Source organism: Erpetoichthys calabaricus, chromosome 17 (genome assembly GCF_900747795.2).
Source record: "Erpetoichthys calabaricus chromosome 17, fErpCal1.3, whole genome shotgun sequence".
Classification (NCBI taxonomy): Eukaryota; Metazoa; Chordata; class Cladistia; order Polypteriformes; family Polypteridae; genus Erpetoichthys; species Erpetoichthys calabaricus.
The window spans coordinates 79,626,735-79,735,939 of NC_041410.2; the positions used below are offsets into that span (position 1 = coordinate 79,626,735).

General features: G+C 40.4%; 1 protein-coding gene across 1 annotated transcript; it reads left to right on the forward strand.

The window, feature by feature from the left end:
* The first annotated feature begins 2,276 nt into the window (after positions 1 to 2,276).
* Positions 2,277 to 83,283, forward strand: cicb (capicua transcriptional repressor b). The gene is made up of 22 exons (XM_051920943.1): positions 2,277 to 2,447; positions 3,182 to 3,290; positions 18,112 to 22,080; positions 64,923 to 65,072; positions 65,241 to 65,448; positions 65,629 to 65,758; positions 65,858 to 66,040; positions 69,900 to 70,056; positions 70,174 to 70,340; positions 70,438 to 70,600; positions 70,686 to 70,783; positions 70,901 to 72,455; positions 72,594 to 72,808; positions 72,921 to 73,081; positions 77,321 to 77,505; positions 77,839 to 78,150; positions 78,246 to 78,814; positions 79,120 to 79,400; positions 80,266 to 80,417; positions 80,701 to 80,835; positions 80,959 to 81,090; positions 81,554 to 83,283. Exons 3-22 carry the CDS (start codon positions 18,198 to 18,200, stop codon positions 81,901 to 81,903), a joined length of 9,186 nt encoding a protein of 3,061 aa, XP_051776903.1. The 5' UTR covers positions 2,277 to 2,447; positions 3,182 to 3,290; positions 18,112 to 18,197; the 3' UTR covers positions 81,904 to 83,283.
* The last annotated feature ends 25,922 nt before the right edge of the window (positions 83,284 to 109,205 follow it).

Consider the following 109,205-nt stretch of genomic DNA (forward strand, 5'->3'; position numbering starts at 1 on the left):
TTTTTTTGTTTTCTGATTTCAATGTCATTTAAACTATTTTGATGAATACAACATGAATTTGTAATGGGTTGCATGGCTTTTTCAGTCAGCCTACACTGAATCACTTGACTCATAACTCAGATATAAATACACATCTTCATGGCTTCCACCACCCAGCTACAGAAACTGAGATTCACCTGAAGATGGTAAACTTGTCAGTCAGCTCATTGTTCCAACCATACAATTGTAGATACAATTATTTACAGTACTTCCATTTTTCAATTATGTTCACTAAGACATGTGGTTTACTAAGCAAGATAAGTTCTTTAATAGTAATCTAAATATATTAAGCGTTTTGGACTTTGTCACTCAGCTACAGATAAAGAAGAGCATGGCTTACTGTACTGAAATATTGACCCTCAGATATTAAATACATTGAACTAATCGATTCAATCCACTTCATACAATGGACCTTTTGGTCTCCGTCATTCAGTGTCATATGTAGAGCGTCTATCTCAATCACTTGTTTCTCCAAATTAGGCCTTCTGATCTCCACCGCTTAGCTCAGACAGCGAAACCCATGGTCTCTGTCATCCAGCTTAACACTGAGACTTATGATGTCTACCTCTCAGCTTTGGATACACCGTTTCATGGCCTTTCTCACAGATACTACAGAGCATCAATAACAAATACATATATTTAATTTCAGATACTAAGTCTTTATACCTCACTCAGTTTGCTACAGATACATAAAGATAAAAACCAGGGCCTTGACCAATCAGCTACATTACTGAGCAACATGCCTTCATTCCCTCAGCTAGAGAAGGTGAACTCATTGCATCCAAATGCTGTTAAATCTTAATAAAGTCATGCAAGGCTCATAGTCTCCTTTAATCAGGTACAGTAAAATAAGATACTAAACCTTGTGATTTTCCTCAATTAGACACAGAATTACTGTCAGCCTCACTGTCCTCAACCACTAAGTATTGTTAGCTTAATGTTAGTAACATCAATTAAGCCTCATGGACTCCATCCCTGAGCTAAAGGTAATAAGACTAACTGCCTACCTCCATCACTCAGTTGAAGACACTAAGCCTCTTGAACTCCATCAGTCAGCCACAAATACTGTGCCTAACAGTCTCTATCACTCAGCTGCAAAAACTGTTTCAGCAAGAAGATCAGAGTAATGGCCTCTATTACTCAGCTCCACATATTGAGCCTTATGGTCTTCATCACTCAGCTGCAGAAACTGCAATTCACTGTCTTTATTACTTTTTCCACGAGTGAATCTTAATTACTTCAGGTATGTCTCCTAGCTTCAAGAAAATGAGTGCTGTGGCCTTCATCCTTCACTTAGAAAAAAACATAAATTTAGATGTAGATATTAAGCCACATATTCTGCACCACTCAGCTGCAGTAACTATGACTCACTGCCTCCATCACATTGTGTCAGCCGCTGAATGTTAGCTGGACCAGGTAAGCTGCATTGCCCTCTGTATCCAAGGCACAGATACTAATACTCATTGCTTTCCTCTGTCACTCAACCTTAGGGTCCAAGCTTTATTACCTCCATTATATTACTCCTTTATTGCCTAACTGAACACAATGCTCATGTACACTTCATGAGTGAGTGTTTCCCTGTCTAAGGCTAGCTACTTATTTGCAGCCAGTGCTGTCTGGATAGAGTCCACCAAACAGAATTGGATACAAAAGTTACAATTTCATGGAAGGATGGTGGTGCAAGTTTGCATCCCATTCTCTGTATTACGTATCTGCAGTCACTACCTCCTTCCTTTCATGTGAAAGCTATAGTATTGCTGCTCTCTTTTAGCGCAGCCTTAAATTCATGTCGCTCACTGCTTTCTTAGCGCAGATTTAAGCCCCGTGTCTTGTTTTGATTGCTAAACTTATTTAAAGCGTAAAGAATTTAGACTCACTCGTCCTTTCCTCTATTGGTACCCTGATTTGACTCTCCCTTTTTTTCTGGTGTGGCTCAGTCGGTCCATTGCTTTATTCACACCCTTTTTTCTGTCTTATTGAATTCGGCAGACATCCCCCCCCATGTTTAACTTGTGGTAGCAGCGTTATATAAGCGCGCCAACAGCTGTACAGGGTATGTCGGTAGAATGAAGACCCCGCCCACGGTGCACAGCTGGTGGCAACACGCGCACTGACATCATCGGTTCGCCCTGTCATTGGTCCCAACTTGGACCAATCCGCAGTCAGAGTAATGACGTCAGTTTCAAAGGTTTTGTCCCGGCTGGCTCAGGAGTAGAGGGGCGTAGTTTAACGTGTTGATGTCATGGAGAGGGAAAGGGAGGGTGTTGTCTGATTGGTCGAGCGGAGTCAGGAAAACGAGTTCTGTTGCCGAGAGAGAAACAGCGCAAGAGAAAAAACAAGACTGGAGTTAAAAAAAAAATCTTACTTTAAAAAAAAAAAAAAAAAATCGGCAGCTCAACGAACGACTGGTAAGTTTTGAAGTTTGAACACAATGTCCTTTCAGTTAACATGTACTTAAATTCCGATTAATTCTGATATAGAGATGTATCTAGGTAAACCTTGTGCAATAAACTCGGATCGTTATTTAATCATATAGAAAGTGTAAAGAGTTTTCAAACTCCCCCACCCCCTCCCCTTAACTGTCTTCCTCTACGTTAGATTGTGGACTTCTCGTGCATCAGATGCTTGGAAGCAAGGGAGAGGGAGGGCTGTAGTTTTTATAGCCTGCCTCAAGAAATAAGTTCTGCGCGACAAAAACAGTTAACAAACTACAACTACCACAATTTCCTACCCGGTATTTTTGTTGCGCGTGCGCTTTTCGTACTGGTAAACAAGCGCCGTATAATCAAGTTCTGTAGCACTGATTGGTCCTTTTTTGAGCTATCTCTGGTGAAAACTTTCTGACAGGTTACTGTACCTGCCAATCTTGATGAGACTAGAAGAGAGACACGCTCCGCCTATCCTCTATTCCTTTGATTGGTTCTTATGCTCTGCCTGGGTGCCTGACTTTGACAGCTAGCTCCTCCCTTCCTTCTTCCACACGCCACCTATTGGCTACTGTACCTGTCAGTGACTGCTGATTGGCTGTTCTGCCCAGCTGTTAGAGTTTCATTCACCATTTTGTGTCTGTAGAGTAAAACAGACAGGGAGAGTTTTGGTCTGTTGTTGTTGTTATTCTTCCGTATAATTTTATTTATTTTAGTCTTTTCCATGAAGAAAAACAGAAGAACACGTCACAACAAAGAAGGAATGGGTCAAAACGGTGTTCTGACAGTGTATCGATGATCGGAAGGCGCTGATTTCGGCTCAGAGTGAGTAGTTTGCACCGCTGCCCGGGGAAAGGCTGGCTGTAGTACTGGAGTACAAGAGGGAGGGAGGAGGGAGCTGTAGCAATGAAGTGGGGATTTCTGGAGTAAACGAAGGCGGAAGGGGAGGCTAGAACAACTAGGGTGAGTCTTTGGTTGTACGAGGAGAAGGCAATAGTAAGACAGAGTGTGAAAGTGAGGATTCTAGTGTGCAAGAGGCAAGTCTGAGTGGGCTGCTCAATCTGAGTGGGGGGTTTCTGCAGTACTTAAGTGTGACAGGGAGGTTCTTGGGGTGCAATGAGGGCTGCTAGAATAAGAGGCATAAAGCATGGGACAGGAGCAGTCTGGCTGAATGCAAATAGGAGGAGGTCTTGAGTGAAAAGGCTGCAAGGAAGCTTTGTACGATAATTGGCCAGGAGAAGTGGTCTTGTGCTTTGAAGCAAGTGTTTCTAGAATAAGAAGAAGCCACACAGAGGCTGAAGTAGCGAAATGTTATTGTAAGACAATGGAATGAAGGAATGAAGTAAGGGCTTCTAAAGGAAAAGTAAGAAGGAGTAGTGTAGCTCTAGATAGAAGAAAGAGGGCAAAAATAAGTGAACAGTCTAGCTGACAATGAAAGATAAGATAGTCTTGAGTTAAAGAAAAGCTTGAAGACAGTGTAGTAGTAGTAGTAGTAGTTGTAACATGAACTTAGACAAGAAGGTGTACATAGTATTAAAGTGAAAGCTTTTAGATCACTAAGCATCTACACAGCAGCTGAAGCAGAAGTCTAAAGTATTAAAGGTCAGTTAAAGTGAGCTGCACAAAATGGATGAGGGATTTGAATATATGACCTTATGGTACAAGGCAGTGAAGTGAAGAATTGTGAGCTTGTAGAGTAAATAGCAGAAAGCACAAGTATATGGAAACCTTTCTAGGGGTAAGTAGATACCATACGGAGTGAAAAGCCGCAAAGAAGTTCCAGTTATATAAAAGTGAGATCTCGTAGAATATAAACCACTTGAAAAGATGGTCTAGAGCAGTATTGGGACGGCCATCGTAAATAGTGAAGATGGACTTTTTCAATTGGATGGGACTGTGTGGTATTGTTGAGTATTATGATTAGGTGGGAATGAACTTGAGACTTTGACAAGTTTCTACAGTTATGGAGTATGACAGGATGCTGAAAAAGGTAAAGCATTGAAATAAGGATGAAATCTGGATTCTGGTGAAGATGACAGAAGTGTAGGCAGTGCAATCTGAAAAGACTGCAAGCAAGAGTTAGTATAGTCACATGTGGGCTTCTAGAATAAGATACCTGTAAAGAAGCTTCAGGAATAATGATGTGGGGACTTTAAACATAAACCAGGAGCTGCAATGAGTTGTAGAGAAGCTAGAATAGGCTGCAGATTTCAGTTTAGGGCTTCAGCAGGACTGATATGTTTATGAGACACAGGAGTGGTGCAGTGGAGAGAGCGCTTATAGAGTTAAAGAAGGAAATGAAGGTCACATAGTATGAAAGACTGTAGTAAAGAAATTGAGTTCTGATAGAAAGTGGTAGCCAGAGATTTACTATGGAACAACTAGAGCTCCAGAATGGACAGAAACTAGTAAAATGCAGCAAGAATGATTATAGACAGGAACTTTTAAAGCATTACAACTAAATGGTTAGCCTTCCAGCCAGAAGTCGTTGGCATATCTGGATGTATCATGCCTCTGTGGCTTAGTTTGGCATCTTAAATTTAATGATGGAGACCCTGGTGTACTGGAATGATTGCTTTTAATAATGTAGCTGCAGATGAAACATACTAGGAAAAACGTAATAGGAAGGCCGTAGTGTAGGAGAAATCGTATTAGCAGGAATGACTCAAGAGGGCATGCAGTCTGTTTGCAGTCTGCTCACAAAGTAAATAAGCCAGCTGTAAGTGTGCCGGGTTAGAACGTTAGCTCTGGTATAGGAATATGGAATAGAACAGGTCTGGTGGTTAAAGGAGTGTCTGTCTGTCTGATGTGTCTGGACATGTAAAGGCTCTGTTCAGATGTGCTTGGCCATGACCGAGGACACCAACAGCAATACAAAGCTTGCACACGATCAGTCGGCTGTGGTGTGCTTATGGTGATGTGCAGGGCTATGGCCCAAATATTCTCCTTTCCCAAACTGAAATTGCATTTTAGCTTGCCATTGCTGGCCGGTTCTGTAGGCTATTTGAATCGTGTGGTATTTCCACACAGCTGAATTTCTTTTCTTTTTCTTTTTAAACTAGGGTTTAAAAATAGGTGTAACAGGAAGGGTATTTGCCTGGTACACACTGAAAAATTAGCACAGTGTGTGTGAAACTACTTGCATATGTGAGCATTATTATTTAGAGGCAGGAGAAGGTGAAGATATAATGTTCCCACTCTCGCCGGAACAGCTCCCTGCATTTTGTGGCTGTATTTAAACTCTGTCATTCTATGGCATTCGAGATAATTCTACAGAAGACTATAAAATAGGAGCCTAGAAAATTCTAGGCCATTTATGAAGGCGTTAAGACTTACTGCCAATACCCTTTAAGTAACGTAGGGATTGAGTCTTTTGCTTGCTTTATTTAAACATTCTAAAAACAGTGTTACGGTGATGATATCACGGCATCATTTAGTCTTAATGAAATAAACAGTAATTGTGCAGCATACAGCTCTGAACTGCACAACCTCTAGAGTGAAAGGCAGCAGTCAAACTGTCTTAGAGGACTTATAGAGAACCATACCAAGCAATAATCTGACACCATGCAGTGCCTTTGTGTGGGGAAAGACATGTTTAATTAATGTCTCACAAAATCCGTACAGAGACTAAATCACAAGCTTGTGCCAGCAACACCTTTTCCTTGGCTTTGGATTATGAGATCTAATTTGATGATAATAATAATAATTTGTGATGGACTGATACCCCCTACAATGTGGGAGCCTGCCTTGCACCCATTGCTGGTAGAATGGGCTGCAGAGGAGGGTATGCTGAAACGGGGAAAAAGCCGACACAAGAATTAGAAGGATAATAAATAATAATAATACCCATGATCCTGAATTGGGTTAAGTAGAGGGAGTAGGGTGAACTAGGCGGAGTGGTGGCTCTGAGGCTAGGGATCTGCACTGGCAGTCGGAAGGTTGCTGGTTCAAATCCCGTAAATGCCAAAAGGGACTCTGCTCTGTTAGGCCCTTAACCTGCAATTGCTGAGCACTTTGAGTAGTGAGAAAGGTGCTATATAAATGCAAAGAATTATTAAGTAGGTTAGTGAATACTGATGGTGATAATAATAGTTATTCATTTTTAATTCCATATTCTGATTAAGGATATTAGGGTTTAACAAAACAGTGGGGGAATTCACTATGGTTTCATATGTCTGTATTAGATTATTTGGAAAATAATACATCTCATGATGCAGTTTTGCTGTCAAGAGAGCAGAATCTGTATACACACAATGGACATACAGGGTGAGCCAAAATGAAGTACCACATTTCTCAAGGTCATTGCGTGAGGTAGAGGCAGCCGAGTGGGTTGGTGTGGGGGTCCTTTGATAGGCGATCCCTTATAGTTTTCAGACTTTCGCTGTCGAAGTGTTATTCAAAAACAATGAATCCATCATCACTACGCAACTCGCCTTCCGAACGCACTTCAGCATTCTTCCTAACGGTGACGTCCCAAATCGGAAAACAATTCTTGAGTGGGTGGCTAAATTTTAGACAGACGGGTACAACATTAAACAGAAAATCTGCAGGCCGTCCTCGGACTGTACGAATGCCTGAAAACATCCAAGCTGTAAGGTTTTGAATTTTGCAGTCTCCTAGACCAGGGGTGGGCAGATTCAGTCCTGGAGGGCCGCAGTGGCTGCAGGTTTTTGTTCCAACCCAGTTGCTTAATTAAAAAACAATCCTTGTCAATCATTTAATTTCATGGCTTGCTAGTGCTTTAACTCTGCCATGTCAAGTCATTGTCATATCCTAGATTTTGTTTCCTTTCTAAGGATATCATCCAAATGATTTGAAGTCTAAAACAGATGAGTAATTCTCAGTTCTTCACTTTTTTCTCTTCACTTTCCTTCCAAGTATTTAATTAAACCCAATAGTGCATGATAAATACACACAGGTGTCAATGGAAACAAGCTAAATGGAGAAATGTTGGTTCCTTTTGTCACTTGCATCTTATTGCTAATAAGGAGCAATTAAAAAACAAGACTACAGTTGTTTAAGACTAAAATAAGCAATAAGGGTTCAACATCTTAACGAGCGAGACCACTAAAGTGAAGCAGAAGTGTTACTTGAGCAATAAGTGCTTCTTATTAAGCAATTGGGTTGGAACAAAAACCTGTAGCCACTGCGGCCCTCCAGGACTGAATCTGCCCACCCCTGTCCTAGACGTTCAGCGCACAAACATGATTCTGCTTTAGGCATTTCCAACACATCTTTGAGGAGGATTTTGCATGAGGGCCTTAATTTCCATCCATCCATCCATTTTCCAACCCGCTGAACCCAAACACAGGGTCATGGGGGTCTGCTGGAGCCAATCCCAGCCAACACAGGGCGCAAGGCAGGGAACCAATCACGGGCAGGGCGCCAACCCACCGCAGGACACACACAAACACACCCACACACCAAGCACACACACTAGGGCCTTAATTTCCATCCATACAAAATGGTGGTAGTGCAGGAACTCACTGAGAGAGACTGGGAGAGGCGTAGAAAGTTTTGCACAAACATTCTGCAAACTGTTCATTGAGATGCCATCATCAAGTGCAGTGACGAGGCACATTTTCATTTGAATGGTTGTATAAATAAGCAAAGCTTTCACTATTGGGCTGAAACCAACCCTCATCAGAGACCCCTGCACAGTGAGCGTGTTACAGTTTGCTGTGCCGTTGCAGAATTTGACATTGTAGGCCCTTACGTTTTGGAGGAGGGGGGAGCAAAAAAGAAAACAAATCTATTTTGTATACCCTTTCTTGTGTCGTAATGAAATTTACTTTTATCTTGTAGTGTTTTTGCAGAATAAACTTTTGAAATGTGGTACTTCTTTTTGGCTCACCCTGTATGCATCTGACACAGATGACATTTGCAGTCCTAAATTCAATTCTGATTTGCAGGGGGCCAGGGCCTGTTTGAGCAGCACCTGGCACAAGGCAGGAAACAATCCTGGGTGGTGTGCCAATTTCAAATTGCCAGTTCATCGAGGGTGCGCATCTTTGGGATGAGGGTGAAAAGCCAGAGCATCTGGGGAGAAAAATCACAAAGACAATGTAGGAATCTCCTGACTTACTTTAAATGAACCATGATGGTGATATGTTGGTGGAGATGAATAAATTCATGAGAGGTTAAAATTATTAAACGTTTAGGCAGAATTAAGCTTCGTCCATTTTTCAAAAAATACTTTGTTTTGGATTGTGGTGTTTTTATTGCTAACAGTATGCCATGATATAACTGTACTGTGATATCTGGGCTATCCTGATATTTGAAAGATTCAAGTAGGTTGTTAGATGAACAATAAAGAGAGTTTACTTTTGTTTTTTCATGAATTCCTTGCTGCTGTGTTCCCCAAGCAGTTGGGACAGGCTCTGCTTCACTGTGACTCTAAAATGTTTCAATAATTACTAGCTCAACAATATGCAGAAACTTCTTCAAGCAGCTCTTTTGATTATGTGTTTTATTTATTATTTGTGGTTAAATATGTACATAGACAACATGCAGAGTTTATGCAGACACTGGTTGTAATTTAATTTCCCAACAGGCATATTATGTAACTCCAGACAGCATACATCTGAATCTGCCTTGCATGTCATCGTCCGCATTGACCAGCATTATGTGTTCTCCTGAAAAATAGAACTGATTATCGGTTTTATTACTGGCACCTATTTTATCAGAAAAATGGTTGAGCCTTGATAAATAGTAATTAGGGAAGCCAATGAAGAAAGAAAGGCTTCCTTTCCCAGTGCTTAGGTGACGCTTTCTGTCTGTTCTGCATTATGATCATAAAGGCCTTGACTGTTGAGCTACATTAGAGACATTTTGAAAGATTACATATCATTTGAAATCATAAAAAAAAAATGTAGATTTTCTAAATTTTGCAGGACAGTAATGAGTTTTGGCTAGTATGGTTGAGCCGATCAGACAGGAAAAGAAGATTTTTGCTCTGGCCGTTGTCATTTCACCTCAGGAATTCCATTTATAGTGGTATGCAGTACTATGAAGCGCTAAAATGTAGGAGGTTTTGTCTTGCTGTTCTGTGTTAGGCTGTCTGCTGATATAAACAAGTGCCGAAATTCCCTTGTTTAGTTAGCAGGCCAGTGTACTTTCCAATCTAATGTGTGTAAAAATGAAAGAGGGCCACTTTAAACACCATCCATCCATCTATCCATCCATCCTCTTCCGCTTATCCGAGATCGGGTCGCGGGGGCAGCAGCTTGAGCAGAGATGCCCAGACTTCCCTCTTCCCGGCCACATCTTTTAGCTCTTCCGGGAGAATCCCAAGGTGTTCCTAGGCCAGCCGAGAGACATAGTCCCTCCAGCGTGTCCTGGGTTTTCCCCGGGGCCTCCTCCCGGTTGGACGTGCCCAGAACACCTCACCAGGGAGGCGTCAAGGAGGCATCCTGATCAGATGTCCAAGCCACCTCATCTGACTCCTCTCGATGTGGAGAAGCAGCGGCTCTACTCTGAGCCCCTCCCGGATGGCTGAGCTTCTCACTCTATCTTTAAGGGAGAGCCCAGACACCCTGCGGAGGAAACTCATTTCAGCCGCTTGTATTCGCAATCTCGTTCTTTCGGTCACTACCCATAGCTCATGACCATAGGTGAGGGTAGGAACATAGATCGACTGGTAAATTGAGAGCTTTGCTTTGCGGCTCAGCTCCTTTTTCACCACGACAGACCGATGCAGAGCACGCATCACTGTGGATGCCACACCGATCCACCTGTCGATCTCATGCTCCATTCTTCCCTCACTTGTGAACAAGATCCCGAGATACTTGAACTCCTCCACTTGAGGCAGGATCTCGCTCCCAACCCTGAGAGGGCACTCCACCCTTTTCTGGCTAAGGACCATGGTCTCGGATTTGGAGGTGCTGATTCCCATCCCAGCCGCTTCACACTCAGCTGCAAACTGATCTAGAGAGAGCTGAAGATCACGGCCTGATGAAGCAAACAGGACAACAACATCCGCTCCCAACCCTGAGAGGGCACTCCACCCTTTTCTGGCTAAGGACCATAGTCTCGGATTTGGAGGTGCTGATTCCCATCCCAGCCGCTTCACACTCAGTTGCGAACCGATCCAGAGAGAGCTGAAGATCACGGCCTGATGAAGCAAACAGGACAACAACATCTGCAAAAAGCAGAGACCCAATCCTGAGTCCACCAAACCGGACCCCATCAACGCCGTGGCTGTGCCTAGAAATTCTGTCCATAAAAGTTATGAACAGAATCAGATATGAGGGCGATCTGGCTGCGACATCTGTCACCCCATTGATCGCTAGGGTTGATTCGGCTGATCTGGCTGACTAGGCGGGTGTCCCCTTCCTCACTTTAAACACTATCAAGAAAAATCCTAGTGTGTTTCAGCAAAGAAGATTTTTAGTTTGAAAAGGCCTCAAATATAATAAAGCTCCCAGTAATGGAGGCAATGCAGTAGCACACAGTGCTCCTTGATCTGTTTACCTAGTATAATGTCTTGCCTTTAGTTTCATTGGGCTCCGTTGCACCGAATTTGTCTCTGAACCTCATTCCATGACACACTTTCTTGTTATTTACCACTCGCATTCTTTTTCGCTGTTTACATCTAAGGCTCTATTGCAGCGTAGAAGAGTGCAGGACATTGCTCTTTGCTGACTAGACGGAGACAATTCCAGTTTAGCATGCCTGGTCACTCTGAAGACGTGCTCTGGCATGCTGCAGATCCACATTCTGGTAGAAGGTGGACAGATGAGCTATTACTTGCATCTTAAAGTTCAAATTTAAACAGAATGTGTGTTAACAATGAAACATTTGTGTTATTATTTTATAATGGCACTCATTCTGAGACATTTTTATTAATTAATTAATAAAATTATAAATTAATTTGTTAATTAATCCACTTTTAATGGAGCCCTTGCTATGATCACTTTACATGATGTCTGTGAGGGAGACACGTTTGTTGATGTCTGGAGGTATAATATGTGTCTATCAGTAGTCCTTCAGGAGCTCTCGTAAAGCATGGCAAAGGCAGCCCTGGTAATGTTCCCTGAGCCCGGAAGGTAGTGATATCACACATATTTCAGTTACTCCTTTGAATCATTCAGGAAAGGAGCTTCTGTGTTTTGTTACAATGGAAAGTTTCAGCGGACCAGTACAAATTACACAGAAGGAGAGGGAAAGGATCTAGAAATGAACACTAGTGATGAGAGTCTTACAGCAGAATATCTGATTCTAGGGGCAGCATCCTTGGTTCAAATTGCACATCTGGATCTTGTATGTGTGGATCTTACTTGTTCTCCCTGAGTATGCACGGCTTGTCTTCTCTGTACTGCAGTTGTCCTCCCATTTCCCCAGAGATGTGTAAGTTGGGTCCATTTCACATTTGTGCTCCTGTAGGGGAGTGAGTGTGTGTGGGTGAGTTTGCCTGGCCCTCTGTCTGTGGCCATTTCCTGCCTTTTGTCCAGTGATGCCAGGCCCTGAATTGTATTAATCGGGCTTCAGAATGTAATGAGATTGCAGTATGACCGGTTCCTCCATTACTGTGAAGTACTGCACATTTGCTGTTATCCAACTACAACACTATATTTTGGACAGGCTATCGTAGTAACACAGAAATCTCATATTATAGCAATCATGTTGGGAAGGCACATATACCAACCCACTGTACCTTATCTTTCACACTGTGTGTCCAGATCTCTATATTGTATGAATATGATTAAAAAATATATATTGTAGACTCTGGCGTTCATGAGCCAGCAGCTCAATGTACACACAGTTTCTGGCATCTTGGAGGAACAAACATATGCTAATCTACAAGACTCCAGTATCCGTGAGGTAAAAGGTTCCTCTTGTAGCACGTAGAGAGTCTACTCTGCAGTGTTCTTGTGAGGTGGATGCATTCCTAAGCTAATGTACTGTCACCCAAACATCTGGAATGTAAATACATGGACACTAATTTAATTCAGTGCGTGTTCACCATATTGCTCTCATTGCACATCTCCGCTCTAATAACACTTTGAGGGACATGCTGTTATTGTTCGTTAGTAAATGGCACTGCTACTGCATTCAATTCAATACTAACCCATGTTAGTTCCTAGTTGGTGGCCTGTTGTACAGGTAGGACTCTTAAACCCCTTACCTCTGCGGCTAACGAACATTAAACCGTGAATCACGTGTTCACTCCATAGGGAGTTAAAAGTATGACACCAATTATGTAACATTACAGCGCATAAAACCAAAACAAAGACAGAATCCGGAGTGATTACAGTGGTGTGAAAAACTATTTGCCCCCTTCCTGATTTCTTATTCTTTTGCATGTTTGTCACACAAAATGTTTCTGATCATCAAACACATTTAACCATTAGTCAAATATAACACAAGTAAACACAAAATGCAGTTTTTAAATGATGGTTTTTATTATTTAGGGAGAAAAAAAATCCAAACCTAGATGGCCCTGTGTGAAAAAGTAATTGCCCCCTTGTTAAAAAATAACCTAACTGTGGTGTATCACACCTGAGTTCAATTTCCGTAGCCACCCCCAGGCCTGATTACTGCCACACCTGTTTCAATCAAGAAATCACTTAAATAGGAGCTGCCTGACACAGAGAAGTAGACCAAAAGCACCTCAAAAGCTAGACATCATGCCAAGATCCAAAGAAATTCAGGAACAAATGAGAACAGAAGTAATTGAGATCTATCAGTCTGGTAAAGGTTATAAAGCCATTTCTAAAGCTTTGGGACTCCAGCGAACCACAGTGAGAGCCATTATCCACAAATGGCAAAAACATGGAACAGTGGTGAACCTTCCCAGGAGTGGCTGGCCGACCAAAATTACCCCAAGAGCGCAGAGACGACTCATCCGAGAGGTCACAAAAGACCCCAGGACAACATCTAAAGAACTGCAGGTCTCACTTGCCTCAATTAAGGTCAGTGTTCACGACTCCACCATAAGAAAGAGACTGGGCAAAAACGGCCTGCATGGCAGATTTCCAAGACGCAAACCACTGTTAAGCAAAAAGAACATTAGGGCTTGTCTCAATTTTGCTAAGAAACATCTCAATGATTGCCAAGACTTTTGGGAAAATACCTTGTGGACTGATGAGTCAAAAGTTGAACTTTTTGGAAGGCAAATGTCCCGTTACATCTGGCGTAAAAGGAACACAGCATTTCAGAAAAAGAACATCATACCAACAGTAAAATATGGTGGTGGTAGTGTGATGGTCTGGGGTTGTTTTGCTGCTTCAGGACCTGGAAGGCTTGCTGTGATAGATGGAACCATGAATTCTACTGTCTACCAAAAAATCCTGAAGGAGAATGTCCGGCCATCTGTTCGTCAACTCAAGCTGAAGCGATCTTGGGTGCTGCAACAGGACAATGACCCAAAACACACCAGCAAATCCACCTCTGAATGGCTGAAGAAAAACAAAATGAAGACTTTGGAGTGGCCTAGTCAAAGTCCTGACCTGAATCCAATTGAGATGCTATGGCATGACCTTAAAAAGGCGGTTCATGCTAGAAAACCCTCAAATAAAGCTGAATTACAACAATTTTGCAAAGATGAGTGGGCCAAAATTCCTCCAGAGCACTGTAAAAGACTCAGTGCAAGTTATCGCAAATGCTTGATTGCAGTTATTGCTGCTAAGGGTGGCCCAACCAGTTATTAGGTTCAGGGGGCAATTACTTTTTCACACAGGGCCATGTAGGTTTGGATTTTTTTTCTCCCTAAATAATAAAAACCACCATTTACAAACTGCATTTTGTGTTTACTTGTGTTATATTTGACTAATGGTTAAATGTATTTGATGATCAGAAACATTTTGTGTGACAAACATGCAAAAGAATAAGAAATCAGGAAGGGGGCAAATAGTTTTTCACACCACTGTATATCTTGGAAAAAGAGTACTTTAGGACTAAATGACCCTTGAGCTCCATTAAGAGAGGCCAGTTTGTCTTTGCTTTGCTAAGCCCTTAGGTGCTGAGTGCAGAGTGAGCTCCTTTTAAGATGGTGGCTTAGGTATTTAAAATACTATTGCTTGTGCTTACATAAGACGTTCGGCCGTGACGTGCCTTTGTCCAGTCATTGTGGTTATATGCATACTAACATGGCTTCTCATGGTAAGGTGCTGTCTATTCTGAACATGTGCAATCGTGTCCGGTACTTAGCAGCAGCTGAGTGCAGAGTGGAACAACTCATTTACCTGCCACTCTACTTGTACTTAGGATTAGAGGCAAGGTTCAGCTAGTGTGTCTTCCAGCTTGGCAGAAAACTGCTGAATGGAGTCAGTTCTCATCTCCGATTCACAGTCTCGCATGGCTTTGAGGGACTGAACTGTAGGCTTGATGCGATACCCCGTCACATTAGCTATCTGGCGCACAGAATTCAAAACAAATCCCCTCATTTTACCTTTCAGCCTCCTGGCTTACAAGAAACTATGCAGTTTTATAATTAGACGTCAGAGTGAGTTAGAATCCTGAACCAGTCGCTATATCTTATTGGTGTATGTGTGTCCGCCCAATTACTCTGGTTTTCCTCCCACACCTCAAGACTGGCATATTAGGTTGACTGACAACGATAATCTGTCCTGTTGTACGCGAGTGAATGTGCTCTGCAGTGTAGTGGCTTCCTTTGCAGGACTGGATACTTTGAGGTGGGCTCTGACTCACTGGGGGCCCTATAACAAAAAAATCAGTGACAGAGCAGTGAAAACATGGAAACTGAGTCGGATGGCCAGAGTGACGTTGGGAGTTATGGGTTGAAGGAACAACTAAACGGTGCAGTGTTTCCCTTGTTCTTATTCTGTAAGTATCAAGTCACTTACCCGTTAAACCCCAGTCAGTTGTAATACTGACACTGCACAACACTGCCAGTTAGACCACGCACATGGTTTGCATTCTATAGTTTTAATCAAAAAATCAGGTCAAAATTATTTATTATTATTGTCCGTATTTATTTGGCAGAAGCCTTTAGCCAAGGCAACTTACTAATACAAATCTGTTTATTTGGGGGACAGTGTACAGTACCAGGTTACGAGGAAATACAGAACACATTTTAAGGTAGAACACACAACACTGAGCACTACAGTTAGTACAAAAACTAGCAGCCTACCAAAACCAGTTTGCTCTCTGCTGATTGGCCCGAGACAACTGAAGATTTCCAGCAGGAGAGTGGAAGGGTAGAAAGCTTGAGCAGTCCCAAAATGATTTTTAGAGAGGGGTATCAACTGTGCAACTGGATTGCCATCTTATATATAAACGTCTACATGTGGAAGTGTGTGTTTGTCATGGCCTGGAAGTCGGGGTAAAGGCTCCGCCTCCGTGAAAACTGAAAACTCGCTTAGCCGCTAATAACACAAGAGGGGCAAGCAAGTCAGCAAAACGAAACCTCCGAAGAAAGACAAAGCCACTTAGCCGTTAACATCGGCAAAACGGTATCCCTTTTACTTTCCCTCCCGCCGCTAATGCACAAGCGAGGCGGGCACGTCGGTAAAACAAATCCTTCTAGGAGAGAGATGCCCAGAGTAGTTCCTTTCAGTTACCTGACATCTCTACATTTCAGTGTTTTTTCTGATGATTTCAATAGTTTCTAGGACCCCAGGCTTTTTACAGCACGGGGTTACACAGCTAGTAGTTAAATATGTTTCATGCTGAAGGCTGTACTCTTGGGCTCTATTAGTGTGGGGTGCCTACAGTTGCACACACACACACACACATCTTACTATCCAGTCCCACTGATATGGCAACTGTCATTCTGAAGCCTGGTAATGTTGTGCACTTAGGTAGGAAGATAAATTGCTGACAAACCCTAGGACCGGATCCTGTAGATGGTAGGCTGTTGACTTTTTACTGCTGATAGGAGCAGACTGCTTCTGCCTGCTCAGGGTCAGCCTGTAAGTCAGGAAGGCTGCAGGCTCATGAAATATGAGAGGGTCGGGTTTACAAGTGCCATGATTGCAATCTGCTACAGTCCGAATGGGTCTGTGCCTGCAGTGACAGTAACAAGGTGAACTTACCTTTATTGGACTGAGCTCATCCACACACAAAGCTGTGCTGTCTTGAGGCTTGACCAGGTGAAGGGTCAGACATAAACCCAAAACGACTTGGACTTTGTGCTAGTAAGGCTGTAATCTCTTGTCTTCACAAAGAGGTTTAAGTATGGCAAAGCCTGCTACTTTTAAGAGCCAACTAGAGAAGTTTTTGAGGTAGTAATACTGCAGGATTAATATCACTCCATTTTCTAACCAGGTTCGTGGGAATCCGTTGGGCATGAAACCTTTGTCTGGTACAGGGATGAGATCTGTTCTGATTATCTATGTTGGAAACTCTGAATTTTCTCGGAGCAGATGAGGGGGAGTGAGAAAGAGAACTGTGGAGGTGATAAGGTCACAAGATCAACATACTCAATTCTCCGAAGCACTAGCTCACACCTAGGTCTCCTGCTGTTTCTTCAGGAGTGTTTAAGCAGTAGGAAAATGAAGTGTTTTTAGTAAAACTAGAAAAAAAGATCAGAGCGGTCCCATCAAGAGTCCTTTTACTGGCTGGGCTGAATTGCTGTTGCTTGAATATGGTTGCTGTGGTATTTGAGTGAGTGCTCTTCTTTATCTCTGTGTCTTTACAAATCCGGTGCAGCATTTCCATTCTTGACCAAATCCTTCCCCTGGACTTGTCCTCATGTAGTTTGCACATTATTTCTTTGTCTGCTTGGGTTATCCTCCATTGTTTCTCCCACATCCTCAAAGGCATGCAAGTGAGGTTAATTGTCAATTGTGTGCGTGGTTGTGTGTGTAAGTGGGCTCTGCAATGGGCTGGCACTCTATCCAGGGTTGTTTCCTGACGTATGCCCTGTGGTGCTGGGATAGACACTAGCCTCCATGGCCCTGAAGTGGATTTACTGGCTTAAGAATCGAATGTAATGATTTCTGTCCTTTTTTTTCTAATGAAGCAATGTGCCTGCTGCTTTTTGTTTCAACACCGTTCTTAACCAATGAACGCATTTATTGACTGAAATCAGAAATGGCTTGACTCAGACTTTCTAATTGTCTTTAATAACGTTGATTTACATCTGAGATTACGGCTTTGAGTTTCTGTCTGACATGGCTCATTTGATAACGGAACGATAGGTGCCGTGCCATTCGATTTGCAGAAAGTTGGTCCAAGAGCACAGAGATGAATTTGTATCATTGACACATATGGCAAGACTGCGTAGGTAATGTTCAAGTGATGATTGGGTGACATACCAATCAATGGGTGCCAGTTTGTCTGCTCCTCACTTTCTTCCTCAGATGTGAATGCGCAAAGGAAATTAAACACAATTAAAGTATCTGAATCATGCCAATTCTAATTTTAATAAAGGAAATAGTTCCGAAATGAAAAAACGGTGTTGAAATAAACAGCAAGCGTGATGCCTTGTTGGGATTAGGACTGTAAAAGCTGCCGTGAATTCTGTGGTGAACGTGCCATTTGGAGCCTGTGTCTTCATGGTGACTCACAGCCTGTGTTCTGTTACTGGCACTCACCAGATCGGTGCTTTTTAAAGTTAGTTTCCTGTAATGTAGCACGGCTAGAATGCTTAACAGTATATTGTGTGCTAAAGTTTTGCCTACGTTATACTTTGGTATTTGATACACTAGAACTGATTATGAAATTTTCTGCTTTTTTTCAGATTGCCAAGATTATCAAGGAGGAGGTCATCCAGGCCACATTTAAGATCCAATAGAGGTAAGCCAGTGCTGGAGGAAGACACGCAGGATGAAGCCAGTGAGACGGCAGGGAGGGCGCTCGCCACTCTCATTGAGGGCCAAAAGTAACAAGAGAAAGCCAACGGCAAGCCAGGGACCTTCAAATACATCCCCACTGTCCTTGGATGGCCAATCAGAGATGGGGGAGATGGAGACACAAGAACAGAAACATCCGGTACAGGAAGATTCTCGTAGTTCACCCACAGACATCGACCCAATAGACACTCAGGAGTTAGAGAGCATCAGTCAAGCCACTGGGGTCCCCCTTAATAAGGGACAAAGCTCAAGGATCAGGGAAGTGCGCAACTGGAGATTAAGAGATCACTCTTTGCTTTTGGACAGTAAAGAAGGTGTAGTTGAGAGCAGTCCCTCCAGAGACCATCACAAAGGCCAGGAGTCATTATCTTCAAGACCAGTCGGTGAAGATGACAGTGGGAAAGAGGAGTCCTTGTCTGGAAGCAGCAACCATCCTCCATCTAGTCGCAAAACTGCCACATTCAAGTCGAGGGCACCCAAAAAGAAATATATGTTTGACCACCACAGCAGCAGCATATCCAGTGGTCACCTTCAAAGCACAGAAAACTTTGAGAGTGTTGGCTCCTCGTCTGGAGAGGTGGTATCTGGTGGTAGCGTAGTCTCTTCTGAAACTAGCAACAGCAGTCGAGAGGACTGTGATGGCACTTCTCACAGCAACAACAGCCTCACTTACAGCAAAGAGGACAAGCAAACTGCTGAGTCAAATTTGGAGGAAGCCCCCAATATTTCAGGTGGGACACCAGTGGCATCAGCCAGCACTTCTGAATTGCACGACGGTAATAATGAACAAGAAGGTATCTGCAGCTTGCTTTCAGTGCGCTCCTCAAGTACGGACACTGCCAGTGAACACTCCGCTGACTCTGACCTTGATGCCGGCCCTGCCACCAGCACTTTAACCTCATGTGGTATCGATGCAGAAGGCAGATGTCTGGATAAAGAAATAAAGCACGATTTAGACTGCTCCAGAGACAAAGAGAAGCAGCAGCCTTTCTGGTATGACTTGCGACACCTCAAATCCAAGCGAGTTTTGGCTCGACGCAGTCATGACTCACCTGGGGATGGCCCATCCTTTTTCCAATCTGGTGTAGTGAAGCAAATTCGTCGGAGTAGTGATTTAGGAATTCAGTTTTCTGGGGAGCGCTCTTTAATATACTATGAAGGAGGAATGTCTTTTGGAGGAGCATGTGGCCCTTCGAGTTCAGCAGTGGATGTGATCCTTGATGTCGTTCCTCCCCCTAGCGCAGTGGCGGTTGGAACTCGGGTTTGTGTTTGCATCAGACCAAATGAGACAATCTACAGAGAGGGAATGGTTCTTGAAATTAACCCCAAGCCAGTTTCATATCGGGTATTATTGGATGGAGCCTCCAAGTCTTCAGGGAACCATGAGGAGACTGGTGTGGGTGCAAAGAGTGGCACACTTGCAAAGAAGGACAATGAGTCCGTGTGGGTGTCACTGTCAAGTCTTCGGCTCCTCCATTCCCCATGGATTAAGGAAGACAGTTCTGATTCTGCTTTCACTGAAGAGGAAAATGGAGCACTTGGAGGAGGGTGCAATGCAGGCAAGGAAAAATGCAACAAGATAGTTAATGATACTCCTGTAGACCGGGACTCGGAGAAAGAAAAATGTGACAGTGGCACAGTGGTGCATAATATATCCCCATTCTTGTCCAAGTCCCGGCCGCTTATCACACCTCTAACTTCTAACCCTGCTCCGAGTGTCTTTCTTGTAAAGCCAGATTTGGGGACAGATGGGGACACCCCACGATCCCAATACCAACAGACTCCTCCAGAGGATGTGGAAGTTTCCAAAATCAGCTTTCCCATGGACTCTACCCCCAAGGCTGACAGTGTGGCACTGATGTTCCCCGGGGAAGAAAAGGGACAAAGCAGTGCACTGTCTGGACTCCCCATTCAGCGACAGATATTATCCCCTACAAAGTCTCCGGGATACACACAGCTGGTTGTGGGCCCAAGTACGGGGATGCTGCCCCTTGTCCTGACTGGAAGTGGTACTCTTGCTTCATCTAACCGTTGTTTAATAGAACCGCCCACTTCTCTTCTCTGCCAGGAAGTGACCTCCTCTGCCACAGGGAGTGGACGTAGCAGCACTAGCAGCCTGTCTTTAGAAAAGAGCAACAGCCAGGGAGGAAGTGGGTGCACGACTCCAGCTGCTGGCTCCACTTCTCGCTCACGTACTCCTCTGACTGCTGCCCAGCAAAAGTATAAGAAAGGAGATGTAGTGTGCACCCCAAACGGAATCCGGAAAAAGTTCAATGGCAAGCAATGGCGGCGGCTGTGCTCCCGTGATAGCTGCATGAAGGAATCCCAGAGGCGAGGATACTGTTCACGCCATCTCTCCATGCGCACTAAGGAGATGGAGAACAATGGGGCAAATCTACCATCGGATACATTCTCAGGTCTTGGCTCTGCGTCCCGCTCCAGCAGGCTGGACGGCCGGGCAAGCAGTGAATTTGACTGGGATGACACATCCAGGGATAGCAGTGAGGCAAGCAGTCGTACTGACTCTCGCCCTCGGCTTGCGCTTTCTTCTCAGGCCATCATAGCTGCTGCATGTGCCACACAGGACTTGTCTCGCTTTGACTTTGATGAATGTGAGGCTGCCAACATGTTAGTCTCCTTGGGAAGTTCACGCTCGGGAACACCTTCCTTTTCGCCCGTCTCCAACCAGTCACCTTTCTCGCCTGCACCCTCCCCTTCACCTTCTCCTCTCTTTGGGTTCCGACCAGCTAACTTCAGCCCTATAACAGCCTCTCCTGTTATTCAGAGAATAACGGGACAAAGCAGGCATGCAACGGCCAGCACCCCAAAAGTAGTTCCATTAGGAGCTCAGGCCCTGGAAGGAATTGGCGTATCACAGCACAGTGGGGGTACTCCACACCGAGAACGGCACATTTCGGGGATCCAGCCCACATTCCAAGCAAACCTGACTTTCACAGTACCGATGAGCCCCAACAAGCGTAAGTCGGACTCTCACTGCCCTGCCTCAACTGGGAACAGCATGTCTATTACAACCCCAATAGCTGGTGGCAGTGGCAGTACCAGTTCATCCTGCTCAACAGCTCCGGATTTTCAAAAGAGTGATAGCCTGGACTCTGGTGTTGACTCCATTTCTCATACTCCCACATTGCCATCCACCCCAGCAGGATTTAGAGCAATGTCCCCAGCCAGCCAGTTCCCAGGTTCCCAACAGGCTTCACCTCTTCCACTACTATCGCCCACACCTTCTGCCATGACCTCTGATCCCTGTACCACTGTACGACGGGTACCAGCACAGCAGCACCAGCAAAGAGACTCACCAGTTATTGTTAGAAATCCAGATGTCCCTTTACCAGCCAAATTCACAGAAAAACCCTTGGGAATTGGGAACATTGGGGTTGACCCTCACAATGGTGGCTCGGCTAGCCCAAGGGCACCAAGATTTACTGGTACTAAAGAAGGTGGAGTAGTAGGAAATGTGGCAGGAAGTAATGCCAGGGCAAAAGTGACCGGTCTGCAAATACCTGTACCAATCAATGCCAACCAGCTTGGCGTGGGTGCAAATGCTGCCAACGGCATAAGTCGCAGTTTACAGATGGGTGTGTCTTCTGCAAGCAGCAGCACTCAATCAGAACAGTCTGCCGTCAGCAGTGCTACCCAGACCCATGCTACTGAGTCTGTGGCACGTGGCACTGTGGGAAACCCAGCTGTGGGAGGTGTGGGTGCAGTGGGCTTTGGAGGAGTCGTCACACCATTACCTTACCATCCTGCTCCCACCGCCCTACTGCCAGTCATCGTTCCTTCAGAGTTCTCACACCCAGTACCACGCAAAGACATCATCATGGGCAGGCCAGGCACAGGTAAGGCATTTGTGGGAGTTTTGAATTTGGGTTTGGGAAGATCAGAAGGTTGGTTTTGGTGAAAGATGGTCTCATCCTGACAGGTTAGCTGAATCGGGAATTCTAGATTAAATATTTCAGTATACAGTTTGAGGGTCTTTATGGAAAACAAAGAACATTTTAAATCGGCATTTTGCCAAATTAGGCTTTCTTATAAAAATATGCTCTTGATTTCGTAAATGTTTCCTTCCATTTGCCTTTTTCCATTTACTTTCGAAATATGTATTGTCTCGAGCAGAACGATAAATAGTGGATGCTCCACCTGTTAAAGTGGCAGAGAGGAGGTCAGATAAGTTGAGATAATGGTTTTATTCAAGCAAAAAAAGGGACAGAGTTTAAAAATAAATATAAATTTATTAAACATTGTTTTTAACAGTCATTAGCTGAACGAACCCAGGCATTGTTATCTTCCGCTTTCCATGGCCTTGGAATTCCCTAGGACACAGATGCATTCTTCTCGCACTTTTGTTGCCACTTCTCTCCTATTTTTCTTTTTCCTTCCTCTTGGTCCTAATCCCTTACCTTTGTGAGTACAAAATAAACACAAAACTAAACCACACCCTGCTGCCCCGGCGGACCTTCCTCTAAATGATTTCATAAGTCTGCCCAATTGGTCAGCTCACCTACTTGAAAATACCCCAAAACCAACACAGCTTTTGTCTTTTTCTGCTGGCCTGCCAGTTGAGTCTTTGGTTTAATTTATAAGTAATGTCAGAGACTGCTTCAGGTAAAACCGAGTAGATGAGCCTGTAGAAAGAACATTTAGAGAGGTAAACCATGGAAGGAAACTTCATTGTCTACATTTGTTTTAGATTTTACCTGTTTACCATACACAATACACCTGTTACATGACATGTGTCATATATGAGTAGGCTGACCAGGTCTTCGTTGTTCCAAAATGGGACACAACTCCTTATTCCAGCGAGTGTGATGGACGTACATCAACTCGAAAAACGGGGAGTTTGAGGAAATTGGCCCCCCCTTAGATTTGCAGAAATTTTGTTGCATTAAGGGACAGAAGGCATAAAGACTCGGTCCATAAAATTGGACTGTACTGGAAGAAAATGTGGCTTATTGTGAGCTGCGAAAAGACAAGGAGTTGATTTTGTCAGACAGGGACATAATCAGGGATATCAAAGGATCAAAACTTGAGAAATCAAAATAATCAGGTAACCAAAAATCAAAGTTCCAAATGTGTAAGGCAAAACAAAAGTAAGAAATGAATCCACCCACTAGGTCCTACTTGGTAAATATGCTAAAGAGAAGTGAAGCGTAGAATATTAACTGAGGGATAACACGTGGTTAAAGCCATTGCTGTTATGAGCGTACTCACTATTACTTTTTGGTAGAACTTTTAGTCCTGTTTTTTACAAATGTTTTTTAGCTTTAAGTACAATTAATCCATATTAAAAGTCAGTTTTGAGATTCCTTGTTTATTTAAAGTAATGGAAATTACTTTTCAGTATTTTTGAGGCCTTTTTGTTTTGACATTGGACACAGCCATTTTTTTTGAGTGCCACTGTTAGGATGCTGCTCCTGGTTGCCAGGGACATGGTGTCTGAGTCGCGACTTCGGACGTCATTGTCATGATGAGTGAAAAGGTCAGTGCTGACGACCTTCCTCCATCTGAGATTGTTGGCAGAATGACTCTTGGCTACCAAATTCATTCTGAAACTCCTTTTTGGTTTTTGATCTTGTCGCTCTGAAATTTTTACCTCATTTTATTTATTTTTTTTTTCATGTTTTGGCCTTGTCAGTTATTTTTGAGTACCCTGTTTTTGTCTCTGGCTTTGCTCTCATAGGTGTCCTCTTTTGATCCTTCTCCTTTTAATTTTGCTAGCGTGACTTGTCTGCAGCATAAGAGTTGTTTAATTATAATGTCGATGTTGAAAGTACAGTAACTGAGGTTACATGACATATCATGACACCGAACAACCAAAGAAAATCAAGAGAGTAACAAAGTTAAACTTTTTCCAAAATAACTCAGAATCAAACCTTAAAAAAAGGAATCTACAGGTCAAAAAATTAATATATTTAAAAACACACATTGAAAAAGTGTTTAAAACTACAACACCAAGGTTGAGTGGCCTATGATGGGTATAAGTAAATAAGTTTATAGGGTCACTGTTGTCATGTGTACAGAGTGACCCTTTTTTACTTGCGTGTGCTAATCAACACTGAACATGTCGCCACCCTCCGAGGCCTTACTTAGCACTACATTACCTCGAATCTTCTGGATTCCTCACATGAAAACTCTCATTCCACACTCAGGATCTCCACTGGCTTAATCCATACGGGTGTAACAGTACGTAGAGTATGCGCCGTTCATACCTCTGCTTGAATCATGATATTAAATTCATTCCGTATTGCCATAATATAAAAAAAAAATTAAAACTAAAACAAAAGTAAGGCTACACAATATAACTTATTTAATCCGGAACGTAAAATATTGTAAAAAATGTAAAGAAGAAGATGATCTGAAAATACACCTAAACAGCGAGCTAATAACTAAATTTGCAGGTATAGAACACAAATAGGAAGTAGTTGCAAAAGACAAATGCAGTAGTGTTGTTTGTTTATTATTTTTTTTAATTCAGCTATCCCATAACAGTTAGTGTGTATATGCTATTTTTGAGGAGCACTGAAATATGGACATGTGCATTTATACTCAAATAAATTTAAATTGTGTGTCTTTTTACAGGCATAAAAGTAATGGATGAGGTTGGAAGTTGCTCATATTTTGATACTTCCCTTCAAATTTATTGAGTTTTATATATAGTACAGGACAGTAGATAGCAAACTTTTGTCTTTTGCTAATATAAAGGCCAAAATCAAGACAAAAAGCAAACAGATTTTTTTGGAAAAATAATGAAACATAAAGAAAAAAGTAATTGCCTTGGCTGGATAATTGTACTTATTGTGGATGCACATCTATACTTTACATTTGTTCAGTTGAGCACTCGCTGACTTTGTAATTTTATCGCACTCTGCCTTGAAATAAAATGCAACTCCCCAGTCAGATTGTGAGGGGTCTTGGGTGCACAATTCTCTTTAGGTGAGACTACAAAATTTCTACAGGATTGCAGTCTGGGCCATTCTCGGACATTGACTGTATTTATTTATTTTGCACCATATTTTGCATTACGTTGCTGTATTCTGTGGATATTAATGGAAGGAATTATTAAGGATAAGATTGAGCAACACCTGGCAAGGACAGGAGTTATTCTGAGAGGGAGGTCGTGTTTTACTAACTTGCTGGAATTCTATGAGGAGGCAACAGAAGGATACGATCAAAGTGGAGCAGATGATATTATTTATCTGGACTTTCAGAAAGCATTTGATGAGGTGCCACATGAGAGGTCGGGCATCAAATTAAAAGAAGTGGGAGTTCAGGGTGATGTTTTTAGATGGGTGCAGAATTGGCTCAGACACAGGAAGCAGAGGGTGATGGTGCGAGGAACCTCATCAAAATTGACTGATGTTAAGAGTGGTGTTCCACAGGGGTCAGTGCTAGGGCTGCTGCTGTTTTTAATATATATAAATTATTTAGATAGGAATATAAGTAACAAGCTGGTTAAGTTTGCAGATGATACCAAGATAGGTGGATTAGCAGATAATTTGGAATCCGTTATATAATCACAGAAGGACTTGGATAGCATACAGGCTTGGGCAGATGAAATTTAATGTCAGTAAATGTAAAGTATTACACATAGGAAGTAAAAATGTTAGGTTTGAATACACAATGGGTGGTCGGAAAATCGAGAGTCCACCTTATGAGAAGGATTTAGGAGTCACAGTGGATGCTAAGCTATCAACTTCCAGACAGTGTTCAGAAGCCATGAAGAAGGCTAACAGAGTGACCGGTTATATAGCACCTTGATGTGTGGAGTACAAGTCCAAGGAGGTTCTGCTCAACCTTTATAATGCACTGGTGAGGCCTCATCTGGAGTACTGTGTGCAGTTTTGGTCTCCAGGCTACAAAAAGGACATAGCAGCACTAGAAAAGGTCCAGAGAAGAGCGACTAGGCTGAGTCCAGGGCTACAGGGGTTGAATTATGAGGAAAGATTAAAAGAGATGAGCCTTTACAGTTTAAGCAAAAGAAGATTAAGAGGTGACATGATTGAAGTGTTTAAAATTATGAAAGGAATTAGTACAGTGGATCAGGACTGTTATTTTAAAATGAGTACATCAAGAACACAGGGAGACAGTTGGAAACTTGTAAAGGGTAAAATTCGCACAAACATTATGAAGTTTTTCTTTACACAAAGAACGATAGACACTTGGAATAAGCTACCAAGTAGTGTGGTAGACAGTAAGACGTTGGGGACTTTCAAAACTCGACTTGATGTTTTTTTGGAAGAAATAAGTGGATAGGACTGGCGAGCTTTGTTGGGCTGAATGGCCTGTTCTCGTCTAGAGTGTTCTAATATTGTCATGCTGAAAGGTTAAATCATTTTTAACCTGATGGAGACCACCAAGTTATGGAGCTATTAATTTTCTGCTCTATCCATACCAGTTGTGAGGGGCATGAAATGTGCTGCCTTTGCGTGAAACAAATCTTTGGCAATTAAAGCAAAAAGATTCCACCTTGGTCTTATCAGACCATAAGACATTTTCCTACATTATTTTGTTCGATTGAGTTAAGAAATGTATGTGAGCTCGGGTGTTATTTTTGTGATAAACAGCTTCCATTTTCTTGTCCCACAGCTCAGACTTATGGAGAATGCATGAAGTGGTTAGAATATGCAGGAAATGGCAGGTTACTGCTGTAAATTCTTGTAGTTGCTTGAAGATTACCGTTGTCCTCTTGGTAGCCCATGATGAACGTTTTGTTTAGTCAGGCCATCAGTTTTGAAGGGCTGTAATAGTGAAGTCATGTTTCTGCTACTTCTTAGAGATAGACTTCACAGTATATATAATGCCTTCAGAATTTCTTTATGTTCTTCTTCCAATCTGTTGCAGTAATTAATGAGATCTCCTGATTTTTAGCTGTTTGTGGACAGTCCCTCCACTGTGCAAACAAGAAGTTCAGTGAATCCACAGGTGCAGAGGATTTTATTTCAGGCTGATCAGCATTATATCACCTGATGTTGGAAGAAAGCAAGTACCTTTGTACAAGATTTGGAATATGATTGGTTGAATCTGAGGTTGGAACACAGTTACAACCTCCAGCAGAAAGTGTACAAACTTAGGAGAGCGTTGCACTACACAACTTTGAGTGGCAGGACGTGTCAAACTTATTGGCTGTAGTGTCTGGATCTAATGCAGGGAGCAAACTCGGGAGGTAAAAGATTGCACAATTCCCTCATGACTTCACAGCACAGTTACACAGTGCAAGAGAACATTTTCATGGGATCAAACACTTTGTCAGCCAATGACCATGGAACACAAAAGAATAAAAATTGTTGCATTATGCTAAAATAAACAAAATGGAGGATAACCAGGTAGAAGTTGCTGCTGCTGTTCCTGTTTGTGCTTTCCTTTGTAATGAGAACAAAAGAAGAGGATAAATTGTAAAACCTAGAGAAGGCCACATTTGTTTGGTTGTGGAAAATAGAGTTGTACGTGTTGTACTTCTCGCTGGTGTCGTCGAGCGAGGGAACACACCAAGTCCAAAATAAATGTTGGGGTGCCAACCAGGTTGCCCTTTTTAATAACGATACCAGTAAGGCAAATCAAACAAGTGCACAGCACTACTAACAAGAATAGTTATTAGGCTGTGGGGTGCACCAAAAAAAACTCTGAAGAGTGGTCAACACCTAGGTAGAAACTCCACCCGGTGTTCTGCTCTTTCTCAAATAAGACGCCATCCTCCAGGAGCATCTCGGTCTTACAGGCCTCACACTGGAAGGGGCGGAGTCAGTTGCCCTCATTGGGCATCTTCTTGGAGCTGTGGGTTGTGTGGCCATCAGAGGGCAATCCAGCCACCCAAACCCTGGCACAGATGGACGCCAACACAAGTTTGCCACACAACACATGTTTAGCGCGTTTTAGCTTGTCCCCCACAACACAGCACAGTTTCCAAGCATCAAAGTACAATAGAACATCGCAGTACAAGTACATTCAAAACCAAAGCTTTCTTTCTTTCTTTCTTTCTTTCTTTCTTTCTTTCTTTCTTTCTTTCTTTCTTTCTTTCTTTCTTTCTTTCTTTCTTTCTTTCTTTCTCCCTCCACACCCCCTCTGGCAAGCTTCATCCTCTTCCTCCCGACTCTGGCTCTCAGAATGGAGTGAGGCGGATCCTTTTATGCAGCTCCTGGGAGTGTTTCAGGTATCTCGTCAGCGTTCCCTGGAATCTCTCCCAGGTGTGGTGGAAGTCCAAAGTAGGACTCTGCAGCTCCCCCTGGTGACCCCCACCGAACCCAACAGGGCTGTCCCAAACTTCAACTTTCCTGAAGCCCTGCAGGAATTCGTGGAGCCACAGCAACCAAACTTTAGACTTTACCAAACCAAGAGTTTTGTTTTTTTGTTTTTTTTTTTATTATTATTTCAGCGTTAACATTAAGAATATAAAAGATTACATTTCTATAGAAGTGTGCACTGTAGACTGTAGAAATGAAATACAAATTTTAGTGAAAGATGCCCTGCAGTAGCAGGAAGGTAGCAAACATACAGTAGGTACCAAAAGAACTTGGAACAAGAATGTCGCCTGGCAAAACACAGAGCTTCAGGGTTTAGTTGTGTTTATAAATTTTGATGGAAAGTGCTGGTATGGATGGAGACACAGCCTTACATCATGTAAAGCTCACATCCAGACTGAGCAAGTGGAATAGACAGCAGATGATGTGAAGCTAAAGCAGCAGCAACTCTGTTAGTATTGCATATTACAGGCTGTGCGGATTTTTCTTTGGGTGCTGTGCTTTTCCTGCTACTTCCCAGAAATGTGCAGATTAGTTTTAATTGGAGATGCTTCGTTTGGCGGTCGTGAGCAAGTGTAGCCATGTCTGAAGGAGTGGTACTTTAGTTCCTGCCTGGGATAGGATCTGACTGCTCATGACTCTCAAGCTGGACAAAATGGTTGCAGAAAATGCCAGGACAGAAGGCTAACTTTAGATCCCTGCTACATGGAAAGGGTGTGTAGTAAGTGCATTTCTTAAACTCCTTCTAAAGTTTTTAGTTTGATATCAAAATCAGTAAACTGTTGGAAATATTCATTAAATTGAGAATGAGAAGGCTTAGTTCCTGCTCTGCATCTGAGGTTGCTGAGATGGGCTTCAGCTCTTCACAAATGTTTACTGGAAAGAAGAGTTTTTAGAAAATAGATGTTTCTAAAGAAAAGAGGACCTAATAGGTGAATGGACAATATTAAACACAAAGCCAGCACTGGATATTATACAGTAAATGCAGGAACACTTTTTGCTGTCATAAAAGCAAATATTTACCAATTAGGTCTCCCACCCTTCTTTGTTTCACTGCCACTGGTAAATCATATCTTCTTTAGATGCAGAAAAATCACCTAAATGAGTGTAAATAGAAATATCAAACATCAAAGTAGTTGCAGAACAGAGGTAGCTCAAAGAGTACTGACAAGAACAACAAAGACCGAGTGAGGAGTGTTTAAAAGTGAGGAGCACAGCCTACGTGAAAGCAAAAAACTGAAAAAAGAAATACCCACTGCTTCATTTTCATAGGTCACAGAATCATTTGACTCAAGTTGGAGAAGAAAACGCCAGCCAGCAATTACACAGAACAATATGTGAGTGGGAGTGCAGAATGAGAGTTTAATGCACACCATTGCAGTGGGCAGCTTTTTGTAAAGCATCCCACAACCCAGACGTGAATTGAATTCTCGTTCCACAGGCCCAGTCACGCATTGTTCTGTAAGATGTACCTGGGTGTTACCGCCTGTAGTCCTCTTCACGCAGAGTGGGGTTGCAGTGGGTGCTGTGCATATTACATTTTAGTGGATCTGTAATTGTGTGTTGTACAAGTGGAGCAGCTGTGCTTTTGCTAATGGTCATAATGTGATGAGGCAAAATTGCAATTTTATCTTTGTCAGAACCACATAAAAAGGATAAAAAAAAACTGAACAAGTTAAAAAAAAAAATCGGTGCCTTTTGAGTTTAAAATATCAGATATTTTTAAATAAATCCCACAGACCTCCTTTTAATGCTGTTTACCAAAAACAAATCACCAATATATGTATTTGATCTCTATGCCAAAGAGCAGCAGTTCATTTTTCTTTTTAAATGATTTCTTCACTAATTAATTATTTTTCTTTGAAACATGTACAGTACTGAATAAAAACCGTTTCCCTCCCTAAAAACAATCGCAATAAAGTTTTGAGTACTTCAGGTAACATGGATTAATCCTCTGATAATAATTTCTCTTTGCTCCTCGGGCACCACCCCTTTGATTTTGTATGAAATTTTGTATATCTTTTGCAATAAAACAGACTTTTGGAGCTGCACAGCTTAATTGTAACAAAGCCAAAATCAGATTTTTTTGTTTAACACCTTCCTCCCTGCCCGATTTCATTTTCCTTGTTGATGAGGAAACACATATTTCCTGTAGTAAATTGAAGAAAGACTTAAGGCATCATCTAACTTTGGAAATGGTTACTTCCTTTTTCTCATCAGCTTGGATTTTGAATTATGTAATCGAATTACAATACAGGTCAAAGGTTTTAGAACAACTCGGTTTTTCTTCAGAATTAATCAGTTGAAATGTAATGGAATGAATGACCTAAATGATGAAAAGGTAAGCAGTAAACTTCCAGAGGTTTCAATGTAAAGTTTAGGTTAGCAAAAACTGAAAACAAAGGACATTTCAGACTATTACAAATGGGCCTTCTGTCTGAATGAAGGGATCAACTAATAGGTTACAACCTACCGATGTTCTGCAGCAATGAAAGTAAATTAAGCCTTGTAAGTTGAGGCAAACAGTTTGCACAGGTGTCCCCACTCCTGATGATTACTTAAAAACCCTCTGTGTGTCTTAAAGCAGAGTTGGAACAGACTGTGTTACTACACCCTCTGATGTACTACTTCAGAGAAAAACTAAAATGTTCTTAATCTTTTGACTGGTAGTGTACATCCATTAATTAAGAAAAAAAACGTCTTTTGTATTGCTTCAGTATTGCGTAATTAAGCTTATTAAATTAGGTGTAACTAGAAGCAACTTGCTAGTGCTTGTCACTCTTAGGGGCCCAATTGCATTTTGGTTCTATTTTACATACTGTGCTGAAAAATCCTCCAAATGAAAAGTTAAATATAATTTTCCCCAAGATGCTTATGCCAACATCATAGGACGCAAGGCATGAACCAACGCTGAACAGGAAACCAGGGCAAATTTAGTCACTTTACTCACATGAGACCACTTCTGAATCACCAAGTAATGTAATCTGCAAGCCTTTGTGATGTGGGAGGAAAACTGGACTGCCTGGAGAAAAGTGCCATGTACACATGGGGGTGAGTCTCAGCAGAGACAGTGACCAGATATGGAGTACAAACCTAGGACATTGGATACTTGAGTATGAAACAGCCAGTGAAAATGATATCTAGAGGAAATAAGCTACAAGTGAAATGCAGGGAATTTCAACAGGGTCAGGTTATTTTTTTGTTGCTTTTATTTCTAAAAATATTGCTTTATTTGCAGACTGTATTAAGGTCTTGTCCAAGTGACCTATGTCTTCCTGCTTTTTTTTCTAGATGGTTTAGCTCTTCATTGAGCTCTACCAAGGTTATGTCCAAGTCAGCTAAGCCCAGCCTGAGGTTTCCTGGCCACGTCAGAAGTATTTTCTGTGCTTTGTGTTTGACTAAACTAGCTCTCCGATGTTGTTTCTGTCTTGTCTCTCTTGATATATACAGTTAGCTTTCTGACTGAACATGTAGTGAACACCATGACTTTACTCAGACATACAGTGGGTACGGAAAGTATTCAGACCCCCTTCAATTTTTCACTCTTTGTCATATTGCAGCCATTTGCTAAAATCATTTAAATTAATTTTTTCCCTCATTAATGTACACACAGCACCCCATATTGACAGACAAAAAAAAGAATTTTTGAAATTGTTGCAGATTTATTAAAAAAGAAAAACTGAAATATCACATGGTCCTAAGTATTCAGACCCTTTGCTCAGTATTTAGTAGAAGCACCCTTTTGAGCTAATACAGCCATGAGTCTTCTTGGGAAAGATGCAACAAGTTTTTCACACCTGGATTTGGGGATCCTCTGCCATTCCTCCTTGCAGATCCTCTCCCGTTCTGTCAGGTTGGATGGTAAACGTTGGTGGACAGCCATTTTTAGGTCTCTCCAGAGATGCTCAATTGGGTTTAAGTCAGGGCTCTGGCTGGGCCATTCAAGAACAGTCACAGAGTTGTTGTGAAGCCACTCCTTCGTTATTTTAGCTGTGTGCTTAGGGTCATTGTCTTGTTGGAAGGTAAACCTTCGGCCCAGTCTGAGGTCCTTAGCACTCTGGAGAAGGTTTTTGTCCAGGATATCCCTGTACTTGGCCGCATTCATCTTTCCCTCGATTGCAACCAGTCTTCCTGTCCCTGCAGCTGAAAAACACCCCCACAGCATGATGCTGCCACCGCCATGCTTCACTGTGGGGACTGTATTGGACAAGTGATGAGCAGTGCCTGGTTGTCTCCACACATACCGCTTAGAATTAAGGCCAAAAAGTTCTATCTTGGTCTCATCAGACCAGAGAATCTTATTTCTCACCATCTCAGAGTCCTTCAGGTGTCTTTTAGCAAACTCCATGCGGGCTGTCATGTGTCTTGCACTGAGGTATGTGTGGAGACAACCAGGCACTGCTCATCACTTGTCCAATACAGTCCCCACAGTGAAGCATGGCGGTGGCAGCATCATGCTGTGGGGGTGTTTTTCAGCTGCAGGGACAGGACGACTGGTTGCAATCGAGGGAAAGATGAATGCGGCCAAGTACAGGGATATCCTGGACAAAAACCTTCTCCTGAGTGCTAAGGACCTCAGACTGGGCCGAAGGTTTACCTTCCAACAAGACAATGACCCTAAGCACACAGCTAAAATAACGAAGGAGTGGCTTCACAACAACTCTGTGACTGTTCTTGAATGGCCCAGCCAGAGCCCTGACTTAAACCCAATTGAGCATCTCTGGAGAGACCTAAAAATGGCTGTCCACCAACGTTTACCATCCAACCTGACAGAACTGGAGAGGATCTGCAAGGAGGAATGGCAGAGGATCCCCAAATCCAGGTGTGAAAAACTTGTTGCATCTTTCCCAAGAAGACTCATGGCTGTATTAGCTCAAAAGGGTGCTTCTACTAAATACTGAGCAAAGGGTTTGAATACTTAGGACCATGTGATATTTCAGTTTTTCTTTTTTAATAAATCTGCAACAATTTCAAAAATTCTTTTTTTTGTCTGTCAATATGGGGTGCTGTGTGTACATTAATGAGGGGAAAAAATTAATTTAAATGATTTTAGCAAATGGCTGCAATATGACAAAGAGTGAAAAATTAAAGGGGGTCTGAATACTTTCCGTACCCACTGTACTCTGTTGTAGATCACCTGTACAAATCCTGACTCTGTCTTATGTCAATGTCCTATTCTCTTAAGATGTAAATTATATTCAGAATTTACCCAGGTAACTGTCTTAGTAGCCTGATGGTTTGTTTGTAGTTTCTTGTGTGCAACGTGTTATCAATAGGACATCTAAATGGTATCCATCTGTATTCAGTTTATACTTAGGTACTGTTGTGTTTGGAGCTAGCCTGTGTTTAGTTGGTGTCCAGGAATCTTTACAGCTTTTATTTAATTTGTGCCCAGCCTAAATATAATGTATGTTCTAAGCAATCTGTATTTAGCCTTAACCACAGCTTATGTCAAGGTGGTATTCTACTCATAAGCATCTTGTGTTGTGTTTGGAAGATGGGCTTTCTTAAAGAAATTTAAAATGACTCACCCATTTCAGTTTTTTAATACTCTTTCTAATTTTGTCTTCGTCCATTTACTCTTTGGCTTTCTTCTGTAATTAACTGGTTTTTTTTAAGAATTACAACAGTTAACAACACAGGATTACAACATGCACCACAAAATAATTCAAAGAAAAATCTTGAGACTATGTAAAGAGTGCAAACATCCTCTCATTGAGTCAGTAATTTTAGACCTGCTATCTCTTACACTTATTTAATTACACTCAGCCATACTTTCTATGAATTCTTAGTGTTGGTTGATTTGTAAATTCAGATTCTTGGTTTATATTATATGAGAAGAGCTGATATTCAGGTGAGATCTGGCCTAAACACCAGATTCTCACTTCTGGTTCTGTTCAGTTGGGTGCTAGACAAGGGCGGCCTACTTATTGAGAACATCAAACCACTGAGGGTACAGCAAGTACAAGTCCCTGATCCTTCCTGTTCACATGAAAACATTCAAAACATAGTCCTCTGCAGAGTAAGACACACACTGTTACAAGAGGTACCTTGATGCCACACTCTTATTCTTCTTAAAACATTAGGGGTTAGCTCCATTGCAGTTGGTGTCAGTTTAGCTTGATGGTGTTAGCGTTGTACTGAATTCCTGTGTGAACTGCTGCACAGTAGCCAAGATAGTGTTAATCTGTCGCTCTTTGTATGTGAATTTACCACAGAGCTAAACATTCCAGCATGGAGATCTGTGCCTGGACATGTTGAGTAGAAGTTGGGTGGGAGGGACTGAGCACAACACCCAGAATAGAGCAAACTTGTTGTCATTATTTGTTACCAGGCTACAAGAGGCGTCTTCTCTGCTGTACCTGTATCTACATGAGCCGCACCTGGCAGCTGGATTCTGCTGCTTTTCTAGTTCCAATCTTTTCTCAGAATTTGCTTCAAATGGGCCTAATTCACTGCAGGAGAGATATCAAGTATACAGTATGGAAGTCCTAATCCCCACACTTTTTTTTCTGTTGTGCTGTACTGAGCTAGATTGCCTAGACGGTTTCATTTTCTTATATCACAAAGGTAACAAATGAGCAAAGGTCATGTGTCTCAATGCAGAAATGTGTGACATAAGTGGTGAAAGACAGACTGAAAATAAAATGGGCAAGATCTGCTACACCAACACGATGTGTTTTCCACTGTGTAAGACTCTGTAAACAATAACAATTTGATTTTTATATAGAGTGTTGTGCTGTATTTCACGCCTATGATTGCTAAGCACACAGACTACCAAACCCAGCCATCAGTAAGTTAATAAATGAAACCTCACACAGAAATGAGTGGTAGGTATTCTGAACGTTGCAGCTGAGAAGACAGTCAGAAGAGAAAACTCCACCCTGTTGTAAACCGAGAAAACCAAACACTTTTGGGCTTATAGCTCTTACGTGTAGAAAAAGCCTTACAGTTATAATCCACCTTGTTACACAATCCTTTCTCAGCCATTTTTCCAAGATATACTCTGTCAAATCTGGCCAGGTAACCATCCAAGTATGTTCCAGAGTTGTCTGACACAAAGAAGGAGGCCCATCTCAGATAGGTGAGATAGTAATATCAAATTATATGCTAACACATGTTTCATGGGTAGGAGAACACACTTACCAATAGATGAAAACTGAGGAAAAATAAAGCTGAAACCAGGGAACATGATAATGACGGATACAGGGAAAAAGTACTCAAAAAGACAATAAGCCAGTTTAGCATATAATGATGAGGTAGGCTGGTCTGCTGTCTGAAAGTCATAAATGCTACAATGATGCCAGCCGTAGGCGATCATTGCAAAGTACCGTTCACAAATGTACACCTTAACATTAACTGAGTGAGCATCCTAATTGACGTTGTAATAACGAGAACAGGAGGCGGTGTTTGGGGGTTGCCACCCCATATACTGAAAACAGCAAAAAAATTAACACGTTGTTAGAACTGATGGTGATACAGAGACATTTATGTGGCTGAAACAGGAAGGGGATGGATCAGGGTGGCTGGACATGGAAGTGATGTCTTCGGTAGGTGGGTTCTGAAGAGGAAGTTGTCATCATGGGTGTATGGAAGTGATGTCATCAGAGGGAGGTTGATGTCATTATTTGGGCGGTTCTTCAGCTGATCTGCAGAGGAACAAAAGGAGAAAGGATCAGATGACAGTGCCAACCCCCGTCCGGCTGAGAAGTAACACTATTTGAGCCCACGTGTGCACGTGTGTGACAACACACAAAATAAGGGTTAACCTGGCAAAAGTCAATATATACTTGACAAACTAAAAGTTATCACTGCTTCTGCATATCTCAGTGACACTTGACTAGATCTACACATTTAGGTAATTAGGCTGTTCTCGATGGCTATCTGTGAACTGAAAGGCAATTTGGGAATGGGCTTCACTCAGTACAGCTTGAATAGTGGCAACAGATCTAGATATAATGTACTCTGTGGTCGTATGGCTCAAAAAATGATACAGAATTTTTTTTCACTAGGGTCTAGGGAGGTGAGATTTATATAAACACAACGTAAAGGCCAGAATTTGGAGAGAAAAAGTTGGTGAAACGGAGAATGGGACTGCGCTTCAGAGTGCGAATGTGTAGGATGGACAGAAAATGTGCGTCACAGTTTTTCTGTGCATGTTGTCATGGCCACTGCTTTTCTCTCTTTAACCATACTCTCTGAGAGGGAGCTAGCCACAGAGAGGCCTGCAGTGTACATGGAGACAAGAAGAGGAGGTTGTAGGTATGTCTGACCACACATTCGTCTTATGCTTTGAAACACATTTTTCTCTAGAACTGTGAGAGACTCCTAACAATAAACTTGAACTTGACTAGAAAACTAAAAATCTGCAGGGAAAGTACTAGCAGACTGCAAAGCAGGGAATTCTGGGGGAGTACTAGTAATTGCCGGGGTGGGGAACTACAGAGCAGTGTGCAAAGATCATGTTAGAGGCTCTGATTTTGTTTACAAAGAGTGCTGAGAACATGTTTTATGCTCCATTGGAGAAACAGAAAACAGAAAAGATGATGTATTGTAATCTGCCCGATTGTGCTGAACACAATTGGTAGTAGTAAGGTGAAATGCTTGGAAGGAACAACGTATCAGCAGCAAAGAAGCAAAATGGTATCATTAAAGAGAGTTGACAGCATTCAACAAGTGATGTGGACTGGCTGTGATGATTTATTGGGAGTTGGGATGAATGTGAAGAGGCCAGATAACATGTCATACAATGGCAGCGGGATCATTTCTGATGTGACAGCCAGGGTGCTTACTCTGGAGCCGAGAGTGAAGCTTAGAAGCTCTGTGTAAACTGGACCCTACAGTAGTTAAAACACTGCGCAAACTGGGATTTTCCCCCAAGATGATGTAAAGGGTGGGAAAAAGACATAGTGAGTATTAAGTAAAATTGGAGCCTAAAGCAAGGAACATCTGTGTGGAAAATAATACGAGTACTGGAGAGCAGCAAGGTTTTGAAAACTTGACTCTTGTCTGCCAGGGTGCTGCTGTATCTCCGGCTCTTGTGCACTGATGCCGCCCCCATGTGGCTCTGGTTGGTATTATGTCCAGTAGTGTTCAGGGAAATAACAAAAGGGCGAGTGTCAACAGAACAGAGCTCTCTTTCTTCCCCATCCCCCCAGAATAAAATCAGATGAATATAATCAGCTCTCTCTCACCCTATTCCCAAAATAGCTTGGTGCCGTCATTTTACTGGTCTGGAACATGAGTCACTTACAATAACAGAAACACACTTCACTTCACGAGCATTCATATAGAGGAACTCGCACACACACAACACCCACACCCACAGAAGCTGACAAAAATGAGGAAACACACACATTCAGACTCACAACTGAATTGGAGCCAGAGTCGAATACAAAAACCTCACGGCTGCATGCATACAAATAATAACACAAGCATATACACATGGGCGCAGCTGTAGTTGTGTCGTCACTTTTTTTTAACTCTGACTCTACCAAAACAAATATGCATGACAGATGAAAGGTGATAATAAAAAAGGACATCACTTAATTTCATTTTTAGTTCATTTTCCTTCTGTGGGTAGCAGACTGGTAAAGCAAGACATGCCACCTCTTCACGGCTCTGGTACTTTGGTTTAGTTTTGGGTTTGGGTTGCCTTTTGTGTTGAGTTTTTTTCCCCCCGCTGTTGTTATGGGTTTATTCCAGCGACTGTAGTCTCCTTTCACAACCCAAAGGCATGCGGTCCAGTTGAATGGCATCACTTTTTCACTGGCCTGAATGATGAAGGAGGGTTTTGTGTGTTAGTGGATGAACCCTCTGTGGGATTGATGCCCATACAGGGAGAAAGACTCCAGCTTCAGAACTACTGAAGGCCATTAAAAATGGCATTACAATGTGAGCACACACATTACTTTATTTATTTCACCTTCTTATTGATTCTGCATTTGTTCTTTCCAACGTAAAAATCCGCTTTTAAAAAAAGTAAAAACAAATTGCATGAGGACATTTGTAATCAAGTATTACTGGCCCCACAGTGGAGAGATGATTTACTACAAGTCCGTAGCTGACCCTATTATCAAGACTGACTTAGTGGGATGTGTGATTTCTTCAATGTTTCTGCAGTTAGGGTGTTGGCCAGTTTAATGAGATACTTCGAGACCGTGTCAGTGGTGGGAGATGAACTGGCACTCTTGTGCTGTTACGTCCAGTTCCCTCGGTGTTAGGATGGAGTACTCAATTTCAGTCCAAAAGGAGCAAATTGGCAGTTGGTTTTCATTGCAACCAGTATCTTCCCTTAATTGGACTTGCAGCTCAGATAAACATGCTTTTAATTCCAGTTACTGTATTTGTTGTGTCAGTCCAAACATTCTTATCAGGGTTTATTCATTTTTTACAAGATTTTAACAAGTGTGAATTTTTTTTTCCCCCCTAGGTTTTCTTCTGATATGCCTTGGTTATTTGAGCTTTTGCTTGCTAATGAATGCACAACAGCTAATGACACTTTTCCGCTATTTGGACACAATTAATGATCTTAAATTGGTCCTTACTGGTATGCTTCTGCTTTCATTCTGTAGTTAATGTGATCTGTATTTCTTTTTTAGTTTTTGGATTATTTTTTTTTCCCTGGAGAGTCTGTTCTGTTAATTGCACTGAAATAGTTAAAATCTAAAAAGAATATAATCAGATGGAAATAATCTTCACATGCACAATCAATAAAAGATAGTCATACTTGGTAGATTACTATACAAAGTGGATGAATCTATTGTTATTGCTTAGTCCAAGACATTAAAGACAGAATCTAAGACCTAAAAGTGTGCTTAACAGAGAGTAATATTAATACAAGTAAGAACTGATTGAAATGTTGCTTTATAGAACTAGAATTGAATACCCATGTTCATGACCGCTCCACTTGTTCTGTTTGGTATGAAAGACACTTTGTCAATAGAATAATTAGCTTGTGTCAGATTATAAGGATTTTGTATTGATCCATCCATTTTCTTAATTGTTTATTCCAAGATAGGCTCAAAGGAAGCCAACGCTTTGAAAGCATGATGCATGTCCACACTCACTCTTACAGGGGCAGGTAGAGTCACCAGTTAGCATCTTTGGGACATGTCAGTACACTGGAGAACCTGGAGAAGGCCCATGCAGATACAAGGAGAATATTCAAACCTCACAAAAACTGAACCAGCCTACTAGAGATGTGTGGTACTACCATGTTACCCGTTTGACATCTTATTGTTTATAATTCTGCTCTTTTATTTGTGTCTTAATTGTTCTGCATCTTGCACATTTAAAAGTAAAAATATTGACCAATAAATAAAAACATTCGCAATTCATTTTCAAATCTTCATTTTCTAATCTGCTTATCCAGTTCAGGGTTGTTCGAGTGGCACTGGGTGCAAAACAGAAACCACATGTGCACAGAGCACTTGTGCGCACACACACACACACACACACACTTCACACATGGTTAATTTAGAGTTACCAGTTAACCTAACCTAATTGTCTTTGGGATATGTCAGGAAAATAGGAATACACTAAGAAAAAGCCACACAGCCACTGGAAGAACATATAAAGTTAATTGTGCTGCTATAAATGAAAATATGAGTTGAATAGAAATTTTAATCACAAATTGGTATGTTGAATTAATGATAATTATAGCTTAAATGCAATTTTTCAAGCCATAGTGAAGCTATTTAAATTTCAAATGATCTGGCATTACATTTGTTACTTCATTATTTGGAGCTTCTCATTTTTTTTTACATGATCACTCAAAGCTTTACATAGTTATTTTGTATAATTTGAAAAATCTTGTATTTCAAGTATGTGGCCAGAAAGAGAAAGAAAGAAAGAGAAGATTGACAATGGAGTTTGGGCTTTGGTTTTGAATGTACTTGTACTGAGTTGTTTATGCACTAATAAAAACAGAGCAGGTAAAAGTAATTTTGAGAGTCAAAAAATGTCTTGCTGGTTTCAGCCTTTCTATTGGTGGAGAGCTATAGTAAACACATTCTGTTTTTTTAGTTTTTGATACTTCACAGACCTTGACCGACAGTTGCCTTATTTGCATTGTGCTGTCTGCTTCTGATAGAAGTTGATTTTATTCCGTACATCTAGTTGATTGCTGTATCTTGTAGAACAAAGACTTTAGAAGGGGAATACATGTTGAAGTTTCTTATCTGGATTTTCATAGGTTAGTGATGTTGTGTGACAAAACACAGACTTTTTTTTTTTTGGCACATCCCTGGGAGGACATGCTGAGCCATGACCTCAACTCAGTGCACTACACTTCCAGGGACAGAAATGCCCAAAAGAATGCAGGGTAGGAGCAAGGTCTGGTAAAGGCCATTTAATGTATAGTAAGTAGTGGTAATAGCTGTTGATTGCAGAGGTTGTCTAAAAAAGTAAAAAAAAAAAAAAAAGAAGAAGCTATGGTGGTCTGGATGGAAGCCAACTATACTAACAGGTAGCAGCATGTTAACCCCACCTCAGACTTGTTTATTAAATTAAGGCAAGAAGACAAGAGCTTTTAAGGACACCTGACCTTTTAAATGATAATGGATGACATACACAGTGTTTGCAGAGACCCATCATTGAGAACTGTGCACTGGTGACCTTGGGTACATTGACCCCAAATGTATCTGGAGACTGTGATTTTAGTTGTTGTCTTGGCCAGCTGCTCTTTAAGTTACCAAATATAGAGTCTGAAGGTATCTATCTATCTATCTATCTATCTATCTATCTATCTATCTATCTATCTATCTATCTATCTATCTATCTATCTATCTATCTATCTATCTATCTATCTATCTATCTATCTATCTATCTATCTATCTATCTATCTATCTATCTATCTATCTATGTCTCTGTCAAAATGTCAGTTATAGATACTTGAGGGTATTGTTTTGAGGTGAGAAAATGAGCAGGCCACCCCCAGTTCAGCCTCGGCTTTTTTGCAGCATGTCAGTTGTTTGCTGTCAGGCAAGATGTGTGGAACAAAAGCACATATCTTTTTGGCTTCTCCCACACTATAATAACTGTACTGAAGTTCAGTTATCGAGTCCTACATAATATACTGTAAATGCTTCTCTTGTTCTGTTTGTCCTAGAAGTGGGGTAATACATTAAGAAGCAGGATGAAAAGTTCTTTAATGTTCTCTTTCTTAGCAGCTGACTGAACCTTGCATGTGTCCCAAAGTATTCCCTTGGATGGAGGTGTTGTCTTTATTGATGCAGACAGGATGCCTAGAATGGTGTGGGAAATAAGTGTTTGTAGAGACCATTGTGCTGCATTGGATATGCTGTGTATTTGGACAGTTTCTGGGTACTCCCATGTTGCAGCCATGACACAAAGAAAATTTTTTTGCTGTCATCCATAGTGTAATTGTGTGGCTCGGAGATCCATACGGATATGGTCTTTTAGGGCACTGGTGCTCTGGACTTTGCTGGCACACACATTTTTCTCAAAATTCCACACCTACTTGATGTGGTTTATGCAGTATTTGAGTGCCACCGTGCATCTAGTGAGTATTTTATTTGGTTCTTTCTGTGAAACAAAAAATTGGAATAGAATTGTGAGAATTTGCATACTTTTACAATATTGAGTATAAGTTATATATTGCCCTGTACAAGCCTTGTTCTTGAAGAATTGTGTATATATTGGATATTATACTTGCATATTATAATTAACTTAACCTTTTTAAATTGATTTTATAGCTACAATTAATGCTGTAAAAGCTGGTGGCTTACGTTCAAATGTTTTTCAGGTATCTATTCATGGAGAAAAAAAAGCACTGACCGACCGCTGCAAAATAAGAGTCTGATATAAATCATTCCTCCATCCTTTTTCTAAATCAGATTTTTTTTTCCACTCAAGATGAAGTGGTGAGCCAGAGCCCTAGGCTAGCACAAGACACACTCATGCATACAGCCACACTCGCTCTTATTACTGTTCCTTTAAGTCTCTTAATTAACCAGAGATGCATTTATTTGGGATACGAGAATAAGCCATAGTACTAGGAAGAACCCCACATGCTTGTCAAAGAAAATGAGGTAATTCCACACAGGCAGTAACTAGATAGGGAATGAAAACCAGGTCACTGAATGTGTAAAGTTGCAGGTCAGAACACTCTGCCACATAATAACTTGGCTTAAAACAGTTTTTGTCATTAAATGTGAACTCATTCTGACCTTATCTAGATCTAGAATGGAGGCTGACATTGCCAGTTAAGTCTGGTTGAGGAAACAGACTCTTCATCTAAGAAGTACTTTACATATGACAGTATATTCACAGGTGTTGCTCTCTTATTGTACAGCATTTAAATAAGCTCTAACATTTAAACCTTCTGTACAACATGATGTAAAAGTGTATCTCCTTGTTTCTGGCACACGTGAAACTCCACACAATTCAATGCTCCGTGCACCCAGACAGCAGGCATTTCCTAAGACTCAGAACCCACAGTAGACTAGTTGTGCCTCTCTAGGTCACTGATGCATTCATTCATCTGTTATGCAAAACATTCACCAAAATCAGAAGGCGATTTGTAGCATCTATTTATGCGGCCGATTGTCTGCCTACAGGGAATGCCAAATGCAGCTGCCGCTCCCAGACTCTATTGTGGAGGATTTGCTGTGGTTGCTGGTGTTTTAACCAATGAATTTAAATAAAGGACCACTGTTTGCTATTGTAACCATTCCCCAATTAAAGTTCTTCTTAGTATATTTCCTGTATATTTCCTTTGTGACCAGTAGGGGGCATTGCAGAACCTCTAACCCCTGACACAACCTTGTAGACACAAGTCCCCGGTGCAGATGCAAGGTTTATTGTAATGAAGAATCTTAAAAAAAAAAGGAAAAAAAAAAGGCTTCTTTGTAATAAAAAGACCAACACAACTCTTCTCCTTTTCTCTTTCTTCTTCTACTCCTCTGCTCCTCCAGGAAAGCTTTGTCCTTCTTCTACCCAACTTCAACTTGCCTGGGTGAGGTCAAGTGGCTTCTTTTATCTTGGACCCACGAGTGTTTCTAGTACTAGGGCATTACCTGTTGGAAGTATTTCTGGGTCAAACAGAAGTACCAACAAGGTAGGGATCACGGATCCATGCAGCAGCCCCTGTGGCACCCACAGAACCCGACAAGGCTGGCCCACAGGACTACAGTCTCCAGCATGCCTTACAGGTGTCTATACAGGTAGCATCACCCAGGGATGCTGTCATCTAGCATGTCGGGGGAGCATGTAGCACTGACTGGTTGTCTCTCCTTGTCCTTCCATCACACTGGCCTCCCAGCCAGATATTGTTCCTTAGTCCAACCATGCTGGGACACCAGCGTACCCACTTCTACCCTGGCATCTCCTGCCTGTCCCTTGGCTGAGGCAGGACTATTCTTGCCTTCTTTCTTGTGCCTCCAAAGGACTGGTCTCCTGTCCAGGTAAAGAACTCTGCCCACTCCTCGCCAGGATATCCACCCATCCATTCATCACACCTTCTTTCATACATCTAATGTTTCACCTCGGTAAGCTACTGTGAAACTTTTTTACTTTTCTTACAGTCATGTTAAAAAGTATGTTCTCCTTGTGAAATACTCTTTCTATTGTATCGTACGTGTTCATATTAAGACTTAATCTTTATTTAAACAGTACCTTTAGATAAAGGTGTTATCGTTTACAAAAAAACAATGAAAGTTCGTGTTTTATACAATGAAAAATAAACATATACGCTACTTCTGTCTATGGAAAAGTAAGGACACCCCTGGCTTTAATAACTGGTGTCCACACTTTGACAGAAACCACTTTGAAGTAAGCGTTTCCTATAACTGTCTACCAGTTTACTGACCGTTCAGGGGCAACTGGGCGACAGACAGACAACTCGGCAAAAACACAAGTGGGCTAAAAGACAACTCGGCGAAAAGACAATTTGGCAAAAACACAACTCTGCGAAAGACAACTCGGTGACATCCTTTAACAGTTAGGTAATAGGTTCAAAGAGATTTTTTAATGATATTTAAATGACAACGTAGGGTGCTGGAAAATCCACAGAATCATCTGCTTTATGAGAGTCCCAATACATTGAGAGTAAAGATATTCCTTAAGCCGTACTCGCAGGTCACCTTTAGTAGTCTAAATATCGTTGTCATACGATTACAATCAATACCATTTATATAAAGCATTAGCAATTTTGGATGCAGAAGATAATGTAAGAAAGAGTTTGTTCCATCTGCAGAATAAAGTACGTTCGTCAATTATATAAATTTATTTTCAACATTTTAAATCGTGTTGTCATTTAAATATAATTAAAAAATCTCTTTGAACCTAACTATTACCTAACTGGTAAAGGATGTCGCCCAGTTGTTTCTTTGCCAAATTGTCTTTCGCCGACTTGTCTTTTCACCGGGTTGTCTTTCGCCGAGTTGTTTTTCACCGAGTTGACTGTCGCCCAGTTGCCACCGAATCGTTTCTGACATTGAGTGTGAGGAATTTTGTCCTATTAATCCGTGAAAAATTATTTCAGTTGTGCCATGTTTGAAGAGTGTCTTGGGTGTACAGCCTGTTTGAACTCCCTCACGGCATCTCAATAGGATAACGATCCGGGCTTTGACTTGCCCATGCCAGAGCCCTCCATTACTTTCTTTTCAGCCATTTCATGGTGGATTTACTGGTATGTTTAGAGTCATAGTCATATTACAAGGTCAACTTTCATTTGAGATTCAGTCTTCTGACAGATGGATATATATTTTCCTCAGGAACCCCCTGGTACAATGGAGAATTCATAGTGGATCGTATGATGTTGAGCTGCCCAGACCCTGATGCATGAAAGCAGCCCCAAACCATAACATCTCCACCACCTTACTTTACAGGGGGTATTAGGTTCTTATGCTCAAATGCACCCTTTGGTTTTTGCCAAACATATCTTCTGGTACTGTTGCCAAATAACTCTTATCTTTGTCTTGTCTGTCCAGAGCACATTTTTCCAGAGAACCTGGTCTTTGCCTAGGTTAGTCTTTCTGGGCAGCAAAGGTTTCCTCCTGGCATACTTACTTCCTATGTAGAACTAATTTTTGTAGCCTGTTTGTAATGTTGGACTCAAGCATTTCGTCATGAACAGTGGCGCGTACTACCTGTAGGTCCCATGATGAAATTCTGGGGTTTGTAGAGACATCATTTAGCATCTTGTGTTCTGCTCACAGATTGAACTTGCTGGGCTGGCCTGGCTAATTTGACTGTTGGTTGAAATTGTGTCCACTTCCAGATGATCTTGGAATGATTGGTTTCAAGTTGTATGGAGAGCCTTTTCAATCCCTTCCTAGACTCTTAAGCATCTATCATTTTCTTTCCGAAGGCCTCAGTGAGTTAGTTCTTTTGATCTAGCCATGGTGATAACACTCACTTCAACAAATGCAAGCCAAACTAAATGTTTGAAGTTTAAATAAGGCTGGTTCTTCCAAAATCCTCTCTAATGACGTTCTAATTATTTGCACCTGATGTGGTACACTTGATTGTAATTTTAGGTGTTTTCGGTTTAGGTAAATTTATGGGTGTATTTACTTTTTCCACATGTGAAATTTGTGTTTATGTTTATTTAAATGATACAATGGAATACAAATGTAAATGTGGCATGGTTTTTGTTATCTTGTATTGACTTTATCTATGATAATGTTTCAATAAGCATCAAATCTTGAGATGTACACAAATGTTAAAAAAATGCATTTCAGGGGGAGTAATTTCTTTTTCACATGACTGTATGAACATTAGCAAGAGTTTGAGTGTTGGAATCCCTTTTTGGTTTACTTTTTAAGATTTTTCCATTTATGTCTTTCACAATGTATGTTTTAAAAACAGTCATTTGAAGATGAATGTAGAGTAGTGAAAGGAATTGCATTAACAGCTCCTGTTTCTGACATTGTCACATATGTCAGTACTTGCTGTTTAATTGTCATTTCTAATTTAAACTATTTAAAGGGAATTAAGATAGCAAATAATTAACAAAAAGTGAAGTTGTAAAATGACAACAGAATGGAAAAAGAAGGAAAAGAGTCTTTGTGATAAAACCTAGGACAAAACATTGGTCTTTTTCTTTTGTCTGTAACTGTTCACATCATTTGGGTTTCTGTATTTGCAACAAAGCCAAATCACACATCGAGGGTTATTTTTAACCGCAAAATGAAAGATGGAACAAGTCAGCTAATTAAACAATGGCATGAATTACACACTGGAGCCAACCTCTAAATACAAATTATAATTCAAGATAGACTATCAGGCATAGTGGATCACATCAAGAACATGTCTGGTTGGGAACCCCTGTGCTATTATATGTAATTGCTTAGGGTGGCCAGCTCATGCCGGGTTTTTTTTTCAGCTCAGAACACAAAATTATTCTCATTTGAGAAAAACGTTGGGGGGACCTTTAATTTTTTTTGTAGTCACTTTGAAGACCTATTCCATAAAATTAGAAAAAAAAGTAGTTTAATTTAGCAGAATGAATGGGGTCCATTGTTTAACTTCCTGCTGGCAGCAGTTTTTCCATGGCGGGAGGCAACAAGAGTTTCGTGTGTTTATTTTGGTCACCCTGTTCTATGCACCTACAAAATGTCTGGAATTGAGGAGGTTAACAATAGCATAGTGTTGTTTTCCATCCACAAGACTTATGAAGCGGACTAGCTAGTAAAGGGTTATTGCTGACAGAAAGACAGAAGCTTCTGTGATTTTGACTCTGGCAAAAACTGTGTAAATAGTTCAGCAGTGAGATCATGTGATTGCATGGCAAAAGGAAAAAAAAAAAAAGCAATGTCAGGATATTTGAAAAAGAAATAGCATTTTCTCTTCCTGCCCCCATTGACTCACTGGTGGCCAGCAAAGAGCAGGGCTAGGTGAGACAGTGTCTGAGTCTGCCTCGGAACAAGTCCGCTATTAAGGAGACACAGTTCGGCAGGAGGAAATGGGCAGAGTTAGTCTGTGGCAGTGTGTGTGTGTGTGTCTTTGTGTTCCTTTGACTGAGTGAACCAAGAAAGTGTCTTTGTAAAGGCATATATATGTCAGAAGAGTGCATGCGTACGTGCGTTTGTGTGTGTGTGTGTATGTGTGTGTCCCAGCATGTATGTGTTCCTTGCTAGCCCCTCCTCTTGCTGATCTCACTGCAGTCTGGCTAATGGACTGTGAGTCACCCAGCCAGGGCAGAATGGATTCGATTTCTACATGGCAGCACCCCTCCCCCACTGTTTTTAATGTCTACAGTATCTGCACAGGTTCTCTGCAGCTCTCTCTCCTTGAAACCACAATAAAGTCACACGGCATCAGTGAAAAAAGAAAATTAAAGGGTACTTTGGGCATCAGTTTCCTATTTTTGCTTGTTTTCATTCAGGCAGCTTGCTGGTAACTTCCTGTCCCGTTTTCCTGTTCAATGTCTGGGGACAAATGAAAGTTCAAAACCGAGTGTAACCAACTTGTTGAAGTGTAGTATGGGAGGAGAGGGGTGGGGTGGGTTAAGAGGCACCATCCAGGGGAGAGTGGTGCTGAACAAAGGAGAATGAAGCAGCCATTGGTATTGTATTGCATGGTAGGGCAGTTTGCCAGACACCTGGGTGTGTGCCATAGAAAGGTAGAGTAACTGCTTGCAGCCCTGAGGATCATGTTATAGAGAAAAGGCTGTGGTGGTGCATAAAACAATCTGCTGCAGTCTGCACTACTATGGATCAGTCCTAAGACTGATCTATTATATAAACATAACGAGTTATTTTGGTGTAGGAGGGTAGATGGAGAGGAATAGGTAAGATTGCGTTCATGACCTCCTGATCACTAATTCAAAGCCTGTTCTTAGATACTTTTTGTTTCTTGGTCCTCTCCTACCCCATTGATAGTGTGCTTAATTTGCCCAGAAACCTTACAAGAGATGATGTTATTTGCAGTAGCAGCTGAGACAACAATTTGACACCTACCGCAACAGCGCTATCCAAGGGTGTGTGCTACAGGCGTCACCAGTTTGGCATATGCCTTGGATATGTGTTACATTTCAGGTTAAATATACGCAAGTGTAAATCATGAAAAAAAATGCAGAATAATCCTGGTGAATTTAATAAAATAACAGAAAATGCTGAAAAATTTGAAATGGCTGTAAGAAGAACTGCACTGTATACCTTTAGCTAGAACATCACCTGCCTTAAGGGTATTTATTATCATTGTGCATAATGTGGTAACCGGTTTCTGATTCTTTCTAACTCACTAAAGTGTAGTAATAATTTATAACATGAATTAATAGTAATGAAAGAGCCAGTCTAACAGCGCCATAGCTTTAAGTTTATGACATTTGAAACCTACTCTACACACCATGGAGACCCCCAGGGCATTCTCATGAGTTTTGTTTTTCATGGATGCTGTATTGCTAGTCTTTTTTATTTATTTATTTTTTATCCAGATAATCTGTAAGAAGGCATCTGACTCACGCTCATTATCTGTAGACCTGACACATTTTAGATTAGTAGCATTAAGACTACTTGAAACGTTTGTACAGTTGTATTCTGGTGGGGATTGGAGTGTAACTCTTTCACCTTTAAATCAACAATAGCTGTACATCCGTGCAGCAGTCACTTTTATTAATTTACCCAGAGTGGGAAGTAGTAAGCAACGGTTCTAACCTGATCTCACACTTCAATCACTTGAGATACTTAAGTTCATTTGCTAAACGTACACATGTTAGTTTGTGGAGTTAAGTGAATATTTATTCCAATTGGTAAAGTGCCCAGTGAGGCTGTGCATAAAATGAGGCCTTGTAATGACATTGCCCTGTCCAGGGGTGATTCCTGCCTTGTGCCTGGTGCTGCTGAGATAGGCCCTGGGGGGCTGTGAACTATTTTAAGTAGGTTTAAGAATGTTTGTTATACTGTGTATTGTTTTGTCTTGGGGTTGGGGGGGGTGGAGTCCCAGTAATTAGGTACTGTATGGTTAGTCACATTAACCTCACAAAATTAAATTTGGATTAAAGTTACACACATGGACCATTTTTTTCCAAATCACTTCTCATGTGGCAGCGCTTACTTGAATCATTCGAATGAAGTAGCTTTGATCCACTTCTAACGCAAAATACGCTAAGTCATATCTCGGTATACACTGCAAACATCCAGTTCTCCTTTCATTTAATTTTTCCTGGGCGGAGTGGTGGCTGTAAGGTATTGATCTGCACTGGTAATCGGAAGGTTGACGGTTCATTTCCTGTAAATGCCCAAAGTGACTCTACTCTGTTGGGCCCCTGAGCAAGGCCCTTAACCTGCAATTGCTTCGTCCTGGGTATGACGTTAATCTGCATCCAGCCCTGCATGTAGGCCCTCCAACCTGCAGGAAGAACCTGGGGGTTGGTGGCAGAATCGGCACTACAGCCACCACAAAAAACTCTCACACTGTTCCACTCCATCTGAACTAGTGTGGTGCTGAGATGTCACCCATTGCATGGCTGCGCTTAGGTCCTAATCTGGGAACCTGAGTTAGTTTGTCATGTGATGGGTGCGGCAATATGCTGTATCAGCATGTGCTCCTAACCTCTCTCCTCTAATTGAAAACTTTCCACTGAGCACAAAAGTTCCTAAATTGCACATGACTTTTTTTTATTGCAACGATGGAAATATATGGAAAAGCCAGACGTGCACCCAGAGTCACCATAGCGCAAATACCAGTGCCTCATCCAGCAGTGACAAACAACCATCCTTGCTTTAATTCCCAACCCTACTGTTGGAGACAGTTATTATTTTAAAATTATGGTTGTGACTTGCCTTGGCTGTCCTTGCCTACATAATTTTAACATGCTTGATGCTGTTCACCTGCTACACATCTAATCCACACGGGCATTAACGCTAATTATGTGTTATGGATTTTGCAGGCCTTCTCTGCTAAGTGCTCAAAAATATATCAAATCTATAAAATCAAATATAAGATTCACCATCACCAGACTGCACATTTTCAGGCTAATCAGGAACTCAATCAGCTTGATGAGCGTAGACTACTTTCTAAAAAACACACATTTTCCGCTTATGTAGTCTTTAGCAAAGTAGCTTTGGAGCTAGATAAGCATTCATATGTAAGATTTGATTATTTTGTATGTCATTCTTCTGTCAATATTTAAAGTTGCTTATTGTATCTAAAGTAACAGAAAAGATGAAGTGTAGTCCAACAACCATGGAGGCAAGAGAGGATTGTGGCATAATACCATAACATGCAACCTTACAATGAAGTCAGTCAGTCATTTTCCAACCCGCTATATTCTAACACAGGGTCATAGGGGTCTGCTGGAGCCAATCCCAGCCAACACAGGGTGCAAGGCAGGAACAAAGCCCGGGCAGGGCACCAGCCCACCGCAGGACACACACACACACCATGCACACACTAGGGACAATTTAGAATCGCCAATGCACCTAGCCTGCATGTTTTTGGACTGTGGGAGGAAGTCCCGGGAGAGGCTTTGAACTCAGAACTCTCTGGTTATTCAGGAGTGCCAACTACATTTGTAAAATATGCCATGAAACACCCAGGTTAATAGTAGGGTTGAAAGAAAAGAAAAAAGGTTATAATCCAGCTTTTCCACATTATGTGAAAGAGGCTTAAATAGGGTTAAGTCCAACTAAATGAGAATGGATTTAAACAACAATTGCAGTGTTCTTCATGTGCCTAATGGGCCTGCTTAGTATTAGTGGTAACTGAGTGATAAATTAATAAATAGCACTATGCAAATACATACATGACTACAAGTTAAAACAAAAGTGGGCATTTTAACAGACTGTACCAGGGTTCTGGGTCTGAGCCACTATTACTTGCATATTACAGCACTCTAACAGGTTTTCTAAATAGTCCTGTGCAGTGTTCATGAGCAGAGTCTCACAATGTGTGGTACTTCCCTGGCATTCGCCATAATATGTAACTTTAGCACTATTACCCCCTACAAAGGAAAGCATTTCCTAGGCTGGACAGATTGCACTACACTGAAGCACATCACTTAATTCAGCATCAAGCTGTTAAACATCAAACAGCATTTTTATGTCAAGGTATCCACAACAGCCTGGTGTCACTAACATTGAATGTGTTGCCTGCTGTGTGGAGTCAACTGGTTGTCCAAGTTTTTACATTGATTTTCTCTATACACTTTAGATTATTAATAATCAGGCAATGCATTGTAATGCGTGCAGCATAGTGACACAGTGGTAGCGCTGCTGCCTTGCAGTAAGGAGACCTGGGTTCGCTTCCTGGGGCCTCCCTGTGTGGAGTTTGCATGTTCTAGGTGCATTGGCGATTCTAAATTGTCCCTAGTGTGTGCATGGTGTGTGTGTGTGTGTCCTGCGGTGGGCTGGTGCCCTGCCCGGGCTTTGTTCCTGCCTTGCACCCTGTCCCCATGAATGTTGTATTGTGATAAATAAGTTAAAAAAATGGAAGAATAGATGATTGAGCACTCGGTGATGGTTGTCCAGGTATATCGAATCGTCTTCACCCCAAATGCTACCAGTAGTTGTTATAAGTTTCAGAAGAACTGAAATCTCACAATGAAGCCTCAACAGATGTCTGGTTGTTGAATGACATTAAAACTTTTGTGAAGTATGGTTTTGTGTATCGTGTGATCTCCTCTGCACACACCCATGGCACCTGCACTTCAGAACAGCGATTTCATCTGAAGCTAAGCATGTTTGAGTCCAGCCAGTACATGGATGGGAGACCATCTAGGAAAAGCTTGGGTTGCTGTTGGATGAGCTTTTGATGAGGCCATCAGCAGGGAGATTACACCGTGGTCTGTGTGTGGATCCCAATGCCTCAGTACTGTGAGGAGGACACTGTGCTGTGAAAACTGACGCCTCCCTTTGGATAAGATATAAAACCATGTTCTTCACACCCTGTGGTCATGGGCATCTTTCGAAAAGAGTAGGGTATTTCCCAATGTCCTGGCGAAATTACCCACTATGGCCTGGTCATTCTGTCCCAATAATAATTCTCTGTCCCATATTGACTAGCTATGTCGCACACACCTGAACCACTTAATACAGTAGCTAATGTCGGTGAGCATACTGGTGCAAGAATGGCTGCTGACACATTATCCATGTGGGTGCTACACATTGGTGGTGGTTGAAGTGATTCCCTACTATCTATGTAAATTGATTTGAGAAGGTTAGAAAAGCCTTATATACTTGTTATTATTATTATTATCATAGTGCTTTTCACATCACTTACCTGTGCTAACCCAGTGAAGCACTTTTGTAGTCGATGCAGTTACCTGTTCTGAAAAAGGTCTTCAGTATTGTATAGTGGAAAGTGATTTTATCTTTAACTAGAATAATAATAATTATTATTACAATAATAAAAAGGGGTGTCCTTAACTTTAACAGTAATTTGTAGTGGAAAAAATTACTTTAGTAGCAAAAGTCCATCAAAAAAATCTAGACAGTTAACAATTTAAGGAGAGAAAGGAAATAGCTTTGTAGATTTTACATTTCTTACTTGATGTTTACAGGGCAGATCATCTTGTGATGGTGCCTGGTGTTAATTGTGCTACTGTACACTGTAATAAAACACTACTGTCTGTGTGTGTCTGTCTGTCTGTCTGTCCATCCTTGTGTCCGATCCCCACAAGCAATCTGATTGGTCAGTTTGGCTTAGGATTGTGAAGTTCGATTTCGGGTTGTGGCAATATTTTTTTCTTGTTTACAAAAAAGGAGTTAAAATGGAGCATTTCAATGACTATAAGGCAAACAACTTACTGAGTAATATTGGGTCGTTAAATAATAACAAGGAGCAACTCGAGTGTCGCCTTAAGAACAGGACATATTTACAATACAAATGTTTTCACAGTGGTTAGCGGAGGATATCTAACATTGGTGGTAATCGACAATCACACTGAAAGTGAGCAAGGCAGTTCAAAATGACAGAGTCTGAGAAGCAGGCTTTACAAGAAGGCGATGGAGATGGAGCACTGGGCCAGACACATTGAGACACAACAGGATACCGAGGAAAGGCATAGGAGGGACTCCATTTTTAAATGTATTACCTGTCTTTGACAGGTACCCAAAGCTACTTCACTTTCCCAGTTGTAAAACCACATCAGGTTGATCATAATTTTCAATTAGTCAGAGGCTGTTTTTCAAAGCATTTAGATCCTGTTGTGGAATATCCTGAAAGTGTGGTATACCATAATTTAGTTATACAATTATTCTATGCAGAACAGCTTTGATTCACCAATTAATTTTTATTGTAGTTTCATTGACTTCACAGAAGAGTACATCCTGATTTAGATATACTGTATATTGTGTAATAATGCTTGAAAACGTTCTTTAAAATAAAACTATTGACTTGAGACGTAGGCTTAGAGCATTTTATAAGAATTGGTTGTGCAGAAACATTTCGGAAAGGATATTGATGTAAAGTTGAATTGTCCAAGACAAACTTACAAATTTAAAGTACACCTCCATTTTGTTTGCAGTTACTGGACAGTTTGCATGGTGCAAAGCAAGTTTATCTATTACAATATCTCATGAATCACTGTAATCGGTTGTGCTGGAAAAATAACCATATGTCTCGTACTTACTTCATTGATGAAAACAAACTTGTCAATTGTTTTGGTTGATTCTTTAATTTTGACCGTGCAGTTTAGCTGCCTGGGATTAGATGCATTATGTGAACCAGATTATTACATTCTTGTTGAAAAAAGTAAAAGCTCCTAATTGAAGGTGGTTTAGTTTTTCAATAGGTGTATTGTAACTTACTGTACAAATGATTCAAGTAACTCGCAAACTGCACTGGCATCCTTAAATTGATACTTGAATAATTAGTCCCAGCATTGCAGTCTGTTGCTTCTTACAAACCTGACCAGAGAAACTGGGTAGATTTTGATCAAGCAGTTACTGAATGTGGGATGCCTTCAGTGACACTTGCAGCGTGATCATCTCCATTACTCACTTTTAAATAATTTAATATTATTTATTGTATCAGTATGCTGCTGCTGAAGAATGTGAATTTCCCATTGGGATTAATAAAGTATCTATCTATCTATCTATCTATCTATCTATCTATCTATCTAAATGTGTTAGAGATAATGACACTTGTCGCTTATTGTGTTAAATTATTAATCTGTGAAACTGGGCTCGTGCATTACAAAGAATGCTTAGTTTTGAATAGGTTTTCCAAGTTGCTATTTTCATTTGCTGCATGGCACCATGCCTAAGAAAGGTAAGGTGTGTCAATGTATGTTGCATTATAAATCTATACAACCATTCCTCGACGCTAGAAAATGTTGTGTTATTCGACAGTACACCACACTAAGACACAGAAACTGACATGCAAAAGCACCGCTGTAAGAGTTGTAGTGAACACGTACTTCAAGTATATAATATATATCTATGGAAGAGAAGGACTGTGATACGGTTTGCATATTTGCAGCTGGAGATCCACAAAGGGAGAAAATGAGTCACGTTCAGCTCAGGAATAAAAACTACTTTATGATAAGTGATTCATTTTCTCCCTTTTTAGAAATATAATATAGGCTATAATTTTTTTTTACAAAAATAATAATGCTTTGTTAGGAAACACTGCCATTTGCAACGCCTGTAATGTAATACGCTTGTAAAGTAAAGGTGACTGGCGCACATTTTATATCGACTTTATCGTCTTCCGATCACGTATGGTAATGGCTGCACCAATCACCGATATCTTTCAGATGGTGGCGGCAACAGTCTGGACTACACCTCTACTACGGCCCTGTTCTGTTCATCTCGAGCTCTCTCATGCGATTGGCTGTCCTAGATTTTTTTTTACGCGATCCATTGGCTCGTGCCGACATCACGCTCAAATCAGGTTAGTGTTTTGTGGCTGGCTGGGGAAAGATAAGGCGGGGTCCTGAAATATGCTAATTTAATGACTGCAATCCGAATCGTGTTGTTAGGTTCCGGCCAATCACTTTTCCACAAATAAAACGTCACAATGGGTGTCTTGATCCTTCCAACCAATGAGTGGGTAACACCCCTGTAGGCGGGAGAATTATATTTGCATAAAAGCCCCCATGGGTCCAATGGAAAGCCTGAGAACAATTTTGCGAGCGTTTTGCATATGACTGACATTCCATTGCTATCAGGAGCCAATAAACGTGAAGAAGGGCCGTTGAGGCTGTTGTAATAGTGCTTCCATTCAGCCAATGGCATGAGAGGACTGGAGCAGAGGGCTGGCCGTGGCGTCGGCCCAGCCTGGTGTTGTTGAGAGCCTGGGAGTCTACTGCAGGGCTGGGGGAGGAGGGGAATATGAGAGAGCAAGAAAGAAGGGGGGGTGGTGGTGAGTAGTGAATGGCTCTGATACGCACGACGTTACAACGAACTGCTTAATACAAACAAGACGCCTCTCCCGCCGTTGCAAGCTGGGAACTGCTTAAAAGACCACAGTGCAAATAAGGAACCCTGCCCAGATTAAAAGGCTACGGCTCTTCAGAATTCTGGGTTCTTATTTAGATTATTATTTGTACTACTACGACGCCCCAAACTGATGGAGAAGAATAGACAGACACCTTCCTGATAATCGAAGAAACGTAAAGGAAATAAAAGCTTCTGTGCTGAATGCAAAACAAACTCCACACTTACAGATGATCGCCAGCGCGTTTTCATCTTTAAATACAAGACAGAGACTGAAGACAAAAAAGCGGAAATACTGACGAGGATCCTTGCTTTTTCCAAAACCTGCGTTTTTTTTTTTTTAAAGTCCGTCCCTGACCCGAGGAGAAGCTTGGGCGGTGAAGAGGAAGAGCCAAGCCGGTCTGTGGAGAAGCTCGCCAGAAGAGCAGCGGGCGGCCATCACTTTGATACCGTAAACCTGATTGAATCGTGCCGTCGGAGCATCCTCCTGTTGGCATTAGACCAGACTGTGCCGAGTTGGAATGCCAAGCGCCACTGCCTTGTTTTGCCTCCCCCCCCCCCCCCCCCCACCTGCCTAGCGTTTCCATGAAGGCTTCGCAGATTTGTTCAGAATCTGAAGATTTGGTTTGCATATTCATGTAACTTATTTTGGATGAGGTCGGGAGGAACAGACAGCCAAGCAAGGTGCCGCTAGTAAAAAGCTGTCAGCTGCGAGCAGAGTTCATTTGTGGTCACTTGTGCTGACTTCCTGACACCAGCCACGAGTCCAGCAGAGAACTGACAAACTCCTAGGAAAGAAAAAAAAAAACAAACATTTTCGTAATCTGCCAGTCAGCCTTCAAAAGAACTGTGGACGTTAAGAGTGGGTGACAACCAAGGAGGCGTGTTGACAAGGGAAAGAGCAGTTGGGGACAAATGCATACGTCGGAGTCAGGCGAGGGTGGCTGGCATTGACATACTGCTTGACATCCCCCCCCCCCCTTGTGACAGTTATGCCTGGCACCCTGCTCACCCACACGAAGGAACAGCTTGTTATCCTTGCACGTAAGATGGGAATTGAGAGGCCCAGGTCTTTCTTCTAGCTTGACTGCACATTCAAGGGTGTGCCGGGGGGGACAAAATCATCGGGGCCCCGTTACCTGGTCTAATTTGATTTTTGGATTACGGTGGACCTGGCACGACTGGTCAACATCAGTTGCTTTTATGACATCATTTAGATGCAACTTTAACTGTCCATCTCACACCAGTTGTCTATAACGCAGCAGGAAAGATTCTGACAGGACTTCATGGCACCCTGTTACTTACATAGGTTGCATCCAAAAGTAAAGGGCAAGGCGTCTCACGACTGCTTAGGCGCTTCTTCCTTATTGTTAATTTTTTTTGCATAAACCCAGCGTTATGTGAGAGAGATCCATTCAGTAAAAGGGACTCCATTCCTGTAGTAGCCGGGCTCCGCTTCTTGACGGTGTCCAGGGCACTACGCGAGGCCGGGGATGATATCACGGCCTATTGAGCAGAAGGGGTTAAAACAACGTAACAAATGAATTGGTCGAGGAGGACACCGGTTATTATAATCTTTAAAGCCAGGCGAGCTAAACGGCATTGTTTAATGTCTGATACAAGAGACGGCAAAAGGTTACGTGGTGACAATACACGTAACATCGCGTTTGATCGAAAGAAAATGAAGGTTAAAGAAATCAACTCAGTCCTACTCGAATTTGCATTTCGGAGCGGCTATCCATGCTTAGCGGCGGACCATAGGCCTTCGTGTAACGAGCCAAATTAAAGGGGGGAAAAAAGGAAAAACAATAATCACGCCTTTTGTTTCGAATCTCCTATTTGAATGGACGCTTGTATCCTGCGGGGCGCTGTCTTTCTCAGAGACTGATCCACAGCAACTGGTGAGGCGCGGACACCAGGATGTATTCTTCTGAGGCCCCTCCATTCCTCCGCCAGGGAATCAGCATGTTTGGTTAGTATGTTAGTTACTTGTTAGGAGTCATATCAACCACTGTTCAAGGGGGTGGGGGTATAGAACTCTGGATCATCTACACCCTTATTTAGAAAAGCAATCTGATAGTTAATGTGTTCATCAATATTTTCCCTACAAGAGTTCTGACAGTTAGGATGCTTCTGCTGGTACACCTGATGATTACTGATTCCAGATTAACACCATGTATCCTTTGCTCTCTCCAGTATGAAACAGAATAGAAGTGGGTGCGTGAATATCCAGTATTCTCCCATTGAACCCGTTTTCTCCTTAAGAGGGTGTCCATTATTGAACCCATTCATGTTTTCATTATTCAACTTCCTGTTGTTTATTTCAAATAGTGTGAATTAGTAGTTTTCCTCGGATTATTACTGCTTGCACCCCTTTGCCCCTAATTACTTCAGATTTTACTCCCAAATCAAAGCTGAGTGATTGGCCCTGGTTTTTTGTCTGTATGTTTATCAGGCAAACAGTTGAGCAGCCTAAAGTACTCCAGATGTGTTAAGAGTCAGTTCAGATAATGTACAGGATTGTAACCTAAAGGCCTGCCTGAGCTACTAATTTATTGTTGTCGCTAATAATTGTTGAATTCAGTATAGGATACAGCTAGTGCTTTTGGGCTAAACCCACAAATGTTACTTTAACTACTGCTCATTGAGTTGTGGAGGGTTCACGAAAGTGTGAACCTGTGATTTATCCTAAACTTACCATTATTCTCCTTTTCTTCTACAGAACGAAGTATATAGCTGTATTAAGTAAGATGATTAAGGATGTTTTCACATATTAAAAAGGTCTAACAAAGATGCATGTTTTTGTACGGAATACAATTTGATACCACATTTTTATTAATCACCAGTGTTTATTTTATGTAGCATAATTCACTATGCTCCACCACAGCAATTAAACTACTACAGTAAAAGTACTAACTCGCAGCCAGAGTTCAATTAAATTTGTACCATAAGCAGAAACTATACTGTATTTTTCACTGCTACAAGAAGTATGGAAAAGAATATACTGTATCTTGAGAACTGGTATAATGCTTTAAAACTAGAAAAATGAGAGCATGGTAATACTTGAAACTCTGCGCTGGATAGCTAGTTTTAAAATGTACAGGAACAGATGGCTTATTTGTATTTGAAGAACTGACAAAAGCTTCCACAGTCAAACCTATTTGGAAAGGTGTTTTTGAGATGGAGCCAGAAATTAAAATTAATATTATTTTAAGTTGTGTGTGTAATCTTCAAGGGATGATAAGTAGAGCAAGAATGATATAGTAGTTAGTTAGCTCTGCTACCTCAAGCATCCAACATCTGGAGTTCAGATCCCATTGTTGGTTATTGTCCAGGTGGAGTTTGCTTGTTCTCCCCATCTTAGCATTAGTTTTTTTTGTTCTGTAGGTAGTCTAGTTTTCCTCTTATGTCGTTAAAGACACATGCTATTTAAATGACAATTTCAGGTTGGTTAGTTATAAACATGAGTTGGATTATGTGTGTTTGAGAATGTTCTACAATTTTGAACAGAGGTACAGATTTTGGATAGAAGGGTTAAACTGACATACAGAAATTTTCCACAGTAATATGAAACCAAGTAGATCTGACTTTTATTTCTGCCTAAACAACCCCTAACTGAACAGTTTTTCCCCTTGTGAAACTGCTGTAAAACTTAGCAGTGCAGGTTTCTTCTACCATTTATCTAGAGTTGTGCAGTACATTGTACATTATGATTCTAGTAGGTATAGTCTGATACTTATATTGAGCAGAATATAACCATCAGGGTAGTTGTGTGTCTTTGTTATTGCTTAGTTTTAAAGTTATATGCTTCCTCCATTAACTAACTAGTAACTCTAGTGTTTATTGAAAAGGAGGATGGTTTTGTTAGAATGTGGTATTAGTGGTTTTAATTTTTTCTTAGTTTTTTTATTTGAAACTTCAGCCAAAAAACCGTACATCTAGAATATTTCTCAAATAAGCAAGTACGTGTATCAACAAATATGACATCCTTTTAACTGCTACTATTAACATTTGTTTTTATCAGCAGTCATAATGATTTTTACAGTAAGGTTCTTAATGTGAGAGAAGTGTTTCTGTGTGCAAGAGCCTGCAGTGAACTGGCACTTAACCCAAAGTGACATCCTGCCTTGTATCAGATTCTGATGGAATAGGCTCTGGCGATGACAAACCTGAACTGGCTGGATTAAGCAGGTTGGAAAATGGATGAATGGAAGCGTGTTTTCAACTCAGTGTTGGTGACATTTTTTAGCTTGTTTATTCATATTTCAAGACTAAGATCTGTTAGGAGTATGAAAAACATTTGCAAGGGTTAGTTAAATATTAGTTGAGCATTGCCATTTTTTAAAGTAATAATTTGAACATCTGCGTGGCATTGTGATATGGCACAGTGGTTGGGGTTGTCACACAACTGGTTCTGTGGAGTTTGCCCATGTTTGTGTGGCTTTTCTTGGTATTGTTTTCTTCCAGCATCCTGAAAAAGTGAACTGTAAAGTGTATTTTGCTTGTACATATGTGTTGCATGTACCAATAATGGATTTACTGTTTTTTTTGTTAGTTATTGGTTTTGTATTAATAATGTTTTTGGAAGACCTGCAATTAGGAATTTTACTGTACTATACAAAAAAAAAAACCCGAACTGAACTCAATTTTATCTGTTGTGGGTGTGCATATGTTGGGTAGATCTTAATACATGTACTAATTTTGATTACAATATTATTTTTTCTTTAATAATGTTATCTAAATAAGGGCATTAAGGTTTTTTTTTTTGTAATTATAACATGTTTACCTAATAGTATTTGAAAATTAATTCCACCTCTCCATGATTCAGAATTAGATGAAGGGGGTTTGAGGATGTTCTAGTAGAAAAGGTGTGTGTGTTTTTTTTTTCCCCTGCTAATTGCCCATCTGTTTATTTGTAACTTCCAGTAAAGGTTTCTCAGGACTGGAGTAAATAAGTGCAAGGTGGGAAGCAACTATGGACTGAGCCACCAGTATTATGTAGCACACACTGGGGCATAGTGAATAAGAGTGTGACAGTGGGCCATTTCAGAGCCTGCCAGTTAAGCTAACCCTCACATCTTTGGGGTGTGGGAGGAAAACCTATATTGACATGGAGAGAACTTGCAAACTTTACAGAGATGTTGTCTGGATCTTGCTACTTCGCCACAGTGCTCTTCCTTGTTCAATGCTACATTTTTTAGAAATAGTTTGGCATTTCAACTTTCTTAATATGTAGTCTGTTTGAACTTTCTTTGGGGACTTTCTTTGGGCTTTAAACTATTTTTTAATCTATTTATTAACATTCTAGTACAATGTTGTAGCATGTGCATGATACAAGAAAAAAAAAATGAATCAGTAATTAAGATATTCGTTGCTGCCTAGTTTGTAGTTTTATTACACATTAATCTGTGAAATGCAGATATGAACATCAGCAGATGCAGTGTCACAAAGTTGTCTGTGAAATAACTGACTTTGCACTCTTATACATTTTCATACAGTAAGCTAGTTTTATTTTTATTTTTTTTATTTTATATTAAGCTTGTTTCGGGTTCTGAATTTAACACAATATTTGGTAGCTTGAAGAACTAGTAGGATGAAAAATGTACTAGTTGTGGCAAATCTGTACTAGTCCTTTTTGTAACACAAAACATCATGATGAACAAAAATTCTATTTTGAAGTGAAACTTGCACTGTTGCAGAGTGTAAATGAACTAAGCATCACTTTAGTAAAATCTGGACCCATTTCTTGAATTAGTTCAAAATTTTTAAAGTTGCATGCATATATCAAACAGTATAGGAATCAGAAAAAGATACTACTTTTTATATTCATGCAAATTCCTATTTTCAATATCTGCAGTTATCCTTTAAATTTAATCTAAAGTAGCCAAAAGGTATCTTTTAATGTGTTTGGATTAAAGGAATGTAAAATGTAATTTATATGATTAAATTGCAAAAGTAATTAAGTTATAATGTAAATGAAGGTGTCATTTTAATTCTTCAAAATGGAAATACAGATATCTCTAATTAAATACTATAGATTTCAATGAGGAGATCAATGCCATATAATGGGGTGGCCAACTCTGATCCTGGAGAGGCACAATGGCTACAGGTTTTAATTCAATTTTTTAATTAATGACTAGTTTTTGCTACTAATTAACTTAATTTCTTTTATTTACTATTTAAGCTTCTGCTCAGCCCAATGTCAGTCCTGGAGGGTCACAGTTGCTTCAGGTTTCTGTTCCAACCCAATTGCTTCATAAGAAATCACTCATTGCTGATGAAGCACTTATTGCTCAACTGACATTTTTCTGCTTCATTTTAGTGGTCTCACTTGTTAAGATTTTGAACCCTGAATTGCTTATTCTAATTTTCAATAAGTTGTATTTTATTGTTTTAGCAGCAGTTCTCCATCTAGCTTATCTCCATTTCCACCCGTGTGTATTCATCATTCACTGTTTGATTTAAATTAAGTACTTGGAAGGAAACAGAAGAGAAAGTGAAGAACTGAAAATTACCATCCATTTTAGGCTTCAAAATACTTGGATGACACATACATCATTAGAAATGAAAACTGATTTAAGAATAAACTGACATGGTAGAGTTAAAACACTAACAAGAAATTAAATGAGATCTGTTATTGGTGAGGATTGGCTTCTATATAAGCAACTGAGTTGGAACAAAAACCTGCAGCCACTGCAGCTTTCCAAGATTGGAGTTGGCCACCCCTGGCATATAACAAGCTGTTTAAATGGTATGCTTTCCTTGGAGAAGTCATAATTAAATTAGAGATATTTGTAAAATGCTTCACAGTATATACAACTGAGAGGGACTTCTGTTTTATCTATGGAGTTTTCAATTTTACATATCTCTAATTTCCATTTTGAAAATTGGCTTGAATCCTAGATCTCTTCAACTCCTTTTGACTAGTACAAAATATAGCAAATATCTGAGAATTGAATTCTCATTTGTCAAAATTAATTTGTAGATATCTATAAAATAATCTTGATTTGTCACAATATAATTGTAACTAGTCAAAGGAAGGTATTAAAAGTTGAAATGACTTTCCTTAAGTTAAGGCATTGTTGTAAAGCAGAAGGGTCAGCCCTTTTTTTGTTTTGGTCTCCTGAAATTACTGTTGAAGGCCGACCAGACCACAGATCATCTTCAAGAGACATTCTAGCACAATGTAATTTTGCAGCCCCTCTCTTGTGATTGGTATATGCTGGGAACTTGTCCTTTTACATGATGACTGGGTGACAATAAATCTATAACTTCATATTGTTTTCTAGTGTTAGAAATTCAATGGTGGCACAATACTTAATTTTGCCATTTTCTGCATCCATGTTGACTTAATTCTGAAATGAGTAGTATACACTATAAACCAGAAATTTTAGAATTAAGATATTTTAGTACCCAGGAGCTAATCTTTGGTTGGCTGCAAAGTTAGGACTATGGAATACCTCTTTCAAGTTCACCTCTAATATAAGTCCTCTAGGGTGTATTCAGTGTGTAGTTTATTTGCTGTCTTTTTATTCAAATTTGTTTCTATTCAAAAACATGCTATCTAATTCATTTGTAGCACCAAACTGGCTGAATGATACTCAGGGTATTATGCAGTAGACTAAAATCAAGTTCAAGATTGATTTAATACACAGACTACATAATATCTTTTATGTAGTGAATACATTTGTTAGGTATTTTAAAAGTAATACAAAACAGTTGCTTTCTCCTATATGTGAATTGGCAGTTGAAGAGACCAGCTCAGGCTCAATCATTAAGGCACTGGGAAGGATTTGAACAGCAGTCTTCTATCCTTTTGTGTCACAGCTGTTAGACCACACTTTCTTTTGCTTGTTGTCACTTAGGTAGGGTTCTTTCTCTATGATCCTACATATGAAAAGGGTAAGTGGTTGAATGATGTTTGGAAATGAGGTCAGCACCAAATATAAGTGCACACTTTGACTGTGTGAATGTACTATGCAGTGTTTCCCCTGTACTAATAAAAAAATACTAATTGTTGTACTAATTAGAAAATAATGATTAAATTATCAAACAAGATCTTTGTACAGGAAAAATAAATACATATACATGTGGTACAAGTTTTAAATTGAATTACAATTAAAGCATACCCATAAAACAGGCATAGATGGTAATTTTAAACAAAATTGTATTCATAACTGGCGTGCCCACTAGAAAGGCATACACGTTTTTAATTGAATCACATTTTCTAACATGTTATAACAAGTAGGAGTTGTTTGGTTTGCATGACAGGTTAGATTATTGAAAGACCATGAGTTACAGGAAGGCATTTGCTTTGAGGGAAAGGGGGTAACTTGTTGTTCCGTGAAGGCAGTGTCAGATTTATTTCTCAAAACAATTCACAATGAGTTTTACATAGAAGGCAAGTAACATTTAAGGACTGCAGTTTCTAAAATTTCACCACAGATCAGCGTCTAGAGCTGTCATCACAAGTGAATCGCAGTGCATAACTAATTAAAGATTCCTTCTGAGTTTTCACACTGATTCTAAGGTTTACATTATGTTGCCTATGTAGCAGTAGATGAATGTTACTTTTACAGCCATTTGACAAAGAGGGCTTCATGTGAAGAGGAACACTACATTAAAGTAAATCAGGTTCACTTGGTTGCAGTGTGCATTTTTTAATTTACTTTGGCTAGATAAATGAATTAATTTTACTTTAAGATTGGATGCCACAGTGCCATTAAACCCACCCTGGAGTCTGCTATTCGCATGTTGTGGCGGTGAGGTTTGCGGTGGAGACAATGGCCGACTAATTTAAGTGGTAGGGGAACACTACTACATAGTTAAAGTATTCTCTCTCTCTCTCTCTCTCCACCCCCTCTATTCCTCAAGTATATCAGTGGAATCTTTATTTAATGAATTATCTCCAGTTTAACCACATTTCATTTAAAATATTAACCATGGTTTGTAACTTTAAAGGCATAGCATAGTCTCATATGCTCACTGAGGATATTGAGTTCTGTTTGCTTTTGGGGTGTGAAATGCAGATATAAGTAATACCATGTTTTGCTTTCTCATGTGTTGGTGTTTTGTCTCTCCCCCCCCCCCCTTTAGTTTGGACAAATGTGGAGCCCAGGTCTGTGCCTGTGTTTCCCTGGCATTCTCTGGTCCCATTCCTTGCTCCCAGTCAGTCAGAGTCTTCTGTTCCTTCATCTGAGAGTCAGCAGGCTGTTGATCATCCTCCCATACCAAATCAAAATAAAGGTTAGTTAAAATGCCCAGTGTGAATATCAAGATCTCTGTTGATGTATCTTTTTATAGAAACTTCTTTGATTCTGCAAAATATTAAGACTCCAAAATTTGTCTGGTTATTTATGTGTGGTTATATAATATACTGTGGAATACATTGTGAAGTTTTATGTTGTTTCCTAGATCCTTCGCTTTCCTGTGTTGTCCCAGTTCCAGACTCCGGAAACAGTAGCTCAGGAGGTGACCCTGAGAAACCCACAGCACCCAGCCCCAGCCAGACTGAAGTCCCTCATGCAGGGGCAGCTATACCAGCCGAAGATCAGGCACCTTTGGGAAGAGAGGGAGTCGTAGGTGGTGCAGACAGTGAGACTGAAAGTGATGTTGATGACCCGTAAGTATCCAATAATTACTGAAGAGCAAGCAATGATGATAGTTTTGTGGTTTTTAGCATGCAGTGGTTTTGCACAGGAAGGGTAATCTGAGTTACACATCTTCATTTATCAGTTTAAATATGAATGCCCCGTGACCCTGAACTGGGTTAGTTTATTCAGTGTTTTTCTTTTTTATTCAGGTTTTACCCAGCATTGATGTCTGAAGCACCAATATCTGTTTCTCCAGTAAAAAGGCGAACCCAGTCACTTAGTGCTTTGCCAAAGGATCGAGATCTAGGATGTGACAAAGAGGGCCGAAGTCCAGGAAAGGTACATAGATAATGATAATTTAGAAATGTGATTTGGTTTTATGTAAGAGTATCCTATTCAAACTGATATCTGAATGAGAGCCTGTTTATCTGACTGTAGAGGGAGAAGGATCACATTCGTCGTCCTATGAATGCTTTCATGATCTTCAGTAAGAGGCATCGGGCTTTGGTCCATCAGAGACACCCAAATCAAGACAATCGTACTGTTAGCAAGATCCTTGGAGAGTGGTGGTATGCACTGGGGCAGAAGGAGAAGCAAAAGTACCATGACCTAGCTTTTCAGGTAGGCTCATACATGAGTGGTATAGTGAAGAATGAACATGCATGTTATGTGCTTACATATACAGTAAGTGAAAAGTGTAAAAATATATCTGTTTATGCTCTGAATCCTTAGAAACCAGATTTAAGTAAAGATGTTTGAAGATGGATGGATGGATTGATGAATTATTGGGTGATTTTTGTGCACTCTGTTTCCAAAATACATTAGCCTAAATTTATTTGTAGTAATATTTTTAAGAGCACACCTTTTATTAAAGCCAGCTATAATGTGTTATGTTCATGCTGCTATCACTGGTTGGACTCCTTTGTTACTTACTACCTACAGTGGGTATAGAAAAGCAAAACCCCCTTCGAAATATTCCCATTTTTTTTACTTTACAACGTTAAATGAAAACACACACAAAAAATTTCTTCCCAGCTTTACTTACTCAATGCAACCTATAATATCCAAGTGACAGATATCATAGCTACAGTTCAGAAAAATGATAAAAAACCAAAAACAAGACATACTGATATTAATAAAGGGTCACCCCCCAATGTCAATAGTTTGTTGAACCACCTTTTGCTTTAATGACAGCCTTGAGTCTGTTGTAAAGCTGATAGAGAAGTAAACCATTTCTAGATTGAGCAATATTTGCCCACTCTTCTTTACAGAACTGTTCAAGTTTGGTCAAATTGGATGGGATTTAGGTCTGGGCTCTGGTTGGCCCACACAAAGACATTCACATTTTTCTCCTTCAGCCACTGTGTGGTCAATTTTGCTGTGTGCTTCAGGTCGTTGTCATGTTGAAAGGTGAACATTCTGCCCATCTTCAACTTTCTGGCAGAGGGTAGCAGGTTTTCCTCAAGAATTTGACTGTATTTGCCCCATCCATTTTTCCTTCTACCCTAACGAGAGCGCCAAGACCTGTGGCAGAGAAACACCCCCACAACAGGATGCTGCCACCTCCATGCTTTACTGTAGGTATGGTGTGTTGTGGATGGTGAGCTGCATTGGATTTCCGCCAGTTGTACCGTTTGGTTTTGAGGCCAAATAGTTTGATTCTGGTCTCATCTGATCATAAGACCTTTTTCCACTTGGCATCAGAATCTTAAAGGTGCATTCTGGTAAAGCTCAAACGAGCCTTAATGTGACCTTTCTTGAGAAGTGGCATTTTCCATTGTGACCCTCCCGAACAAACCATTAAGTAATATTAGTTCTGTCTTTTTGACTGAAGTGATCAAATGCATAGAATTATTTTTTGCACAGTTTGGCCAAATCCTGCATGGAAATGCCATTAAAAGCAACATCATGCAGGAATCTCTTTGGGTAAGGAAATATGTTTTTAAGTTTTGTAAATACAGTAACCAGACTGGTAGTCTAATAATCCAGTTTAAAATTTTATCTCAGATTGTCCATTCTTAGTGTATTGGTTTAAAAACAAAACTAGTCATCAAATCTGCTAAACCTGCATGTAGATGTTGACTTTTACTATTTGTAAAAAATTTTGATGCCTGTCTTATTTCAGTTTTCATTATTTGAGTCGTGAATTGGATGGTTGTAGTTATCAATAGAATACCTGCCTAATTCTTCTTTTAAAATTTTCTTCAGTTTTATTACATTTTGTATGTTAAATGTGATATTTGGGTTTGATTATGATGGATGTGAAGCTCAGTTAATAAACAAGCTTGTCTCCAGATTAGCAAAAGTAATGAAGACTATTATTTATCCCGAAATATGTTTATAACTATTATGCTTGTATCTGGATAGATCATACACAGTAATACTATTGATAATTAGCCTCCTGTCCCTAACAAGTCATGTTTTTAGGTTTTGTTTTGTGCGTGGCATACCACATACACCTGGTAGTCGATTCAGATTAGATACTTGTGTGGTTTAGTAATTGTATTTGTATTGTATATGTGTATCAAATCAGCATTTGTGTTGCATGTTAGATGTCATTTTGGCTCATTTGAGTGGTAGTGTGCTGTCAGTCTAGGACAGATTGGATCTTTTTGGATACTTGGAACAAGGGTTTTTTTATTTTTTTTATTTGCTGTATTGTCTCCCTTTCTTGAAATGTAAACCATAAGGAGAGATTATTTACAGCAGCTATGTCACTACTAGCCCTATGCTGACATCTGTTGGCTTAAAGTAGTAAAACAATGTTGCACTTATGCAGTCATTCCTTGTGATTTGCATGCAAAATGATCACTTCCTATGTTTTCTATTGTTAAGTATTCATTGTCTGAACCATCTTATACTACTAACACATGGTTATTTAAGCCCAAATGTGTATTCCAGATTTGTCCTATATGACTGTCAATGATGTTTTATTTTAGAACTTTAGTTGTAAATTTTAAAAATTAACATTTTCTGTTGCAATACAGTTACTCTTGTCTCGAGTTTTGCACTTAACTGTAATTCTAATTTGACATCTTTAACAAGTACTTAATTTCACTTATAGAAAGACATTTTATAAACTATCTTTTAAGTAAACAATGGTCAGTTGCTAATAATGGTAACCTTTACTTCACATTTGAATATTTACATAGGTTTTCTTGTTTTGATTTTAACATACATTGGTAAAAAAATTTAACACTTAAAAACTCAGCAATTCTGGAGTTGGGTGCTCATTTTTGAACTTCCACTCTTACTGTAATTTATTCTTATACTTGTCAATGATAAACATTTAGCTGTTTTTTATATTATACTGCTTGTTGTAATGTTTTTAATAAGCCAACAATTTTAGAACGGTTATTGCAAAACATTTTGAGTGTTTGAAAGTTTTTTACCTTAAGATAAGGATGTTTCATAATTAGAACAGGGCTCCATCTTAAGTTAGGTATTGGGTGCAAGAATTTTAGTCTAGAATTTAAACTAGAACAGTTTTTTAATATAAGCAAATTTTTTTTTTTCTTAAAGCTACCTAAAAAGCGTAGAATTCATAAATAACTGTTTTACTTCAGTGGAAGAAACCCCAATGGATTACTCATGGGTTTAAGAGCTACCTGAATAGTCTATATAACCCATTTATAATGCATTCATCCCTCTTTGCATGCTTTCTGGTGTTAATATTCCAAGCAATATAATACCAACAATTTTTAAAACAATGTAGTAATGTTCATTAGTATTGCGTGTAAACAACTTGAAAGATGTTGGAGTCTGAGGAACAAGGTGGTACCTCTTAATTTGTGAGGGCTAACTGCTTTGTATTGAATCACAAGTAATAATTTGTTTTATTAAGATTCCTACTGAACTGCTGTACTAACCAAAAGTCGAATCATAAAATTAGGCCAAGTTAGTATAAGGCACAACATTATTGCACTCTCCAGATCCAAGTTAGATTTTTTTTTTTATTATTATTTTTTTTGTTCAAGTTAGCAAATCAGAGAATGCATGGAATAGGCAATACTGTTATTGGCATATACACCCACACCTTGAAATTTCAATTGAATAATGTTGTCATTACTGTGTAAATAAATATAATCTAGAAAGTTGCTTTTCCTTTATGAGAATGCCACTTAAGCTGTGTCTAAACAATTAAATCATTTAACACATTGAAATATTTGAAGAAAAAAAAATTTTTTTTCAGCATTTGTTTCTTATATATGAGAAGCAGTTTTAGTTTACAGTTAATTCACTGTTTAAGGGTTAGTGAAACCTGTGTAATTATGTTAAAAATTGGATTTGTATTGATTTAGCCTTTTTAGCACTCTTTTTTTTTCAGAATGGTTAGAAAGACATCCCAGCTTTTTGTGCTTTTTTCATTGTTCCTGCAAATTTATTAGGTCAGACATTGTAAATTCAAATTAGAAAAAAACCTTAGGAAGACCCTTTTGGTAATTTTTTTTTTTTTATATGCATATTTGTTGCATACCAGGTTAAAGAGGCCCATTTTAAGGCACACCCAGACTGGAAATGGTGCAACAAAGACAGAAAGAAGTCCAGCTCTGATGTGAAGACGGCACTTGTGGGACCTGGAGGAGTATCAAAGGACATTAGAGAGAGAAGTGTATCTGAGACTGGAACCGTTGGAGGCAAGTTTCAGAAATTACTGGTGATATTAGAGTGCATCGTGCTGTTTTGAAACATGTAACATTTTATTTTTTATAATTATACAGAGGTTCTGATGTCATCCCATGGTGCAACCTCAGGGACAGAGCAAAGGGGATGTCCTGGGGTTGCATCAGTAAACGAGCGACTTGGAGGGGATGGAACCCAGGCACAGTTGACACGACCCAGAGCTTTCTCTCACAGTGGGGTGCACAGTTTGGAGAGAGCTGACAGGAACAACACACAGACCTTAGTTGAGTTGGCACAGGTATATTTGGTATTTCATTAAATTTATAATACAGATGTATTGTTGTTAATTATGATTTATCCTTCGTATCCTACATATTTTTTCTGCTTTCTTGTAGATGTGTGGCAGCACTGCCTCTCAGTTTTCTGGGACCTCTAGTGTAAGATTCTCGAATCCTAGGAGGTCCTATTCCCGTTCACAACGTGCAGCCAGTGAAGACATGACAAGTGATGAGGAGCGAATGGTCATCTGTGAGGAAGAAGGAGATGACGATGTCATAGGTGACAAGCAGTACTTAGAAAGGAGAAAACACTAGTCCTCATTGCAGTCTTTAATTACACATCTTCCCTTTTTGTATTTCCCCAGATGATTCCTTTCCCCCTGGGACCATTGATCTGAAATGTAAAGAAAGAGTAACAGAAAGTGATAGTGAGGGGGCCTCTGGGGAGGAGCCTGAAAGCAAGGTAGTTGCATTCTTACAAGATCTCTGGAGGTTGGTTTTCTTTTTTTCCCATCTGTTATTAAATAATTACGTGCTCATTCTCTCTCCCCCAAACCCCCCCCCCCCCCATTTCTTACAGAGAGCCTTTGCACCAGTAATTCGCTCTTCCTCTGCTGTTGTACCTTCGTCTTCATCCTCCATTTTTGCACATTGTCGTACTGGAAGTGATTTAAAATCTGATAAAATTACTGTTGAAGAAAAACAGAGCCTAAACCAGGAGCACCCAAGTTCTTCAGCAGTGCTCCAGCAGCAGCTTGGAATGGCTAACTTAGTCAGTTCACAGTCTGGTCAGCAACGCAGTGTTTCCTTGACCTTGTACCAGCCAAGCAATGTATACAGTGTCTCAGGTGGAGCTAACACTGGAGTTGGCAAGCATTTCCCAGCAACTGGAGACATTAGTAGCAGTGAGAGCACAATGCAGGTTTTTGAAAGAAAGAGGAAGCGTGTTGAGAATAGTGGAATGGCAGTTCAATTGAAGGACTCCACAGCAGGGATTTCTGATTCACTTGCATATGGGACAAACGCTTCAGTGCCTCCTAATGTAAACCAGTCAGTAATTGCAAGTACTGTCAGCATTCTGCCCACGTTAGTCTTCCCCCATTCTTCACCTGTGACTAACACCTCATGTATTTTCTCCACAAAGGCCTCAGTTGCTGCAAGCAGCACAGGTGTTCTTGGTACTAGCTTGGCACCAATTATGGGGGCAACAAGAATGGCTTCCACTGTTGTGACCAGTGTGGTAAAGCCTGTGAGCAGTACGCCTGTACCTATTGCTAGTAAGCCTCCACAGTCTGCTGCTACAACAGTCGGGAGGGATTCAGCATCCACTTTAGGGGTCACACAAAGTGCTGTTTCTTCACTGGAACACCTGCATGGTATACAGAACAGAGCTGTCATGACACCACCATTGAGCACAACAAATAATGCAATTACAGTTGGTGCGGGCCGAATTTCAGGTTCTCCTCTACCCCAGGTAGGGGTGATTTACACTGAGAAACAGCAGCAGCAACCACAGATTCTTATTGGACAAGGAGCAAGCATTGGGGGTGTGGCTAAGCAACACTTTTCACCTAGCACATCTGCTGGTACCAGTACCCTCAATGTAGCAGCTGTGACCAACTTGGTTGTTGGTGGACCGCACTCTTTTGGTAATTCAGGACAGACCATAAATTCCACTAGGCAGCCTGCTGCAGTTCAGCTTTTAGCACAACAGCCTGGTGCCACTCCAGGAACCAGTAATAATGGTCCACTTCCTCTGGGTATCCTTCAGTCTCCAGCACAGTTCCTGTCCACTGCTGCATCCCCTGCTTGTGGGCCAAAAGGGATAACACAAGTACAGTACATCTTACCAACCCTTTCTCCTCAATCACTGAACAATGCTGCATCCTCTGGCAGTAATAAAATTGGTCCTGGAGGTCAAACTACTCTACTGCCCACTTCACACAATCATCACCCTCCTGTTGCTCAGCAACCAGCCAGCATACAGTTCACATTGCCAGCACCACCGCCTGGTACTGGAGCAGCTAATGGAAAGGTTATTGCTACAGCAACAGGAGTATCGCAAGCAATACCGATCATGCAACCTGGACCTGCTGCTAGCCCAACAATTGGAGTCGTTTCTCCAGGGCACAGAGGTAAGGAGCAATGACATATACTACAGGAGATAAACTTTCTGTAGTTGTTTACTTTTATATCAGCATAGACTTGCCTTTTAGTTGCATTTTACATTTAGCAATTACTCTATCTTTCCTTGTCTGCTTCTATAATTGCAGCTCAGTCTTTGTCTCCAGTGCAAGCCCAGTCTCCAGTACTTTCAAGCACGGTGCTGCAGCCTTCAAGCATTCTGACTCCAGCAGGACCTGTTCAGGGCAAGATGTTGGTGCCTATGTCAGCAGTCAGGCCAGCAAATTCGGGTCAGCCTCCCCCTTTGCCAGTTGTTCCATCTCACCTTCCTGTACCTGTCCAAAATGGTGTACAGCCTAGCAAGGTGGGTAGCAGAATTTTTTGTTTTTGTCTGCTTGAATACACAATTTATCCTTTCTCCTGACAAGCTGAATATGAGAGACTTATTAACTCAAATTCTTTGTTATTACCATTAGATAATTCATATTGCATCAGTACCTGTTGTCCAGTCCCAGCTTTCTTCAACGGGTGCAGTGCAGGCTGGAAGTCACTTTCCAGTTACTATGGCAACTGCAGCAGTGATGACTCCTGGCTCATCACAACCACAGAAAGTCCTTCTGCCTTCTGCAACTGCTCGGTAAGATAGTCTTTTGAAAATACACCCCTGTTTTCATGATCAGTTTTCCCAAGCTATCAAACTAGTAGCCCCAGACACAAATATTTTATAAAGGAAGTGTTTCTTGAAAAAAGTTGGAAGTTAAGCTTATCGAATTCATTTTGATAACATCATTTTAGTGAAAAAGAGAAGAAAAATATGTTAGATTGAGTTGATTTATATATTTTTGTAATCGGTTGTGTACTGTCAAGGTTAAGAAGATAAATAGTGGTTAGTAGACAGATAAACGGGATTTATGAAAAAGCACACTTTAACCAAAACTAAATTCTATTTTACCCAAATAACTACAACTTCACTGTATAAACTGTATTCACCAAGGCCGTAGCATTTGTTGCTAAGTGCTTGTTGGGCTTTATAGTCCATACTATGCAGTTAAAATGCACAGTGTACTGTACTGCATTTTGTAGGCAGAATGATATGTGGATATATACTTGATGGCATGTTCCACCCACTGGGTTACCAAGATAGGGCTCTGAATCCACTTTCCAATTTTAGAGTACAACCATATCCAAGTGAAACAAGCTGTCACAGAACTTTCTTATGGATTTTTTTGAGTTGAGTGCATATGTGAACAAAGCTGGGTTAAGAATCCCAGTAAAAGTAATTAGCATAATTAACTCCTAGGGATTTTCTAAGAAATTATTGAGCAAAGCACACAGAGCATTACCACATTGTTATTTATGGCACTCTTATATTATTGTAAGAGATCCAGTCATATGAGACTTCGGTGGTTATGAATTAAATTCTTTATTCTTTAGCAGAACTTTGATTTTTAGGTTAGCTTTTTCCAAAGTGTCTAGAAAGTGGTCAAATATAGAAATTGGAGGCAAGCAAAAGAAAAAATTATTAAGCCTGCTTACCACCAGGAACATCCAAGTGCTTCCTTCATAGACACTGTGTGCCACCAGCAAATAGAGCAATCCCCTCTGATGGCAGCAAAGTTGGTGAGGTGAATGTTTTGCTGCACATTTGTTGGAAACCTGGCTTAGTGTAGTGTTCTGTAACAACGAAAACCTAGTAGATTACTACTTTATATCCTTGCTTTTTCACATCTGACTCGGCTGTTTTTTTCTTCTATTCAAAAGTGATGCTGTCTCATATGTGGTGTCTTATTTGATCACATTTATATTTAAAAAAAATAAAATAAAATAAAAAAACACTCTTTCTTTATTCAGACATGCTGCATGCTAGTATATTTTTAAAGACAGACAAAAAGCATTAGAATCTACGATGTGTAGTTCTGACATTTTGTGTATGTTTGGGATGAGAAGTCAATGTGAAAATTCTGTCAACCCAAGAATCTGCCAGGTGAAGAAACAAATCACAGTAAATTCTTGGGATTACATAGCAATTTCTAAGGTTGAAAATTAAAGAAATCCCTTGTGAACACTGGGAGAATGTGTGAACATTACATTGATTGTGCCCAGACAGGAATTTGGATACAGGGACTTGAAAAATGTGGTTCTAATGTACTCCAGTCTTCCAAAATATACAGTATGTGTTCCCCTTTACAGAGCCTGTGTGCTTTAAAGTAAGAGCATCTTCTAACTCTAACCCAGGCCCAAACATAACTGATTTTGAAAAGACTACATTTTTAACAAAATCTTATGTGAGGTAAAATAACATTTTAAGCTGAAGCATTTGTCAGGAGAAGCAGGTATTTTCTGGCTGAATAACTGCACCTGATGGTTACTTTTTATCTATTTTTCCCGAATCTGATTTTTCTTAAATATATTCTGTTATTGGCTGAACCGCAAGGCGAAGCTCTCAATTTACCAGTCGATCTATGTTCCTACCCTCACCTATGGTCATGAGCTATGGGTAGTGACTGAAAGAACGAGATCGCGAATACAAGCGGCTGAAATGAGTTTCCTCCGCAGGGTGTCTGGGCTTTCCCTTAAAGATAGGGTGAGAAGCTCAGTCATCCGGGAGGGGCTCAGAGTAGAGCCGCTGCTCCTCCGCATTGAGAGGAGTCAGATGAGGTGGCTCGGGCATCTGATCAGGATGCCTCCTGGACGCCTCCCTGGTGAGGTGTTCCGGGCACGTCTAACCGGGAGGAGGCCCCGGGGAACACCCAGGACACGTTGGAGGGACTATGTCTCTCGACTGGCCTGGGAACGCCTTGGGATTCTCCCGGAAGAGCTAGAAGAAGTGGCCGGGGAGAGGGAAGTCTGGGCATCTCTGCTCAAGCTGCTGCCCCCGCGGCCCGACCTCGGATAAGCAGGAGACAATGGATGGATGGATTGGCTAAAGATACCAAAATTTAAAATTCCTGCATTTTTGCCTTTTTATGTATTCTCCTAAAGGATGAGTATGAAAAGTTTGCTGGTTTGATAACAGTCACAGCAACTTGACAACACTCCTGCACACAAAGTTGATTGTGAAATCTTTCTCTTTAAAATGCAACACATTAAAACAATTTTTGTGGAATGTGAAATCAAGCATGTTAATGTGGGGTATGATGAGCTGAATCAATAACAACTAAGGTTATCCTGCAGCATGGTGAATCATGCTACAAGACTTGCATTTTAAGCACAGAGTCAGTCCGCAAACTTTGTGCACTCACCTGATCGGTGCTGCAAGTAAACACTTGCCCAGCTCTTCTGATTCATATCAGTGGAGCAATCTGGCAAGAACTCTGAATTTTTTTTTCTATTAAAAAGAATAGAGAACCTTTAACGGTTGATGGGTTCTTTCTTTAATGAACAAAGTAATGGTTATCCTGACAGAATACTGTCTAATTAAATGCATTTTTGATATTCCTTCTTGTGCTTTTTATTGTCTTTTTTTTTTGCCCAACATTATCACAGAAATACTTGGCAGTAGTTATTTAAATGTTAATGTTTTCAACTGTATATCATCTTCATGTTTGTATTTCTGACTAGGTTTAGTGTAGATAACAAATATTATAACCAAAACAAATCAAAAAACAGTTTGTTAATCAAAATAAAACTAAAGTATAACTGAAAAACAAGCTAAACTGAAATTACAACTCCATACTTGAAACCTAACTGAGATAATATTTAAAATAAGTGGAAAGTGAAAATGTGTTGTATCCATGTTATTAAGTAAACCAGTTGCCAGTAGCTTCCTCGTCAATAATACTTTCCCTTTTTCAGTGCAAAACTTTTTATAATAGGAAATTCACTTTCCTCATTCTATCCACCCCGAAAGTTTGTAAATGAGGGGCAGCACAATAACCCTGCTACCCATTAGTCCATTATTTTTCATTGTACATGGTACTTGTACACATGACAATAAAGAATTGAAATTGAAATTAAAAATGGAATGACTAGAAAACCCATAAGTAAATGCTTTGAAGACTGACATTTAAGCCCAATCTTGTGCTGTTTATCTAAAGTGTGTTAATTAACGGTAGCATAACACATGCATTTCGTGTGTGTTCCATGTCTACAAAGATCTATGTAAACACATCGTTAAAACAGAAACATTTTTCATGTTTTAGTAATAATTGACAAAATGTAGACATGAAGTTTATAATGTGTGAAGCCTAAAGTCCAAATATCAAAGAAACACTTTCACAACAGGTACAAATATACCTGAACAAATGCACTCGGTCAGTCTGTAACAGCCGGTGTAAATGTTTGATACTTGTAAAGGTTAGCTTTGCTTTGTTTTTTTTTAATTCAGTTTCATTCTCTGTCGCGTTCAAGATTCTACCCTCGGCATGAGTTTGAGTATACCTCTGTTATAGTGCGTCTATGTGAAACCAGCAGCGTCAAATACGGGGGGTGGGGGGGGGTGTTCATTTTGCTTGACTTCACACTCTATACAACTCCAAGCTACTGACACGCAGGTAAACAGATTTGAGCTGAGAAAACTGTGTGTCGGTGGGGGATGTGATAGCAGGCTGTTTGCTGCTTATCGACACATTTACAGGACAAAAGACGCTGATGAAGTGTCAAGCGATTTAAGGTGGGAGGGATCTACGAGTTTTTTTGTAGGCTCTGGTAATTCTAGTGTTAAAGACAAATTGAAACCAGTTAGATTTTGTCGTGATGAATCATGGACTAGTTGGAGTGAGGCACACTGTATGGCCTATTGAGGATAAAAGTTTTTATAGATAAATGGATATTATACTTTATATGTTTAGAGATATTATTTCAAATAAACAGTTATAGTTGTGCACACCCAAGGAGGTAGATTTCAATCTCTTCCAATTGCTTAATCTTTCTGCAGTATTACATATGTCCAGCCTGCACCTGGTGTACCCACACCAGTTCCTCTGGTCTCTTCAACTGTCACTTCATCCCAACAAGCTCAACATACTCAAGGGCCTGCGTATGTTCCATCTCCTATGAGCACTCTGGGTTTTGCTGCTATTGCACCCTCTGGACAAACATTGGTTCAGCCTATTATAACAGGTAAGGGGGTGGTGTGGTCATGGGTAAGCAAGGTGGAATTTACCTTGATTTGGATGGGTAATATGGCCTGCTGGGAGCACTGATCTTCAAACCTCATGGGCTCCCACTGATTTGCTGTGTAACCCTGAGTAAGTCACACTTAACTACCTTGAGTGCAAGTTTAAAAAACCTGCCATGTATAAATGATTCTGTTGTTGATTTTTACTTCAAACATAGCAAACAGAGATGGGGGTTTATTTTTAAAAGGCTTAATATAAAGGTAGATTTTCAATGTCATATTGGTTTAAAAAAAAAAAAAAAAGATTCCCATTTTGTTTTTCCATGTCCCTTTAGGTCAGCCCTCACTTCTAACCCCTGGACAATCTCAGTCTTGCCCACAACTACCTCCACCAAATCCTCCCAGTTCTGGGGGTACAAGCCAGTTATTGACTGCGATCTACCCTTCTCCAGGTGTGGCTACCGCAGGTGTTGTGTCAGTTGCAACAGTGCCCCAAAGTGTAGTATACTCTGTGTCTAGCCCCTCTGCAGCTCACAGTACCTCTGCTCCAGGAGCATCCAATAGCTCTGTGGTATCAATGCAACAGCAGTCTTCTATCTACCAGTACTCCTCAGGCTCTGGACTAGCTCCCGTTCCAGCAATGTCAGGTCAGTCATAGTGCCTTCACTTTCACTGGTGTAAAGGAGGTGATGGATGTATTGAATGTTTTTGTATTCTGACTCTGTTTGATGCATTTAATCAGGCAGTGTACCAGTTGCACCAAAAGCTTCCCGGATGGCACCCTCCACACCTTCTGCATCTTCAGTGAAAACTCCACAAAAGGTGAAGGCCACACTGGCTAGTATTCCTGTGGGCAACTTTGAAGGTGTCCGGAGCAGTACCCCTAACAAGCCATCTGGATCAGGGGAGAGAGAGGTTACTACAGTAGTAGCGCCTCGGTTTCTGTTTGACAGTGATAAACTGAGCACTGGGAACTCTCCCACAACTCCTCACACTCAGTCTAGAAGGACAGAACCTGAGCTTGCATGCCAGGTTGATCCAGCTGGGGAATCTCAGGACAGCAAATCGGATTTGGTTCGATCATCTGGGACACCTCCAACTGAGGATAAGCCAGCCACATCAGCCCAAAAATTACAGGAGAGCTGGGAGAACAGTGTAACCACAAATAATAAGAGTTGCAACAGTGCTGATGACAGAGGAGGAACAACAGAAGGCCAGCTCAATTCAGGAGGAAACGGTGAAAATACATTGCAAAGCACAGGATCTGCAGCATCTATAGGATCCGTTCGAGGCAAAGAAAGTGCTGCTCAGGTGAGAAAGATGGAGGAATTTTTAAATATTGTATATGTTGTACTATATTCTACCCAATTCTACTCTAGTGTTTGTAAATTTAATTTATGTATTTTAATCTCCAATGTGGATAATTTCAAATCATCTTCGCAAAAGCTGAGAACAGATGGCAAGAAATGTAACTAATTACTACTGCAGTGAGCTTTAAATCGTAATGTTTCTAGTTCAAACTTGTATCTGTCTTACTGCATGACACTGAAGCAAGTATTGTCCAGAACGTATAAGAAGAAAAAAAAAAACATAAGCACTTTCTTCCTTATTTAAAGGTCCAGAGTGCAAGGAGGGGCCCAGTTTCAGAAAGTTCAACCGCTTGTCAGCAGCATACTACCGCTGCCATCACCACTTCCTCTTCATCATCCTCCCCCTCCTCTTCCTCCTCCTGCTCCTCCTCCTCCTCCACCTCGTCAGCTAACTCTACAGTAGTGGGAGGAACAGAAAATACAAAGTCACTTCCTCCTCAGGTAGAAGAAAGAAAAGAACCACTACCTACAAAGAAAATAAAAGTGAGGCCACCACCCTTAAAAAAGACCTTTGACTCTGTGGACAAGTAAGTTTGAGGACAGTTATCTGTTCATGTTGACTTTTTTGAAATGGGATGATCAGTTTTGAAACCAAAAGGGCCCCAGTGAGAAAAGCTTTTCATTGCAAAGTGTTAAAGCTAAAATTAAACAGAAGCCACAAGCTAGTGTGTGAAACATTTGTTCATAGAACATTAATGACTGTCATTTAATTTAAATAGTTTCTAAGGGGTGAATTAACAGAACATAGCCAAGGTGGATACAAATCATGTGGTTTATTTATTTATTTATTTGTCCTTCAGAGGATCAATACTGCAGCTATATATGTTTACTGAAATTATCAGCATTTTTTGGTAAACATCTTCGATCGACATTATATAAGCAATCTAGAGGACAACTCTTAGTATATTAAAAAAGAAAATAATAAAGGTCATATTGACACTTGACTTTTCTGTATTCACATTCTACATACAAATTCAGAACAAGCAGTAGTCTAACTAAAGATTTCAAGTCAAAGCAGAACATGTGAATCCACCGTGACACTTCAAGATTGAGAAAGAGCCCCCAACCTGAAAAATGCAGAAAATTGTAATCAAGAAGTTAATTAAACTTGATGTTCAACTTGAAGATACAAACTAGCCTTTGATTTTGGGACTAGATTAAGTATTATTCTGCAGCCGTCATAATCCATCTGCAGGACTGAGAGAACTTTCAATATTAAACTGTGTTCACAACCAAAAATAAACACCCTGGCTTAAAAGCTTTTTATGGTGCAAATTGTTTTACCCCTGTTTTTCTTCTTTTTGTACTCTCTCCCCAGGTGGCAAATGTTTTTTCCTTTGTGTTTTTCAATACAATGCCATTGTTTCAAGTCTTCATCTTAATTTGTTTCAGGGTGTTGTCAAATGTGTATTTTGAGGAGCGTTTTGCAGAACTCCCAGAATTTAGACCTGAAGAAGTTCTGCCCTCTCCAACTCTGCAGAGCCTTGCCACTTCTCCCCGTGCAATTCTAGGCAGTTACCGCAAGAAAAGAAAAAATTCTACTGGTAAACTGACTAAGTTCCTGAAATATTAGTCATGGTTATAGCTACTTTACATCTGGACTGCCAAATTGCTGTCTTCTGCTCTTTGATGTAATGATTTTAAATAGCTGTTTTTAAGTTACAGCATTTGCTGTATTTTGCAGAAAAATAGGTTAATACTGGAAATGTCGCATGCCTTGGAGGGAATGCTACTACTTTTGTTCGAGTGATAGAGACTTAACTGAAAAAAGCATAAGATACATTTGTTTGAGGGGATTGGACTTACTCATTATTCTTTTATCCCTAGATCTTGATTCTTCAACGGAGGATCCAATATCCCCAAAACGAAAGATGCGTCGCAGGTCAAGTTGCAGTTCAGAGCCAAACACACCAAAGAGTGCAGCCAAGTGTGAGGGTGACATTTTCACCTTCGATCGTCCAGGTGAGACACAAGCCTCTGTCGTACCTGTCGGTTGTTACTTCTGGAGCTGTTTTATAAGTATCTGATACATACACACAATGTAGAAATTTAATTCTATGGTGAAAACCTGTCTTATACTCACAGGGACAGATTCTGAGGATGTTTTAGGAGAGCTGGAGTTTGACAAGGTGCCATATTCCTCACTTCGTCGAACTCTAGACCAGAGGAGGGCATTGGTTATGCAGCTTTTCCAAGAACATGGGTTTTTCCCCTCGGGTAAGAGCTGGTTATCACAACCTGAGAATTTCATAATTGAATTTATTTTGCTTTTAATGTCAGGGAAACTGCATTTGATGTTATACTTTATTTTTCTAGAAAGTAAAATATCCCTCACATAAATGCATGTTTTTGAAAAGTTTTATCAATTATTGAATCCTGCGTTTAGTTTCCTGTTTTGTGGAATGTGGATCTTCTTTTTATTGCAAGCTTGCTGCATTACTTGGTCATTTTAAATTGTGCCTCACATATTCTCTTGTGATCAGCATTTCTGTGTTTTGTAAAAACAGGATTTCAGTTTCATTTAATTGTATGGCCTGGTAAGATAATATCAAAATTGATTTCCCAGTGTAACCTAGCTGTTTTGCACCTAACACAGTTTGTGTGTGTGTGTGTGTGTTTTATTTTGTGTCAGTGGTACTGCAGTTTAACGTACTTCTCACTTTTTTCTCATCACTCACAGCCCAGGCGACAGCTGCCTTCCAGGCCCGTTTTGCTGACATCTTTCCCACAAAGGTGTGTTTGCAGCTAAAGATTCGAGAAGTGCGTCAGAAGATCATGCAGACTGCTACACCAACGGAAATGAGTATCCCAGGAAGTTCCCAAGACCAGCCAGCTAGTGTCCCTAGCACCCCTACTCTTCTATCGGGTAGTATTAGCAACTGCCAGCAAGGTGTTGAAGGTATATCTATTTCAGGCCAGTCTATTGAGGCTAGCCATTCCCATGATACACCAGAGCCAGGGGAACAAGAGCAGTCCAGCAGTCCCAGCTCCCAGCAGCATATGCACACATCCCAGGATTCCAGTAGGTGAAGTCAAGAGGAGGAAGGAAGTGTTGATGGAATCATGCATAGTCAGTCAGAGGGATGAGAGCTCCATTAATTCTGACTAGATTCTGTATTGGGGGGAAGAAACCTCCCTTCATCTGGGAGGTACAAGTATATCTTTGGAGAAACTTTCAGTCTTGGTCCCCAGTTTTTTTCAAAACTCAGAAAATGTTGACCCCTTTTCTCTTAAGTGGTACGTGGTAGCCTTCCACTGTTTATCACAGAGCACAGTGTACTGATCATGGCTGCTGAAGACTGATTGGAAGAGGGGGTCCATCTTAGGGAAACCCAGTGGAGTTGGGTTAAGAAGTACACTATAATAAGGTTTCAGTTTAATTTTCTGAAAGCTCTTCTGTCTGAAGCTGTTACAGAGCAGCAACATAGTAGGCAGGATTTGCCACTTACTTTGCTATTATGTTCACTTTACCAGAGTTGGGTGGGCAGGGAGGTAATCATGATTTGATTTGCTCAAAAATTAAAATAATCCTGCTAGTTATTTTTAGCAGGTGCACATCAATACCTGCCATGCCAGTGGTGGTTGGAATCAATGCCTAAAAACATAACTTGTTGATCAAATTGCAATAGACAGACTGATTCAATACATGTAGAAGCATCAAGATTTTTGAAACCACTTTTTAATCATAGATATAGAGAAATGGCTTGTGGCCAGGATGTCACTGTGGGGGGCCACTTGAAAGGAAGCACAAATGGAGCATACTCCTTTTAAAACTGCATCAATGTTTTAAATGTTTTTGGACATTTCCTGCTGTTTGATAATCTGTCTGTTTTGAAAGTGTTCTCCTGACACCTTCTGCACAGGACCCCCAGGAGCAGGGTCTGTACTTTCACACTAGCTGTCCTTTGATCGGGGCTGCAGTGTTCTTAAGACTGAGGAGTCATGTTGGTCTAAGGTAAAAGCAAGAAGTTAATCATCATGCAGTGGTTACTACTTCTGATGGCTCTAAGTAATGTACTGCAGCTTGCACAAAAGGGCAAGGAATCCTATGGAAATCCCTGACTAGAAAATCGAAGAAGAAACGCGTGAAAGGATTTACAGTGGGCAGTGCTACAGTCTCACTTCTAGGAGCTGCCTTACAATTTTGATGAACATACAGAGGCCTTTTGAGGGGAAACTGCTTTGGCTTCACTTAGAAGCATAAATGGAACCGTCTGATCTGCAGACTGGGTTTTACGCTTGGTGAAGAACTGTCCTGTGATCTGAAGGGGATCCTGTTGGGAGGAGTAAAGGGGCGCTGGTCAGAGCAGCGTTTCCACAGTTACTAATATATTGATAAAGTGTCACACTTTTAACAGTAATAATGATATAAAATAATTTTATATTATATAAAATGCTTTTAAAATGGAAGGACTCATTTATTTCTTAGCTGGTTTGTGAAAAACCACAATGTTTTGTCCCCCCCAAACCCTTCTCACTCTCTCTCTAGTACCACTCTGCCTCTCACACAGTTACCTGTAGATATTAACAAAATAACCGAAGTTGCAAACTTGTCCTATTTATACAAGAAAAGAAAAAAGTCACTTTAGAGATGACTAGTGGTTGTGACTTGATTTGATTTCGTTTCTTTTTCTTTTTTCAAAAGTTGTACTGCTGCTGTCGAATGTCTGCTTATGAAAAGGCCACTGAAAGGATTACGGACATCTCTGAATGTGCCTTTTTTTTTCTTTCTTTCTGCCCCCAGACACTTGTATCTAAAAAGTGCAACTTTGTTTCCCATTGACATTTTGCAGAGCTGATCTGGCAGTTTTGCTCAGTTCTCCTGAACAGCAGCACCCTCTCAGAGACAGTTATCTTGGTTTTGATTAGAGATGATTTGTGATGGCCTTCACACGCTGGATATTATTATTTTAAAACCGTTCTTTTTTTTCTTTCTTTCTTTCTTTCTTTCTTTCTCAGTCACTTTTTTTTTTCCTATTTTCACCACTCCATTTTAATGTAGCAGGGTCATTTTGGATCATGATAGTTTAACTTGAGCACTTTTTTCTGTTTTGGAATCACTTATTACATTTGACTTGTCTTAAGTTCTCAGATTTCATTGGTCACCTTGTAAGCAACTGCTTTACAAGAGTGCAGTTGGGTCCTCAAGAACTGGCAGTAGAATGGATACATAAAGAGATCTTGCAGACTGCATTCATTAAAATAGTCAGTCTGCAAAGTGTAATGATGAGAGACGGGTCAGCAGCGTGGTATCGATAATGCCGGTTCAGTCAGTGTTGTTCTGCATGGCTTCAGTGAAACTAGTCATGCAGTTCTCGGGCTCAGTATGTAAGTGTAAAGCGAGTTTCAAATATTCAGTTATGCAATGAATAAACTTAATTCCTACTTGCTTGCAGATCCCATTTCCAAATTCAGTTTATCTGCTTAATAAGCAGTGCGAGTTTTTGCTTATTATAAAATGTATGTAAGTGGCTTGCTTTACATAAAAAATGAAAACAGAGCAAAAAAAAAAAAGTCATCTTGTGTTTCTGACCCAGAGGTCTGTAAATGCGATCTGAACCTAAAGTCTGTTCTCTTTTCTGTTAGGTTTTTTTTTTTTTTTTTTTTTTTTTTAAATATCACTTGATATTCGAAAAACGTAAACTCACCCATGTTCTTAAAAAGAATCTGTTGTACTCTGCAGAAAAGAATAATCCCAGAGTTTGAACAAAACATGTTGATCATGTGCAATATTTCGTATTGTAATATTAAAATAATAAACATGTTTAACACAAACCTTGTAATCACGTTGATGTATTTTTATATTTTTGTTTGTGCATTTTCATACCCGAGGGGATCAGTCTGTGACCTTTGCAGTCGTGGATTGAGGCTGCAGGGCTTAGAAGGCAGTAAAGTGCTGCTTCCGGTTTTGAAAGGGAAGCCCAGCAACTAGACTGCCATCTGCTCCCTCACCTTATCTTTTGTCCTTTTATAGTTAATCTGAAAAGTAGAAGGAAAAAGAAAAGGTTCAGTGTGCTGTGGGTATGACTGGAGCTGAGAATGAAGAAACGGTTAAAAAGAAAGGGAAAAAAAATTTTTTTTGAGCGTTCATACTTGCTTTGAGCTGGTCAGTGTTCAAGATACAATGTTTAGATGCATTCTCCATGTTAGATCAGCACTGTTCTACTGTTGAAAATCACATTCAATCAGGGCCGGATTTATATGAAAAGAGGCCCTAGGCTATTCCACTTATGAGGCCCTTTCACCTTCCATTTTTAAGTTTGTAAATTACATGAGAGATAATAAAATTTTGCTAACAATTTGAATGTAGGCCCCTCTTGAACTTGAGGCCCTAGGCTGAAGCCTAGTTAGCCTATAGGAAAATCCGGCCCTGCATTCAATCACTGTTATATTTTAAGAATTTTGTACCCTGTATTTTAACAAGCTTGAAAGTAGATGCTTTATTTGATAGGAAAAATATGGAGTACATTTGATTGTTGTTTTGTAGATAAGGAATGTATATTCAATAAGTGTTGAGTACATACCATGTCGGCAGCACTCGCCTCTGCCTTCCCTGTCATCCAACTTCAGGTTTCTTCTGCTGTGCAGTAGTTCTCTGTGGCGTCCTGTCTTAATAATTCAGCCTTGATTGCTTGTTTCACCAATTGGTCCTTTGACTATAAATATGATATTTCTACCCACTCCACCCCCTCATTCATAAACGAGATCTCCCCACCTACAGATTAAAGCGTGTTTTCAGTTGTAATTTTACAAAAATGTAGCAGAGTTGGGGGAACTCCTCTGAGGTCAGAGACCAGCTACAGAATAACCACATCAAATGGTGACAGGAAGTCTCCACCAAACCGGACCAAGCTGAGAGGTGGATGGGAAGATACTCAACTGACCAAAGACATCTACTTGACAAAGCTGGGTGGATCTTTCACAAGGAGCAGGTGATTTGAAAGACATTAATGAAGATTCATCTGAGCTGAGAGGTATTTTATTTTTAATTATAATTAAGCTCATATCCTCACCAAAATAGTTGGTTGCTAGGTTAAGGTTTGTCCTGGGCAACTGGTTTAGTTTGGCTGCCAGTTTCCTTTCTGACCAAATTCTCCATCAAATTTACATTTCAGAGAGGAATGCAAATCATTTTTAATTTGGGAATTCACTTTTCATAGCTTTTAGGTTCTGTGGCTTGTTTTATTGCTTGATTATAGCTTTGCTGTTAAATGTATTAACTTGGAGGTGCTTGCCGAGCTGATGATATCTGCTATAGTCTTCAGTACTTGATCATGATGCCACAGTTTGTGCCCCTCTTCCAGGGCTGAGAGTATACTTCAGTGTCCCATCCTGGAGCATTAGTAGCATACTGGTGTTCCAGCTTTGCCCTGCCTGTTGAGGTTAGATTGGAGGTCAAGTGGCGATGGACTTCAGCATTCCACCGCTCCACCCTAGATAATTTGACTCTGCTGGCATGCAACACCTAGATCCCAGCTCTCACTTTTTGCTAGACTTGCCAGCATGGAACTTTTTAGTAACTTAAATTTGAAAAGCTATCCAACCTGGCTCATGTAGTTACCACTTGCCCCACTAACTCCTTGTGCTGCAGCTGTGCTTCAGGTACATGGGCCCTCCACTTTATACCTGTCCTGTCTTTGATCCTGGCTTGAGAGACTGTAGGGTTGCTGGACTTCTCATATTGTAACTCCTCTAACCATGAACTCCTCAGTCATGCTACTTAATAGAAACACCAGTATATTGCTCTGCCCGTACAATGTAATCCTGCTGAAACACCTCAGCAGACCCGACCACATGCACAGGTGCTGGCTGACGTTCCTGTGGAAGCTCTGAACCATTGACACTGGAACCTCATACACCAGTAAGGGCCATAAGATCCTTGTGAAAACTGCGTGCCAGTAGATTCATACCTTAAACTTGCCTGGAAACCCCAACTTGTCTGTGCAGCCAAATGATTCCCCATCCTTCATCTTGTAGCTTGTAGTACTACAGGTCAGGTCGCATGCACTGTACTGCCGCCATAGACACTCCAACAAACAAAACAGCTTGGGATCCTGGTTGGCAACCCCCAGTCAGACATGTGGCTCCAGTACAATCCTCTGGAAATGACCCTCTATCTCCTGCAGCCAGATGTTACGTGGGTGTCCCCTTAGCCTTATCAAGCCAATCAGGATCCTACTAGGTAGATGACCCTCAGGGAATTGCGCCAAATGGTCACAGTGGTGTAACTGATGCTCCATCCACAATGTGATATGTGCCTCATTCAGGACTCCGTAAGCAACCGCTCATTCAACAAAGTCAAACCAGCGGGTACCCAGGGATGCTCCGAAGAGACCAAAGGAATCCCAGTCTTCATCTCAGGTCACTGGCTAGCCTCTTTGTCTCACAACCATATAGCAAGACAGGAAACATCAGGACTCAAAGACTTGGACCTTCGTCTTTTGTATTGATATCGGGAGCACCACACACCCCATACTGTACCCAATCCGTCTACTGACTTCATTAGGAAGGGTCACCAGAGACATGAATGTCACTGCTGAGGTAAGTAAACCTCTCGACAGGTCGACAGTCTCTCCACAGACAGACACACTGCTGATGACTGTGCCCAAGAGGTCATTAAAGCGCCTGGATCTTGGTTTTTATCCAGACACTCGCAAGCCCAGACACCTCCAGACTCCTCGCTCCAGTCTCTCGAGCGCCCTGATCAGAGCCTCCATTGACTCCGCGAAGATCACAGCATCGTCCGTAGTAATCTTATGTGACCACTATGGAGTGCTTACTTTGATAAAAAAAAAAAAAAAAAATGACAAAACACACAAATATAAATCATACGTTAAGAACTGAAGATCAACAACAGAAATAATCCAGCTAGTTGCAAACAAAACTATTAAAAGCAAGATTAAATAAATAAAACAAACTTTATATATAGATCTAAGTAGGGACCTGGGTTCGATTTCCGGGGTCCTCCCTGCGTGGAGTTTGCATGTTCTCTCCCGTGTCAGCGTGGGTTTCCTCGGGGGCTCCGGTTTCCTCCCACAGTCCAAAGACATGCAGGTTCGCGTGGATTGGCGATTCTAAATTGGCCCTGGTGTGTGGGTGTGTTTGTGTGTGTGTGTGTCCTGTGGTGGGATTGGTTCCTGCCCAGGATTGTTTCCTGCCTTGTGCCCTGTGTTGGCTGGGATTGGCTCCAGCAGACCCCCGTGACCCTGTTTCGGATTCAGCGGGTTGGAAAATGGATGGATGGATGGATGGATCTAAGTATTTATGTGGAAACGTATTCATATCTCAGTCATCGGTATTGGGTGCCACACAGCATGGTTTTCCATATTGGAACACAAGTACCGTCAATGTTAATAAAGGTGGCAAACGCCAAAATGACAGACTGGCAGCTCAGTGAAGCAAACCTCGATCTAAAACCTCTTCCTCAGTCTGACATTCAAAACTGTAATGGTGGGTGCAGTCCCCCCAAGCCGATCTGAACTGTACACGCTGGTGATTTTACAGGCTTCAGTTGGAGAGATGTCAGTGTTAGTTCTGTGTCCGTCATGGCAGTTACAGACCACAACATGTCATATCATGAGATCTCACCAGAAAGAAAGGCCGGTGTAGGAGAGCTCTCCCAGTTCAGACTCTGGGAGGTCCGCAGTGTGTGTGTACAGCTTTAATTGGAACTGGTCTGTTTCTCGAACATGAAATCCTTGTTTAAACCTGACTTGATGCTTTCATGTTGCCTTACTGATTGCTTGGTTTCTAAATAAATCTAGTTTACCTTTTTTTATAGCATGACTCCACCTTTGTGATTTTAAAATGAACGTAGCTTTGGTCATGAGCAACCTGTTTCTTGTTGTTGTTTTTTTTTTCAAATCATCACTAAGGGATGCTGGGTAATGGATATTCAGTCTACAATTAACTGTAATGTTTAAAACTCCAATCGAGTCTATTTGTAGACCTCTGGAGGGTGCCTCAATTTAGGGGCTCCACTGAATAGCCAATCAGATTGCATGTTTATGTCACTTGTTTTACTTGACAGTCATCAATACTTGAGTCATTTAACCCTGTCACAGTCCTCATCTTAATCATAATGCAACTGGGCGTATCGCATAAAACACCTCTGATGTGCAGTGCAAAGCGGCAACCTTCACAACGGAGCGTCAGTCTGCAGGTCTGCAGCTAGACCCTTCTAAGAATCACCAGTTCAGTGTCAAACGTAAAAGTAGTGATTTTAGTGCTTAGAATGCATTGTGTGTTCTGTGATTTACCTGTTATTACTCAGCTCCTGATTCTCCATTAATCTTACACGTGTGTGTTTGTCTGGTATGGTTGAACTTATCTTTGCCAAATTTCACACAGATTCCCCATTGGGGAATCTGCTTCATTCCAATTTTTTTTTTCCTTTTGGAGAACTTGTATTTTGTGACCACACATGCACTTTATTAGGTTAGTATCCCAGGAGGCTTTTTTCGGACTTGGCACAAGTACACAAGCTGTTTTCTCACATTGGGTTTAGTCAGTGAAATTTTGCTTTGGGAAATTATATTTAGTGTCCACACCTGCACTTTATTCTATCCTGGGGATTCTGGGTACCCCTACTACTGTTCTTTAAAATCTAGGCCTTCAGCAGTGAGCCAGGGACATGAATTACTGTAGCAGCTGATCTATGGGACATTGTGATCTAAATCCATGGTTGTCCATCAGAGTGTTATGTTCAACCTTTTAAATAAAAACTGGACTTCTACTAGTCAGCTCACATCACTACATTTTCATTTTAAAAATGCTGCCATTAGTCTACATTTTTGCCTTTCATCCACACTACCGAAAACTGAGACTTTTGAAAATGCTCTCCAGAATGGTACACCTCTGAAAATGCTGGCTTGGCATTGCAATGTGGATAAGTAAAAATATCGACTTTTTAAAAACACATAATCGAATCACACTCTGATTTGTTACTGCTTATTATGTGGCTCTTCCCTGACTAGATCCTACTCAACATCTCATTCTTTGACTGGTCACCCTTCATGGAAGAAAGCCATAGTCCAGCATAGCAGATATAGAGGAGTTGCTTTCTGTAATATTTATGATGTTGCCAGCCTGTATGCACCTAAATTGCATTTTATACACATTTAATGTTGCTGCATCTTCTTTTTTCTTTTCATCTTTTCCCACTTCTGTTTGGGGGTTCGATGTGCTCAGTCAACCTTCTCTAACCACCTTAACCCTGCACCCTTTTCTTCTTCAGATCTTCTTTGACTTTATCCATTCACCTCTGTACATCCATTCCCGTCACTCTTTTGCCCACATATTCATTTTGTCTCCTCATCACATGTCCATACCACTTCAATGTACTTTCTTAGATATCTCTCCCTCTTGTGTGTGCCTCTGATTGTCTCATTTCTTATTCTGTCCTTTTTTGTAACTCTATACACCCATCTCAACATTCTCATTTCTACGACATCGAACTTTTCCTACACTCCCTTTACTGTCCAAGCCTCAGCTCAATGTATCATTGTTGGTCTTAACAACTGTTGTAAAAGCCTTAACCTTTGACCTTCACCTTAATTCTTTGATCACACAATACTCCTGATACTTTCTTCCAGTTGTTCCATTCGCACTGCACACTCTTGAGTTATCTCTGCATCTAATTTTCCATCTTGGGTTACCACTGATCCTAGATATTTAAACTTATCCACTCTTCTCAATAGCCTGCAGGCTAACTTCTGAATCCTGACCATCATTAAACCTCATCTATTCTGTCGTCTTCTTATTATCTTCAATCCTCTATCTTCCAAAGCCCTTCTCCATTCTTTCAGCTTCCTGTCCAGTTCCTCTTTTCTAATGCTACACAACACAAAAAGCCTGCACCAGGAGATTGGATCTGTTGAGTCACTGGATTAAAGACCATAACCAGATCAATGAGGTATGTAAGGACTTAAAGAAGACCCCTAGTGCAGACCTCCTCTAACTGGGATCCTATCTGTTACCCCAATGCTGCTTTTAACCCAGGTCCTGGTGGCTCTGAGGCTGGGAAATCAGAAGGTTTAAATCCCATAAACGCCCGAAGTGACTCTACTCTGTTGGGCCCCTGAACAAGGCCCTTAACCTGCAATTGCTCTGTCCTGGATATGACGTTCATCTGCTTCCAGCCCTGCAAGTAGGCCCTCCAACCTGCAGGGAAAACCTGGGGGTTGGTGGCAGTACTGGCACTCCAGCCACCATGAAAAACCTCACAATGTTCCATTCCATCTGAAATAGTGTGATGTTGAGGTGTCACCTGTTGCATGGCTGCACTCGTGTCCTAATCTGGGGTCCTGAGGTAGTTTTTCATGTGGTGGGTGCGGTAACGCACTGTATCAGTGCATGCTCCTAACCTCCTCTTCTTCCTCCTCCTCCTCACTCCCTCATTCACATCCTGACAACCCTCACATACTGTACTTCTCTGGTGCCCCATTCTCTCTCATGCGCCTCCAAACCTCTTGACATGGCATTCTATCATAAGCCTTCTTCAAATTGGTAAGCCCCTTATGCAAACTTTTCTGTTTTTCCTATTTCTTCTTTATGAACTATCTCAATACAAGGACATTGTTCCTCTCCCTGAAATAAAACCAAACTGTTCCTCCCCTGTGGTGGTCTCTTTCCTAAGCCTTCTCTCTATATCTCTTTCCCAAATTTTCATTGTGTGTGACATCAGCCTTCTCTCTCTATAGTTTCCACATCCCTGATTATCTCCCTTCTCTATATAAATGGGTACAATCACACTGCTCCTCCACCCTTCTGGTATTCTCACCTGTTCATAGAGCTCCTGCATTAGATCCTACAACTCTCTCTTCTCCTAAACTCTTCCACGCCTCTGTGCGACTGGGCACAGGATGAAAATCCATGAGGCGGCAGCTTGTGCCACTGTAATGATGTGAAAATGTGTTCCTCACTACATTTGATTGCTTCAAATTTATTGAGTCTGGGTGAGAAAATGAGAAAAGACAGATGCCCAAAGTAAGAAATTAAGTTAAATGTGATTCAGGGATCCAAGAAAGGTTTCCATCAGCACTGGGCAAGAACATCTTACAGGGCCCACTTACACATGCCAGGCCAGATTAAAGACTCCAATTTTCTCATCACACATTTCTTTGCGATGTGGTAGGAAATAAAATAACCCAAAGATGGGCATTGGGAGAACATTTGTATATTCAAAGAAAGGATTTGGTCCAGGGGCTTGGGGGCTGTGAGGGACCAGGGTTAACTGTTGTGCTACTGTGTTGCTCTGGTTAGGAGATTATTTGGAATGAAAAAATTGGCTGCCTCTGTTGCCCTTCAGAGCTAAAATATACACCTTGAAAGTGGACTGCTAATGAAGCCTAATGAGAAAAAAAATGCTGACCTGTCCTGCCTGTTGAATTGAGACAAGGGTCTCCGCATTGTTCAGCCCACTATTGTGTAAGTGGAAAGTGTAAGCACAGAGCCATCACGCCCCCACGTCCGTCCGCAGTGAAGTCCCAGAGGTTGGCTGCTTGGTTGGTGTTCAATGTTTGTTTGGTGTGTTAGAATCCACCCCCGGTCACACCTTCTAAGTGGAAAGGGGGATTTTAGGTTGGTTTAACTCTTCCACAGCTCACTAGTGTTCATGGTCTTCTATGGGGGAAATTCAAACTTGTTTCCAGCTGAGAGTGGTTACACAGAATAAAACATGCAGCGGCAGAGCCACCTACGTCAGATGAGCTCAGTGCACCTCACAATTGCTAAGACAGCACCGCCTTGCAGAGCTTCCTACTGTGCTCAGGATTCAAAATAAAAAAGAGATTGTTCTGCAAAGACATAACAAGAACTTCTACAAAGAGAAATCGGGAGAGTGGTGTGGGAAAAAATGGGAGACTATAGGAGGCTGCAATTCCTACCTTTTGATCTAAAGCTAGCTGGACCCTGTAAAGTGATTTTCTTTTTTTTTTTTTTGGTAAAAATAAATCAACCTTTTAGAGAAATTGTGACATAGCAAGCAACACCGTGTCCTCATTATGCTTAGACCCAATTTTAAATCCCAACAATTTTAGGTTACCTCTGGGGACTCCAGTGACCTGAGGTGAAGACTGGACTCCTTTGGTACTGTGCCTCTTCAGAGAATCCTTGGGTACCGCTGGTTTGACTTTGTGTTGCTCACGGAGTCCCAAATGAGGCACATTACCTGCATTGTGAGGGAGCGTCGGTTACGGCACTGCGGCCATGTGGCGCGTTTCCACGAGGGTTGATCCATCTCCTGAGATCTTCATTGTTGTGGACCCAAGTAGCTGGACCAGGCCAAGGGGTCGCCCACATAACACCTGGCTACAGCAGAGAGAGGGTCATTTCTGGAGGGTGGGACTTGACCGTGTGTCTGCCTGGGGGGTTGCTAACCAGGATCCCAAGCTGTTCTGTCATGTGGTGGGTGTGGAAATGTGCTCTACCAGTGCGTGCTCCTCAATCTGACCTGACCTGATCTCTGGGGACTCCAGATAATTCTCACAGTGTAAAGATGCACTCTGGGGGTGATTGGCAACTCTAACTTGCCTTGACATGAGTGAATATCCAGTGCACTCTGTGGTGCACCATTTATAAGTTTGTTTTGTTAGATTGGGCTTAAACTTGCAATGAATGTTTTAAACAAAATAAAACCTTTTATTTTAATTATTACCAAGTTGTATTATTAAGAATTTTCCTTCCATTCACAAGTGTTAGATAATAGTGACATGATGAAAGAAAAGCTAATAGTGAAATAATGAAGCAAGGATTCATATGGCGAGTGGTGCATTGGGTAACAGTGCTGCCCAAGTGCCCTTAGCGATGCTTTAATTGCCAGTTAGGATGTGGTCACATGATGGTCACATGGGTTTCCTCAGGGCATCCTGGCTTCCTCACAATCCAGAGACACACTCTTTGCTTAGCTGATGACTCCCTACAGGACAGGCATTGCCAGATGTTGGATTGGGCTTTTCATATGGCAAGCCAAATGAATATTTAGAGAGATCTTGAAATCAGCAATGCAGTGGATTCAGAAAGTATTCTTAAATGTCAGATTTCAATTTTTGACTTTTAATAAATTTGCAAACCTTTCTGAAAACATGTTCACCTAATCATTATGGATTATTGGTTGAATATTGATAGACAAAAATATTAAATGTGTCCACTTAAAATTAAATGTACAACACAGTAAAGTGTGCAGAAAGTGAAGGGGTCTGAATACCTCCTGAGTCCACTGTAGACATCACCTAATACGTCTATCTCAAGATATCACAAATGCATCTCATGATAACTTAAAACAACATCCTCGTCACTTTGAGATGCCACAAATGCATATTTGTGGTCTTTTAAAATGTATTTTGATATTTGGAAATACCACCCCCCCCCCCCCCCCCCCACCCATACATTTTCAGATATCTCAAACATATTTCACAATATGAGTATCTTAAGATATCTAAAATGTAATTCAAGATGTCTCAAGATCTTTAAAATGTTCTATGTTTTCAATAGAACTTATCTTCAAATAGGAAGTAATTTATCTGGACTTTCAGAACGCATTTGATGAGGTGCCACATGAGAGGGTGGGCATCAAATTAAAAGAAGTGGGAGTTCAGGGTGATGTTTTTAGATGGGTGCAGAATTGGCTCAGACACAGAAGCAGAGGGTGATGGTGCGAGGAACCTCATCAGAACTGACCAGTGTTAAGAGTGGTGCTCAACAGGGGTCAGTGCTAGGGCCGCTACTGTATTTCAAATATATGAATGATTAGGATAGGAATATAAGTAACAGGCGGCACGGTGGCGCAGTGGGTAGCGCTGCTGCCTCGCAGTTGGGAGATCTGGGGACCTGGGTTCGCTTCCCGGGTCCTCCCTGCGTGGAGTTTGCATGTTCTCCCCGTGTCTGTATGGGTTTCCATCTGGGCGCTCCAGTTTCCCTCCCACAGTCCAAAGACATGCAGGTTAGGTGGATTGGCGATTCTAAATTGGCCCTAGTGGGTGCTTGGTGTGTGGTGTGTGTCCTGCGGTGGGTTGGCACCCTGCCCAGGATTGGTTCCTGCCTTGTGCCCTGTGTTGGCTGGGATTGGCTCCAGCAGACCCCCGTGACCCTGTGTTCGGATTCAGCGGGTTGGAAAATGGATGGATGGATGGATATAAGTAACAAGCTGGTTAAGTTTGCAGATGATACCAAGATAGGTGGATTAGCAGATAATTTTGAATCTGTTATATCATCACAGAAGGACTTGGATAGCATACAGGCTTGGGCAGATTTGTGGCCGATTAAATTTAATGTCAGTAAATGTAAAGTATTACACATAGGAAGTAAAAATGTTAGGTTTGAATACACAATGGGCAGTTGGAAAATCGAGAGTACACCTTATGAGAAGGATTTAGGAGTTATAGTGGACTCTAAGCTACAGTGTTCAGAAGCCATTAAGAAGGCTAACAGAATGTTAGGTTATATAGCGCCTTGATGTGTGGAGTACAAGTCTCAGGAGGTTCTGCTCAAGCTTTATAACACACTGACTGTCCAAGTCAAGTCCTTCTGTAATGATATAATGGATTTCCAAATTATCTGCTAATCCTCCTATCTTGGTATCATCTGCAAACTTGACCAGCTTGTTACTTATATTCCTATCTAAATCATTTATATATATTAAAAATAGGAGCGGGCCCTAGCACCTGACCCCCTGTGGAACACCACTCTTAACATCAGTCAGTTCTGATGAGGTTCCTCACACCATCACCCTCTGCTTCTTGTGTCTGAGCCAATTCTGCACCCCATCTAAAAACATCACCATGAACTCCCACTTCTTTTAATTTGATGCCCACCCTCTCATGTGGCACCTTATCAAATGCTTTCTGAAAGTCCAGATAAATAATATCATATGCTCCACTTTGATCGTATCCTTTTGTTGCCTCCTCATAGAATTCCAGCATGTTAGTAAAACATGACCTCCCTCTTCTGAACCCATGCTGACTGTTCAGAATAACTCCTGTCCTTGCCAGGTGTTGCTCAATCTTATCCTTAATAATTCCTTCCATTAATTTTCCTGTGATGCATGTTAAGCTTACTGCCTATAGTTGCTTGGATCTGCCCTGTCACCCTTTTTATATACAGTAATGGGATGATATTTGCCATTTTCCAGTCCTTTGGAATCTCTCCTGTGTGCAGTGACTTCCTAAAGGGTTTATATATGTACTCGCTAGCCTCCTTAAGAACTCGAGGGTAAAATATTATCTGGGTCCTGGTGATTTGTTTGATTTCAGCTTATTTAATCTGAGCAGTACTTCTCCATCTACAATTTCCAAATCCCTCAGTACCTCCTTAGTAGTCCCTGTTACCACTTGGAGGTATCCAACAGAGACATATGCATTGCATTTGTCATTCCAACCGATGGTGCATCACAAACTTTTATAGTACAGTAATGCATTTTATTACTACAAAGGTTGTGAAGCGCCCTCTGCTGGAATGACAAATGCAGTACATTTTATTATTACATGATTCCAATAGATGATGCACTGCAAACATTATTGATAAATGTTGACTATTTAGATTTCAACCGTGTTAATATAAAAACAGATATCTAACAAGTTCTGTTGTCAGCAACAATTGGATTCTAATTAATAAACTGGCTGAACCTGAGTAAACTGCCAAAACATAATAGACAGTGTCCGTAAAAAGTATTCACCTACTTGAAAGTGTTCACATTTTGTTGTTATTCACCATGGAATCCCACTGGATTTAATTTGGCTTTTATGACACTGATCTTCAAGAAAAGACTCTTAAGCATCAATGTGAAAACAGACCTCTGCAAAGTGGTCTAAACTCATTAGAAATAAGAAACACAAATAATTGTTTGCACAAATACTCACCCTTTCAAGTCAGTGTTTAGGAGACACACCTTTGCCAGCCATGACAGCCTTGAGTCAGTGTGCATAGGTCTCTATCTGCATATTAAATGATGACATCAAGAAACAGAATCTCTCACTTACATGTTGTGTTGTTTTAGTTGTAGGTCTGTGATGGAGTGTGCTGGGATGGGCCTGCAGATCTTTCAAAAGAAGACTTTTGCTGCTTTTGGCAATCATGTTGGCCTTCAGCATCTTCTCTCAGAAGGTCAGGCTGACAGGATCTAAAAAGACCTCAGGGTGCAGACACCAGGATAGCAAAGGAGACTAAGAAGAGAGTCTATTAGCAACTTATGTGCTGACCCATTCAATCCATGATATTATTTTTGAGGGCAACAGTTGGCTACGGTATCCCTGGTCAGGACAGCCTGACCAAACGAGAAAAGAAAGATGACAGCCCTGGCCAGAGGGCTTTGTGTGACCTCTCCACCACTGCAAAGGACACAGCAACAGACCAATCCCATTTGGTCAGATTTGTGTATGGCCCAGCTATGTGTTAGAAAAGGCTGACAAACATGTTTTTGACACAGTGTCTGAACCCCCAACATTTGCAGGAAGAATATTCTAGATTTGGGGGTTTTGCACCCCTGCTCTCTTTTTCCTTATTATTCATACTACTGGGAGACCAGAATCTTGAGAGCAAAGCTGTCATGTGGACAGTATTTAAGTAGCAGGTCTCTTAAATATTTTGAAGCAAGTCCATTTATGGCTTTACAAATAAAAAGCAGGATTTTATAATCACAATGAAATTTGACGAGTAACCAGTGAAGGGCAGACAATACTGGCTAATGTCAGCAAATTTTCTGGTTCATTTTGAACTAACTAAAGTTTATTAATAGAAGCTGCTAGGCATCCAAGTAGTAGTGCATTGCAACAAGCAGTCAGTCAGTCATTTTCTAACCCGCTTAGTCCTGAACAGGGGTCTGCTGGAGCCTATCTCAGCTAGCATAGGGAACAAGGCAGGAACAAACCCTGGACAAGGCGAACACACACACCCAGGCCAATTTAGGGCCACCAATTCACCTAACCTGCATGTCTTTGGACTGTGGGAGAAAACTGGAGCAACCAGAGGAAGCCCATGCAGACACGGGAAGAACATGCAAACTCCACACATGGAGGACTCGGGGTGTGAACCCTAATCTCCTCAATGCAAGGCAGCGGCACTACCTCTGCACCATTGTGCACTGTAACAGTCTATTCTAAAAGTTATTAATGCACGTACAGGCTTTTCCTGCACCTTACACAGTCAGCATCCATCTCACTTTTACAGTGTTACATAGATGGAAAAATGCTGTCTTACTTACTAACATTAGTTATGTGAGCATCGATGGACAGATCAGCGTTGATGATGACACCTAAACCTCTAACTGTAACACATGGTGTGTTTCTTTTGACTGAAAAATCAGACAGTCTTTTTCTTACAACATTAAGGCCTTGTAGCAATATTTCAGTTTTCTTGGAATTTAAAACAAGAAAATTATTACTCATCCAATCAGTAATATATTTTATACAGTGTTCTACTTGGGACAGTTACACAGAACATGAACTCAATCAACTTTCTTTAGAAAAACAAAATAAAATATTAAAACAATTATATGGAATACATGGTATCTAGTGAACTGTACATAGCACAGACAGATGTCGAATGCTAGACTGACGACGCAGAAAAAAATTTCGAGCAGAAAACAAATGAAGAAGCAACTTGAGCAGAACACGCGCAGCAGTGCCGACTGATTTGGCCAACAGTCTTTTCCGCTTGGATGGTTAAGAGGCGACTAGTACTGGCCTAAACATTCCTGAACATAAACATCATTTTCTTTTAAAACTATCAGATACACAGATGTGAAAAACGCATCATTTGTTAAAATAAGTATAAGCAATACATCTGAATTCTAAAGGCAAAAGAAACATTTTGTAGAAGGTGCCGTAAGATCAATGAAAATATTCCAAACGTCATTGAGGCACTTATTGACAGAACAAATAACCAATCACCACACAATAACGATGGTATTTATGCATGACGTCACACGTTACCAAGGAAGCGTTACGTGTATTGGCGCACGCGAGGAAGCGGGAGTCTGGAAAGGCGGTGCCGAAGATGTGCTGAATGCGTAGGAGAGAAAATCGCGCTGTAGTATTTCGAGTTAAGCCAAAAGTGTAAGAGCGTGCCGCGCCTCCGAGTTTTGGGTGGAGAAGTAGGAGCCAAGTTGCCTTCTAGTTAAAGCGAGTAAATATGCTTCAGGCAGAAACAGTAAGGGTAAGATAACAGCATATACGCAATAAATCATTGAAAGTGGCCCTTTAAAAACTCACAGTAATTATAGGACTTATTTTAACCCTGTGCTTTAGTTTATCCAATGGAATACTGCATATGTTTTATTTTTTACGATGCAGCGGTGAGGGTGCATTGTCATCCACTCACCCATTTTCTGTTTTTTTGTTTTTATTTCAGCGTCGTGCCTTCCCATGTAGTATTGGGTGCAAGGCAGGAACCAAACCTGGATGAGACGGCAATTCATCGCAGGTACCTTGGCTCAAAACAAGGCCAATTTAGAAGTGCCAGTTATATGACCAGTGCGTCTTTGAGAGGATACTTGGAAAATCTACACAAGCACGAATTTATATCAAAATGTTACACAAGCACACACACACACATATATATAAATTCCTTTGATTCTTCATTATAGGAGAAGAGACACATATTTAAAGTGCGAAGGGGCAATCAACCAGTTTACATGCATGGCCGCATTATTTCTTAATTGAAAGTAACTTCTTCAGTAATTTTCATTATATGGGATCATTAGCAACCAGTATCGAAGTTAAAACATAATATCAAAGTAATAAACCCATTAGCAATTTAAAAGGAAAACCTGTAGTATAACTAGAAGTATGAATGCAGTATTAATACGCAATCGGAAGGACTTGATAAGGATGATTATACAAATATAGAGTGCTGCGCAGCCCTGGAGAAACATCCATCAATTTCCAAAACCAACAGTCAGGGTCATTAGAAATTGGAGGCTTTCAAAGCAGCATCAGGTAAAAGACTAACACCAGCCCAGGATGCCAGTCTACTGTTGGGAACACTCAGGTAAGCATGAATTAAATAGAGTAACTGTGTGAAGGAGTTCATGTCAGACTGCTAATGCCCAAGGGCAGGTCTAGAAAGAAAGATTATAGAGGTGAGTCTTTGGTACTCATTTAAATAGCAGTTGTTGATCCTCACATATACGCTTACGAGAAGAGTCAGGATTGGAGTAGGTTTAAAAAATTACCATTAATTAGGAAGTTAAGCTTCGGGACAGGGATAACATTAAGTGTAAAAGGTCTATAAAAGCTAACAGGATTGTCAAATTTTGATTTGTTATGGTTGACAGCTTTGTTAAATATTGCCAGGGATTTACTGTGATGTAATGTGATTAATGTATTTCTCAAGTCAGAAGTTTAGCAGTTGCGTTTTGAACTTTGTAAAGTTTGGTATTCATGACCAACTGAATAGGGAATGATAGTAATACAGATGACAGATAATGAAGGCATGACTGAGGACTTCAGCATTTGACAAAAGAGGTGGACTCTGCTATTGTTACACAAGTTGAAGAATACAGTGTTGTCAATAACAGCAAAGCATGACTCAAGATTTCGGTTATTAACAAGTGCAACTTTTCTCAGACATCTTTTCAAAGACTAAAAAGATCTTTTGAAAGATTAAAAAATGTCCAGAATTAAATGCAGATGGGTTTTATTTTTTCGAACCGTGCTGTAGACCCCATGAGAAACAATGCTGCCTAGTCAGCATTTATTTGAAAGAAAGTTCTAATTAACTCAAAGGAATCTGACAACATCCGGGAATGATTTACAGGCACAATTCGGCATCGTTATTATGTGACTGAAACATAAGGCCATGGAGATGTTTTGGTGGCTTATATGAAACGTGTAGGAGAGCAGCTGATGAAGCAAGTACATTTGAGGGGCACCAAAACTTGCAGTCTTTTGGAAGTTGTGTTTTCCTTTAGACAAGGAAAGCTGCATGTAGCTTAAAAGGTCTGAATGCACCCCGAATCTGGTTATTTCAGTAGAAACTTTACAGGTGTACAAGGGTGTATACAGTATATACTCATTAGCTGTGTAGCACCTTTGCAGGAGTTTCTCAGCTCAGGACTATCAAGCATTACAGAGGCTGGTAATGTTGGCTCAGAATGTCACTGAAGTGTATGCCTGCAACGCCCAGATCCCTAGAAATGAAGCAGTATTATTACAGAACAAAGCCATTCTGCAGAGTCACTCTTCTTCCTCCTATATTTAGAGAGACTAGAAAGGACTATTAACATACCAGTAAAATCAGGGACAGTTTATTTTTTATCCACAAGTCTTAAGTTACTCCACAGTCACAGCCAAAATCATATGATTTTATATATACTGTATTTTGCATTTAATGTGTGGTGTTATATTCCTTATTTTTGTTGTCTGTTGTTTCTGTTGTATTACTGCTACCAGTCTGAGGGAGACATGCAAGTAAGACTTTCATAAAAACAAACTCAGGAGGAGCAAAGGGACCTATCCAGATGTGGTGTGCATGAGCAGGTCCCACCTGGTGTAGTCCCACGGGTCATAATCTGGACTGCAAAAATAGAAAGACAGGAGAAACCCAGAGGTGTTGAATGAGCTTTCTATTGATGTGAGTTATATGTATACTTCAGAAATCGGATTTATTTCTGAACACTTTTTATACAGTACATAATGCTGAAAGAAACGGTGAAGAATGCCCAGCAGGCTGTCTCTGTAAGTTACTCATAGGCGACAATCTGGAATGTGGGTGGCAGCCTTAAGTGTAACATGCTGTACTATAACAGAGTGTAGTTTATACCTCTGCATCCCAGGGATGACTTCTGTGTCGTGACCGAAGAGCATGTCACGACTGAGTTGCTTCCCCTGCTGAAGAAAAGGTATCATGCTACACATAGATGAATCATTCTGCAAACGTCTTAGACAAAGTGATGGCACAGATGACAGCAGCAATAATTTTATTTTTTATAGACATCACCAAATACAAAGAATACCATCAACATGCTAGAAAATCCCTTTGGTCCCAACATGCTAATTGTCCACCCTTAACTTGAAAGAAAACATTACCAACCCTAGCCATGATTCCCCCAACCTAGGAGTACGTTCTAGGTACTTGACAGCCTCGGACATGCTTTAGATAGATAGATAGATAGATAGATAGATAGATAGATACTTTATTAATCCCAAGGGGAAATTCACATACTCCAACAGCAGCATACTGATTAAGACAATATTAAATTAAAGAGTGATAACAATGCAGGTATACAGACAGACAATAACTTTGAATAATGTTACCGTTTACCCCCCCAGGTGGAATTGAAGAGTCGCATAGTGTGGGGGAGGAACGATCTCCTCAGTCTGTCAGTGGAGCAGGACGGTGACATCAGTCTGTTGCTGAAGCTGCTCCTCTGTCTGGAGATGATCCTGTTCAGTGGATGTGGTGGATTCTCCATAATTGACAGGAGCCTGCTCAGCACCTGCCGCTCGGCCACAGATGTCAAGCTGTCCAGCTCCATGCCTACAATAGAGCCTGCCTTCCTCACCAGTTTGTCCAGGCGTGAGGTGTCCCTCTTCTTTATGCTGCCTCCCCAGCACACCACTGCGTAGAAGAGGGTGCTCGCCACAACCGTCTGATAGAACATCTGCAGCATCTTATTGTTGGACGCCAGCCTTCTAAGGAAGTATAGTCGGCTCAGTCCTCTCTTGCACAGATCATCAGTATTGGCAGTCCAGTCCAATTTATCATCCAGCTGCACTCCCAGGTATTTATAGGTCTGCACCCTCTGCACACAGTCACCTCTGATGATCACGGGGTCCATGAGGGGTCTGGGCCTCCTAAAATCCACCACCAGCTCCTTGGTTTTGCTGGTGTTCAGGTGTAGGTGGTTTGAGTCGCACCATTTAACAAAGTCCTTGATTAGGTTCCTATACTCCTCTTCCTGCCCACTCCTGATGCAGCCCACGATAGCAGTGTCGTCAGCGAACTTTTGCACGTGGCAGGACTCCGAGTTGTATTGGAAGTCCGATGTGTACAGGCTGAACAGGACCGGAGAAAGTACAGTCCCCTGTGGCGCTCCTGTGTTGCTGACCACAATGTCAGACCTGCAGTTCCTGAGACGCACATACTGAGGTCTGTCTGTAAGATAGTCCACGATCCATGCTAACATTGATACCTTTAATTGAAATATGTGGTACATTTTAAATTCAGTGTAAATAAATTTTATTTGACAGTGTGATATCAAAGAGTAGTATTTTCATAAATGATCTAAATTTGAAAGAAAAAAACTTTTTAAAATAATTGTTATAGTAATTTGAGATTACTTTTTATTATACATTTATTAATTTCTTCATCTACAACACGTCCCATGTTAAAACAAACCTTACTTAGAAAAATACATATGAAATGAGGTAATCTTTTAATGTTCATCAGATTTTGTGTCGATTCACTTCTGGTTTTCATTAACTTGTGCCTTGGTAAAATTAGATTTTTGCTTGAAGCATCGCCTTGTGTTTGATAGAAGTTGTCTGCTACCGAGCCTTCTCTGCCACCTTGTGGTTTAAAATAGAAAATAAAAAATGTAATATGTTAGAGTTCATCCAATGGAGCAATGGTCGACTATTTTCAGATTCCCATACAGTGCTTCTTATTCAGATAGGTATGAATGTCTTCTCATGATTTCATGTTGAACTGAATATTCCACAACACATTTTGTGTTTCAGTTAATTACAGATTTTAATCAGGTATAATTCCCTGTGAGTATCAGTCATTGACAGGTTAGTGTAAATTGAACAATTTGTATTGTTTCTTACAGAGTATCACACCAAGCCTGTACTTCCTTATGTGTTTTATTACTTGTGTGTGGGAGGTGTAAAGACAGGCACAGTACACAGATTTGTTCCTTGTTGCTTGGTTCATTTCTAGGAACAATTTATTCAAGTTAATCGTAAGAATTCTTTGTAAACTGAGCAGAAGGTACTATTGTTTAGCCAGCATACAAGCCAGGCTTTTTCAATATGAGGGAGAGAGAGAGAGATGGAAGTCAGACAGAACTGTAAATTTAAATCAAGCTTGATTGTGCCATTCTTTTTACTATCACATAATGAATCACTCGGATTGATAATATGTAACATTATTTTTTATCAGAAATAAAGTAATACATTTTAAAACATATTTGTATCTGTTTTTCAGTGTAGGTATCATTATTGTATGAAGTAATATTTATTTTAATTGAAGCTTCCTGAAGTATAAAGAAATAAATATTTCTTACACCTTAGAAACAAATTACATAAATAAACAATATACTGTAGGCATAAGTTATAGCTTGTTTGTTATTTTTGTGTATTTTCTATGTATTTTATGTAAACAATGTTTATTATGGGTAGTGTGTTGTTGCAGTGGTTTGAGCTGCTTCTTCACAGTTTCACAAGACTCAGATCCCTGCTTAGGTGCTTTTGTGTTTAGAGTTTGCATGTTCTTCTTGTGTTTACATGGAGTTCTTCCAGATACTCTGGTTTCCTCTCACATTTCAGAATAGTGCACATTAGGTTCATTTGTCATTTCTAAATTTGCTCAGTGACCCTTACAGTTGGCTGGTTCACCATCCAGGGTTGGTTCCTGCCTAGTTCATAATGCTGTAGTGGTAATCTCCAGCATTCCATGTCTCTATACTGGAATTAGCATGCTCAGAAATTGATAGTGTCACACACGCGTGTTTAGGAGACAACGAAAGGGCTTGAGTACATGTGATTCCACGCCGGACCAGGGGGTGGCGAAGTGCACTAATTCTCCCTCTCAATCTTTTGCAAACCATTCTAGGGAAATCCCGCCCGGCTCTGGGGCAGCCAATGATGTCACTTCCGGTTAAGTCCTGATGACATCACTTCCTCCACTGGCCTTTAAAGCTGCCATCTTGTGTATAGAGAATCAGTTCTGTTTTGGACTCGATTGTGTGAACATGGCAATGTTTTTGCAACTATTTTGCAGCCGGGAACAATTATACGGGTGGCTGCCCCAAACCTTCGCAATGTCTAAGGGTCATTCTTCTTACAATAGATAGATAGATAGATAATGTTGATTATAATTTATTTGTATATGTGTAATGATAATTGTAGTTTTTTTTAAATTCTTGTAAAGCACTTCGAGCTAAAGGTATTGAATATAAACATGACATATAAACAAATGTTGGGTTGGAATAATGTGTTTATGTTGTTGAAATTTATCTATATATTAGTCATTGTGCTTTTGTTTAATTTAAGCCTTCAGAGGTACAGTTTAATGAGAGCAGAAGAACACAAAACAAAGACAAAACACCTTGGTTCTACAGTAGACAGTGCCATTAGCAGTAAACATCATTCAAATTAGATTTAAAATTGCTATAAATCACAACTCTATATTGGCCTCAAAGCCTAAAAGCAGAATTGCCTAATTGCGTTTTGAAATTAAATAAATGTCTGCCGACAAAAAAAGTCAAATTTAGTTGCATTCACTCGATCACGCTGCCCTCAGTCGTTCTCTTTCCCTGTAACATATTCTGAAGATGAGTGACTCAGCAGGCACTTTAAATAAAGAAAAACTGGTTAATTATTTTTTGACGCTTCTTTCAGTTAGAATGTTTAGTTATATTGTGTAATCCTTTATTCGCCTTCAGTTAGAAGGCTTAGATATATTGTATTAACCCTTTATTTCCTCAGTATTTGAATTGTTTTTGTACTGAACACTTGTAATGCTGAGTGTTGACTCTTTTTGCAGATTTAGTGACAGATGACCATGGTTTTCATGTGCCAAATAATAAAATGAATTAATGCAGTCTAATCAGTACAGTACAGAGAGAGAGAGTTTGATTACAGTGCATTGATACACCCACCGCACAATGAACCACCCGGATTGGGAGTCGAGTGCTCCATGCACAGTACAATAAATTTATTTTAACACTTGACCAACAAGCAACATACTCCACTTTTAGGTGCTCTGACTTTAGCTTCATAGGTTAAGTAAAATATTACAACATGAAACGCCTCTGGTTCTGCAGTCCATTATTAGTTATACAGTGCAGGTATGAATATAATTTTAATTATGATGTGTAATACTCTTGTGAAATGTTACTACTGGCAAGAAAAAAACATATAACCTGAGGGATAAACACTAGACACAAAGGGAAACAAACTACAACACCATGTCAATAAAAGGGTACCTGTGCAATTTTACATTATGTGTGATCCTTCACATAAAGTCTACAAGTGGCACCCATTAGTTCAGCATGTCAGTATTAACTTCTGCAGACTTAGCTGTATGTATGTTCTTCTGAAGAGAAAAGCAGTGGACTTTTTCATGACATGGTGAAAAACTTAAAGGTATGTTTTTTAACATGCTGGGGAAGTTTTTTGTCATTTTTGTGAAGTGTCTCCTAAATTAAATTCCTGCAATTTTCTTCACAGTGACTGTCTTAGATGTAAAGAGCAACCCACTAGTTGCCAGCAGTTGTAGCTACACAGATTTTTCCTGCACTCATTTGTCCAGTGTGCTTTTGTGGGTGCGCCATCAACAACAACAACAACATTTACTTCTATAGCACATTTTCGTAAAAGTCATGTAAGCTCAAAGTGCTTTACAAGATGTCAAAGATAAAAATGAAAGAAAAAAGGAAAACAAATTAGAAATAAATAAGTATATGAATGGATAAATGAAATACCAAAAATAATAAATCAATAAACACTTAAATAATAAAGATATACGAGTAATAAATAAAGCAGAGTGCTTAATTATGTATTCCTTTTTAAGTCTCTCATGACTATAATAATAAGCCTGATGCTATAGTCAGATGGCCAATGAGGACAGAAAAAAAAAAAACCTCTAGGTGGCTTCATGCTTTAGAAAATAAATTCTGCAAGGGTTCCAAGTCCAAAACACAGCCGAACCCTAAATGGGCATTCTAATCAGCATAACTGTGCTTATGTCGTTCCTGCTGTTTACAAGCTATGGCCTGGAAGATTTGATGTAATGGGTTTCACAGTTGAAGCATCCACATTCATTCCAACATCACAGATGGCTGTACATTACTTTGATCAGACAGTTACTAATGATTGCATATCCAAGAAGAAGAATATTTCAATACAGTAAACTACAGCTATTAAAAGACAACCTGAAAAAGTGGGTTTTTATGAGATTTATAAAATGTGCCACTGTGTGAGCCTCGTGTATCTATAACTGTAAAGTATTCCAGATTGTTAGCATAACTTAACAGCAAATGGGCACTTCACCACTTATGCTTAGCTCTTTTAATAATGAGTAAATTGGTGTTTGAGGACCTAAGATTTTGACTGGGAATATAAGAGGACAGATACTCCAAAATATAAGAAGGAGAAAGTTATTTAGAGCTTTATGTATCATTAATAGTATTTTAAAATTGATTCTAAACGAGACAGGTGGAAAAGTATGCTTAAACTGGTGAGATATGCTCAGATTTTCTCATATTGGTTAAGATTCTTAAGATAAAAAGAAGCCATTCAAGTTGAACATAGTTAGTATCTAAGTGCTGTTCATTAAATGCTGATTGAAATGAGAAAAATGATTGCTTTTATTTTCTAGCACTTTTAGACAAGAAAAGTAAATGAGAGATTGGTAAAGAGAGCAAATGGTCCAGGGTTTCTTTTTTCAGTACTGGTACAACTTTAAGTCTTATGGCAGATGGAACTGAACCTGATTCATGAGACAGATTAAGCATGTGAATGATTAAGAGAGAAAAATCAGCTCTTCACGTCCTGAGAGGAAACAGAGAGCAGATGGAAGTTTAAGAATGAGAAACATCAAAGTGAGCAGGAAAGAAGTTAGGGTGGAAGCCATGAGATTGAGAAAGAGAGAGAGAGAATGAAGTGAAGAGGAAAAGACTGGAAGGCAGTGATCGTAATGTGAAAGAAAAAAGAATACTGGAAAGTTAAAACATGTAAGAGATTGATGTTTATGTCATGGTAAATGTGTTCATCTGTGATATAAATATAAATGTGGTGTCTTAAAACCATATCTAACAATATACCCCTGGCTCAAAAAAGGTAGATGGTGTCTTTTCTATGTTTGCTACACATACATGTGAACATGGAAATCATATTTCTGTCATTTTTTTGTTAATATATTTATTGAGGTTTGGGCTTGAACCTGGGATCTATGAATAACAATCAGTAGAGGGTATCTCAAAAATGTAAATACATTTGAATATACTGGATGTCTGTAACTTATCAGTTGATGTATATTTCCAAGTACATGAACTTAAAATATGCCATTAGTCACATTTAAAAATGTAAATATCATAGCTATGAATCAGAATGTGATGCTAAACAGGAGAAATTCACATGACGTTTGATTAGATTCATTATGTGAAGTGCAAAGATGTGGGAGATATACATTTAGCATTGAGCCTGCAATAGGGGCTAACAATTACAGTAAAAGAAATCATAATACATTTGAGGCTTTCATTGTTGTTTTAGACATATCAGTCTATAGAGAAAGTGCCAAAAGCCCTCCCCACTTTTACTTGATTTAATAAATCTTGCTTTGTAATTGTAGGGATTAAAGAAGTAAGCACTTTATGGTGCAAAGCTAGAAATTCTTCAAGAACATGACATGAACCTGAATCACTGTGTGCAACCATCTCCGCAGACGTCTTTAGGAGTGTTTAGTCAGTACATTATTCAGCAGTGATTGTAAGTTAATGGTCATTTTGAACATCTGTGTTAGCTGACCACATGTCGCAGACTGTTTTTTCTGCACAAACTAAACATCAGCATATAGTGAATTACTATAAGGTCACTAGTTTAAAGCAATTGTCTTACATACGTTTTTTCTCTTGCTCTCCAAGATTATTCCAGTTTTCAAAAAAGACCTGAAGATTTAATTTAAAACTATGATCTACTTTAATGATATTTATATATTTTTTGTAAATCCTGTAATATCATGTATACATTTATGTTGTTTTCTTTCATTTAATTTTACTATGCTTATAATTTTCCTAGTTAAATTCCACTTATGTATGCTGAATATTTAATAGCATTTGTATCGCTGCCTTAGAATCTTTTTTGTTTCATTTTTTGCATAAAATTCTCTACTAAGTAAAAACTTGAAAGTGTAAATTGTTTAAATAGTTTACATTAAAATTAACACAATATGATTAATTGTAAAACCAGAGAAAATGCAGATTATTCTATAATCAGAGCATGCAGTTTAATAATGTTTGAAGGCAAGATGAGAAACCCAACATGCACCTCATTTAAGCAGGAACTCATCTACAAATTAGATGAAAAGGGAAAAATCTTTGCAAGAATCTACTGACCAGAACAAAGCATTGGTACTTTAACATATGATGCATCGATTTGAAATTCTTTGGAGAG

Bases quoted from the DNA above. Each gene is read 5' to 3' on its own strand.
- cicb (XM_051920943.1), top strand. From the start codon at position 18,198: ATGAAGCCAGTGAGACGGCAGGGAGGGCGCTCGCCACTCTCATTGAGG. The intron at 65,073-65,240 runs GTTAGTTAAAAT...GTTGTTTCCTAG, and splicing joins CATACCAAATCAAAATAAAG to ATCCTTCGCTTTCCTGTGTT. The intron at 72,456-72,593 runs GTAAGGAGCAAT...CTATAATTGCAG, and splicing joins CGTTTCTCCAGGGCACAGAG to CTCAGTCTTTGTCTCCAGTG.